This window comes from Gekko japonicus, unplaced genomic scaffold (assembly GCF_001447785.1).
Source record: "Gekko japonicus isolate JY-2015 unplaced genomic scaffold, Gekko_japonicus_V1.1 scaffold1430, whole genome shotgun sequence".
Classification (NCBI taxonomy): domain Eukaryota; kingdom Metazoa; phylum Chordata; class Lepidosauria; order Squamata; family Gekkonidae; genus Gekko; species Gekko japonicus.
The window spans coordinates 328846-452303 of NW_015176014.1; the positions used below are offsets into that span (position 1 = coordinate 328846).

Sequence of the window (123458 nt, forward strand, 5' to 3'; positions counted from 1 at the left end):
ATGCAGAAGGCAGCATCACTTGTCCCTCCCATGCCATAGGCCCATAAATAGACTTTTCGTAATGATTCGATGGGCCATTAATTAGCAACTCAAGTATCACAAACCCGTAAAAAGGCATTGGACGTTTTCATACACAAGGTTTACATCAGCTTTTGCTGTAATCAGTCTATAATGTGATTGCCAAATCTACCATGACTACAACATATGCTGAATCTTTCTGCTGTTTTCTAGTCCCTATGAATAACGTATGTACCAACCAATGTAAGCCACCCTGAGCCTGCTCGCAGGGAGGGCAGGGTACAGATTAAATAAATAATAAAACATATACGAAGGAATGACAATGCTCTCAGGCTGGCCTTACTGGAAGTGAATGCAGACCTCAGGATTATGCTGTAGTCCAAATGGAGCCATGCCATCACTGCACAAAAAGCATGCCATATAAACCTCAACCCATTTGGGACTAACAGTCACTAGTGTATATAAGAATCACCACCAGTCACTCTCTCTAGGTTGCTTGGATAAGCAAGACTGTATTCATAGAAATAGTGGATTGTCAAGGAGACGACTGACACTGCAATCCTATGCAGAGTTACTCCCGTCTGAACACATTGATTTCAATGGGCTTAGACTGGAGAAATTTTGCACAGATTGCACCCTTTCAAAGCTGCAGGAGACGTTCTCACTCCTTTCCCCCTTCTCATCTCCTTTCCTGCATTGCTGCTTAAAATTGAAGCTTTTATACAGGTAGCTGTTAAAAAAGAAAACACCAACCACAAAATCAAGGGGAATGGGGAAAAGGTGCCCCCCTCGGACCCTGGCATGTTCATATCTCAAGTATTTGGGAGGTTCTTACTGAAAGATCCAAAGTGGTCTTTTCCTGACCCCTCTCCATTACCCTAGGCAGCAGCGGGGTGCCGTGCAGCCACTGTTTTCATGCAATATGGAATTGTGGCCAACTACTGCTGGCTGCTGGTGGAGGGGATCTACCTACATAACTTGCTGGTGCTGGCTGTCTTCTCTGAACGGAGCTACTTTACTCTCTACCTCTGCATTGGCTGGGGTGAGTATATGAATGTCCAGGCACTTAACAGAACATGGGGTGAATGGTGCAACCCTTTCACCAGAGCAAAAGCTGGGAGAGGGCTCATCCAGAATGGCACAAACTGCATTACATACTGAAGCACAGGGAGCAACAAAAGACTGGGCACTGGGGTGCCAGAGGACAGGGTTCACCGTCCATTGTGGGGACAGAGCCTGTGAATCCAACACTGAACTTTGACAGTATGCACTGATGGAGAGGGTGTGACATATAGGGGGATAAGAATGAAACCTTCATTATCTGGTACCTTCCTGAGTTAGTTTGGTCTGTGGTTTATTCCTTTCCTATCAAATTAAACCTCTGCAGGAAACAGCTTGGATTGCCGGGAATTCCCTGCTTTTTATGAGGTCACAGCCCATGACTGTCCCCACCCCCCGCCAGCCCGTGCATTTATTTTCTCTAGAAAGAGAGATCCCAGAAATGCTCTTTGCTTGAATATCAAATTTGATCCCATATTTGTGAATACCAACCACCTGCTAGAGAGGCAAGGGCCTAGCCGTACATTATGAAGGGCACATGGCTGCTGCAAAGAACAGCGAACCCAAATCTCTGTCTCTCTCCAGTACCATTTAGTAAAAGAAATCACATGCCATGCCATGATGCCAGTTGAAACGCAATCCAACGAAGATGGAGGTCCTGTACCTGAGTCGGGGGGGGGGGAGTTGGGATGGGGATCAGGCTGCCCAACCTGGATGGTGTGCCACTTGCGCCAGCCCAGGAGGTGAGGAACCTGGGGGTGATCCTGGACGTCTCACTTTCTAGGGAGGCCCAGGTCACCACAATTGCCAGGTCTGCCTTTTTCTGTCTCCGGCAGATCAGGCAATTGACCCCCTACCTCTCCCCCCAGGACTTGGCTACAGTGACCTGTGCAATGGTCACTTCCAGGCTTGATTACTGTAACTTGCTTTATGCGGGCTTGCCCCTGTGACTGATCCGGAAACTCCAAGTAGCCCAAAATGTAGCCTCATGCCTGCTGACAGCATCGCCTGTGCGGGCATGCATTCAGCCGGTACTGTGCTGCTTGTACTAGCTACCAACTGAGTACCGTATCTGTTTCAAGGTGTTGGTACTAACCTTCAAAGCCTTACGCAGCCTGGAACTGATGTATCTGAAGGACTGCCTCTTCCCATATGTGCCCCAAGGAGCCTTGTGCCCAAAGGACATCCACAGCCTCGGCCAGGGCCAGGGCCAGGGCTTTTTCTGCCCTGGCTCTGGCCTGGTGGAATCAGCTCCCACTGGAGATCAGGGCCCTGCAGGACCTTCTACCGTTCCACAGGGCCTGCAAAACGGAGCTCTTTCACCAGGCCTTTGGGTAAGGCAGCAGGCATCCACTTTAGTTGGCCTCCCTGCTCTAGTTCCCAAACCACTGGAAGGGCCCATTGATTCCATCTTGTAGCCCCAACAGATTTATATTGTTGCTACCAATTTTATTATTTATTGTTTTAATGATTTTAACGTGATTATTGTAATGAGTCTTTGACACAATTTGTTGTGATCCGCCCTGACCCCCCTTTGGGGAGGACGGAATAAAAATCCCTAAATAAATACATAAATCATTATCCTCAGAGTTTGCAACCCCCTCTCTACTTAATTGCCCACTAATTTGGGGGGGGGGGGTTGAGGTGGAAGAGTCCAGGTGCAGTGACATCCTGGCTTGCATCTTCTGTTACTAGATGTTACTAGGAAGTACTGAGGAAACACAAGAAAGAGACCCACATCCCTTGTAATGTCTACTTTGACCCTAAGGACTAGGATCTCCACAAGGACCTGTGCATTGCATCGCAATTAAAGCTGTGTACAGAACATAGTTTTTCAAGGAGTCAGTAGTGGTTTGACAGAACTGTCTTCACCTGCTGTACAGATACTGACTTCTTTTGAGCTCTCGAGTCATACAGGTTTTTGAAGTGCTATAAACATTTGTTTGTTCAAAGGCAACAGTGGGACAGAGAAAATTTATGTCCAGACTGTGTGTGGCCTATGGAGGTTCTGTCAAAGTGCCTTCTTGTCTCTGGAAACCTCCTGTCTGCACCCAGAATTATGATGCCTTCTTCACACAGAATATCCCAGAGACCCCCAACTTTTAAAAAATAATATATTTATTGATTTTCAAGTAAACAGACAGACAAACAAACATAACCATAAATAAATAAATCATACACAACATTCACGTTCACTATGTAGCAACACAACCTAGTTCTGTGTGATAAAGATAGAACAATTTACAATTTATATATTAATCTGTGTTGTATAGAAAATAAGCGTGGTATAAGATATGGACATGTGGGAAAATGTGCTGTGGATCTTGTCTAAGTGTACAATAAGGGCCTAATAGGTGCAGGGATGTATGTTGGTTGTTGTTCTATGTGTGTGTTGCTTAATGTATAAAAACCTAATAAAAATATTTTTTTAAAAAGAACAATTTACAACTAAACACACACTCCCACAATAAGCTATCCTCCAAGAATTAATTACGCACTTTGTTCACGCTAATTCTTAACAATATAATTGAAACTGTTCTTATTTATGCATGTATTTCTATATCAGCCATCTATTAGTATTTAACTGCATAATATATTCAAATTTATTTTAAATAATTTTTAACATTTCATGATGGACATTAATCTCTCTAGGAAAGGTTTTCTCACACAACTATACAACTTCACAAGCATTGACTAACCAGATTTCATCATCTTTTCGCTTTTTCCATTATAATCAAAATTCTCTCAGCCTTCAAAACCGTAATACTCTTAAAAAAAATTCTTTGCTTCTACTCTACTTTGAGCAGTACTTAACCCTAGTTACCCTTATTTCCTTACTATATATTTAAGCTATTTATCTCTATATTTTCTATTTAAATCCAAATGTTGCTTTTTAATTATTTATACATCTAGGAGGTTTCCTTTTCCTATCTGATTTACCTCATGCAATATTTAACCCCACTTATTCCTTTTCCATTACTATTTATTTAAACTACGTATCTCTCTATTATCCACTTTTACTGCATCTAAGTAGTAACTTATAACCCCATAGTGATTAATTAATCAATTAAGCTCAACATAAATAATAAAAAATAAATAAATAAGAAAAATTACATCCAACCATATCACATTATAACAAGAGCCATAAATCCATTTTTCTAGTAAACAATTTTTTTATAGTAAGCAATCACCAGTGTCACATTAACACTCAAATCATGAAGTCATTTTTCCAGTTAAACAACAATCAGCAAATGAACCGTCTCATCCTTTATATAACTTAATTTTCTTCCTATGAATCTGTAACTTGTCTCTTTGTATCAGTGTGTCCACATGCTTTTTCTCCTTGTATGTGCAGAGATTTCCTTCTACACTCTCCATTTTATGTTTCAATCTCTCTGTATTCCCTAGCATATTTTCAGTCTTAAACTTCCACGCACGTCGTTTGGGTCTCTTCCCCCCCCCCCCGTTTTATTCCATCTCCAGTAGAAATTCTTTGCACTATCTTATTTTTTTGGTCCTGTCTCTACGCAAATTGCTTTTATTGTTTCCTTTTCCACTTCTATAATTGGTGCTGGTTGGATATCAGATCTCCAGAGACCCCCAACTTTTTGAGCTTGTGGGCACCTTTGGGATTCTGAGAGGGGATGGTTAGTGCCACCCAAAATGGCTGCCACAGGAAGTGGGGTCAGAGCCCAACTGGCTGATGCAGGAGACAGAGCCAAACATGACACTTCCCTCCTCCTCACTTTGCAAATGAATTAAAGAGAATAAAATGAAAGGAAAATCCAGGCGATAAGGGAGAAAAAGAATAAAAAGAACTAAAGCTTGAAGGAAGAATGACTAAGGAAAATCCAGATGCTTACCCATCCTCCTGATCCTCCAGTGGCTGTGAGAAACCCTGTCCATTGAGGGAGGACAGCCAGTAACAAGCCCTGTCTTACAATGGCCCCAACCACTTTTTGAAAGGCTTGGCAGGTACCAGGTGAAGTGCTGCTGGGCATCATGGGACCTGTGGGCCATGGGGAACCCTAGCATATCCAATCTAGTTTAGAATAGTCAGTCGGCCCCTGCCACACGGCAGGGGGAAAAGCGGCAAAAAGCGTGGCTTTTAAAAGCCGCGCCAAAGTTGAAATGGCGCGGCGGGATCCCACGGATCCCCTGGCCGCGCCGCCTTTTCTCCCGGCACGATCAGACGCCGGGGAGAAAACACAGATCGGACACCGAGCCAGCCGAACTGCGCATGTCCGATCAGACTCCCGGTTTGCGGCGCAGCAGGGAGATGAACCACCTCCGTAGGTGGTTCCTACTTGCTCCGGATCATCGAGTGGATGGGCCAGTTCGGGGACGGAAGCACCACGCTTCCCAGATGTTGTGGTGTGATCGCGGCCATTTGCTCCGCCCCCGAACCGCCCCGCTACTGGCCCAAATCCCCTCGTGTGAACGAGACCGTAGATATGCTTTCCAGTTTTATTTTCAGTATGTGTGTATATGACTCCACCTCACTGTTTCCTAAAAAATACTTATGCACCCAGTCACCCAGGTCTTGCCTGAAAATTCACAGCTTTGGATGTGCCCTAGACTGCTTTTGCTGTTTGGCCACACCAATTGTGAGGAGCAGAGCAGAGGAAGGTAAAAGATCTTATTAGTGATGGAGTTAGTGAGACATGCTTGGCAGTTTGGAGTTTAGGCTAGCCTTTGTACCTAGAGGTCGTGTAGCCCAAAGCAAGCCGGTTACAAAGATACCTCAGGGGCTGAGGACATTGCAACTGCATCTCCCTGTTGCATGTTGTGAGTTGCAGGCAGATCTATCTTGAACAGAAATACCTCCCCTCTGTTCTTATGTCCTCCTGTCTCCTCTCTTCCTAGGCGCCCCAATTCTCTTCATTGTGCCATGGATGGTGGTGAAATTTCTTTATGAAAATATTCAGTAAGTTCTTACAAGCAGCATTCCAGGTCAATGTATGTGACCACTATACAAATTGATGGTAAACCTATCTGGAATCCTTTGTTAATATGAGTGGTCTGAAGGGGACACTGTTGTACACACAAGGGTAAGGGAGGGCTTGGCGAGACTGATCTTACACACTCCTTTGTTTCTTCCTTCCTTTAACTTAGGTGCTGGAGCACCAACTACAATATGGGTTTCTGGTGGATCTTGCGTTTCCCTGTGTTCCTTGCCATCCTGGTGAGTCCTTTCTAGTCCTTGTTTTGCCTCTACCCTGGCTCCCACACATGTCTGTTGCAATGCTGAAAATTGCTGCTGTGTTTGGAACTCCCCCATCTCCAGAGCCAACCTTTACCCCAAAGGTCATGACTGCAGTGTCTTCAGCCAACAGATTCCAGAGGAGGCACCTTTTTCTTGCTTCCAGTCTCCCTTGCTGTTGCTCATTAAAAATAAATAACACAAGAAAGAATTACTGTACAAGTTCATACTATTAAAGGCACATTAATGAGTCATGCTGATTTCTACTTGATTTTAATAGGTGAACTTCATCCGAAGACAGAAGCCCAATCACGATGCCAAGGATGTTAAAGATAGAACGTTTCGACTGAACAATACAACATTGTATTCGGATAGCAAATCTTCAATGTTGTAAATTTGTGAGAGCTGCTCTCAGCCAGTATAGAAAACTTGTACCTCTCATGGAAACATGAAGTAAAGAATAGTACTACAAACTGATGGTTGAAAAAGACGTTCAGTCGAAACGTTCTATCTTTAACATCCTTGGCATCGTGATTGGGCTTCTGTCTTCGGATGAAGTTCACCTATTAAAATCAAGTAGAAATCAGCATGACTCATTAATGTGCCTTTAATAGTATGAACTTGTACAGTAATTCTTTCTTGTGTTATTGACTTTACAATTACTGGGTCCATTTGTGTTATTTTGTTAGCTCATTAAAAATAACCATGAGAATGTCTAAGTCTATTGCTATCCACTCACCTTATCTCTCAGGTAGTACTAAGAACAATGACATAGGGTTGGGTTTGGTGAAATTTTCCACTGATGGAAGAGATTTCAGTCAGCAGAGTATGATTTCTGCATCTCCATCCTTCCACTGCAACCCAAAGTACCCCCCCCCCCCAATAGTGTTCCTGGAATATCACGAGAGGGGTGTCAGAGGTCTGCAGTGGGGGGGGGGGTGAAAATCACCCCTCCTTCTGTCAGCTGAAATTTTCCTCTGTATCCAACCCCATAGTATATAGATTACATTTTTCAAATGTCTTTACATACATTATTTACGTGCATACATGCCAGTGGTGCAATAAATGCTCTGAGAGTACCTAATCCTATAACACAGGTAAAGCTAAGCGCATGTGGGTGTGATCAGTGCTCTGATGAGAGATTAAGCAGAGCCCCCAGTTAACCACTGTGAGTTTAAGAAGAGTGGATAATAATAATGTTGAGAAGAATGATAAATACAGGCTAGCTAGACCTTAACATGCACAATGCTCTGCTCGCCTCCTGCACTGCTGCCTTTTCTAGTACTCATCTGCAATGTTTACCTTTCAGATCAATTTCTTCATTTTCATCCGAATCATTCAGATCTTGGTCTCAAAGCTCCGTGCTCACCAGATGCGCTACACAGACTACAAATTCCGGTACTGAGCATGTGACACTACCAGTGATGGCTCCAGGTTTTTTCGCCCACTAGGCGAGGATACATTCTGCCCCTCCCCACCGTGTGAGGCGGGGCAGGCGCTGGAGCCACAATGGGCAGGCCGAGGGGGCAAGCTGCAAATGCATGTGGGGGGGTGGGATCGCTCAAGGGGGAGGCTGTGCCAGGCTGCAAAAGGCGCTCCAAAAAGACTGCGGGGGTGGCAGAGGGCGAGCGGCACTTTCCCGTCATCCCGGGCTATTCCCCCGTGCCTGTCCCCCCCCCCCCCCCCCCCCTCACTCTCTCAAGAGGGTCCCGTCTCTTGCCGGGGACAGAGCAAGAAGCTGGCAAGGGAGGCTTCCTGTGCGGGGCGAGGAGGGGACAAAGCCAGCCAGAATGGTGCCCTCATTGAGCTGTCACCATAGGTGACAGTCTAAAATTTAACAATAACGGGCCGGCCCTGGGCACTGCAATCCCATGTAGCTGAGAACATTCAAGTCTACCTTGTATACCACTACTGGCCGTCTCTGAATTGGCCATCAAGGGGTGGTGGTGGCAACTAGGGTGTCCCATAGATTCGTTTCCCTCCTTCCCATACGCCCATCTGTATATCAGGCAGGGAACCCAGAATTGACTCTGATTGTCTGCTGGATGATGGTGTCTTTTCATTGTGATGTGATCTAATTAGCGGATGCCTCATTTAGGCTGGCCAAGTCAACACTGACACTTATCCCATTGCTGGGTATCCACGAGGTGGTGTTTGCCTTTGTAACCGATGAACACGCCCAGGGCACACTGCGCTACGTCAAGCTCTTCTTTGACCTCTTCCTCAGCTCCTTCCAGGTAAGACACACACACAAAAAAACCCCATGTGATTATTTTTAGTGATTTTGTATTCCCCCCCCCCCAAAAAAGCAAATGCTAAGGCTGCTGGGTTTTTGAAGGGGAAGGGGGGGGCTCTTTAACCTTCCCCTGCCATTTTTTCCACTTAAAAAAAGCTGCCAGTGACCAGTTTTTACATGCACTATGGTAAAATTATGAATATTTGTTCCTCAAAGGGGATAACTTTTTAAAGTGGAAAAAAAATGGAGGAAAGGGCCCTTGGCTATTCTCCTCCTCCTCACAAAAAGGGAAATTGAGTGGGGAGTTGTTTTTTAAATGATCGTGGAAGAAAATGTAACTTGCAGTTTGGGCATCAGGTTCTTCCAGACTCCAAAAGGACAGAAGAGGAGGAGGAGGAGGAGGGTGTTACAAATATAACCAGCTGGTTCTGATGAACTCTTTTCTCTCCCTAGGGAATGCTGGTGGCCATTCTCTACTGCTTTGTGAACAAAGAGGTGAGTCCAGTGTGTATGAAGCAGGGGCAAAAGAGACATAGGGCACTAGCTGCCAAGGAAGTGGCTCACTTGTGGGGCAAGGTAGTCCACCTTTATACATTTGATAGGCACTGCAGGCATAGCTGGAACTGAACACACAACACACACAGTTGGCTGGATCCAGTGCAGGGACCATGCAAGATCCACAGAAGAATCCCCAGTATTCCTGGCTTTCCCAAAGCAGCTGAGAAAGTTTATTCCCAGAGTTGTGGGACCCATGTGTAGCAGTAGTCAGGAAAGCTAGAAGGCTTCAGTGGGAGAGGAGGGAAGAAGGGGGGAAATGGTACCTGTTGGCCTGTTTCATAAGTGGCTCCCCACAAATACGAGAGGCAGGAAGGACCTGTCTTCCCCTCCCCATTGCAGCTTCCTGACCCACGTGCCTATTACTTGGTGCGGGTCCTGCAACCCTGGGAATAAACTTTCATGGGGTCAGAAATGGCTGCTGCTGGGGGGAGGAGAAAGCCAAGAAGAAGAAGAAGAGATTGGATTTATACCCCGCCCTTCACTTGGAGTCTCAGAGCGGCTTACAAACTCCTTTCCCTTCCCCTCCCCACAACAGACACCCTGTGAGGTGGGTGGGGCTGGGAGAGCTCTTGACAGAAACTGCTCTTTTTCAAGGACACCTGTGCCAGAGCTTGTGGCTGACCCAAGGTCACATCAGCAGGTGCAAGTGGAGGAGTGGGGAATCAAACCGGGTTCTCCCAGATTAGAGTCCGCACACTTAACCACTACACCAAACTGGCTCTCAGAGAAGACAGACTGCAGACTGCAACCCAGTTCTTTGCAAACACTGACAGAACTAAATGGCACAGCTTACTTCATTTAGTAAGGAGCTGTTTAATTATGGATATAGCTAAAGCTATAGGATGATAGCTATTGCCCATATAACCAGAACTGGTAGAACGGAAGTTGCTTTTTACAAACATTGCCAGAGTCATTAGCAATGAACACATTCATTCTTTAAACTATTTACAGCCGAACTACACGTGTGAAAGCTGCTTCTTCTACTGAAAAGCAACTGGGAGGTTGTGTGTGTGTGTCAGCCAGCCATGAAGCAAGGGAGAGACGCTTAATCTTTTCTCTGCATTTCTCTCTGCAGCTCCTCTCTTCTGCTGCATTTCTTTCTACGGGGTTCCAGTTAGTTCTGGTCCCATGATCTCGTGGATGAAAATGTGTCTCGTAGGGGGAGTTGCAGAAAAAAGTGGAAGGTGTAGGAAAGGTTAAGTGTCCCCCTAACCTCTGCTACATCTCCACTGAAAGTCACCCTCTCAAAGCTGCTCTTTACTTCAAGAAGCAGCCCCTTGGATCCAACGTGGCATTTCTGCAGACCCAGCACTTTCCATCCACAAAAGACAACTGTCTTGCCTCTCTCCCCCGCCTCCCAGTTGCAGCTCAAAATGACCTCTGAAATGAGGAATTCCACAAGCACACAATTTCAGGGAGCACTTTGGGCTGCAGTCTGGGGGGAGGCGGGGAAGTTGTGCTCCGTAGATGGAAATGGTTCTATTCACAGAAACACGACATTGGATCCAAGACAGGGATTGTTTATTTATTTAAACTAGATTTGCTAGGCCACCCTTCCCTACAGGAAGGGCTCAGGGCAGCTTACAACAAAACAGTATACAAAATCAGCGTGTAATAGGCAGTTTGGCCCTCAGGAGCGTCAGGGCTGGAAGGCTTCGTACGTGTGGGGTTGTTGCAGCTGAACTATGAGTTAAATGCCCCCCATCTTTGCTTCCCTCTTTGTGTGCCCTTTCTGTAGGTACAGTCAGAGCTCATGAAGAAATGGACCCGCTGGAAGCTTGGCCGGGACATAGAAGAGGAGTACAAGCACACGTACAGCCACACACCCAATGCTCGCAACGGAGGTGGCAGCACCTGTGAGAAGCACAAGCTGGTGGGCAGCTACCTCAATGGGCTAGGCCGCAGTAAAGGAACCGTGAACACCAGCACCCAGTACCTCGAGAGGACAGGATGCAGTGCCAGTGAGAACCTGGCTGCAGGTGAGCAGCCCCATTGCTACGAGTTCCCCAACACAGCTGAGAGCAACTTCTAAAGCAGCTTAGCTCTGGACATAGGGGACCTGCCCCACTCCTTGCCCTGGAGGCAAACATACTGTGGAGAAGAGAGGGCAGCTGACAGCCCAGGACATGGACTTGGATACACTCAGTGGGGCATGTGATTGGACACTGTGCCCTCTGCCAAGCTGCCTGGAGCTGGCAGGACTCTGCAAGTTCTTTCCCATCAGCAAGACCCCGTGTGAGACTTTCTGCCCAGTCTGTCTGCATGCAGTCCTCCATGGGTGTGAGCCTCAGTGTATGTGAGCAGAATGGGTCACATGGGTGCCTTGTGCCAGCCTGCGTGTGAGAGTGCCAATCAAGGTCTGTACAGGAAGGAATTCTGTACCATCTCTTAAGTGCTCTGAAAGTCTTCATTAGCTACTGTGCCATGATCAGCACTGATCAGCCTCCTGAAAATCTCAGATCTCATTTTTCAAAAGGAAATTTTCTATCCCTCAAAAAGGCTGAGAATGCGCTGACAGTTCTTACTCAATTGTTAGAGGGTCTGTGCAATTTCCCCCCTATTGGTTGTGAGGTATGACACGTTCAGAGCTATCAGCCATTCCCGTTTCTCTCCTCCAGATCCTAACTGCATCTGAACACCAAATTTTGCAAAGCAAGCTTCCAAACAAATGTTGTTGTAAAACGTGCACATTTATACACATTTGTCCAACATGGCTAAGTATCCCAACTGCATGCAGGAACAGGATCTCTTTAACCCTTTTGTCCTGTGCAGCTTTCCTCCTGAAAATCACTATCCCCCAACTGTTGTTACACCTGTAAGCTTACACCTGCCACAAAAGCAGTATCCCAACTGCATGCAGGGAAAGGATCTCTTTAACCCTTTTGCCCTGTGCAGCTTTCCTCCTGAAAATCACTATCCCCCAACTGTTGTTACACCTGTAAGCTTACATCTGCCACAAAAGCAGTATCCCAACTGCATGCAGGGAAAGGATCTCTTTAACCCATTTGCCCTGTGCAGCTTTCCTCCTGAAAATCACTATCCCCCAACTGTTGTTATACCTGTAAGCTTACACCTGCCACAAAAGCAGTATCCCAACTGCATGCAGGGAAAGGATCTCTTTAACCCTTTTGCCCTGTGCAGCTTTCCTCCTGAAAATCACTATCCCCCAACTGTTGTTACACCTGTAAGCTTACACCTGCCACAAAAGCAGCTTGAGGAAGATGATTTTCAATAGGGACCATGAGGATTAAAAATACCTGCTGCAGCATCCCCCACCCCATTCTGTTCTCCCCCTTTAAAATGCAGTTTTACTGGTTGCATTGTTTAAATTTTAAAAATGTGGGGGGAAAGTAATCGAATGTGGATCGTGCCTCCTTGGGTGCAAGCCTTCCAGATGCCCTTTGTCACGTATGGAAGCATCACCTCTTGGCGAAAGGCTTCTTTGCCTGCTGGGCACATGGAGTGGTGGGTGGTCCCATACCTCTTGAAGGGGTCCTTGATCAGTAGCTAGCCCACTGGTCTTAGGGGAGGGGTGTATTGGAAATGTTGCTAGGAACACTGGGAGTGAAAAATGCTGGTGGACTATGTATATGCAGAAGCAACAATGCTCATTCAAAAGAGAATCAACCATCATGTGTGGCTGTACTATTGTGCCTGCATTGTGGATACGCTTGCTCCTTTTGCTCCGGAGTAACCTCTGTCTTGGGTGACTTTGTAAATCTGTATGTGTGGGCAATGCAAGCCCCAAGGGCTGCCTCTCACCTCTGCATCTGTATATGTCTGTCATCACCAGTGTCTGGGGACTGAAGACCCCAATAAACTTTGCTATGTGTCATCCTGGCAAATGGATCTCAGTACCTTCTGATGCAACAAGAGGCCTGTCCTAGCAAGGGACCAGTCTGCACTTTGTCTAGCAACATGGAGAGAAACAGGTGTCCCAAACCCACCCTTGTCCTCCAAAAGTATTAATTTTCCCCAGGAGGTTATGCAGCAGCTTTAATTTAGAACCAAGTTGCAACAACAGATAATATCCTTTATAGATGACCCCTCCAACACCTCACCTCAAAAATAGTTCCTTTGCTCCACTGGCACTTTGAAGGGCATCTGCAAGCACTGCTAGTTTCTCTTTAAGAAGGAAGATGGAATTTTTAAACAAGATTTTCAGCACATATACAGAACATGTGACTTCTGAACATGGTCAGCTGCAGGATAAGTTCATACATGCACATCTTGTTAAGTTTTACACTAGATGGGCTTTCCATTAAACAAATAGGTTATGATGTGCATGAACAGGGCACCTACGGGGCACCTACAGAGGAACTAGACAGCATGGAGGAGGCCTTCATTGCATGTGCAATTACAGTAGCCTCAGCAGTACAGAAGACAGCAGCCTTCATGTCAGACAACCCACTCACCCACATGCAGACCTCCACGAACTGGATATACAATATGTACAGCCAGCCTAGCAGTGTCCTCTGCCACTGGTGGGGAGCAAGGTCACCTTCCACTGTGGCAGGTAATAAAGAATTAGATCTACAGCCTGACTGTGGGAGGTGAAAGCCGCTTACAACCTCTGGCAGCACGCCAGAATGGAAATCATCCTCCATATTCCTTCAAAGAGGGTGGTAGCTTTTTATACTTGATTGGAGATAAGAACATCTCTTTTTGGCATGACCGTCAAACACCCCTTCCCCTGGTCTTTTCATCCCTAACCCCCATTTTATCTCTATTCCTGACCCTATTCTCCCCAGCTTTCCACTATTTCTTATGCGCGTCCTTTCTACAATCTCCATCCTCTACCCACTACACATTGCAATGTGGACCTCCCCTGCGTGTGCACAGAATGCTTCCTTCCCATGGACAAAGCACTTTCTTTGAGCCTCACTTCCTCATCTATAAATGGAGATCTACTATAAGCCAAGGACTTGTCAAGTTTGTGAATGATTTCCTGACAGAGGCATAGCCTGGCCTTGAGCAAGTCACTTCTAGTTTCAGTTCACCCAATAATACATAGAACTTATGCCACAACCTTCATTACAGGGACGTTTTGTGAGAGACATGAGGGGGCAACATTTTCGATTTTAATTTCTTGCTTGTGAACGCACAATTATCTTTTAGTTATGCAGGTTAGAGAGAAGAAAGGGTTGGGGGCGGGATCTGGGGAGGGGAAGGACTTCAGTGGGGTGTAATGCCAGAGAGTCCTCTCTCCAAAACGGACATTTTCTCCAGGGGAACTGATCTGTGCAGCCTGGAGATGAGTTGTGACTCCAGCAGGGCTCCAGGCCCTACCTTGAGGCTGGCAACTATAGATGAAAAAGCAGGGAAAAATTATTGTGATCCTGTGCAGTCAAGGAGGTCCAAGTTCCTGCCCTGGTTTTCCCATGTGGTATTGGGAGTCATTTTCTTTCTTCCTAAGATGCCTATGGGTATAATGGTAGAGATAATTGCTTGGATCCTATAGTTTGCTTCAGTGGAAGGTACCTAGTACCAGATGAATGTCCTTTGATGTGGAAGTCCAGTATGGTGCAAGTCATTGTAGTAAAGATTGGAGGGGCAAGTACATGTTGGTCAAGCCACAATAAAGTTCAGGAAATAAAAGAAGGTAACCAGTTGATTTTAGTGGGATCTTTGAGCTGACAAGATGTATTGTTCAGACTTTCTGCCCAGTAGTAAGAGCAAAGCTCTGACTGAAGCTTTACATCTGGGAACCGGTAAGGTTACTCCTTTCTGTGGAGTCACAGCGAAATACTTCCTTTGGGTGCGCAAAAATGTGCATATAAAAGACAAGCTTAAAACTTGTGTGTGAGAGAGTGTACTGTTATCAGTGGATCAAATACTGATCTATTACATACACACTTTCTCATTGCTGGTCACTCCATTACCATTCCCTCCTCTGCTTCCCATTTGGGAAGGGGGGTGCCCCACACCATTTGCCTGAAAAGAGAAACCATCAGGAAAATCACAGAATCAAACAGTTGGAAGGGGGTTACAGGATCCAGTGTAACCCCATCCTACACCATGCAGGATGACCTAAAGCATCCAATCTCTGCTTAAACACCTTCCCAGGAGGGGGAAACCACAACATCCCTGGGCAACCTACTCCACCACTGAACTGCCCTTATTGTTAAAAAGTTTTTCTTAATATCCCACCGATATCTCCCCACTCATAATTTAAACCCATTATTACAAACTAGAAATAAGGCCCGTTGTGGAAATAAATAAAACGGGATCTAGAAAGAGGCTCTGGGAGAGTGCTCTGGCTTTGGGCAAACAGTGTCATTCTGCTTTTAAAACATGAACCTGGGACCTGCACACCACCAGAATACAGCAGGTTCCATATGTAACTGACATTCCAACTGCCTTGCGGGGGGGGGGGAGTTTGAGGTGTGGAATGGAGTGAAGTCCAATCAGCTTCCATATACAAAAGACCAGTTTGTCGCAGCAGTTGTGGTGTGGGCGGGACCCGGGCTTTGCCTTCTGATTGGTGGCTATATATGCTGAGGAGCAGTGCCATCAGTGGCTATATATGCTGAGGAGCAGTGCCATTTTAGAATTAGAACTTTGGCACCCACTATTCAATTATATATAATAAGGAGAGATTCTATCCTCCCCTACTGGCTGAAATAGCACCCTACCCTCCTCAACATGACAACCCAAGGGTGCTATTTTAGCTGGGAGGGAAAGATAGGACTCTTAATAATGAGTTTAAAGGAAGGAAGAGATAAGAAAACACCCTGCAGGGAAAGCCGGTGGAGAATGCTGTCCTTCCCTGCTTGCTCACTTGATCTCTCCTTAGAAGGAAAGCCTGGTGCTGCAGCAACCCCTTCCCACTGCAGGCAGAGGACAGGAGGAGATGCCAAAGATCGACTGGCATGGCTAAAACCCACCAGCATTCCATCTTGGGTCGTCACAAGTGCTGTGAGCCTCCCCCCCCCCCTTGATTACCAGTCTATGCTTACCAACATTTCTGGGGACAGTTTAAACACTTACACAGCAATAAACGGAGAAGCTTCTTAAACTTATACTTTTTTTAAAAAGCAAAGTGTTCTTAAGTGTAAAACAGCAGAGAAGACAAGGAGATCAGAGGAAAGTGTACTGTGTTCCTATTTCCCACTGTAGCATGAGAGAGATGTGATGAAATAGGCAGGATGGAGAGCATACTACCTCAGCACCCCCCCACCCACACAAACACCCGTGGCCAGAACCAGGTCCTTGAAAATGCCTGGTCACAGGTACATTTAGGGCTCATCTATTCCTGTCAGAACTTGATTACACTTGAGGAGGCTCAAAATGCCTTTCTTAACTCGGAGAGACCCATTGTGACAAATTCTGTGCCCACTGGCCTTAGAAACCGGCTGGGTGAGCTGTAAAAAATCACAGAAAAGCTTCACACACAGTGGCAGAGCATCTTAAGTGGATACATAAAGGAGCAAGCAGAGAACAAGTGGATGCAATACTCCCACTCGTGCATGTCACCCAGTAGTCCATGTTCCCTTATGTGGACACAGCGTGACGTGCACAAGCAGGAGTACAGGTATCTCTCTCACACACTAATTGTCCTCCAGCTCCTATGCACACCCACCTAAGACACTTCGGCAGTATGTGGCTTCTAAGCCCCCATGAGCCAGTTTTAGGAGCAGGACAATCCCCTTGTTTGTGGAATTAGTCCCCCCATTTCTCCCACAGTGTACCACCCTAAGGGCCGCTCCCCCCCTCCCCACTACAGGGGAGCAGCAGCCAAATTCATGCTTAGCACAGTCCTGTGGATGGGCACCTCCCTCAGATTGAAAATGTGGAATGGGTGTGCAGCCACAGTCATTCGCCTCCTGTTAATTAACTCCAGTGCCTCCAGATTGCTCCTTCCCCGTGTTGTCTCCCCCGGCTTAATTCAAAACAGCAGCTAGACCCCAGGCCATGAGGTCTAGACTTAAGAGGAAACATACCACAGTGACCTCTACAACCCTGGCCACAGACTGCAGTTGCACCTGGGGCCTGACTGGCTTAACATCAAAGGGATGGTAAACACAACACCGTGTGCGCACACACGCAATCTGTTTTGGGCCCAGTGGGCTGAAACAGACCTTGGCAGCCATTTAATCCAAACCCTCACTCAGCATTACATGCAACAGGGGAAAGATTAAAACCGCGATCAAGAGAAAATGGCTTTTCTGCTCCCAATTATACCAATTGCTGCTGTTTCCCATACTCTTCCCCCCCCCCCCAAGTGTCTCTTCAGATGCGTCAAGAAACAAGCAGGAGGTGTGTGAAAAAGTAACTTGTGCGCAAGGTTGCAGGAGCCACTTTGCCAAGTCATTCTAGGCAAAACCCCAGATGCTGGTGGATGAATGCGCAGCTGAGGAATTCAGCAGAGCTATAATGCCAACCAATTAGCCAACCCCACCCTCATTTGCTTTGCCCTCTCACCTGCATATTCCTTTGGCACTCCAGCTTTCCAAAATGAAGAAAGCAAGCGGGGCATTACCCCAGCACAGGATGCCTTCCATGACATTGGGGAAAGAGAAAAAAGGGTTTGGACCTTTCTTCCTAAACTAGCTTAGAGAAGCTCAGCTACGGCACAGAGAAGTCAGTTTCATCATCCCGTTTTGTCTCCTAGATTCAACACAATCATTGCATTGGGTTAATAGACAAAATCCCCCATGGGCAGATTTCTTTTAATATTTATTAGGGACATTTTTATCCTGCCCTTCCTCCAAACAGCTCAAGGCAGCGTGCAATTTTCTCCCCTCCTCCATTTTAATCCTTTCAACTATCCTCTGAGGGAGATTAGGCACATGGAGAGTGAGTGGACCAAGGTCACCCAGCAAGCATCATGGCAGAATGAAGATTCGAATCTGAGTCTCCCAGATCTTCGTCTGACATGTTAATACAACATGCTTTCTAATAGATGTACAGTGTTCACTTTCCAGCTGTATCTACTGAGATACTAACACAACCAGTCAGGGGCGGGGAATTAGGCAATCAACATGTGGACAACCCTAAACTCCACAAACCAGCATGAAACACAGCAATCACAAAAGGTTTGTCCATGGAGTGGTTTGCATATCCTCCTCTAGGGATACTACTTTAACAGTACCATGTCGTGTCATTTTGGCACTTGAACCTAAGGAAACTGACACAGCAAATATTCTGATTTTGCAGAGGGCACAGAGTCACATGTACACAGCGGCCTCAGAACCCAAAAGTTGCATCCCGCCCTCTCCTTTGATATTGCAGAAGATGCTGGGATGCAATGTAGCGGCAGAAACAGTGGAAGCAGTACTCAGGCTCCAAACTAGCAGGCCTTGCACCAAGCCAGGACTGCTTTTGCAGGTGGGAGTTCTGAAACCAAGGCCGTTTGCCTCCAATCTCTTTCTCATACTTGTGTATCAACTTCTCTGAAAATATTTTTTATGCCCCCTGGAGGAGATTTTTTTATTGCATTTTCTAAAAACTACAAACTACAACGAAAAAAAGGGAAAGGGTCGTCTACATCTAGGGAGAAAGGAAAGAAAATCACTAATAACTAAAACCCCAAGAATAGGAGATCATTACAACAGCTTATATAAGTGTTAATCTAAAATGCTAGCATTACATTGAACATAGTCGATTAAGCTAAATTATTTATCTTTTTAACCATTCTTTTTAACTGTTTAAAGACAACCCCAAGAGCATCATTTACAACAAATGCTTTAAGGCACCATTCAGAGTTCTTCAGCCTTCACTTTGCTTTATCTTTTCTAATCCTCAATTGGTATTCTCATTTAGGGGCAGCTGCCCCCTTTTCTGAAGCAGAGTCCTCGTCGGGAGACACAGAGTCCATTTCGTCACTACGTTTGCTGTCATCTTCTTCTTTGGCATCCTCCTCTGGCTCACCCAGTTGCAGTCTCATAAACTCACACGCTTTGGAAACAGAGTCAATTTTTTCTTTTTTGTCCTGTAATTTGAAAATGACGCATTCAGGGGTCAGCCATCTGTATGAAATGCTGTTTGCTTGTAGAAAGAGGATTAAGTCTTTGTACTTCTTACTCTTCTTACTTATTTCAAATGGAATATCTTTTAAAATTCTAATAGTATTGCCTCCCATTTTCAGGGGTGTTCCTGTAGTCGCTTTCAGGATTAAATCCCTCATGTGTCTCTTTGAGAATCTCACCACTATCTCTCCAGGCAGATTACTTTTTTATATATAAACGGAGTAGGCCCTATAGACCACGTCCATTTTGCTTATAAGGTATTCCGCTTTTAAATCTGTAACTGGAGCTAATGCATCACTCAAAAGTTGTTTTAGATTCTCATCTTGGGATTCAGGGACCCCTTGGAACCGGAGGACCAGGTTAGCTTTTTCTTAATTTTATTAGAGTTGGCATCCATTTCCTTTACTTTCTCAGCTGTTTGCTCCGTCTTTTTTGTAGTTTCAATTCCCCAGCAACATACTGGTGAAGAGGCCACCCTTCAAAAACCCCATGGCTAGGAGCCTTTCGCAAAGGCTCCAGGGTGGTGGTGAACAATTGCCCCCCCCAACCGCTAGCACGCAGATGGCACCCCCGGGAGGTCCGGGAGGTGCGTCCACCAGTGTGCAGCCATAAACAGGAAGTTCAACTTCTCTGAAAATATTGACACACACAGACCCCAGCTCATTTTGTGTCAGAGGCAATCATTCTGAATTCAAAATTTGTTCTTGATAAGGGGCTATTGCTGGTATTCTTCAAGTCATAATTAGTGCATTTATAGAAACAGGGACTTTGCCTTACACAGAGTCTTATTGGAACCATGTAGAACTAGGCTAAAAAATAAGAACATAAGAGAAGCCAATGTTGGATCAGGCCAATGGCCCGTCTAGTCCAACACTCTGTCACATAGTGGCCAAAAATACCAGGTGCCATCAGGAGGTCCAGCAGTGGGGCCAGGACACTAGAAGCCCTCCCGCTGTTGCCCCCCCAAGTACCAAGAATATAGTGCATCACCTGCCCCAGCCTGTGAGTTCCTATCTATACCTTGTGGCTAATAGCCACTGATAAACCTCTGCTCCATATGTTTATCCAGTTCCCTCTTGAAGCTGTCCATGCTTGTAGCCGCCACCTCCTGTGGCAGTGAATTCCATGTGTTAATCACTCTTTGGGTGAAGAAGTACTTCCTTTTATCTGTTCTAACCCAACCGCTCAGCAATTTCATAGAGTGCCCACAAGTTCTTGTATTGTGAGAAAACGAGAAAAGTACTTCTTTCTCAACCTGCTCTATCCCATGCATAATCTTATAAACCTTGATCATGTCACCCCTCAGCCATCATTTCTCCAAGCTAAAGAGCCCCAAGCGCTTTAACCTTTCTTCATAGGGAAAGTGTTCCAACCCTTTTATCTTTCTAGTTGCCCTTTTCTGCACTTTTCCCAATGCTATAATATCCTTTTTGAGGTGTGGTGAGCAGAACTGTACACAGTACTCCAAATGAGGACATACTATTGATTTATACAGGGGCATTACTGGCTGATTTGTTTTCAATTCCCTTCCTAATTATCCTCAGCATAGTGATGACCTTTTTTATTGCAGTCACACACTGTCTTTTTTCATCATAAACTTTTTAAATTAATATTTTTGGTAACATGTTACAACAACAAAATAACATTAACTTCCATAATTTTTAAAGAACTTTAAATACAGAGCATTAAAACTTTAATATCGTCTCATAGAGAATTAACTTGAGGAGTATTTTCTAGAGGAAAAAAATTGTTTTAGCATTATGCGCTTTTATAAACATATTGGTAAACATAGTGATAAACAACCAGTGATATGAATATTTGGTAATTTTAGGATTATAATTAGATGTATAGTAATTTGAGATATATTTGTTTGTGTGGTTGGATGTCTTGTTCTGTTATCATTTCAAAGAATGGGAGCCATTTTGAAGAGAAAGAGGTTTTTTGAGGAAAGTGTTCAATGCTTCTGACATGGTCTGTAATTTTCTCAAGAATATAGAGGTCCCAGACTTTCGTGTACCACTGCTCAGTTGTAGGGAGAAGATGAGATTTCCATCTAGCAGCTATACAAGAGCGAGCTGCGACTATTAAGCTGAATATGAGATCTTTACTGATTGATGGAATTTGGGAATCTTTCCAGATGTTAAGGAAGAGAATCTCTGGCTTCAGGGGTACTTCATAGCCTGTGATGATTTTAATCTGATTAAGGACTTCTTGCCAAAAAGAATTTATATTTGGGCACTCCCACCAACAGTGGGCGTAAGAACCAATGTTTCCACATTTTCTCCAACACATAGGTGATGAGCTTGGCGAGGAGAACGCGAGTTTGCGAGGATTACACACTGTCTTGACATTTTCATTGAGTTATCTACTACGACTCCAAGATCTCTCTCTTGGTCAGTCTCTGCCAGTTCGGACCCCATCAACGTGTATTTATAGTTAGGATTTTTTGCTCCAATGTGCATCACTTTGAACCCCATTTGCCACATTGACGCCCACTCGCCCATCTTCGACAGATCCCTTTGGAGTGCCTCACAATCCTCCCTGGTTGTCACCACCCTGAACAACTTCGTGTCATCCGCAAATTTAGCCACTTCACTGCTTACTCCCAACTCCAAATCATTAATAAACAAGTTAAAAAGCATTGGACCGAGTACTGATCCCTGTGGTACCCCACTGCTTACCACCCTCCACTGAGAAAATTGCCCATTTATACTCTCTCTTTTTCCTATTAATCAGCCAGTTTTTGATCCACAAAAGGACTTGTCCTCTTATCCCATGACTACTGAGCTTACTTAGGAGCCTTTGATGAAGAACTTTATCAAAAGCTTTCTGGAACTCAAGGTAAACAACATCTGTTGGGTCCCCCTTGTCCACATGTTTGTTCACTCCCTCAAAGAACACTAACAGGTTAGTGAGAAAAGATCTTCCCTTACAGAACCCATGCTGAGTCTGCCTCAATAGTTTTTGTTCATCAAGGTGCCTATTAATTCTTTCCTTAATAATAGTTTCCACCAACTTACCCGGTATCAAAGTCAGACTGACTGGCCTGTAATTTCCCGGATCTCCTCTGGAACCCTTTTTAAAGATGGGAGTGACATGAGCTACCTTCCGGTCCTCAGGAATGGAGGCAGATTTTAATGAAAGATTACATATTTTTGTCAGGAGATCCACAAAGAACTCAGTTCACATCTGAGTTCTTTCAGAACTCTCGGATGTATGCCATCCGGGCCTGGTGATTTATCAGTTTTTAAGTTGTCTATCAGTTGTAGGACCTCTTCTCTTGTCTTCTCAATCTGACTCATGTCTGTCAACACCACTCCCAAAATCAGTGGTTCTGGAGTGGGCAAGCACTTCTAATTTTCCACAGTGAAGACAGAGGCAAAAAATGCATTTAGCTTCTCAGCCATTTCCCTATCATCCTTCAGTACTCCTTTTACCCCTTGGTCATCCAAGGGCCCCACTGCCTCCCTGGCTGGTTTCCTGCTTCTAATGTATTTGAAGAAAGATTTATTGTTGGTCTTTATGTTTTTTGCTATATGCTCCTCATATTCCCTTTTTGCCTGCCTGACCACAGACTTGCATTTTATTTGCCATAGCCTGTGTTCATATGCTCCTCATATCCTTTTTTTGCCTGCCTGATCACAGACTTGCATTTTATTTGCCACAGCCTGTGTTCCCTTTTATCAACCTCACTGAGACTAGCTTTCCACCACTTAAAGGAATCCTTCTTACCTTTTACAGCTTCCATTACTTTGTTTGTTAACCATGCAGGCTTTTTCCTATACCTATTTGTGCCTTTCCTAACCTGCGGTATATATTTTTTCTGAGCGTCTAGGATTGTAGTTTTAAATAGTCTCCAAGCTTCCCCAATGGTTTTGACCCTTTCTACTCTTCCTTTCAGTTTCTTCCTCACATGTTCCCTCATATCAGAGAAGTTACTCCTTTTAAAGTTAAAAGTGGTTGTGTTGGTCTTTTTGGGCAACTCCCTATTTATACAAATGTTAAACTCAATAACATTATGGCCACTGCTCCCAAGTGGTGCAATCGCCTTTACATCTCTCACCAGGTCTTGGGTGTTACTTAGGACCAAATCCAGGATTGCCTCTCCCCTGGTAGGTTCCATGACCATCTGCTTCATAGCACAGTCATTAAGAGTGTCTAGAAACTCTATCTCTTTTTCCCGACTAGAACACATATTGATCCAATCAGTGTGTGGGTAGTTAAAATCACCTATTATGACACAGTTTGTTTGTCTAGCGTCTATCTTTCATTCATTCATCATTTTATAATCCTCCTCTATCTTTTGATCTGGTGGGCGATAACAAACTCCCAGTGTTAAGCTTCCTTTTGGGCCCACTGTTTCAACCCATAGCATTTCCAGAAGCAAATCCAATTTACTTTCCCTCTCAATCTTACTGGACTGTATACTCTCTCTGACATACAGAGCCACTCCACCTCCAACCCTTTCCCCCCTATCCTTCCAATATAATATATAACCGGGAAACACCGCATCGCACTGATTTTCCTCATCCCACCAAGTTTCTGAAATACCCACAATGTCTATTCCCCCCCCCAACACCAAGCACTCCAACTCCCCGATTTAACCTCGGACACTTCTAGCATTTGTATAGAAACACCTATAATTTCCCATACATGTTAAGCCTGCCACCTTCCTCTTGCTCTCTCAAGACCTTGTCAGGCAGTCCATATCACTAGCCATAGTCTCAATGGACAATTACAATCCACCTCTCTGTAGAAAAGCAACAGCTACCGCCTCATCTCTTTGAGATAAGCCATCCTGAACCAGAGACTTTTCATCTCCTGTCGGCTTTCCCCCAATATTTTTGATGTGAACGACACTCACTAAGAGAGGCAGAACAAGGTGCACGTGCTCACGTGGCAGGGGCAGTGTCTCCCACTCAGTTCTTTCTTGATCACTGTCTGCAGCAGACACTTCTTGAGGAGCTTTCTCTCTGGAGGATCGTCAGCTAGGTTCTCCTAATCATTAGGATTCTTCTGCTTTTCATTTGGAATATGGCTGTTTCTTACATCACAGTCTTCCGCATGCCTGTAGCACAGTGGATAACTGAAACTGAAAGTGTTCATCCTGTCAACGCTACTATCCACAGAGTACAGCTGGCATCTATCAGGAGGATGTTCTAGGATGATTTGAGGTAGTTCACAAGCTCCTCAGAGAGGTTCTTCAAGTTTTTAATTCCCCTGAGGTACGAAGTGGTACAAGCCAGCTTTTCCACCTGGTCTTGCAACCACCCACTTCACACTGTTGCATGTGCAGACCAGCTCAAGCCCTGATTTTAAAATAATGCAAGTTAGGCAAAAGAACTTACCTGTGCAGCTTTGCAAAGGTTCAGCAATGTCATTTCAACTGGGCTGCTACATGTACAAAGCAGTTCCACCTGTCTCTGAATTAACAGTCATGCTAGCTACGCATGCATAGCTGCTTTGCACAGGCAGCAGCCACTTTAAACAAACTGATGTCTCATGAGTAGGTTCCTCTTGCCTTGCCAGCATCACAATTAGATCAGGCCTAGCTTCTGCAAAGCAGCTTTTCCTGCTTCCACTATGCCAGGCTGAGACTGTGAAAAAAGAGAAAGCCAACAGATAACTTGACAGATTATGTGATCAAGAGGGGGGGGAACACAATAGCAATACATGTCTGGCTCACTGTTTTCCTGCCCCTTGCCTCCTCCAAGCCCAAGGGCAGTTGAGGACAGACACAAGGGCCCGTGCAGCCATCTGTTCATGGCCTTGATGAGCCAGGGGCACAGACAGAGCCGCTGTCTCCCACCCACCCCTGTGGAGCTGTTACCATCACCAGGCACCGCTTGTGGAGATAATGAATCTAATTGAAGCAAATTGCTGGAGCCCAGAGGTACTTTATGAGAAGGTAAATACAGCTGGTAGATCAGGCGCAAAGTATGGGTGGCTCACTCACTCAGGTGTCATAGTGTAATTCCCAGCAATGACACCCCAAAAAGATGCATTGATACCTACCCTATGAAACACAGACTGCTCTACCTGCCACCCTCAAGTTATACGATCTCCCACCCTCAAAACACCACATTGTCATGACAACCAAGTATCCCTTCATTTCATACTTTCATTGTCAGTTTTGTTCACTTTTGGATTGCCTCTCATTTTGAATGTTACTGACCTTCAGGAACACAGCAGTGGTCAGCATCTCGAGAACATCCACCAAGCCTTCTGCCCCCATGCCAGGCTGCCAGGAGCCAAGGAACTAAGTTTGAGACAAGTGGAACCTTTGAGACCAACAAAGTTTTATTCAGAGTGTGAGCTTTCGTGTACAAAACACACCTCTTCAGACAAAACTGGAATAGCCAAGGAAGTGAGAAGCTCTCTATTCACAAGGCTGTCCCCATGTTTGTCACCTCCTAGGAGCTTGAGGGAGCCCCACATTAGAGCTAGGGAGGGAAACATATACCTATAGTTCTGTGGTCATGAAGATAAAAGTGAGCAAGGAAGGAACTGTTCTTTGCATTACCTGGCTGGCTGCTTGTGATGGAATTACCAGTCTATATAGAATAAAACTAAGTCCATGGGTACTATACCAGAACGGCAGGTAGGACATTAGCACTGTAGATAACCAAGGATCAATAAATACACAGGAAGACAAACTTTTCGCTTTAGCTGCTGTGAACCCCTACAATGCCACCTAGGGCTGCCTACTGACCATATATTTATTTAGAATATTTCTGTGTCACCTCTTCAGAGTCCTGCTTGAGGCAGCTTACAATATTAAAAACAAGCCATTGGACATAAACAGCATAAAAACAATCCATAAAACAGAAACGGAGCATTAAATAGCTGTTAAGATAAAACCCCTAAAAAGCCCGTGTAAAAAGATATACTTTGGCCTGGTGCCTACAAGAAAGTAAAGCAAGCACCAGATGACCCTCAAGGCGAGGTGGTACCACAGAAAATGCCTTGTTTCCTGTCACCACCCAACTCACTTCTGAAGGCAGGGGCACAGAGAGCGGGGCTTGAGAGGAAGATCCTAACTGGCGGGCTGGATAGCATGGGAGGAGATGGGCCTTCAGGTACTGTCATCCCAAGGACTGCCTCCTCCACTCAATCTCAGTCTCCAAGTGAAGACAGAACCTTACATAATAACCCATCTGGTGGATTTCTCAGTCCAGGCATATAGGTGAGTATTACACTCCTAGCAGTAATAAGGCACAGCTGGCACATATTGCCCCATCTCCCACTATAGCTGCTAACAGCCTGAAGAAAAAATGCCAAATCCTTTTAATAGAGGTTAATGGGATGTTATTTACCTGGTAACATTATCAACCTCTGTGCCCTGAAAAGCTTCAGCTGCCCATCTCCACGCATTAAGCCTCTTTCAAAGGGACATTTTCCACCCAGCCAGTTGGTAACCCTGTTCCCCAGCCACCCTATGTAATTGTGCCCAATGAAGGGAGCCACATCTCAGTTGGCACACTGAGTGGAGCTGGCACGATATGTTACAGCCCAGAGAGCATAGCAACCCCTAGGCAGTCTTGCCTGTCATGTGAATGACAGTGTGCCTTATGCAGCCACTTCGTGACAGTCTCTGAGTACAGACAGAACATTACGTAACAACCCCTCCAGTGGAGATTTCTCAGCCCAGATCCTGGAGAATAGGCACAGACTCCAAACACAGGACACGAGGGTCCTGGCAGGCAGTCCTTCCCATCAATGAATGGGATGCTCTGACCTTTTTTAGACAATTGTCCATTACGTAGCTCAGGCCTCTGCAATTATGACATACCCCCCCCATTCCCTTTTCAAAAAGCACGGAAGCAGTTGTGCCCCCCCCCCGCAGCTCCTTTCATGTAGGAATACATGCACTATTTTCATGCCCCTTCAGTCATGTAATGTATTGAAACGATTACATGAATCACCTCATAGGACTCCTATGTTAAGCTTCGAGCCAGACCAGGCTCCTCTGAGCGAACTTCCTATTGGTCGCTTCGTAACAGCGACCAATCAGAACTGTGCCTTTTCCCTGCGAGGGAAAGACTTTCATTGGTCCTTAACTAAGCAATCTCATTGGTTGTTATTTGTAAATAGGCGTGGCTACATTAGCCCGGTTATGTTTAAAAGGAGCATAAGCTCCCACTGTTTTCTGTTCTGGTTTCTTACGGAGTTGAGTGCTTGTTCGTTACTTCCAATAAAGCTGAATCACTTGCTGAATCACTCTAAGAGTCCTTTGTTAGTGCGATCTAACAATTGGCGATGAAGGTGGGATGTTAGAGCAGGTAGGCAGCCCTGCGGACATCCACACTTCGGACTCGGAAGAAAGCGAGCAGAGCACAGCAGCCGATCCGGCGGAGGCGCCACCAGCTCCGGTGCCCAAGTCTCCCACGATGGCTGGAAGCCAGAAGTTCGAGTGCTTCGAACCTTCCTCAGAAGACTGGGACTCCTACCTATCCAGGTTCGAGTTCCATCTGGAGACACACGACATTACAGACGAGGCCAAGAAACGGGCGTGCCTCCTGAGTTCCTGCGGGAAGGGGACCTTCGACATAGCCAGGTCGTTGGTGGCCCCAACTGATATAAAGACTGTCACCTACGCTGACATCACTGAGAAGCTTAAGGCTCACTATTCTCCACAGCCGTCGGAGATCGCCTGCCGGCACGCGTTTTACAAGCGGAGCCAGGCCGGAGGCGAGACCATCGCGGATTTCGTGGCGGCCCTTCGCAAAGCCGCACGGCCGTGCAACTTCCATGACGTGGAAGAAGCCCTCCGAGACCGTCTTGTGTGCGGCCTCAGAGACGAGAAGCTACAACAAAGGCTGTTCGCCCGTACCACTCTGACCTGGGCAGTGGCCTACGAAGAGGCCTTGGCCGCAGAAGCAGCGGATAGGTCCACGAAGGAGGTCCGCCAGCGGATGGCAGAGCACAGCGTCCACTCGCAGCGGGACAGCGAGAGCGAGGAAGCAGACGATGACGTCAACGCGGTTCGAGGCAAGCGGACCCCAGCGAAGCCTACCATCGTCAAGCCTTGCTCCGGTTGTGGCGGGAAACACCAGCGCGACTCCTGTTGGGCCCGGGATGTCGACTGCAGAGCCTGTGGACGGCGTGGTCATCTGGCCAGAGTCTGCAGATCGGCACGGAAGGATCCCTCACCTACCAGCAGGTCGGCACAAAGGAATACCCCCGCAAATTCCCGAAGCAGCAAGCAGCGTTTCCCGGCATCGGAAGCAAGCTGCCAGACTACAACGACCCGGACAAGCGCATCGGCTGTAAACCGCACCAGTTGCCAAGGGAAGATCACCGTGACCCCACTCCTCGACGGCAGACCATGCACTATGGAGGTGGACTCCGGCTCTTCTGTAACGGTGATTTCTGCAGCATCCTGGCAACAGCTGTTTCCGACCAGAAGCAGACGGCGGCTCCAGCCTGCGGAGACCAGAGTGTCCGACTTCCAGGGCAACCGGATTCCCCTGGCCGGAAGAGACACTGTACATGTTGAGTATAAGGGGAAATGTGTTAAACTGTCATGTCTTATTGCTGAGGGAGACCGGGTCAACCTGCTGGGGTTGGACTGGTTTGAGCCATTGGGCATTGGTATTTCAGGGATTAACAAATTGCTTGAGAATAAATGGGATATGATGTATGACCTGTTCCCTGATGTGTTTGCAGAGGGTCTGGGGCGGTACAAAGGGCCCCCGGTTGCTTTTGAACTTGACCCATCTGTAAAGCCGATCAGACTGAAATATCGGAAGGTTCCAATTCCCCTCAGGCCTAAAGTAGAGAGGGAAATTGATAAACTCGTGGAACAAGGAATTTTGGAACCTGTTCCTCACAGCAAGTGGGAGACGCCTATAGTAACACCAGTTAAGCCTGATGGGTCCATACGCTTATGCGCAGACTATAAATGCACCCTTAACAAGGCGTTACAACAACACTCCTATCCCGTCCCGGTTATTAGCCACATCCTGGCTTCATTGGGGGGCGGAAAGATCTTTGCCAAATTAGACTTGGCACAGGCATACCAGCAGTTGCCTGTCACTCCTGAGGCTGCAGAGGCTCAGACTATTGTTACCCATAGGGGGGCTTTTAAGGTGAATCGCCTACAGTTCGGGGTAAATGTGGCGCCCGGCATCTTTCAGGGCCTGATGGAGCAACTCTTGAGGGGGGTACCAGGGACGGTGCCCTACTTCGACGACGTGTTAATTGCGGGGAGGTCTGAAAATGAGTTGATGGACCGGGTGAAGGAGGTCTTGAAGCGTTTCCAAAACGCTGGGCTCAGAGTAAAACGTTCAAAATGTACACTGGGAGTTAGCAGTGTAGAGTTCTTGGGGTTCAGGATTGATGCAGACGGGGTGCACCCCACTACTGACAAGGTGACTGCAATCCGAGACGCCCCCAGGCCGGTGAGTAAGAAGGAGCTCCAATCATTTTTAGGACTCCTCAATTTTTATCATGCGTTTTTACCGCATAAGGCATCAGTGGCGGCCCCTTTGCACGCACTTTTGCATAAGGAGGCGAAATGGAAGTGGGGACAGGCCGAAGAAAGGGCTTTCGTGGGGGTTAAGGAGCTGTTGGTGTCTAATGACGTGCTGACGCATTATGATGACCAGAAGCTCCTGGTGTTAGCTGCGGACGCTTCACCGTTTGGAATTGGCGCGGTTTTGAGCCACCTGATGCCTGATGGGAGCGAGGCGCCAATCGCTTTTTACTCAAGATCTCTTTCTGAGGCAGAAAGGAACTATGCCCAGATTGACAAGGAGGGTCTGGCTTTAGTAGCGGCTGTCAAAAAGTTCCATGACTTTATTTTTGGCAGGCGATTTTTGCTGGTCACTGACCAAAAGCCGCTACTGGGGATTTTTGCACCCGATAAGCAACTGCCGAATATCATGTCCCCGCGCATGCTTAGATGGGCGCTCTTTTTGCAGGCGTACGATTATGACCTTGAACACCGGCCTGGGAAGGCAATCGGACATGCGGACGCCCTCAGCCGCTGCCCATTGCCCTGTGCGGGACCCGACCCTGCTCCTGCTTGTGAGGTCTTGGCACTGGACGAACTCCCTCAGGCTCCTGTATCGTCCAGGGACATTGCTGCACACACGGCTAAAGATAGCGTGCTGTCCCGTGTTTTAAACTGGGTTTGGAGGGGGTGGCCAGTTGGGAGTGTTGAACCTGAATTTGGACCCTACAAATGCCGCCAAAGTGAACTGTCCATTTCTAAGGGCTGTGTTTTATGGGGCAACAGGGTGGTGGTCCCTGACAAGCTCAGGAACAGAGTTCTAGAATCTCTGCACGAGGGGCACCCTGGAATGGTGCACACCAAAGCGTTGGCCAGGGGGTATGTCTGGTGGCCTGGGCTGGATAAAGAGATTGAGGATTGGGTTCGCGTGTGTTCCCAGTGTCAGCAAGTCAGGCCGGAACCCCCACAAGCTCCGCCTCAGAGGTGGGAGTCTTCAGGGAAACCCTGGGCCAGATTGCATCTGGATTTCGCTGGCCCGTTCCAGGGGAACATGTTTCTCATAGTAGTGGATGCAATGTCTAAATGGTTAGAGGTTGTGCGCATGAAAACAACCACTTCACTAGCCGTGATCCATGCGCTCCGCCATCTTTTCGCCACGCACGGGTTGCCTGACGTCCTCGTCAGTGACAACGGGCCTCAATTTGTCTCTGAGGAGTTTAAGCAGTTCCTCACGAGTAATGGCATCCGCCAAATGACTTCGGCCCCCTTCCATCCGGCATCTAATGGCCAGGCCGAACGGATGGTAAGGACGGCAAAAGAGGCCCTAGGGAAAATGAACGAAGGTGACTGGAGCCAAAGGCTGGGTGCTTTCCTCTTGCGGCAGCATACCACCCCTTGCAGTTCTACAGGCCGTAGTCCGGCCGAATTGTTAATGGGACGCAGACTCACAACCTGCTTAAACAGGTTACATCCGGATCTAACTGACGATCACTCCGAGCGTACAGAACCGCAACCGAAGGTGCGCATGTTTGAAAAAGGAGACAAGGTTTTCGCCCGAAATTATGCTAATGGTCACTTATGGCTTCCTGGGGTAATATCCGACTCTGTGGGTACTCGCATGTATGTGGTACAGTTGGCTGACGGTCGAGTATGGCGGCGCCACATAGATCAGCTAAGGAGACGTTGGGCTAAGGACAGCGCTGACTCTCCGACGGCTGAATTCCCCAATGTTGAGTGGAGACCCCCAGAGCAGGCGGTGAGTACCGAAGGGCCCGGTACTGTCCCCGAGTCAGGGCAGACCCCTGTGTGCGGGGCTGAAACCCCAGTAGAGTTTGTGCCTGAACCAGGCTGTAGTGAACCCCACAGTGACTCACAACCTTGTGTGCCCATAGAGCCTGCACCGCTTCGCAGGTCTCAGCGTACGCGGCAGATGCCGACTTATCTAAAAGACTATGATTGTAATAAAGTATTTTGGAACAGTCGATGTACAACAGCATGACTTGAATGTTTGTAAATAATAAAACAAATGGATGATGACTTAACTTAGGGGGGAGGAATTGTAATGTATTGAAACGATTACATGAATCACCTCATAGGACTCCTATGTTAAGCTTCGAGCCAGACCAGGCTCCTCTGAGCGAACTTCCTATTGGTCGCTTCGTAACAGCGACCAATCAGAACTGTGCCTTTTCCCTGCGAGGGAAAGACTTTCATTGGTCCTTAACTAAGCAATCTCATTGGTTGTTATTTGTAAATAGGCGTGGCTACATTAGCCCGGTTATGTTTAAAAGGAGCATAAGCTCCCACTGTTTTCTGTTCTGGTTTCTTACTGAGTTGAGTGCTTGTTCGTTACTTCCAATAAAGCTGAATCACTTGCTGAATCACTCTAAGAGTCCTTTGTTAGTGCGATCTAACAAGTCATGCTTGGAAAGGCCAGCCTTAAGTACCCCACCATTAATGTCTCTTCATTACTCCTTGCATTTCCCACCAAGGTGAGACCTATTCATGGGAATTCATTTTTATCTGCTCCTTGCCAAAGCCCACAGGACAAAGAACAGTGGGAAGCAGTTTTCCAGGTCCTGCTGTACCACCTCCTCCCATAGCATTCCTGGACCCCATACACCGCAACACAGAGCAGAAGATCAAATGCATCGACATTTTGTTGTGTTAATAAAGAGTGGTGCACTTGTCATGCGTGATGGATGGGCTTCCATGGCAACAGGGTTTATAATACAGATATTACTAGTCAGATAGTGGTTTGGACTCCCCAGGAATGGTTTACCTGCCGGTGGCCATAAACATTACTATAAGAACATAAGAACATAAGAGACGCCAATGTTGGATCAGGCCAAAGGCCCATCTAGTCCAACACTCTTGTCACACGGTGGCCAAAATTACCAGGTGCTGAGGGAGGTCCACCAGTGGGGCCAGGACCTGAGGTATCCTGAGGTACAGGGTGGAACTCACAACATTCCATTTACCTTCAATGAGATCTACATGAGCACAGCTAAGTAGACTGTTCTCCAGTAGGGAACACTACTCAGCCAGGGCCTCAGGAATTCATACACATCCTCAGCACACTAAAACAATGGATGCCAGAACTAGTGGAGAGCATGGAGCACCCTGTGGGGGAGATGGGTGTATAACATTAGCAGTCAAGCTGCAAAGATGACAAAGCTGGCAGCACGATCATTTGTTTTGCCTAGGATGCCGTTGTTGAAGAGCCAGAGGACAATAGCTCTAGCCCTAATCCTGATTAAATTTCCCCACCAATTCAGTTCCAGAGGACTGAGTTGTATGTGCAATTTGGTCAGTTTCATCATATGACACAGCAATCATGTCTCTTGCAGACTAGCCAATATTTCTGATTAATTTCAGGAGGATGTGTTGGTTGTGGGCCTTGTTAACATGTATGAACTGCATGTGCTGACTTAAAAACATTTTAGATTACTTATACTGAACTGAATTTATGGAATGTTTTATAAGAATGGAACAGAAAAAAAGAAGCCACAATAGTTCCACTCACGCTCTGATGTCAAAATAGCCATTTGAAGCCCTTCTCAAACCATTTAATTTATATGACCAGCCAGGCCAGTGAGTTAAAAGGAGCTGTTAGCAAGAACAGACACTCTCAGGATTACTTTTTTTAACATGCACGATTTAAGGCCTGTAGTTTAAAAGGTATGTAAATGTCATTTCAAGAGTTTTATGTGTGTCCTTTTAAAAAAGCTATGAAGACATGCCTTCAGCAAAATTCCCAAAGTCAGTGAGTCTCATGTATATCTTTGCACTACAGAATTTGAGTCCAGTAGCACATTAAAAGGTAAAGGTTCCCTTGCTCGAAAGCCAGTCGAATCCGACTCTAGGGTTGCGGTGCTCATCTGTTTCAAAGCTGAAGAGCCAGCGCTGTCCGAAGACGTTTCCGTGGTCATGTGGCCGGCATGACTAAACACCAAGGAGCACAGAACGCTGTTACCTTCCCACCGAAGTGGTACCTATTTATCTACTTGCAATTTCTTGCTTTCGAACTGCTAGGTTGTAGGGTTGCCAAGTGGCACCTACCTTGCCGGTGGGGGACTCCCGTCTGGATCCTGGCACGTGCGCACACGCGCAAGGTGCGCGCGCACCGCATGCACGTCACAGGGAAGTGACGTCATGACGCCGGGCACGCTTGGGGCGGGGCCACGAGCATACAAGGGAAAACCATAGAGTTTTCCCTTGTATAGCCGTGGCCCCGCCCCAAGTGTGCCCGGCGTCATGACGTCACTTCCCTGTGACGTGCATGCGGCGCTGGGGTGTGGTTCCCCCCGGGGCCCGATTCCCCAGCGTCGGGAAACGGGCCTCTGGGGTGGGGGGGTTTCCGCCCCCCGGGGGGACTTGGCAGCCCTACTAGGTTGACAGGAGCTGGAACTAGAGACGGGAGCTCACTCCGTCATGCGGCACCTGGGTCTCGAACTGCTAAACTACCGACCTTCCATCCACAGCCTGCAGTTCAGCGTCTTAACCACTTGAGCCACCGCTGCTCCATAGCACATTAGAGACCAACAAAATTATCCAGGGTGCAAGTTTTCTTGAATCAAAGCTAATAAAATCCAGAATGTGCGTTTATACATTGAATGTACACTCTGCCAAGATATAGTTAACATATGGAGTGATTTATTCTTAATAAATCAATACTAAATTGCTTTGTATTGAAAACGATGAAGAATTCAATCGCTTGCTGCTTCATACAGAAGTTCGTTGGCTATCAAAAGGTTCCTGTTTGGATCGGTTTTATAAACTTTGACTCAGTGCCAGAATTCCTAGAAAACAAAGATGATGCTTTATGAGCCAACTTGATTGATTCCAAAAAAGACATAGCTTATTTGACAGACTTGTTTAATCAATTTAATGAAAAGAAATCTACAGCTTCAAGGCGATGAACTGAATTTAATCAGAACAAAAACTGTCATTTCTGCGTTTGTAGCAAAACTACTTCTGTACAAATGAAATTTAGGATGAGGGGAATTCAGCCAGTTTCCAAATTTACCAACAGTAGAAAAACATGATAAAGACTTGCTTACCTATTGTCAGCACTTGGGGGCTATCTTGGAGGCTATCTATTCTGACTTTAATCAACGATTTGAAGATATTCTTAAAATGAACATACCTGACTGGGATTTGGACCCTTTTTCGAGTACAGACACAGAAGAATCTCCAGAATTACAAGAAGAACTTATAGAAGTAACAACAAATGAGGAATTGAAATTTAAATTCAAAAATGGCTACCAACAGTTCTGGGTGCAAAAGCAGACTACACTTTATCCTGGATTATGGGCTATAGTACAAAAGTTTCTAATTGCATTTCCTTCAACATATTTAGTGGAACATGGGTTCAGTGCGGTCACAAATCTGTTAACTAAAAAAAGAAACCGACTGCAAATAGCTAATCGCAGTGATTTAAGATTGCTGCTGACAAAAATAGAGCCAGACATTATTAAATTGATAGCAGTGCACCAGGCTCATCCTTCTCGTTAGGATTATTTTTAATGTCATTTGTGATTTTTATTTTAATATTATCCTTTGTTATCTTAATTTTCTGTGTGTATGCAAATGTTACTATGGTTGATTTTATAAAATACTTTTATGATTTCAAGCTTCAAAGTGTCTTATTTACAACAACATCTTTCTTTACTATGTGCAAATTTGTCACTGCATCTTTTTGTCCACTTCTTGAAGGTAGATTTCCAGGGGGGCGCTGAGTAATTTTTTTTCTGAAAAGAGGAGGAGGAGGAGGAGGAGAGGAGGAGATTGGATTTATACCCTGCCCTTCACTACCCAAAGGTGTCTCAGAGCAGTTTACAAACTCCTTTCCCTTCCCCTCCCCACAACAGACACCCTGTGAGGTAGGTGGGGCTGAGAGAACTCTTGACAGAAACTGCTCTTTTTCGAGAACAGCTGTGCCAGAGTTATGGCTTGCCCAAGGTCATCCAGCCAGGTGCAAGTGGAGGAGTGGGGAATCAAACCCGGTTCTCCCAGATTAGAGTCCACGCACTTAACCACTACACCAAACTGGGGCGGTAGGCCAAATAAGTTTGGGAACCACTGCCATAAGATATTATTTACCTTCCTGCCATTAAAAGCTGCAGCTGCCTATTTCAACATATTAAGCATCTGTTAAAGGAACAGGACATTTCCTCTAGGCCTGTTGGCAACCCTACGTACCATCTAGGCCTTCAGGCAGTCACTGACTTTCAGCTTAACCTACTAGAGTGGCTGTAAGGATTGGGGGGGGGAGGTCCTCCATGGCCACTGGCTGGGCGGGGATGGGGGGCGAGTAGGGGTTGCCAGTTCCAGGTTGGGGAAACTCCTGGAGTTTTGGGGGTGGAGCCTGGGTAGGACAGGGACCTCAGTGGGTTACAATGCCATAGAGTCCACCCTCCAAAGCCTCCATTTTTTCCAGGGGAACTGAGCTCTGTTTTCTGAAGGTGAGCTGTAATTCCAAGGTCTCCCCAGGTCCCATATGGCATCCCTAGGGGAAGGAAGTCTGCTGTCCTAAACTCCTTAGGGGAAGGATGGAATTTTTTAAAAGTTTAAAAATCATAAGCAGCACGAAGTTTGGGAATCTGCCATGCTAATATACTGAGCTCTGTTACTCTCTAGGGTTTTCTGTCTTACCAATAATATCATATCTATTACCACGTAGCATTGAGAAGGTGGTACTAGTGTCTCATTCTGTCCTCTATGGTATGAATTGTGGGCCAGTAGAATGAAATTCAGCCAGTTTGTTAAAATTCTGGTATCTTAACTTTCTTCTTTTTAAAAAGCAAAACCAGGATTGTAGTCTTCATGGCTGTGGAGAAAATAAAAAATAAAAACATACCAGTTGCACAGGAGCTGTTTGGAATAAAGCTATTTCATCCACTTGCCAACCCAGAAACAGTGCCCAAATTTTCTTGAAGGGGGGATGGTTAAAATATTCATAAGATTCCTCCTCCCTGCAAAAAGCCCCAAGAGAGCCATACACACTCCAACCCTCTTGACTTAAATATATTTCAAAGAGCACATGTTGGCCTCTCTCCTAATTATAAAAAAGTGCCTAATCCTTTTTTAAAACAATAAAATACCAGAGAGTTTCTGGATTCTGAAAGGCATTGGTTTCTGCAGTCTAGGGGCAAATTCACACATTTGAAAGTCCATGTCTGCCCCACTTGGACTTTTGACAGATGTGTTCTGGGAGTCCCCTGCCAGGAGCTTAATTCCTAGGTGTGCATGAAACTGAATCATATTGGGACCATGATACACGTGGAGAAGAGACTTCAGCCTTCCCCCCATTCAATTTTCTCAGCCTGAAACAATGAAGCTTATTTTTTCCACTTCCCAGCCGGTGAGTGTTGCCAAGGCTTCCGCTAAAGTGCCTCGGAGATCTTCTTTTTCCTGTTCTTTTATGCCCTGAAATCGGAGAATCAAATTTGATTTTTCCATTTGAAGCAACAATAACTTTTTATCTTGCATCTCTTGGTGTTTTTCTATTTTATCAACCTTCTTCTTGACCTTTTTAGTATCTTCTGTTGAGACCAAGCACTTTTGCGCGATTTCCTCCATTTTCTTAGCTGTATCGTTTAACTGAGTCTGCTGAGTATTGAGAACACCTTCCATGCTTGTCAATGTTTGGCTGATCTTTTGCATTTGATCCAACAGAGGGCGCAGAAGATCGCTCTCTTGTTGATTGACAGCTGGCTCCAAGAGGCGGGAGCTGGCACCGGAAGTTCCTCCCGTCTTCTTTGCCCCGTCTTCTTTGCCGGCTTGTCCTGAAACTTTTTCTGGCTCGACATCTTGGTTTTTTTGTTTACTTTTTAAAAGTTCGTGCCGCGCGGCTACAAAATGAGATTTCCTGTGTATCTTCTAACAATTCGCCAAGAGGTAACACTCCTCCTTTCAATTTTCACTCCCCCCCCCTCTCTTCCTTTTAAATCAGTCTTTGTTACACAGGGTGGGGGGGGGATTCACCTCCCTCCTCCCTTGCGATTTTTCGAAAAGGGGGGAACGCGCTCGTTTCTTTTTCTCCCGTTCTGACTGGCAACTCACAGTTTTAGCCGAAAATCTTCTTTTAAACGCTCATCCGCTTAATCACCCAGTGACGACCGGCAGCTCTGCTAGTCCCCGTACGGGGCACTGCCGCGGCTAGGGCCATTGGGGCATGGGGCGAGCCTCAATTTCCGACCATTCGGCCGGGAAAGAGGCACATCCCCTGTGCGCCCCGGATTGGAGCCCCTACCTGGGTCTCCTTAGGGTCTCCGCTTGAGCGGATCCCCCCCCCTTGGCCGCGCGTGGGCGAAACGACTTCGGGAGCGTCCCGAAGGTGCGTCCGCCATTCACAAAGTCCAAACCGGAAGCCCGGTCTATCAAGGTCAGTATTGTCCAGTCAGACGGGCAGCGGCTCCCCGGGGTCTCAGGCAGAGGTCTTCCACATCACCATTTTTCTGATTCTTTTAACTGGAGATGCCGGGGATTGGACCTGGGGCCTTCTGCATGCAAAGCGGATGCTCTACCACTGAACTACAGCCCCTCCAGCAGCTGCATTTTTGCACCCATTAAAGTTTCTGACTTGTCTTCAAGAGCAGCCTGTGGCTAAGAAAGAATTGGGGAAAATCCTACTAGCTAGCTGTCCAGCAGCAGCTGAATAATATCTGGCTGAGTTTGTTCTCCTCTTTGTTCACAAGTGCTAAGGCCTGACTATGCCCAAGGCTCAAGCCAAAGAGCTCTTGTCCTTCTGCTCTTAGCCTGAAGGTCATAGCCTGGAGCTTGGCAGAAGAGAGGTGAGACCTGCATGGCACTCAAAAGACTTCCCCTTCCTTTCCTGTTTACTTCTGCTGCTTGTGTGTGTTTGTTCTTTTTAATTGTTAGCCACTTTTCAGGGAGGTAAGTGGGATAAAAAGAAACAAATGAATAAAATGTAGAATATGTGACAGAAGTCCATTTTATAAGCTAGGTTGAGACTACACATTAACAGCCCTCAGGTTGTAGCAAGGTCTGCCATGAGAACTTTCAGTCCTGTTGGGAAAACCTACATGTGCCTGTTGTCAGTACAGGTGGAGAGCCAACAGGGCAAACAGTGCCTCCCGGGACCATTTCCACTCGGAAAAAGAGCACAGGCGTGAATCTTAAGCACCCTTTCCCTGTGCCCACAGTCCTGATCCAAATCTGACCCCTGCAGATCTAAAAACTGAGTTCCTAAAGGGGAACTTGCAGCACACGTCCAATGGAAAATTCTTGTGGTAGATCTAGACCCAACCTGAGAACTGTGTAACCTGTACTTCGGCACAACTTAGTACAAAAAAAGATGATAAATAAATGAGCAAAGTGGAGTTGAGATACACCATATGGAGTATCAGGCGACAGCCACTGCTCACTTCATTGGCCATCCCCATAGGTTGCTGCACTCACAATATTATTTTATAGCGACTCTGCTCCTGCACACTCTGCAGGCTAACCCAGAAAATGGTGTTTGGCCATACTTCCTTCTATACTGATAAGTATTTTCAATACATTTTGTTTGACAACAGCTAACTATTCTGTAAAAGAAATCAAGTAGAACACCAGAAATTAAACAGTTGCCTTATTTTCCATCTGTGTAGTTGTGGCAGAGGCTTCACTTCAGCTTGCAGGAAGACTTTGATCTCAACAGAAATCTCTAAAAACAGATGCCTCATAGACTTTCAATGGTTGCCAGTACAACCACTGATTAAGGAAGTACAGTCACAGCAAAAGAAGTGGTTTACAATGACAGCTCAGAGAAGTGTTAAAAGCCCCTGGTTTTGTAAAGGAGAGGATATTCCCCACCATCCCTGTCTGTGCTACCTCCACCTTCCTGGCTTCTAGCAAGTAAACCATTGCTTATATTGCAAATAGCACGGGGAAGTTCTGGCAACAGTCTGGGCCAAGATGCTCTGATTCTCTTCATTTTGGGCATTATAACTCCCATGATCACCCTAGCAGCCAATTTTTAAATTTCTACCTTTATTATGAATTATGATTGCCACAGGCAAGCATGTTATTTTATTATTATGGATAAAAGGTACTATAGCAAGCCTAAAGCAAGCACTAATTTCATAAAATGTCTCATAAGACACAGCACAGGAAGGTGGCAAATAACATTCAAGGTTGAGAAGTGCAAATCTTAAGTTCCAAAATGCTGAGGAACCATCATGCAGAAAAGACATCTGAGAATCATCATCATAGATAAGTTAGCTCACTGGAATTATCAACTCGATGTACTGTACAGTCATCAAAAAGGCAAGCAATGTCAGGAACTGTTAGAAGGATATAACATAAAACAGAATATATCACAATGTCATGTAACAAATGTAGGGCGTCATCCTAAGGAATAATGTGTCTGTCCCAGCTTAAGAGGTCAAGCCATTACTTAAGACTTAAAGAAAGTGTGGGAAAGAGCTACAAAATTGAGAAGATGTACAGCCTGATCCTACGCATATTTACTCAGAAGTAAATCCTATTGAGCTCAATGGAATTTATACTCGCATATAAGCATGTAGGATTGTATTCTAAAATAGTCTTCCTATCCTAAAAGCCTTATAATAGATTTTCGTGGAACTATCCCAAGTAAATTACAGTGCATCATAAACAGAATTACACCTTTCTAATGGACTTAGAAGGGTATAACTCTGTTTAGGATTGTACTGTTAGTCCTAAATTTTACTTATTAAAATATTTCTATCCCATTATTCCCAGTGCATCCAAAGGGTTCACGCAACCATTGAAAAATAAAGCAATGAACAAACTGCAAGATACAGAAAACTAATTATGTTTGCAGAAGAATACACCAAACAAATTACACAATAACAGAAGAAACTAACACAAAAGTTTAAACTCAGAGGATAAAAATCAGAGGAACCCATTCTGAGAATGGACAGTATGCCTACAGTTTCCAGCCTATGCCAGTTCCTTCAGAGGAAAGCCTGCACACAAATTGTGTTAAAACTATTTCACCTCCACACAGACGGTGTTACAACAATTGGGTTTTTGAAGCATTTGATTTATGAGGATTGTTTTGAATCACCGGCTATCAGCTGAAAGTGTCATAAGAACTGACACACTGAGTCAGACCATTGGGTTTATCCCTGAAAACAACCACTTCCAGATGCTGCAGAGGAAGTAATTACCAGCGCAGCGTGTTAATGGAATACAACCCCTGTTGATCAATCTCAATTTCTGGTAGTATCATATTTCCAAAGAGCACCGATCTTCTGAGCAAACAGACACAGATATTTCTATTACTTTTGTAAACCCATTCACACACTTAGCCAGCTCTCATCACTACATCCCTTCATGGCTCAGGACATCAATCAACAATTGTAAATTGCCCAGAGCCCTCTGTACTCAGGGATGGGGCGATACAGACATTTTAATAATAAAGATGATGACGATGATGGTGGTGATGTGCATTATTCACAGTGCCGACCTCACAAACAGCTGCCGGGCTACAGATTTTGGATGGGTCAGGCTTGCCTAATCTCATCAGGTCTCAGCAGCTAAACAGGTTACTGTTTACTACAGGTTACTATTTCTATGGGAGACCACCAAGGAAGTCTAGGGTTGCTCCACAGAAACCCACAATGGCAAACAACCTCTGTTAGTCTCTTGCCTTGAAAACCCCCACGGGATCACCTGACAGGGATGCCAGCCTCCAGGTGGGACCTGGGGATCCCCCGGAATTACAGCTCATGTCCAGAATACAGAGATCAGTTTCCCTCAAGAAAGTGGGTGCTTTAGAGGGTGGACTCTACAGCACTGTACCCCATTGAAGTCTCTGTCCCCTCCCTAGGCTCCATACCCAAATCTACAGGAGTTTCCCACCTGATCTGGCAGCTCTACCCCACATCCCCTGCTGGTGGTCCGGGAGGATTTGCTATATGCATTTAACAATGGGAATTCATATAACAACAACAACAACACTAGAGAATCTCAGATAGATTGGAATCAGAGCCTAGTACATAATTAACAGGCAAGTATTTACAAAAACAGGTAAGTATTTACAAGAAGCATGCCAGTTCTAACGCAGAGTTTAACCCGGCCGGTTGGACCGTGGCTAACTTGAAAATCCACTGTCATTGATATACATCAATTATTGTTACAAAGGGAGGCAGTCTGGATTTTCAAGTTAGCCACGGTCCAACCGGCCGGGTTAAACTCTGCGTTAGAACTGGCATGCTTCTTGTAAATACTTACCTGTTAATTATGTATAGGCTCTGATCCCAATCTATCTGAGATTCTCTAGTGGTGTTGTTGTTGGTGGTCCGGGAGGACCTGGCAACCCTACATGTTGTGACTTGACAGCACTTTCCACCACCAGAGATTTCGGGTAGGGAAGACTTAAGATCAAAAGCTTACTCAGCCATGAAGCTTATATGGCAACCTTGGGCAAGTCACGACCTCAGTGGATAAAGCAAAGGAAAGCAAAACCAAAACAGAGCAAAAAATCCTCTGTCCACCATGATGAGTGGTTCTCTATATATTCATTTTTCAGTTCTTAATGAAGGAGTATAAGATAGAGATCAAAAACAGCATCTGCTATCCTGTTCAAAGAATTGTTACAAATCCACACACAATCCTTTTGTAAGCAAGCTCCATTGTAAAATACTGGGACAACCACCTCTTGGCAATGCATACCAGCTGAAGAGTATAAAATTACAGGTTGTAAATGGACTTTTTGGCCATCAACTCACAGCTGACTTACAGCAACCCTATGGGGTTTTCAAGGCGAGAGACATTCAGAGGTGGTTTGCCCACCTCTGCGTTGCAAACCCGGACTTTCTATATGGTCTCCTATCCAAACACTAACCAGGGCTGACCCTGCTTAGCTTCTGAGATCTGATGAGACTGGACTAGCCTGGGCTATACAAGTCATGGAAATGAATATGCAATTGCAATTTCTTTTAAAATGCCCTGTCTTCTTGTGTATAGTGGACTCAATCATTGCCAAAAAGTTTATGTTGGACATTATGAAAGCATTAAAAGTAAGCCTCATAAAGCACTGGAAAAGGATCCTTAGGAGCAGTGTTCCCTCTAAGCTGAGTTAGTGTGAGCTAGCTCACAGTTTTTTAGCCTCCAGCTCACACATTTTTTTGTCCTAGCTCAGGAAGGGAAGACTCCAGAGCAAACTAATTTCTGCAGTAGCCAAATCACTCGCTCACAACTTTAATGCCAGTAGCTCACAAAGTAGAATTTTTGCTCACTCGACTCCCCAGCTTAGAGGGAGCATTGCTTAGGAGTACAGTAGAAGCTTTGTCACGGAAAGTCATTAAGGCCCTGTTCATCTCTGTCTCTGTAGGCTAAGTTTCCTGTTTTCCCCTGACCAGGATCTCATATTGCGGAAGCAACATCTGAAATCAAAGCCCATGTTGATCAGTCATACCAGTTATTCCCCAGGCCAACACCAATATGTGTCCCATTTCATTACTTTCAATAGAACTTGGCTGAGAGAGAGAGTATCTTTCTGGACTGTGCCCATTGCCTCAAACCACCTCACATTATGTCCTCTCTGGCACCTGCAACATAACCTTCATAACAGTCACTCTTTCCTTACTATAAATCAGTGATATTCAGTGGTTCAGGGGGCAGCTGTGGCTTTTCTGAGCACTATTGCCCAATGTGGCATCTGCCACGTTTCAGGAAATGAACACAGCCCCTGCCCAGAGGGGCTTATAGTTGGCAAGTGGTTCTCACCTCAAAACTGCTACTGCCAGATAAATGGGTAAGCTGTGAGCCTCTTTGAGGTAGGGGCCTCATGCCAGGGATGAGGGTAAGTGTGGCTCTTATGGTTGATGGCAACTGTAAATGCGGCTGCCTGTGAGCCATGGAGTGCCACTGCTATAAACCGTTCACTCTGTCACTGGACAAAATTAATCTCTGGTATCTCAGCAACTTTTACTAGATGTTGGGAGCATATTGCAAGGTACAGAATGGTGTCTCTTGCTTTGGCTCATTTTTTCCTGTAATGCATCTAGGGCAGAATGTACCTGAAGACAGGCTAGACAGATGCCAGCACAACCTCCTCCAGCATGTTTTAACTTTCACACACTTTCAGCCCGCAACTACCCTTAATGTTTAACTTGCATCAATATTGCCATCTTCAGGCCAGAACCACAAACATTCCACACATTTCCCCAGTGCTACGTAGAATAGGTAGTACTGTCTGTCACACCTTGGCTCTTTTCACAGAGCATTAGGGACTAGTTCAGTAAAATGAGAAAGTAGATCCCTTTTTGGAACTAAAATAACCACCTGATGAAGTCAAGAAACAGATTAACAAAACCAGAATGGTACCCAGAGAAAACCTGTTGTAACTGTAACACTATGGAGCAGCAGCATAGCTGTACCAAACAAATAAACAAGGAACAGATGCTCAGAGTTTCTCTAATCTTCAGGAAACAGAACCAAGCTACCGAAGTGAATTATCATGTAATGAGTTGGTGAATAAAGGGATAAAAACCGAGAAAAAACTACCATTTTCTTGGATAGAACAATAGTCCTTGTTTTCTGGAATCAGCAGCCATTCATATATATATATATAAGTACAGCTAACATGGAGAGTCTCTCCCACTGACTGGTTAAGATGCCATACCTTCTCCTTTACAATCAATTCCCTGTTTCCAGAAGCTGGACACCTATTTCCCCACAATTATTTGTTTCACTAAGATCCTTCCAAAGGTTCAGACAAAACTGTGGATTGAATTAACTCCTCTCCCTGCCTTTCTTTCCTTAGTCTGAAGGTTTTTTTAAATTTACAGTAATTATGCATTTGTTGTAGAGGATCCCAATGGCTCCTCCCTCACCCCAGGCGAATCAATACCAACACAACCAGGGAACCATAAATGAATGCACTGGAGGTTGCAGAAATGGCCATACTGACATCTAGAAATATATGGAGGAACTGGTATAAGGGTACTGATGATGCTATGTGAAAATGGATATTTAACGTGTTCTGGAAGTCTTATTACTGTAATATGAAACTGAAAAGACATCTTCCTTAAAAAAAAAAAAGGTTGGGCAGGGGGAGAAGCAAGAAAAATACATTTTGCCAGCACACAAACTTGTTCGGGGGGCTGGCTGGAAAACACATTTTCACCCCCACAAACAGTGTCTATGTTGAAAAATGGTTCCCAAAGCAATATCATGTCAACTGGCAATGGATCAGGAGTAGCATAGTGCTAATTTAGCACTCTAAAATCAGGGAATATATGTCAGCTGGAAATGTCACTACCGTAATTATGTCTACAGAGGCTCAGGCAGTTTTCACTTTACGTTTAAAAAGACTTGCTTCACCGAAATTTGAAGATCCCATACATTAGAAAAATCTAGGTAACAAAATGCAGGGTGGGGGAAATCTTGAACTTCAACTTTTGAAATGGGATTGCATTTCAGGAGATCCCTGATGGTCAGAGGTAACAGGGTTCAGTCTTGGAGAAACCCAACCTTCATTAAGTATACTTCAGATGGTATTAAACCCTTTGGCCCAGAGGATGAAACTAGATCTTGGATGCATTAATAGATGCGTCATAGAGATCCCAGGCCCTTCACACAGCAACAGAGGTGTTTCATGGTCCCTCAGGAAGTTCTGCAGCCACATTAATGCAGAACAAAACTCATCCCAGGTTTTCAGAGCCATTCAACTGGGCTACCCCACACTCCTGTATGTACAGTCACATAGGTACAATGTTTTTGTTCAAATGCAATTTAATATAAAAGAACCTGTTCCCAGCTCTATAACCATAACAACTTAAAACTGATTAGCATCCACACCATCTAACAGACTGGGAAAAGTGCATCACTTCACATTCCTGAGTGCTTCTGAGTATGACTTGCTCGAAAGCCAGTTGAATCCGATTCTAGGGGGTGGTGCTCATCTCCATTTCCAAGCCGAAGAGCCAGCGCTGTCCGAAGACTTCTCTGTGGTCATGTGGCTGGCGTAACTAAACACCGAGGCACACGGAACACTGTTACCTTCCCACCGAAGCTGTACCTATTTATCTACTTGCAATTTCTTGGTTTCGAACTGCTAGGTTGGCAGGAGCTGGGGCCAGAGACGGGAGCTCATTCCGTCACGCGGTGCTTGGGTCTCAAACTGCCAAGCTGCAGAGTCTTAACCTCTAAGCCACCATGGCCCCTGTGACAGACTGCTTAGGAGGTAACAAATCCATGTCAAGTGACCTTAAATATGTGCTCTCAAGTTCCATGATATGATGAATAATGAGACAATAAGGCCCAGCACAACCACATTCAAAGTCATAAACCAAACGCAGGAGCAGGAATAGGTAAATAGTGGCCAAATATGGCCTGAAAAGGCTTCCTGTGTGACCCTCTCTATACCCCTGGATTCCAAGGACATCCACAAACCTTTAATGTGTCTCAGCCCTCCCCCTCCCCAATACACTGACAAATGACACTTTAACTCCTTCTCCCTGCAGAGTAAAAAGCAAAAAAGGCTTTGACGGGCCCCCCCTTATAATGTACCATGGGATCTGATTGTTATCCTCCCCCATCCACCATGAAATTTAACTGTAAAAGGAAGGCACAAAGGTGATATGGTTATGAAACTGGGGTAAGGGGATTTATAACTCACCACCACCACTTTTCCAACTGAAAGTCTTTTCTCCACTTCCCAGTCTGCTTTAAGTCCAGCAGGGGGCAGGGGCATATTTGATCAGAGAGAGGGTACCAGAGGGAGAGGTCTTTTTTTAAAAAAACAACACTTTGCCATTGCTGTGGCCTGATCCCATCTAGCCCCATCAACTGCAGCTAAATTAAACATTGGTAATCCAGTTAGAAACCCCCTTTTCACAAGAAGTGTGGCCATCAACAGACCAATGGCAGAGAGCAGACGGAATGGCCAAAGGGAGAAAGCTGCCAAAGTCTTTGATACTATTCATATTTTGCCTATTGGCTTATGTGGGAAAGAGCCAGCTGGCAGATTCAACTCTGCTGGTTTTGCAGCTTTTGCTCACTAAAAATATTGTCAACAGTTAAAAATTAGTGCCAGCGAGGAATATGAAGCAAATTGGCTTGAAGAGTCATACAGAATCTGGTTATTTCAAGGAATTCTGAAAATCTGAGGTGTCTTGGGCTAGACTATCCATTTCCATAGGTGCCACCCTTTCTGCCCATGTATTGTGATTTTCCTGCCTCCCTCCTCCCACATCAGCCCAAAATGTCCCTGAAATCCTCTTCCTAGGGAGTAGGAACGTCTGGGAACAGAATTTCAGGGAGCATTTGGGGTTGTTGCAGGAGGAGGGAGGCAGAAAAATCACAATCCATTGGCAGAAAGCCAAATCCATTGTTTAATATGGATTCAACCTTTGGGTAGAGAATGGGAGGTTTCCAGTCCTCATTGTTCCAATGAAAAACATGTAAACATGTAGGGAGGAATCCAAGATGCTTTTTAACTAAGCATTCAAAAATTGATGGTAAAAACTCAAGCCAAACTCCGCTCCCTGGACCACTGCTTTTAAAAGACCTAAGTCTGACACTTGTGATTGACAGAGCAACACGGCCACTTCTGTGGATCAGACCCTCCTCCTCTGATTTCACATCCAACATTATATCATAAATCAGCTGTAATGCTGGATGTTTTATATAATAAAGCACTCCCAATTACAACTCTCTCTCTTGGCCATGCCAAAAAATAGTGGAACTGAAAAATTCTAGGCAGTAAAAAGAAAGTGTGAACTGTTGTACAACCAAAATAAAGCAAAATCGAGACAGAGTTGTCTAATTTTTTTCCTACAGTATTAGTTTTGGATTTGTTTTAAGCATAGAATTATAGAGCTTCATATATACTGCCATCCAAATGAGTGGCTGCAAATATACATCAGGCTGCAAAGTCAATATGGAGCATTCACTGGTTTGGCTCAACGTTTCAAAATGTGACAGGAAAGGATTCACACAGATATTATTTTAAACAAATAGTGATACCAGGCAGCTCTATAGCACACCCCTTTCTGCAGCCTTCTTTACTCAAGGAGTGATGTGGCAAGTTATGATGTTTTATTCCCTTGGGTAGTGAGCCAGTGGACTGCAGGTGGCTCTGCTGCCCAGTTTGGCCTCAAAAATGCAGATAGCACACTGCTCATCAGAAAGCTACAAGGAAGGGGGGGGGGGTTTGTTTCTGAGGCCATTCTGTCAATTCCACAGAAAGTCAACATATTTTAAGAAATCCACATAGATTAGCTACATATACAAACACCAAAGTAAAAGGTTAAAAACAGGATGGGCAGAAAGCATTTAGTTCCTTTAACAAAAATGTAGTTGCCGCCTAAAACAGCTGCACAGTATCTAGCTGCTCCTCATCACTCTCTGTAACAGGTAGGAGTTAAAACTGACATGAGATTATCACACTGCTGTGTTTTCCTGTCCTGCATCACAAACTACCACAGCACATGGGGGGGGGGGGAGAGAAATGCACATTATGCTGTATCACTCGTTTCATTACTACATATCACAGGGGAGAGGAGGGGGCACAAGGCTGCTGTTCACAGCTCCAGCTCTGTGTTTCTCTAAAAACCACAGCTGCACTCTGAATGGCCTAATGTTGAATGCTTCCCTATCCTAATGAGAGTTCCCACACCTTTACTGATCCTTGAAGACTATTATTTTTGTTTAGCTTAGGCCAACAAATAAGATCTCATTTACTAAATTAACTGCTTCCCATTTTCATATTTCAGCCAGAGAAAGACCAGCACAGCACACAAAGAGAGGTGTGCATAAGGGAAAGAACTGTTGGGATCAACCTGTCCACCATTATCATACCACACACCTTTATTTGTCCATGTCCTAAATCTGGTGTTCCATGTCTACATGACAGACTACTTCTTGTTACTTCCGTATTTATGTTTGTTCTACTGTTCTCATCCATTAAGTTTTTGTCCCACCCTTCCTCCAAGGAGCCCAGTGTGCTGTGTGTGGTTCTCCCCTCCCCGTGTTATCTTCACAGCTTTCTAGTGAGGCAGGTTAGACTGAGAATGACTCGCCCAAAGTTGTTCAGTCAGTTCCACGGCAGAGTGGAGATTTCAGTCTGGGTCTCTCCTGGCCTAGTCCAACACTCTAAGCACTATTCCACGCTGGCCCTTAGCCAACACATTATGTTGCATTTCATTTGAGCAGCTGATTGGCCCAGAATGCTTGTTCTCAGTGCAGACACTGGCCCATGGGAAGCAAAGATGAAAAGGAGGCTCACAAATCACACATGACTTCAAGCTGAGTACAAGAACAGATTTGTGAAGGCAGATTACACTGAAATATTCACAGCACAGTAAATGAGCAAGGGTTCACTCCCACAGAAGCCACATTTCATTTAACTCATTCAGATTTTTATGATGGGGAAATTCTGTTAATCCCCCTGAAGATAAAAATAACATCTGCAGTGAGATCACCCCGTAAGAACAACTTCAGCTTCCTCTTCATCTTAAAGGCACCCATATCCCAAGATGACTGGATTTCAAGGAGCAGGAAAAACTTAGCAATACTTTACCCAAGATACTTCCTTTATGGCTTCTTCACCATGCTGTTCAGGCATATCTCTATGAATTCCTAGTGCTCCATGCTCCTAGGGAGGTAAGACTATCAGCGGATGCAATTGAACATGATCATATAGGAACAAGATCATATGAGAAACAGTACCTAAACGTTCCAGTAGCAGGAAATGTTAGGAGTTGCCCACTGCCAACTGCACAGAAAAGTTGGTATCAGAACACACATTCGGAGCAGAAACCTCAAGGAAACACCAAACTGTCTGAAAGGTCTATCGACTATCTTGTCATGCATATTTTCTCACACCAGGATGTAAACAGGTCTACGGTCTACAGAGCAATGTGTACTGAAGCAGAGTGATATCAAACTGTACCTGTGAAGGAACCAGTGCAAAATCTTTGGGGAGGCAGATGTCTAAAACACAGCACTCCTCAGGTGCAACTGGATGCTTTATAACTTCCTTTGGCTGTGATCCCATGGGATTACAGAAGAGATCTTAATCCACTTCCAGAGACATGGCACAATCAAAACTAGAGCAGGTCAGGTAGCACTGTAGACTAGGCCAGACAGAGCTAATTGCCTGAGGGAAAATTAATAAAGCTTAATTAAAGCTGGAACCAGCCCAGCAACAATGAAGAATAAGTGTCATGCAGGAAACACAGGGATCTTCAGACCACTGTCATTAGGGCAATGAGTGGAACAAAGAAATCACCTTCCATCCCCTTCCTTTGAAGAACGTTCACTCAAGGGCTAGGTGAAGTGGGCTGGGACAGAGGGTACAACACGGAGCCCAGGGATATTGGTAACTAAGCCCCATTCATAGGAATGCAAGACAGATTCTCAGAAAGGAATATCAAAATGACTAACCAGCTTTTATTTACAACACTCCTTAACAACAGACACAGACCAAGAGAGGACATAACAAAGGGAAAGGAACAGCCACCATGCCCCTCGCCTACCCACTCTGGGCAGGGTCCCCAACATCAGTGTCTGGGCTGGACACAAGCACAGGCGGTTCTGTCACCTGCAAGTGCCCAGCACACACTAAGGCTATTCCCCAGCACTGCTGGGGCACAGGGCTGGGCTCTGGGGCTAGCTCAGAAATACTGCCTGCCCCCTGGCTGGGGCTGCAAGTCAGCAGGGCATAGAGACAGCACTACATGAAATATCTCCTCAGCACAGGGTGCCATTTTATCCCATACTGAAGTAACCTTAAAAGAGTTTGCCCTCTGGGGAACATGGTACCTGGGTCTCTCAGCTTCTGTTTTCTGTTCTCCCCCACCGTTGCCCCAAGGAGCTGAACACATGCATAAAGAGGCTGCAGCACAACACCTTTTCATTCACCTGAGAAAAGTTCAGGTATTTGTGTTGCGTTACCATTTTAAATTCCCACACTGAAAATGGCAGGATGGAACACAGAAACCCTTACTGCTTCTATCCCATTGTCTTCCCTTGGCCGCTTCCTAAGAAAGGCTGGACCTTGAGAGGAGTTCAGGGAGAAAATAGGTCAGGTTGCTCCTGATTCCATTCTGCCTTATTCCACACTCTTAAAATAACAGAGTACACACCAGTCTCTTGGCCACCATCAGAGCAAAATGTCATTTACTAGGGAAAAAGGAGAATTCCTGGGGCCAATTGCAGAATGAAGGCAGGCAGCCCAGGCCAGGGGATGCTGTGAAGGAAAGGCACAAAGCCTATCTTTCCTAGAGAGTTCAGAGCCAGCCCCAGACACAATCCAGACCAAAGGAGGAAACCAACACAAAGTCATCAAATTCATGTATCAGTGGCCACGTGCCAGAACTTGGGGCTGGGCCATGCCAGGCCACCTTAGGATTTCTTAGCATCCTGTGTATTCCGCCGCTTTAGGTCACTCAAATCAACAGGTTTGAATGCTGTCAAAAAAGAAGAAAGGAGAGACAGTTTAGAGTAAGACTCTTTACCATCCACATTCGTTTCTATCAATTTGTTCACTAGCCATCCAGAGGAACTGACTAGCCACTGTGTGAGACAGGATGCTGGACTAGATGGTCTGATCCAGCAGAGCTTTTCTTATGTTATTCATCAGAACAAGAATATTTGACTCCCCCAACACAACTTGACCACTACTACTCTAAATTCTCACTCCAGCCACAGGAAAACAGAAACATGTGATTAACTGGAGTGAACTGGCTCCTCTACCCAGCCCTGTTGAATTCAACAGGCTGTGATCCATCTTCACAGTGAATCTCACAACCTACATTCAGGTGATGTTACATTCAATATAGGATTGTAATATATATTCTGCAGCCAGAAATTTCCTAATACATTAACTGAAATAGAACAGGACTATCAACAGCTATTTGCCATGTTAATTAAATATGCACCATGGTCAGAGACAGCATACCTCTGAGCAACAGATGCTCGGGAAAACCTTCATGACCTGCTTTCTGGAGGTATCTATTGGGCCACTGTAAGAAACAGAATGCTGGAGTACATTAAAGTTTGGTCCAATCAAAAAGCACTCTGCTCACACTCTTATGGCATGAATCTAAGCCTTTTTTTTTTTTTTGCAAAGGTTGAAGGCCATATGGAGAATGAAGACAATGGATGGGAAGACACAGGGAGAAAAAAATTGGGATCTTGGGGAGGGGTCCCATGTTCCAAACACCTCCTAGAGAACCCCCCATTCACTTTGATTTCTGAGCCTTCAGTAGAAGAATTCCATTTGTGCCTGGAATCATATAATTAAAAGCTTATATTCATTCGTTCGTTCTTTAAAAAGCAAACCAAAAATTTTAAGATGTTAACAAAGCCTCCAAATTTGGCACTGCATAGCACAAACATGTCTGTGGCAAAAGAGAACTTACCCTTCAGACTGGGGTTTGGTATCTTTTCCACATACTCCTCCACAAGTCCCCGTTCACCACCTGCCATCTGGCTGCGGAGATCCCGCTCCACACATTGCCATGCTGTAGAAAAGGAAAACAGATCAGACAACCTCCATACAGAGACTAAGTAAAACACTCTCTCGACCCAGACAGACTTTGGCACCCTGGACATTAAGTGCACCTTTACTACTGTGAACATCCTTAAGATGAGAGTAAGACAGAAGGGAGGCAATGACCTTTGCATGATTGGATATGAAATCAGAAGCTCAACCATATAGAACTAGCAACAATGACCCGTCAGTCCCAAGCGTAAGACCCATTTTCAAATGTTCTGATATTATAAAAACTCAGTTTCAGCCATTTTTCATATGCCAACACATTGTAAAGATACGAACAGGAAAAAAATACTGAAGCTGAAGAAAGGCAAGACACAGAGTAGGAGGTGGGGTGGGGTGCCACGGGAGTCCAAGAAGGTGCAGCAACTGTTGGGTCAGCCTTCTCAGGCATAACTGACCTTCATAAATGAAGCGCACATTCTCCTCATGTGCAGGAGTGAAGATCTCACTGCTGTTGCTTGGGGAGCGAGGGCTGCTATTTCTCTTGCCATTGTAAACAACTCTGGAAACAGGGGAGCTAGAAGCAAAGAGAGAAACTTCGCTGAAAGATGAGACAAGATACTGATCCTCGCCACAATGAAGCAAAAGAGGAACTCTTATAATAAGGTCCTGGCAAAGGGATCAATAATCCTCTAGCTCTGTTATTTAAACTTTAAATAAAGTACGACTCACTCAGACTGGGATTATTCTCTGTTTAATTCTCATTGATGTGATACCTTGTCATATGCAAGAGGCTTTAAAGTTCTTGTGTTTTTCATTTTTTTTGCAACTCTGCAAGGTGGATTACTGTGTAGATAAAGAGCAGAAACCTGAAGGAAGTGAAAAGCTACTATGCAAGTCCATGCATAAATTGGAATAAGACTCCAAGTCCAGTACATTAGCCATTCAACTAGTTACTGACTAGAGGTTACTTTCCTAGTGTCTTATTACTTTTACTGTCCATACCCAAGGACAGTGAGTAGACAGCAAAACAGGACACTTCTAGCCACACAACTAGTCTTACGATCCCATCAGGAAAAATCAAATCAAATCTAGAGTCAGAGTCCAGGTTAAAATCTACAAAGACATATGAAGCCAGATATTCCGCCAGTTTACTTGACACAGAAATTCAATCCTAATAACCCCATCATCTTTCTCACCTTGTCATGGCTGCCTCTTGCCCAGCCCTGGCCCAAACACTGAATGTGTGGGTTGGCGTTGCTGGAACAAAGACAGACTCTCATTAAGTCCAGAAGTAAAGGGAAACTACACCAAGAGTTTAAGCGGTGATACCAGCACCTAAGAAACGTTGCCGTTTATAGACAGTGGTATATAAACTGGTACTGGGATTGCAGGCATTTCCTCACACCTTCCCCACACTTCCCCAGCCTACCATTAGGTCAAGAGTCCTAAAGGCTACCAGCTATTTCAGAACCCCACAGCCGCTCCCGCCTGTTCATAGGGCCCCAGTCCCAGAGGCATCTGTGAATCTGAGCTCTCCTTCGCCTCCTGCTTCCCTCGATACCTCCCGCCATCCCATAAAGGGAAGAGCAACCTACCGTGAGGGACGAGGGGGTGGGGGAGCCAGCCAGCCACAGCTGATTGTCTCTCGCGTTCTCTCTACGAGAGAACCGACGTGGGCTTGGCAGCATACTAGGCCCATACCAAGCAGAAGAGACTCACTCTACGGGAGTAACTTAATAGCTACGGTGCCCGTTTTCGGCAGCGGGGTTTGTTATGGGCCCCACTCACCCCCCGTTTAGCCTCACCCCACCTCTCCTTACCTGGGCCCGGGGCGGTCCCCGTACCTCTAGTTGCTGCCAGGCCCGGGGCGGAAGAGAGCGCCTAGGCCGGGCTACGCATGCGCACTGCGGGTGAATGGGTCCGGACAGCCCCTGTACGGTGTACCCGAGGGAGAGGGTTTCCATGGAAATGGAACGACGGGGAGGGGGGGAAAGGGGGTATCCATGGAAACCGGCGTGGGGGCAAGCTCCGGCAGAGGGGGGTTTCCGAGAAATGGGATGATGGGGCAGCTGTCAGAACGCGAGGAAGGCTCCCTTAGAGAGGAAGGGTTCCTTTTCTGCATGAGTTTTGGCAGTCAGCATCATCAGTGCCTAGAGCCGGACGGACGTTCTACACATTATGAGTGGGGGTAGGGTAATCATAGGGCAGAGTGCCCTAAAATAATAGTTTCCAAAGCTTAGAATAGGTTTGCAGTAACATTTTTGGATCCCATTTCGGTGTGTTGGGCGGCTCTGATGCATAATTAGACATACTATTCTCACAACAAACCTCCCGCCCCTCCATGCTAATTTACCAAGCTTGTAATACTGAATTTAAGACATGTTCGCTGGGGCCTTCAAAAACATTTCCCGTGGTTAGAATGCACATTCAATCAGAAAACAGCTTGCTTCTGCTTTTTGTGTTATAGTTGTCTGGGTTGGCCTGTGGTGTTTAGGGTTAAGTCAGAAAGGGTAACAAAACTATGATTGATTTTATTTGTCCATTTTCCCTACCCCATGCACACATGCATACAGAATGGCCTGTGAAAATGAATTTAAAACTGAAACTTGAAGGCATGAACCTTATTGACTACCCATTCATAAACCAGCAGCAGCAGCATTTAAGTGCCCTTGAACTATTCTTGGGAGAGAGGGGAAACTATGGGGGGACCTTGCCAGTTCACCATAACTCCAGCTGTAGCCTTTCTGCTAGGGTTACAAGAATTTCCTGGAAAAGTTATTTAAATTTAACAAATGCTTACCCAATCTGAAGAGAGCCTGAACAACCATCCTATCAGTAGGTCACCAACTACCTGGTGAAAAACTGTCTTGTCCCTTTAATAGAGACTCAATGGGATGTTATTTACCAGATGATAATATTTATTTATTTTATTTATACCCTGCCCTACTATCCCACTAGGTTTACCTCCATACTATTTACGTCCATGCCTTGAAAAGTGTCAAGTGCCGATTGCTACACATTAAGCCTCTATTAAAGAGGCAGGACATTTTTCTCCAGGTCTGTTAGCAACCATTCCTATGACATATCAGATTGCAGTTGGTATTTATCTTCAATCCTAGTAGTTTTACATTTAAAAAGTTAAAACTTTATGACAGTGATGCAAATTTATATTTGCTTATTTTGCATAGTTTCTTCTGCTTTTGTGATACATGATGGGGCAACTGGAGAGCACCCACCTATCCGATTAAGAAAATGCAGTTCATAGCTCTTAAAAGCCATCTTTGTGTATGGACCAACCAACAACATTTGACCTGTCACAAAGAAATACCATTTCTATTCTCTCTGACCCTAGTACCTTAGTTCAATTCAATTCAAATACCTTTTATTGGCATACAGTATTAGAAGCATTTACCAATAATACAATCCAAAAGAAATTATAAAATAGATAGTTGTGGCTATGTCAGGCCTAACTCAAGTTGTCACAAGCTAGATTTGACCATACAAAAGATGCCTGAATCATAAAATAAATTGGCATTCTAAACTTTTAAACTTAAGTTTTTAGACTTATAAATTAAGAATCATTAATATGATCAGGGTCACTCTTCCGTTTTATAAAACCATGGAGAAACTTAGCGGTCAGTTCAATGATCTCTGGATCTTGTGAAGCAAGGAGAAATTGTACCTTGATTCTATCCGATTGGCCTGCTACCAACCTAAGGGGGGCTTCTATAAATTCCACTCGAATGTCATTTAACAATTTACAGTGTAAGAGTACGTGCTCAACAGTTTCTATTTCTCTTCTATTACATCCACAGAACCTGACTGAATAAGGAATTTGCTTATATCTCCCCTCAAGAATAGCAGAGGGGAGAGCATTAAGACGGGCCACCAGATAAGCTCTACACATTTGCGGTGTTGTTTGTCAAGTTGTTTGCCAAGTCATTACTAAATAATACAAAAACTGAGGGTCACAGTGTTAGGAAGATATGGAAAAGTATATGACACTGTGTATAATAGATGTATGCTTAAGGTAGATCTATTTTGTGCTTTTTATTTTTATTTTCTTAAAAAAAACATTTATACTGTTATATAAGTATTGGTGTCAGGTATTACAAAGCATAGGTTTCACCCAAACAATACGTCAAAGTACAGGTTTACACTATGTTCAAACATTTTTTTGTTTTGCCTAGGTGGGGAGGGCGGGGAATAAATAAATAAATACATTTTAAACAGCACCTTGTCAGTTTCACAATCCCAATGAACATAGTGTAAACCTGCACTTTGATGTATTGTCTGGGTGAAACCTATGTTTGGTAATACGTAACACCAATATTTATATAACAGTATAGAAATTTTTTAAAAAATAAAAAGCACAAAATATCTACCTTAAGTCATTACTATAGCCAGCTCATGTCATTTTGAAGGAGGAAGACCTTCTGTAATAGGGCTTTAACGATGCAGTCCTAAGCATAGGGTTACACCTTCTAAGCACAATTATTTCAATGAACTTAGAAGGGTCTCACTCTGTTTGGAATTTGACCAGTAGGATAACATGGAGGTCGTATGGGGAAGAAAGACACAGAAAGTCCCACACATGAGTATCCTAGTTAATTCTTCTTTTTACTGACTGTACTCTGTCCTCTGCCAAGAAAAGTTTTCACTTAGCACTTTGCATATGGTAGTTCCTACAAAAACATTAAAGTGGCAACCTTTTACAGGAAATAAGGGAGGGCCCAACTGGATCTGTGTCCAGTAAGAGCACTGTGGGTAAGGTGGTCCATACATTCCATCCTATAGCATTAGGCAGCCAGAATTTTATGAATGAGAACTCGGGTGGAGAATGGTTCCTAATTTCCATTTGCTTCTATTTTTCTCTTGTCTTTTGGTACTGATAAAGGATTGCCTCCCTATATGGATATTGGTACTGCTAAGGAAGAGACCAAGGGCTCCCATACACAACTCAAGTAATTCAGGGGAAGCAGCTGGACAAGAAGAACAGCTATCCCCCTTTAGGCAAACAGAAGGAAGAAAAAGAATACAAGAGTTTAGGAATTACTTTATTGTAAAAATAAAAGACTGTTTCATAATCACATAAAAATACAGTAGAAAAGCAAGTCTAGGGTGCACAAACATGGAAAATAAGACTTTATACACAACAGTGCTTGGATTGTCCATATTTACAACAATGAAATACCAGCTTGAAGTTGGGTCTGTTTTCTTGGCAGGATATTGCATTCTTCTTGGATATTGTATTCTTCTTGGAGTGGCTGTATCTCTCAAGAAAACTGCTTCAATGTGGGCAGAGATTCAACATCAGAGTAATTGCAAACGAGTATCGCAAAATATATGCTTGTACAAATTGGTACCCAGTCTGGTTCAACACATAACCAATGCTGTAAACCTCTCACACAACAGTGACGCCAGGACTTGTATGTCCTCTTCATTATAACCATCTTAGTCAAAGCCTGACCCCATCAGGTACCAAGAAGTGGGCCATAATAAAAATATATTTCACTCTGAATGGGATTTCCCAAGCATAGCTCTGAGAAACCTTTAAGTAGCCAGTCTTTTACACACATATCACAACCAAACTGTGGCCTCTTTTAGAGGCCATAGTTTCCCTAGCCAGCCTAGCAGGGGCTAATGTCAGCTTTACCAGCCTCCTTCAGGCACTCAGCAGATCTTCCTGCCGAGCACAGAGACTGGATTCCATGTAGTAAAGAACTGAAGGTACAAGTTCAGTCCATCCGAGTTGCTTTGAAAAGCTCCACAAGGTCCTTGTATTCAGGGTCAATAAGGTCAGATGGCTTCTCCCCTTCATCATTGGTGACATCTAGTTGGGCTCCAAGAGAGATGAGGTATCTGTGGGTATCAAAGAAAAATGAGATGAGGAGAGGCAATGGTGACAGAAGATGCAGCAGAGGAGTGTGACCTGGCCTTTTCCAATTAAATAAAGCAGCACTGCCACTGCGATCGTCTTATTTTGCAGGAACCCGGGGGAGGCCCTGGTGATTCAATACTAATGGCATTGCAACAAGAAATTATTACATTCATATCAGAGCCCTAGTTACAGCTGCCAAATCCCTCCTTACAATCACATCAACAGATAATATAGGTATGAGTGTGCTCTAGGCTGCACGCACAAACAGGATCTATTTTTGGCAATTCCAACTGGCAGAAAAAGTGCAGCCAGAATCATGAAAATGACTAAATAGGAAGGTTCACACTAACTTTGCCCTTTGCATTAGTTTGCAAAATTGTATGGAGAAACCGAAGAGGTTGTGAAGTGGCACAGCCTCCATGGTTGCTAACCTCCAGGTAGGGCCTGGAGACCTCCCAGAATTACACTTCATCTCCAGGATGACAGAGATCAGTTCCCTGGAAATAAATGGCTTTTTGGAGAATGGACACCATAGCATTATATCCCACTGAGGTCCCTTCCCCTCCCCAAACACTACCTTCCCCAGTCTCCACCCCCAAATCTCCAGGAATTTCCCAACCTAGAAATAGTAACCCTAGGACAGAGTCATCACCAGCCAGGGCTGGCCCAGTTCCAGGTTGGGAGGGCAGGGAAAGGGTTCCTGTGGCCCCCTCCTTCTTATGCTCACAACTGGGCCACACTTGCACCTCTTTTCCCCTATCTGTTGGAAAGCCCTCCAACTACTCTTTCTTGATGATGTTGGGTGGTGCATGTGTCTGGGGGTTTCTCAGCAGTGAACTTCACCAGAAGCCTTGGCAGCTTCCCCTCCTCAAGGTATGCTGACTCTGGCCCTGTCATCACACGCAAACACGCACACACACATATCATGTTCTGATCCAGCAGGCACTGTTTTTCAGCATCTCAAGCCTCAGCCAGGCAAAATAACTTCCCTCCCCAGTTCTTCTTGACCATGAGACCAACAGACTGGCAGCCAGGAGATGGCACAATGGAGTGAGGAGCTCTAATTTAGAAAAGAGGTTTAACAAACTGGCAGCTCTGACCTTGCAATGTCAGCATGGCCGTCACTGCAGGCCATGTGCAGCGGTGTCCAGCCGTCCTCATCTTTCTGATGGATGTCAGCACCATATTTCACTAAGAGCTTAACACAATCAAGATTCCCAGAAAGTACAGCTTCATGGAGGGCAGCCATACCTAACAGGAAAGGGGAATAGATCAGCCAAACTCATGGAACCTAGCTGTGAGGACTTTTCTCAGCAGGCATTTGCAGTGTTAAAATGGTGGCAAGGTAGTCCAAGGGACAGTAAATCCACAGAGGAAGGGAGAAGAGGTCTGGGAATCAAGGAAAGAAACATCCCTACTAGCTACACAGGAATATTTCCCCCACAAAACAGGGCTGGGACATTGAACGTATCTGAAAAACAAATGTGGCTCCTGTTATTCAATAAGTCCGGTGGGGTAAAATAGACCTGGCCAGGGAGGAAGGGTTGGAGTAAGGTCCTCCGCATGGACATACGAAAGTCAGGATTCCTTGAATTAGGGCTGAATCTGGGAGCCTTTTGGGGAATTAAATTGTTAAACCATTAATTGAGGGCAGCACCCAGCACTAGGACACACTGCACCACGTTTCTATGGTCTTTTATAAGGGAGAGTGATAAACAGCACCAGTACATAAGCACAACATTCCTACTGCCTATATACTTGGATACAACAGCTGTAACTTGTATGGTTACAAAACGAAATTTCACACTTCAGCTTTTCAGATGCAGTTTTCCACAGACACAGAGTGGCAAGAGGAAAGGGCTGCTGGGGACAACAATCCAGTCTTTGAGCCAGTTCTGACCCCTCCCCGGAGTATTTTGTCTGGCAAGTAATTTTATTTGCTTGCTCATCCTGTCATTTGGGGGATGTTCCCCAAACTTTCCCAGCTCAGGTAGTCCTGATTATATACTTAAGTTTACCTGCGCAAAAACAGGATTCTTTACAAACTAAGGGCTTAAATTCCCTCAACCAGAAAGATATCTGCATGTCTATATCATACTCTTAAGTAGTTCCCAATTCCAAGGGGATAACTAAGGTGATTCCTCTAAGGGAACCCAGGTTGTACACTTGCCTATATTAGTGCTTATTGAGTGAGGGAGAGAAAAATTAGACACCTCCCTTCCTCTCACACACACAAAAAAGCCGTGATCTAGTTTGTGACCCACAGCCTGCCCCTGGGATGAGGGAGCTACCAATACTTCATTATTTTCAACCACCACCTACTTACCAGAGGGGTAGATAGTGTCCAAGGTGACTTTCCTGGCACGGATGAAACGCCCCACCTGCTCCAGGTCACCTTGCCGGATATTGTCCTGGAAGACAACATCATTGGAGAAACGCACAGTCTTCAGGCCTCTTGTGTACCTCCTGTACCTGGGGGGTGCAGCTGGATAGTAATACTTCATGGTGGCAGAGTGCTATGGAACCAAGAGGGAGAACAAAGGATCTGTAGGGCAAGAAGTATCCAGGAACAAAAGGAGGCACAGCACCCCACAGATATAAGCTCCTTTGAGGTGTCAAAATACAACAAACCCTCGGGTCTGAAATGGTCCTCTCCACCCTAAGAAACTGAGGGGGATGATTGCTATGGTGTTCCGTCCTTCTCAGAACTTCCCTTGAACAAGACTACACAGATGTGATGATCGCCTGTTGAGGACTGACAGTTCCCAGTGGTGTCTCCTGTTATATAGTTTCCCTCCAGCTATTTTGAGGATGCTCAGCTCATGCTATTTGCCATGAGATTTTGTAATTGAGCCACCCTGCCCTCCAGCCTCCCCCTTTCGGGCACAAGTCAGAGTCTCAGCTTACACCCCACCTGTTGATGTGCAATAGCCAATGGGTCAAGTCTGTTCCGCAGTCTGCATGTGCACATTACAGCACACAGCAGCCTTGGATTTTGCACAACAGTATTTGCAAAACCCACTGTTTTCACTGATTTCAGGAATTTACCGGCAACCATTTAAAGGTCTTCCAGACCTTGACGTACACAGTAACTTACAAGGCGAGAGGAACACACAGGAATCAACCATGTTTAGGAGCTAGAAAGTTGCAGTGAAGCAAGGTGTGATCTTGTGAGCTGCACAGCTTTACCATCTATATAAATTCTCTTAACATGCATAATCGACTTGTGCATTTAATTATAGCAAGGAACCTAGAGGCAAGCAACATGATGAAAACATCAGGCCACTGACCACAAATGAAGAGCCTGATGTTCTATAGCTGTTGACAAATCCTACAGAAGCTTAAAGGCATCATAAGAACTGTCTTTGTACCAGTCAAAGAGAATGTCATCTACCTTCCCAATTCTTCTTTTGTGTAGTAGGGCAGCAGCAGCACTGGTCATTGGCTATAGCCTTAAGGCTGCACTTCTTACCCTTTAAATCTTCAGGATCACAAGTCTGTCGAAGGAAGGGGACATGAACCCAGAGAGCCATCAACATCACTGTTGTCATGTTAGGTCTCCAGTCCTTGCACAAACACACACACAAAAAACCTCTGCTGCTCTGGGAAATGGAGTTCTACTTAAGCTCTAGGTCAGTGGTTCTTCACCTTTAATCCATTTCCCCCCAAGTACACAACAACATAATCACTGAATGCCCCTCACATCACAAGTCCCATCTTTTGTCTTATCTTGACAATAAGGCACATCTAGCTGCTCTCTGTACTGATGCAAAGGGCCCAAAGTAGCCACTGAGAACCATCTACTTCTAGATGGTGCTTTGTTGTTCAGTCGCACAGTCGAGTCCGACTCTTCGCGACCCCATGGGCCAGCTCCCGCCAGGCCCTCCTGTCTTCCGCTGTCCTCTGAAGTTGGCTCAATTTCATGTTCGTTGTGTCGATGACACTGTCCAACCATCTCATCCTTTGCCGTCCCCGTCTTCTTTGACCTTCAATCTTTTGCAGAGGTTTAAAACAAAGCAACACATTCCAGCTGCTGTATGTATATACAACGGCTGAAAGGAATAAATAGTTTGGAAAATTCACTTTCATACAAATCTACCCCACCCCCCACCCCAGATTCTAGTAAATCAGGGACTGGAGCTGGCAAGTTTTTCTTATGACTATGCTCCCTCTCCATTAACACTCATCTGCTTTCAGTATTCCAATGATTCATAGGAACATGCTTTGTCTTTAGGCATTATTGTATCTCCCTTGGCTACTTTACAATTACATGCATTGCATATTTAGTGAGTCTCTTGTGTAGAAAACTATCTTGTCTGTGGGTGACACATTTTGGGTACTTATTTATTTATTTATTCCACTTTTACCCCACCCTCCCCGCAAGCGGGCTCAGGGCGGCTTCCAAAACTGACAAGCAGTATTCATACACAATAAAACATAAATACAAAGCATCAGTTAAAACACAAACAATCTATATAAAACATTCATTAGATGGCGATAAAACTAAAGTGCAGTTTAAAGACACATTCAACGGTGCCCCCACATTAGATCGTATTGGATCGAAGTTCACACAGGGCGCTGCTGGTACGCCATCTCTCCTATCGGAACGCCTGCCTAAAAATGTTCTGTTTTCACGGCCCTGCGGAACTGTGACAAGTCCCGCAGGGCTCTAATCTCGGCAGGAAGTTCATTCCAGTAGGACGGAGCTGCAAATGAAAAAGCCCTCGTCCTGGTTACCATCAACCTGACTTTCTTTGGGCCAGGGAGGTCCAGGCGGTTTTGGGATCCTGATTGCAGTGCTCTTCGGGGAACATACGGGGAAAGGCGGTCCCTCAGGTAGGCCGGTCCCTGACTATAAAGGGCTTTAAAGGTCAAAACCAGCACCTTGAAGCGAATCCGGAATGCTATTGGCAGCCAGTGCAGAGTCTTAAGCACAGGCTGGATATGCTCCTATCTGGGGAGACCCATCAGCAGCCTGGCCACCGCATTCTGCACCAGCTGCAGCTTCCGGAGTTGCCCCAAAGGCAGCCCCATGTAGAGAGCATTGCAGTAGTCCAACCTCGAGGTGACCATAGCATGGATCACTGCAGCCAGATCCTTGCGTTCGAGGAAGGGAACCAACTGCCTAATCAGCCGAAGATGGTAAAAGGCTGCCTTGGCAGCGGCTGCTACCTGGGCCTCCATTGTTAAGGAGGCATACAGGAGCACTCCCAAGCTCCTGACCCTCGGAGCTGGCACCAATGGCGCCCCACCGAAGGCTGGGAGTGGGATCCCTACCCCCGTACCGCTCCGATTCAGGCACAGGACCTCCGTCTTTGTTGGATTCAATTTCAGTCGACTCAGTCTAAGCTATCCAGCCACGTCCTTTAACGCCTGGTCCAGATCTTCCAGGGTAGAGTCAGACTGACCGCCCAACATCAGATAGAGCTGGGTGTCATCCGCATATTGGTGACAAGCCAGCCCATGCCTCCGGGCAATCTGGGCAAGGGGGCGCATATAGATGTTAAATAACATCGGGGAGAGCACAGCCCCTTGGGGCACACCACATACTAGTGGGCGCCTTCGGGACTGCTGCTCCCCAATGGCCACCCTTTGTCCCCGACCTTGAAGAAAGGAGACAAGCCATTGTAAGGCGAGCCCCTGGATCCCCATGTCAGTGAGGTGGTGGGCAAGCAGCTGATGGTCGACCATGTCGAACGCTGCCGACAGGTCTAGCAGCAGCAGCAGCACTGCCGTCCCGCCCTGATCCAGATGTCTCCGGAGGTCGTCCGTAAGAGCGACCAGTGCTGTCTCTGTCCCATTTTGTGATTATAACTGTCTCCGTCCCATTTTGTGATTATAACTAGCTACTCACTTCATTATTAGATGCAGTAGAAAAGTGGTGTTTTCTAAAAAAAAAAAGTTTGATTTGGATAGTTTATTCTTTGCCAGTTAGCCATAGGAAAGGAGAAAGCTGTTGAGAACAGGCCCCAACACTTGATTTTCCATTTTTACACACAGATATTTGCACACCCTGCCTTTAAGAGCTAGAATACTGCTCTATCAGAAAAAAATGTTGAAAGTATAGGATGTTGACGTTTGCAGTCAATGCCAGTTCACCAGTTTCTGCACTTTCCGCAAATATTGAATGCACACCAACTCTGAGTAAAATCCTCTTCTCTACCCTTGGAATATTTAATGAAAATAATACATGATTTCTTGATGCATATATTTTCTGTCAAATTTCCTTTTTTATAAGAGTTTCTTTCACTACTGGGATGGTCTGGATGGTGTAACGGGGATATAAGAGTACTCAATTCATAGCTCCAAGCTACGCCAAGCAAAATTCTCCTCTTTGAGAACTGAAAGGTGAGGGCTTTTAGCCACTCATTTTTCAAACACAGAGGAATCATATATATATTAGTCTCATGACAAAGGAGTATAAAGTTATAATTCTTAGATTGCTGTAGCAATTTAGTTAGCTCAAAGTAAAATATATCATAAAACAGCAGAGGAGAAGAGAACATGTATTAAAACAGACCAGCCACTTTGGCCTCGTCATCATCTTTTCTGGAACAAGGCTCATCCCCAAGCCCCGGCAGAAGGATATTATCCAGCAAAAGGAAGAATATTTTCAGGAGAAAACTGAAACTCTTTAGTTGTTAATCCCTCATACAGGATTTTATCAGAATATGAACAGCATTCTAAATAAAGGCTTGTCTTTTGTACCTACTCCTAGATATGACCCTGTGGACATGTGCTTAGATATTTTAGGTTCATTGGAATTCTGAGGCTGAAGGCATTTTTAAAAGACAGCCAAGTCTTGCCCTATTTTCTCCCTTTTCTGTGACATCTAATTTTATGCCACAAGATCCAGTGCCAATTACTATCAAAGTTTTTGAAAATAAAATAGTCCAAGACCTTGAACAATCTGAGAAGCATAACAAACCTGCTTCGTTCAGTTTAAATGAACATGTTAAGTACATTGGCACAGGACCAGACCATCATAAACAAGGAAGCTATAGTCATACAAAATAAGGAGGAATATGAAGCAAAGACGTTTAGACAACTGAATGATCAGATTAGAACCTTGCTGGAAGAGGGTGTGAATATGGGGTATATTTCAACATGGGAAAGTGGTTTTTTTAGATAAAGAACATCCTAAAACACTTGTGTTTTATACTCTGCCAAAAAAATCCATAAAAATAAAACTCCCCCTACAGGAAGACCTATAGTCTCAAGTTATGATTCAGTCCTTGAACCAATCTCCAAATATGTAGGATATTTCCTTAGACCCTTTGTACCAATGTTACCATCGTATATTAAGGACACCAACAATTTTATTAATAAATTATTGGGCTATTTGAAATATGTTGATGCCAATGTTCTTCTAGTAACTTTAGATGTGGTCTCCTTATATATAAATATTCCACAACAAGAAGCACTGTCAGTTATAGAAAATACATTGATGTAGAGACAAAATCACCATCCACCTACATTCTTTCTTGTGGCACTGGCCAAACTAATATTAACCAAGAATTATGTTTCATTCAATGAAAACAATCTTTTGGCAGATTTAACATATTGCCATGGGGTCCTCTATGGCTCCGGATATGGCTAACTTATATATGGGTCAATTTGAGGAGAAATTTATATATTCAGAGAGGAATACTACAAATCTAAATAAATAAATCTATATGGTGGAAATATATTGATGATAATATTGTCCTAATATGGAAAGGCAGTTGTACTCTGTTGCAAGAATTTCATAGATGGCTTGACATTCAGGATATTCACATCACATTTGAAATAAATTTCAGTGACAATCTTAATTTTCTGGATGTCATGATCAATAAAAATGGCAATAGGATATGGACAAATATATACCAAAAACCTACAGATAGAGTTTCCTTTTTAAGGTTGGATAGCTTTCAATCAACTCACATTAAAAAAAAACAACAATTTACCATATAGCCAATTCTTGGGAGTTAGAAAAAACTGTACTAATACTGAAGATTATAAAAGGGACACAAGAACCTTAGAACAAAATCTTGCCACCAGGGGTTATCCAGATCATATCTTAAAAACAGCATTTGATAAGGCCACAGTTGAAAGACTTTAAGATCTTAACGAGGTGGTATTTGACCCCCCAACGTTTATCCCACATTCACCCAACAATTTCTCCAAAATGCTGGAAACAGTGTGATGGATTAGGCACATTTGCCCACTCCTGGTGGGAATGTGAGAAGATAGCGAAATTTTGGGAGGAAATAAAACTAATGGTTCACAAAGTTACAGGGTTAGTAATCTCAATAAAACCTGAAAGTCTTTTCCTAAAACATTGGCCACTTCACATTGAAACACATCATTACAAACAAACCTTGGATGTTATGATTTATGCAGCCCGTACAGCGATTGCTACATGTTGGAAAGATCCGAAACCTCCAACTCTGACATTGTGGTACCAAAAACTATGGGATCAATTCCTCATGGATTCTGTCACCAGAAAAGTAAATAGATCGGCTTTGAAACCTGTGGTTAAACCCATAATGGAAAAATGGAACCCTATTTTAGAATTCCTAGCATCAGAAGATATTCTGCCTTCTTCCTGGCAACAAATGCAGAGATGGGTGTAATTGTTCTTGCGATATGATAAACAATATTGGATTGCTTTATTAACTGTTTCCTCGTTTATGCTTCTTTCATGCATGGTTAGTATTTATACTTAGGTTCATAAATCTCTGTAATCAGTGGACTTTCTGATACCTTGAAAAGTTTCATGTTAATTTGATTCTGTTAATCTGTTTCAAAAGTTGGTATGAACTGTTCGGACTCTCGATGATACTTCAATGTGTAAAGGATCAGTTATTTTTTTTAACATATTGGATTTACATTATATTTGTTATATGACAAAATACATAAAATTTAAAAAAAAAACACCAGCATTTGATAAGGCCACAGCTTGCAGAAGGGAAGATCTATTGCATAGCAAAAGCAAGTCACAGAACGAGAGAACAGTTTGACTTATAACCACATCAGCACACTATTTGTGATAAAAAACCAAATGTCTCTTTTAAAAGAACATCCAATTTAAAAGACAAATCCGTTCACAGCAACACCTTTTGTTCCCATGAATCTACATTTTAGATGTGGACAATATATGAAAAGTTTTATCACTTAATATATTGTATATTTTCATCGTCTTGCTTCATGTTTAATGTATAGATTACTTATCTTACATTGTATATTGACCAATATGTATCTATTTTTGAAATTCTGATCCTGTCTTTTTAAGAGTATTTTTCATAACTTTGGAATAACTTTTATTAAGGGGCCCTTCTACTACCTGTATTAAAAATAAATTTGTTTTTATAGATTCCCCCTGATGAAGCCTGCACAGTGAAATGCGTAGGGACTTTGTATAATCAGTCATTTATCGCCTGGTGTTTTGTTTTGTTTTGTTTTTTTTGTTCTGACAAAATAAAGTATACCATGGACCAGAGGGCAGAAGATGGTACGGGGATGTAAGTAATTTGAGACATTACTCTGAAAAATAAATCCAAGCATTCACTCTCTTCCCACTTTTGTATCACCAGTCAGCTAGTCCTGCCTTATTTGTGCCTATTCATGATTCCATTCCCTCTCCCATACTCAAAAAGGTAGAACCCCCAACCCCACTTCAACTTTGCATTCTTTGTTGATTCCAGGGGAAAGAGGACAGCTCAGGACATTATTGCCAGTGCCACACACACCTTTCCCAAAGATGGGCACCATCCAAAAAACATCCCCAGCAGAGTGACTGGATGAAGAATGTTTTGGTCTCTCCCTCCTCCTGAAACATGTAAAGCAGCTGTTTCTGTAAAAGGAGATTCAGTCATCTGCTTCACTTGCGCACCTCAGCAGCCTCTAGACAGTAAACAGGGCAGCACAGAATGGGAACAAGACCCACTACTTGTTTTTGCATTATTTTGGATTTGACAAGACAAAGGTACCCTCTGCTTCTGTGCTCTGCATTAGGGAATAAGAGTGTCCTTTCAGACTCTGACGCCACCAAGTGCACTCATACTACAAATTTTACATCAGAAGGAGCACATTACAAGGCCACAGCCTGGCATTCAGTCTCAGCATGGGTAAGACAGCTGCTGTCATCACTGCACACCAACTGTCTGCTTGTGGGCCTCATTTCACAACCAAAGTAATTGGGGGGGGGGTCCAACTCTGGGGAACTGAGAGAGGGTTTCTGTTCATAGATCAAGAGGAGATAAGAAGAGCCTCAAGCCAGAGAGGAGGGAAAGTATACTGCTGCCACCAGCTGAGACGTTGCTTTTAATCTATCCAGATGGTCTCAGCAGCACCCGTTTACTTTGTCAGGAGCATGGAAGTACAAAGTGAGCCTCTAATTCAGAGAAAGGGCAGCAAACTAACTACCCTAGGATGGAAGGATAACTCCTTATTTTCTGTAGTAGCTGGGTTGAGAGGCTGGGTTGTTGTTGTTTTTGCTGAGCTTGGGGAAAAGTAAAATTTATTTCAAGTAAAAGCAAAGAAATTAACTTGGGTGCAAAACCCAAGGATAAAAGGAAAGAGGGCTGTTGAAATAAATCTGGCTTTAATGAGCCAACAGGGACCCAAGCAGAAACCCACAAAGGAGAAAGGAGAAAGCAAAATGAAAACAGGGGTTTGGATCCTGCTGAATGTTTCCACTAAGAGAAGGACTCTTACCTCCCCCACCTCCTCCAGCACAAAATGTTGCTCCTGGAGGATAGGGGACATCCAGGAAAAGCATGAGGAAGTTGGAGGTCTGCCATACAAGGGAGTATCTGCAAAAACCACACCATGATCCTTCCATCAGCAGAAATCCTATGTAGAATCCAACCTTTTAAATGTATCACAGATAAATACACTCCCTAGACCAGGGGTGTCGAACTCATTTGTTATGAGGGCCGGATCTGACATAAATGAGACCTTGTTGGGCCGGGCCATGTGTGTCATAAAATGTAATGCCAGGTAGCGGAGATATCAACTTTATAAAAAACACAAACAAAAAGTTTGTTTAACTTAAAATAAAAACATGCTTAAAACATTAGCACTCTTGCAATATTTTGTTTATTTAACAGTCTGTGATAACTGACACCTCTTGCTCCGAATTACTACATCAAAATGTCTGTGCTGTTGTAATCTTGAGTATGCTGTTCAGGTGTGTATCTGTAAGCTGCAAACCTACAATGACGCAGTAGGAGCAGAACTGGAAGAAGCAGAAGACAGCCACTGTGGGCCTGATAGAAGTCTTCCGGGGGCCTGATCTGGCCCCCGGGTCACATGTTTGACACCCTTGCTCTAGACATTCTAAGGTAAGGTATTTGAGGCAGCTGGTCCTAGGTCCAGTCCTCCATGCTCTGCCAGTGATTGTCAGGAACAGAATACAGGGCATCTGTTACAGGGGAGAGATCTCCATTTATAGATCTCAACTTTAGCATTCAGTAATGCCATGGGCTGAATTCCAGCAAGAAAACTGGGGCCTCATCCACTCACCTAGGTCAGCTGGTCCAATCTGGAAGGGGGTAATCCAAAGATCATTTTGCTAAATGGATGGGTTTTTGTGTATCATATTGTCAGAATTTGGGGAAAGCATGACTGCAGAGGATGAACCATATGGTCAGCGTTCAGAAATGAAATCTTCACCCTCTGCCAGCTCCGCTACCTCTGCACAGTCCCCCTAAGACTTTTTTGCAGAAAGCCAAGTCTTCTGAATACTACCATTAAGTCAGTTGGCACAGTTTCAGTAGCAGAAAGGTATTGGCTATAGTCCATTTGTTAAGTTCTGTCAAGAGAGAATTTTTCTTAGACATGAAACTGCATGCAGACTTCAAGCTAAGTCTCAACCTGCTTAACCCCTAATTAAGCAGAGCAAGATAAGCCTTCTATGAGTTCCCCCCCACCAACAGTTTACATGTAACAGCTTGTTTTCCTTTGCTACTAGTGCTGCCACTCAGTCGGGGAAAAGAGGTAGCACTGTTCACTCCCATCATGTGACACTGAATAGCAGAATTGTTTACAAAAATATTTTTCAGCTTGAATGGTCAAGCTTGACATTTGGCAGATCACATGGAAATGACAGGTAATAGCAGTTCAGTGCATATCCCTCTGATTACCATTTCTTTGAATTAGGAGATATTTAAAGCTTCGTTGACCTTTAGGGTCTGCTTGCTTTTGATTGTCCCAAATCTACCTAGTGGCTCTGTTCCTCTGCCAGTACCAGTTATTACCACACAAAAATGGAAATACAGCAAATACAGTTGTGCAAACAACCAGAACACCCGGTCATGCTGTACAAACCACACTTGAGACTACTGTCTTCTTATACAGTTCTGCTTACAAACATAAATGATACACAGACTGTATTCCTAGCTATTTTGAACATACTTGTAGACTTCATGCCATTTTGAATCTTGCCAGAGCTGGGTTGAACTCCATCACTAAGAGAAGCTGGCTGATGAAGCCCTAAGAAATGGCGCAGCAGCCTAGGCGTGCTGTTGCCGCTCCTTTGGTTTGCGCTACAGCTAGTTTTGAGCTCATTCCAGCTACTGCGTGTTTCTTTTGGAAACTCTTCTCTGCACCATGAGCCGGTGACCACATCATTCGGAAGAGAACATTGTAGTTTCTAGGAAAAAGAGACTTGTACTTTCAAGGACTATTAGACCACTATTCAACTGGTGAAGATGTCATTTATGTATGGTGGCAAAACCATTTGTTATGTATACCATTAATGGTAGTAAGTAGAACTATATAAGAAGACAGTCTCAAGTGTGATTTGTACAGCGTAACGAGAGTACCAGTTATTACAGCTAACAGACACAAAGCAACAAACTCTTAAAACATGCACCACCTGGCAATTTTACTTATGTTTTGATTTAGTCACTCTAACCCATGTAGCTTACTGAGTTCTTCACCCTACGCAGTGAAGGAAATCAACTCTATTTTTTATTTAGATAGTAGAAGTTTCAGTCCAGAGAGGGGCAAAGAAGATTAAAGAAGAAAGTGCCAAAGCAGGATTACATCAAGAAGGCAAAAGTAATGACTACTGGGGTACTACAGAACTGTAAGGCTGATGAAGAAATTGAAATTGTTCAAGATTTTTTGTACCTTCGCTCAATCATCAACCAAAAGGGTGACTGCAACCAAGAAATCAGAGGGAGACTGAAACTGGGAAGGACAGCCATGGAAGGAGCTAGAAAAACAATTGTTAAGTGTAAGGTCATGTTGTTGGCAATCAAGATTAAATAATTCATACTACAGTATTCTCCATTAATATGTACGGTAGTGAAAGCTGGACAATGAAGAAAGCTGACAAAAAGAAAGCTGATTTATTTGAAATGTGGTGTTGGAGGAGTGTTACTAGTACCATGGACAGCCAAAAAGACAAATAAGTGGGTTCTATATCAAATCATTTTCGAACCTAGCAGTTCGAAAGCAAGAAATTGCAAGTAGATAAATAGGTACCGCTTCGGTGGGAAGGTAACAGCGTTCTGTGCGCCTTGGTGTTTAGTCATGCCGGCCACATGACCACAGAAACGTCTTCGGACAACGCTTGTTCTTCGGCTTTGAAACTGGCTTTCGAGCAAGGGAACCTTTACCTTTTTATATCAAATCAAGCCTGAACTCTCCCTAGAAGCTAAAATAACCAAACTGAAGCTATTGTACTTTGGTCACATTGGAGAAGACAAGAATCACTGGAAAAGACAATGCTGGGAAAAATTGATGGCAGCAGGAACAGAGAAGGCCCAACATGAGACGGATTGACTCAGTAAAGGACACCACAGCCCTTCGTTTGCAAGACCTGAGCAAGGCTGTTAACGATAGGATGTTTCAGAAGTCCTTAATTCATGGGATCACCATAAGAAACCAATGTTCATAATTGTCACAGGAAGCCAATAAAAAGAAGCCAAAAATCCTATCCAGATATCAAACATGCACATTTGTAAAGGTCTCTATGCCAAGAGTTTAATGTCTACTGAATACCATAAAGTAACAATTTCTTCGACAACATATTCAACCATTTCTACATAAAACTATAATCACTCCCCAAGAGGCCAATTTAGGTGGACAAACAATTCAAGTCCCTTCCAATCAGTGTTCCCTTTAAGCTGAGTTAGTGTGAGCTAGCTCACAGTTTTTTAGCCTCCAGCTCACACATTGTTTTCTTAGCTCAGGAAGGATGGCTCCAGAGCAAACTAATTTATGCAGCAGCCAAATTGCTCGCTCACAACTTTAATGCTGGTAGCTCACAAAGTAGAATTTCTGCTCACAAGACTCTACAACTTAGAGGGAACACTGCTTCCAATGTACTTATTAGTGTAAACCAGGGAACCTTGTTTGGGCCAGTAACTAGAACTGTACCTAAACCAGTCCCAATTCTCCCATGACTTGTCAGACTTTAGCTACTCGTGTGCAAAATGGGAGTGATAGTGCTATAGCTCCCAGGGTAGTATGAGTAAAGGAATTGTGCCGGCACTTAACAGTTATTCAACTAATAAGAGTTGATGAACCCGACAAAGACTGCAAGGGCACCTGTCAAGGACAGGGCTATGAAATCTACTGCTGCTCTAGAACCATCAGGCTGCAGGAGTTAACTAAAGGCTCTTTTCAACACAGCCCATCTTTCCTGCTGCTGAACTGCAATTACATTCAAATCTGACAGTTTTGCAATTGTAGGGGTGTGCCTTCAGACTGGGCTGAAGGCATGCTACGATTCCACTTGAGCTGTTCTCTGGCATAGATTCCAGCTTCCTGAGAAGTTTAGCTAATTGATTTTAAAGTGCAAGTTCCTAGTGTGTATGCTAGTAAGGATATATTTGAAGGTGCTTAGGGAATGCCTGGTGAAACCTCAGAAGCCAGAGGGATTGCTGAGTAAGATCTCAAGTAGACAGGGGCAGGGATCAGTGGCTCCCTGTGCCTCCTTGCCCCTCCCCATAAATGACTAGAAGCAGAACCAAGCAAACTAAATCATGCAAGTTTATTTAACTCACGTGATTTTAAAAGGTTGCAGAGTTTAGCTGACGCAAAATGCAGCTCAGCTTACAAGGAGAGAGTGGCCATCAGGAGAGGCATATTACAGCGGTGCTCTAGAGCCACCCTACCCCAACCAAGCACAACTCAAAGCACTGGCCGTGACCTATAAAGCCCTAAATAGCTTAGGCTTTACATATCTTACAGATCATCTTCTCCCTTAAAAAATAAATCAGGTACTTCCTTTTATGCCACCCCATCAGCTACAGAAAACAGCTCTTGGCAGCTTACCCACCATTTATGCGACCCCTTATTCCTGAAGTGTTGCCCAAGGACAATTCAGAAATTACTTGAAAGCTCAGTTTGGATAAAACTTTTGGCAGGGGATGGGCATACACTTAATTAAAGGTAAAGGTAAAGGTCCCCTTGCTCGAAAGCCAGTCAAATCCGACTCTAGGGTTGCGGTGCTCATCTCCGTTTCAAAGCCGAAGAGCCAGCGCTGTCCAAAAGACGTTTCCGTGATCATGGGGCCGGCGTGACTAAACACCAAGGCTCACGGAACCCTGTTACCTTCCCACCGAAGTGGTACCTATTTATCTACTTGCAATTTCTTGCTTTCGAACGGCTAGGTTGGCAGGAGCTGGAACTAGAGACGGGAGCTCACTCCGTCATGCGGCAACTCAGGTCTCGAACTACTGAACTACCGACCTTCCACAGCCTGCAGTTCAGCGTCTTAACCACTTGAGCCACCGCAGCTCCTTACACACTTAATTACATGTGCTAAAACTCTAAGGTAAGACAGACATTGTTCAAATATAAATGCAGACCTGTAATCCTACTTGATTTGCTGTTTTGGGAAATTGTGGGAATCTCAGTAACATGTACTTACAAAGCAAAGGGTAAGCTAAACCAATACCTATCTACACATGTAGGTGAATGATATGGAAATGAGGTAGTATAGTGCCATATGCAGAGTCTTCAAACTGCAGGCCCAAACAGCACAGAAAGAGGCCTGCATAGGATCCATCACATCCTAAAGTTTAGATCACATCCTAAAGTGCTAGAACAGGTGTATGTTGAAATTTCTCTGCTGAACATCAAGCCTGCAAATGCTTATGGTCTGGAAGGAGAGCCTTCAGCATCCCATTGTTGTAGCCCCTAGCCCTATCCTTTATACATACTATTTTTAGTACCATATATGCCCAAATACTGGGCCTACATTAAAACAGCTTTTTGCAAAACTGTTCTGTGCTATTTCATTCAAGCATGCATATTTACACAAACTAAGGTTCAGTCTGTATTCACAGCATATAAAACCTGATAGTATTTTTTTTTTTGGGGGGGGGGGGGAGAACCACAGTTAAGGGTAAACTTAAATTCCAAACAGAAGAAAATCCTCACGTGTGTGTTGCAGTTTTTCAGCATTCCATGTCTGGCCCTGGAAGTCATCCCTAAACCAATCAAGACTCAAATAAATACAAGCAGATACAGAACTAGTATTAAAATCAAATTTATTTGGCCAATGAGTTCCATTCATTTTAGCATCATAGACGCTCAACTAAATTCCAATTCTGCCAGCACACATCCCTCATCCCTCACCTTGTAGCATTCCTTGGTTCTGAAGACCCCTTCCCAAAACCCCAGTAACTGAGTGTCCTTTTTGTTGCATTCTGGCAGGTTCCTTTCCAAGTAAACACTTGGGAAACCCATTCACAAAGCAATCCTTAAGAAAGCAAGTCTTGCATGTTGTTCAGGGGCAATGAGTTAGATTTTGCTTCAGGACAGTGAACAGCTAGGTCCTCTTTCCTCAGTTGTTAGTCTCCTGATCTTTGGAAGAGAAATACATCTTATTCAGCATAAAGGGGAAGAGAGACCATACAGTGAGTTAAGAGGACCACATGCCCTGCTTACTTCACCTTCCACTGGCCTGAGTATTGGTCAGCCTAGTGGTTTCCTCTGAACCGAGACAGCCCAAATAATAAGGACAACTGAAACCACAACCAAGATCCTGCTGGGCAGGCAGCAGCTTATGACATTTGGACAAAGTGTGACTAAGCTTTACGGAGGCATTACTGGTGAGGCTCCAAAATGAGTTAGGCAATGGGACATTTCAATCTGCTTCTACCCAGATCATAGAACACTTTTGGAGAAAGAAAATGTACATCACAGTGTGTGTGTTTAAAAAAATAACAGATCCAGCAGGGCTGGCTGTCAAGTCAGATCCCTCTTCAAAAGCAAAAAGTAAACTAGAAGATCAGTTGACAGGTTAGGATGAAGGGTTACTTTAGACCATTTCCTGAATTCTCCAGCCAGTATTTGCTTTCTGGTTCGAGTTGGTTTCTGTACTTGCTTGACTGCATAAGAAAGCAGGCACAGTGCAGTGTCTGGGAATATGCAGACCGGATTCCTTCTTACAGTTCATCTCTTTGAGCTGTAGCATCTTCTTCCTCCCCTTCCACCTCTGGCTCTTCAATATCTTCTAGATCTTCCAGATCCTGAAGAATGAAAAGCGAAATGGTTGTCACCAGCGGCTTCTGCCATCTCACTGCTATAGAGCAAAGAAGGCTGTTTCCTTCCATTTAGACCTATGATCCTGCCAGAGCAGCAACTGTTACTACTGTGCTTTATCAGTAGACTAAACCACGCACCTGCCACTTGGAATTGTTAGTCTGTCACACTGACCCCCTCCCCACACACACACACACTCACAGGCCAGAAAAAGATTCCCATGCTTTCCCAGAAGCCACTCAAAACAAAGAAGAATGGAAACCAAAATCACACAGCACACCAGCATTTCCACATAACAGAAGATCTTAAGGCAAAGGGAGTACCTATTAGGCCAGCCAGCTTTCTATTTATCCTTCAGAACTCCAAGCATGTGAAATGAGATGGCAGATGCAATTCTAGTAGATCTGCATAAATGTACACAGCTCACACTCCAGGTGTGTTTACAATGTGTTATATGCATTTTAGTGAAACTTCAGGTTGTTTTCGTAAACAAGTGGGCTCATGAGCCATCTCAGGAGGTGTAACACTCCCTAGACATTAACACAATCAGGCGTGGCAACCTTAAATCAGGTATCAAGATGGGGAACTTCATCCATCAATTACACAAGGCAGAAAGAAAGACCTCTAGTTCTTGTGTCTGGGTCCCATATCCCTCACAGTTCCATGTATTTTTACATCCTTGACACCTTTAACAGATTAATAGAGTAGCTCCTAGTGAACAGCATGGGCATAGTATGTTCATGGGACAGGCTGCCCTACTTGATTCTGCAGCAGCCACACTTGTCTTAATTCCAAGTGAAACCCTGCCTATCAAGAACTGCATTAATCCAGCCATGAGGTGATAAATGCAAGCAGAAGTGGGTGGAGATTCTTAGTGTCATCTGAGACTAAAGGCTGCCTTTTATACTGCAGATCTAACTGGCTGTTCCACAGCAAATTTGTACTCAAATACTAGCCAAGCTCTATCTTCTTCTGTCTTCTTCAGTAGTGTTAATATTTAAGCAAGGCAGCCTAAGCAACCAGCAAGACTTACAGCACTAACCAGCATGGCCTCAGCTAATGACCTCCTTCCCATTGTTCAAGCCTTCTCAATTAGCTCTGAAAGTACCAAACGAATTACCTAACTACCCACATATTAAGAGAAACACACATCCTCACATTGATTTCAACAACTGCTTATTTAGAAGCAATCACAAAACAGACCTTGAGCTTACAGAACAATGTTATCTCATTCTCAGCACTAACAGATTTTGATACACAAGCACAATCATTTCAAACTAGAGACACTGTAAACAGGCTAGCACATCCCTATTTAATAACTTCTCACAAGAGGGCATATAGCCATTCGCAAGAAACCCAGGACACTTTCATCAGTTTAGCAGGCAATGATGCTAAGCGAGTGCTCATTGTCTCCCAAACTGACAGCAGGAACTGGGGACATGGGTCGCACTAGCAAAAAGCAAGGCATAGCCCCATTACCTCCTCCTTTTGTTAGTTCAAGTCACCTCTCCTTTATGCTGTATCTGCTTCCATGAAACACTGAGCCAACAGTTTCCAAGGTATTGTCACTATGTGACTTCAATTCCCATATTTCCCTCAGATATACTACTGAGTGTTCTAGACAGAGGTTATGCCTTTTATCAAGATTTTAAAAAGCATAGGTTCACCTAGCTCAATACTGCCATTTCTACCTAGCACCAACTGCACAGTTTCAGACTGAAACTGACCTTTCCTAGCACCAGTTATCCAAGATCCTTTAACTGGAGATGTCAGGAACTAAACCCAGGACACTCTGTAAGCAAATCAGGTGCTCCATCACTTAATTGTAGATGCTCCTAAAAGACTGTCATGAGCAAGAACAGTACACAACTGGCTACCAACAGAGCCCAGGACTTCCAAAACAGTTCATGTTTAACTACAAGGACTGATCAGACTAAAAATATAGGTGAAGAAATCAGATGGTTGTTGGAAGGTACCTCCAGGGTCATCTAGTCCAACCTGAGTTTCTATATATCCAGACAGACTATATCAGATCGCTTGGGACAGGGGATCACAGTATCAACCAGCTGGCAGCAACTGTAACTGCTAGGTGAGCAATCTACATATCTCCCAACTCCAGTGAGATACATTATCTAGCAGCTTCAAGTTGCTATATACAACCCAGCATCAGCACTACAAGAAAATGCAAAAGTGCAAAAGGGATCGGTCAACAGCTACCAGTGGAGCCCATCATCAATGGGAATTCACAGCCCTAACCATTCCATGTTCGGCTGTCACTCCCCTATCAGAGAATAACCTCAAGCACAAGCTGAAAGTAACTGGAGGGACTAGCAGCAGAACAAGTCTACTAGGAACTGACGCTAATAGCAACAAAACAGTGCTATCATTACACAGGCCAGAAGCAGCAGCCGCTACTTGAGTCAGGAAAAAGGACATGCGCACCTGGTGATGGGCCCAAAGGGTGAGCCAGCCCCGTGAAGGATCCCTCGAGAACTACAGATAGCTGGTCAAGGCTGAGGGGAATGCAAACAATCATGTTTCTGGAGTGTTGGTCAATATCTGAGGATGGTGGCGCTCTGTAGTCCATTCAGTAAGCCTGGTTAGTCCACATGGAATTGCAGGCATTCAGGAATACCCCACCATCACCACCCTCTGGATGCTATCAGCGGTGGTTTATTTACAAGTTGCTATGTAACCAGAACCACACAACATTCTCTGCTGTCACATAAGTAGCTCTGCAGGATTGAATTCTCCCTTCCTCACATCTGAACACTGCCCCAGAACCCATGTACGTGCTTGAGTCCCAAACAGTCATAGCTCAGTCTTGGATACTCACCTCTTCATCTACACCACCATCCTTTCCACCGCTTTCCAGGAATTTCTTGAAACCTTCCAGAGTCCTCTCACCATTGTAATCTATGACCTATAAAAATGCAAAGGAGGAGACATTTACTACTCAAAGGGAAAGCTGGGGGCTGAAGAATTCATTTTCTGAACAGCCAAGCAAAAGGGACTGGAAAATTCACCTTCACCCACAGGAGCCGAAGAAGAGTAGCCAGCCACTAGACTCCTGTGATCGCTGTGAGGAGAGAATAGCCTGCACATCAGCGCTGTCCTCTCCCGAGCAATCTTCCCTATATCAGCTGCACTGGCAAAATACCTAAAGCCTCCCTGCTGCAACTCAGCCCAACTCACACCCCTGAAAAATCCCTTTGGAGTCAGTACTCAGTTTCGTCTCTTCCCTTCCAACACAGCAGCATAAGGTCAGTGTCAAGACTACAGCCTGCTTACCGTTCTTTCAGGACTCGCAGGGAAAAACTTAAGGGTTGGGAAGCTGTGGACCTTGACTGTCTCAACTTCATTTGCTGTAGAGTCCATCTTGGCTATGACAATATTCTCACGGTCCTTGTATGTCTCTCCCAGTTTATCCCATATGGGAGCCAACTGCTTGCAGTGGCCACACCAAGGAGCATCTGCAAAATAGTTTAAAAACCCAGGTTAATGTGAATTTGGCCGAAGGAGCCTAAGCCCAAGTTCCATTTGCTGTCAAAATGAAAAGCATATGAGACAAGATGTGCTCTCTGGACAACCAGCTAGCACATATGTAAGTATGTATTAGGGAATAAGTACCTGGGAAATAAAAACCCAATATTTTTTGATTCAGAGTTTGAGAAAGGAATATTGGTATTCAGTTGCATTAAGGTCCCTCAATACCACTTGGAAAATCTTCTGGAGGGCAGGGGCACTGTGTTTTTAGAGCCTAGAATAGCTGTTTTTCAACCAAATGACACCAAAACTGCAAGGGACCTAGTACTGCCTGTCCACACTAATTTTCAAGTCAATTGGACCAAAGAGTCCAATATTTTGGGCCCCTAAACACGGTGCCCCCAGCCATCCTACTTACAGCAGTGTGGACTGGGAGGAAAAGCAGCCCTGGAAAAAGACCCTGTCCCCACAAAGGAAAAAGGGAGCAGGAGCCATCTTCCAGAGGCCAGGCAAGGGGCTCCTTCCCCCCTCCATCCCATTGTCCTGGAAACCTGTCAGAGTGGAAAAACAAGCCTGAGATTTTAAAGCTTTTTCTTATCTACTGTGGTTGTGAACTTTGTTATATGACTTGTGCTAGTCAATGACCATTTTAATAAAGAACTTGAACGTGGCCTGGGATCCTAATTACCTGCAGAAATATACAGGAATCAGATACTGGTGTTCTGATCCAGATACCCAGTATTCCTGAAAAATAGCAATAAGGTATTTTTCTGGTATATATTTAGACAGAGTATACCAAAATGCACACTCCTATGTATTACGTATACACATGTTCACCAATCCCTTGTCTATCACCAAGTACTTACAGAATTCAACAAAGACATCCTTGGTCTCATCAAAAGCCACTTCCTCAAAATTCTTTCCAACCAGAACTTTGACAGGTTGTTTGTCCCAGTCCTCAGAAATCTCTTGGCTCATCAGGTGGGGCTGAAAACACACAACCATGAGGACCACATGAAAGCAACAGCATGGAATGTGCCAACAGAAAATCCCCCTCTACCACTGTCCCAAGACAGCCCAGAGCAACTGACAAGCCACAGACTATAAAAAGGGAGACCAATATAGATTTCCTCCTTCAAGGTCAACCTCCACCCCACCCAGTAACTTGAACGTGTCTGAGCTGCTGTACAAAGGATGTCAGTTTGATATCTGTAAAGCTGCCCTGGCTCAGCTTAACACTGTTAAGTGAAGAAATGCATAAGGTGTACAGGGAGACAAGGAGATGACTGCAAGTGCAGTTTTTTATTTTAATTGCGAGGGTGAGAAAAGCTTTCAAGCTTTTAAATTTTATGTCATCATCAGAATGGTGCTCCAAGGAACAAGCATTTATTTATTTATTCCGTTTGTATCCCGCCCTCCCCGCAAACAGGCTCAGGGCGGCTTACATTAGTCGGTACAGAGTACCATAAAATCCACATAAAACATTTAAGACATTATAAAACAAAGAATCATAAAGTGCTAGTAATAGTAATCATCCCATCATTGAGATGGTGTGCTATATGATGTAACAGCAGGCCAATTTCCGACTCCGTGTCCTTCTGGTGTCACACGATGATATGGCTCAATCTCAGGGTTGGGGCCAGCCAATACCACAGAGGTTGGTGGCAATGGTGAGGGCAGCTCTTAGTTGAAAGCCTGGTGGAAGAGCTCCGTCTTGCAGGCCCTGCAGAACTGTAAAAGATCCCACAGGGCCCTGATCTCTTCCAGGAGTTCATTCTACCAGTATGGAGCTGCCACTGAAAAGGCCCTGGTAACAGCAAGCCTGGCATCCTTAGGGCCTGGGATGGTCAATCGGTGTTGTGACCCTGACTGTAGAGCTCTCTGGGGTATATATGGAGAAAGGCGGTCCCTCAGGTATGTCGGACGCTGGCCATATAGGGCTTTAAAGGTGAGTATCAGCACCTTGAAGTGAATTTGGTATGCTGTTGGCAGTCAGTGCAGTGCCTTCAGCACAGGCCAGATGTGCTCCCATCTAGGAAGGCCCATCAAAAGCTTGGCTGCGGCATTCTGCACTAGCTGCAGCTTCTGGATTTGTGACAAGGACAGCCCCATGTAGAGAGCGTTACAGTAGCCTAACCTTGAGGTGACCATCGCGTGGATCACTGTAGCCAGGTCATCGCAGTCGAGGAAGGAAACTGCTGGATCAGCCGAAGATGGTAAAAGGCTTAACAGTGGCTGCTACCTGGGCCTCCATTGTTAAGAAGGTATCCAGGAACACTCCCAAACTCCTAACCTCCGGCGCTGGCACTAATGGTGCCCCACCATAGGTCGGGAGTGGGATCCCTACCCCCAAACCGCCCCAACTCAGGCACAGGACCTCCGTCTTCACCGGATTCAGCTGGCTCAGTCTAATCCAACCAGCCACGGCTTTCAGTGCCCGGTCCAGATCTTCCGGTCTGGAGTCCGACTGGCCGCCCAACATCAGATAGAGCTGGGTGTCATCAGGTGATGACACAACAGCCCATGCCTCTGGGCAATCTGGGAAAGGGGGCTCATGTAGATGTTGAATAACATCAGGGAAAGCATTGCCCCTTGAGACACTCTGCACTCAAGCGGGTGTCTCCTGGACTGCTGTTCCCCTAGCGCCACGGTTTGTCCCCGACCCTGGAGAAAGGAAGCAAACCATTGCAAGGCAAGCCCCTGAATCCCCATGTCAGCGAGGCGGTGGGTCAGCAACTGATGGTCAACCATGTAGAACATGGCCGACAGGTCGAACAGCAACAGTACCGCCGAACCGCCCCAATCCAGATGCCTCCAGACGTCATCAGTAAGAGTGACCAACGCCGTCTCCATCCTGTGTCCTGGGCGGAAGCCAGACCGGAAGGGATCTAATAAGGAAGTGTCATCCATAAAGCCCTGCAACTGTATCACCACTACCTTCTCAACTAATTTGCCCAAATAGGGCAAATTGGAAACCGGCCAATAGTTAGCTAATTCGTCCGGATCCAGAGATGGTTTTTTTCAGGAGAGGGCGGACCATCGCTTCCTTGAGTGCCCCCGGGAACAGCCCCCTCAGAGAGGGACTTGTTGATAATTTCCCTTAGGGGACCTCGGAACCCTTCATGGCCAGCTTTAATAAGCCAGGAAGGGTAAGGATCAAGGCTGCACGGGGATGGGCGTAGAGCTGCGAGCAATCTGTCAACTTCCTCCAGGCTGAGTGGGCTGAAATGATCCCAAACCGAAATCGAAGACGTGCAAGGGGCCTCGAGTTCGCTCAGTGTTTCAACTGTGGCAGGGAGGTCGCAGTGGAGCGCCAAGACTATCCACGAAATAGTTCAGAAAAAAAATTCAGGAATGCCTCACAGCCAATGTCCAATTCCCTAGCGTTTGGTCTGCCCTGTGGTAGAGCTGCTGTAGACCAAATCGTTCTAAACAATTGGGCTTGGCGTGAGCTCGCGGACGCAATCATAGCCGCACAGAACTCCCTCTTCGCGGCTTTGACTGCCATCTCATAGGATCTCACAAACGTCTTATAAGATGCTCTTGTAGCTTTGTCTCGAGCACGACACCACCATCTCTCTAGCTTTCTCAGCTCTTGCTTCATAAACCGCAACTCCTGGGTAAACCAGGGAGCAAGCCTAGAGCGAGAGCGCAGAGGGCGCGGGGGAGCGATCTCGTCGATGGCTGTGGAGAGCCGACTAGGCCAGTCCTCCACAAGCTCATCCAATGAGCCGCCAGGAGGCATGGGATCCTGCAGAGCCATCCAGAGCCGCATAGGGTCCATCTGGCTCCATGGGCAAGCAACAGGTCCTCAGGGCATGGTGGTCCAACCACGAGACTGCCAAAGCAGTAACCCAGTCCACTGTTACCCCCGCTGCGAAGATCAAATCGAGCGTGTGCCCAGCTCGGTGAGTGGGGGTCATTACATATTGGGAGAGTTCTAGTGCCGCCATGGATGACACTAGGTCCGCCGCCTGAATGGAAGCCGTGTCATCGGTATGAACGTTGAAATCACCCAAGACTATTAGCCTAGGGCAGTAATGGCGAACCTTTTAGAGACCGAGTACCAAACTGCGACCCAAAACCCACATATCTATTGCAACGTGCCAACACGGCAATTTAACCTGAATACTGAGGTTTTACTTTAGAAAAAACAACCCATACATTAAGTTAAGATGATCCAAACAAAATAAGTAAAGCAATCCTAAATGCTTTCATTTACTTAAAATTACTTGGCAGAGAACTTTTATGATGGTCTGGGCCTGGCTGGGGCGATGGCACATGTGCCCACAGAGAGGGCTCTGAGTGTCACCTCTGGCACCCGTGCCATAGGTTCGCCACCACTGGCCTAGGGTGTTCCAACGCCCAGTCTGATACGGCCTCCATCAGGGATGACGGGCTATTGGCCGGTGCGTTAGGCGGTCGGTACACCAGCTAAATCGCCACTCTCTCCTCAGCCTCCCACACCAGGCTGACACACTTGATGCCCATGATCTCCAACGACGGGAGCACCCTGAAGGAGTAAGCCTCCCGAATGAAAATAGCCACCACCCCTTAGTCTACGATTGGTGTAGGACCGAGAACCCAAGAGGGGCAAGCTGAGAGAGAGCTACAGTCTCCCCCTCCCGCAACCAGGTCTCGGTCAGGCATGCCAGGTCTACTTTCTGCTCCAGCAGAATGTCCCGAAGGACTGTGGTCTTATTATTTATAGACCTGGTGTTGCACAGGACCAATGTCGGAGGAGGGGTTATCCATCCTAGCCCCACTGCCAACAACCTTCGGGATGGATCGCAGGCTGGAAGGGCGCTGAGCTGTTCTGTTTCTCCGCTCCCTTCCCATAGCTCTTGATCCACCGCTATACTTTCACCTTCTCAGGAGCACCGGAATCCTTGTCCAAGCATCGCCACGCCTAACAGTCTTCGCATTAGTCTCAGGCCACTAGCAAGGCTGATGAAATGCTCCCCCTATATACTCGTTGGTAGCAAGCAGCTGCTTCTGGTGCTGTTAAATCCTACAATTGTCCCACCCGTCCCACTATATAATGCACTGTCCTATAAAGGTTGCTACTAATTTCAAATCACCCAGCCAGTAATTAAGTAAAGGCCGGTGATAAACCTATCCTACCAACTAATGCCATACATTAATTCATTAATTAGTTAACAATTGATCAATGCTAGCAACCAAAAATTCCATCAGTTACACAATAATTATAATCATTTTAGCAGGGCGGTTCTATAGCTGAAGATCAACAATCCCTTTAATTACAAGCTAATTACCTCCATATTCAGTTGTTTTAAAGCTTACTAGGAAAGCATCGTTCCAGATAACAGCATTCCAACAAGCCAGTCATACTTAGGTATTCCCTAGCTATATCTTTTTAACCGTACTTCAACAGAAAACCAAGAATCCTACTTCTAATGGACACGAGAAAGTTTTTAAAGTGCCTTCAAATGTACCTTGTTTATCCACAAGGAAGACCTGCTTTTTCCACATGGGCCATCAATAAAAAGGGGGGACCATTTAAAGTTCATGTGCAAGTTAAACCTGTTCTCAAATATATCAGAGAGTTGTGACTTTTTGTACCAGCAAGGGCAACCTGTACATTACTTGCACACATATAGTGTTGTCTGAAATTGCCTTGCTTGGGTGGAGACTGAACTGCAAATCCCCACTTCCCCAAACCAATGAAGAACGAGCATATCAGAAAAGTTCTTTCTGATATGTACCCGTCTCCTGATGTCCTAATTTTTTGCATGCAGGGAGTCTAAACATTCCCCATGTAAAACGACTCCCATAAAGGTGGTTGGGCTGCACAAGGTCTACAGGGAATATGTGACTTCTAATGTCTAGACCAAGTCTAGAGTGATGCTGTGTCTACAAAGGGAGACAGGAATGACAGAACAGTTAAGGCAGAGCTCAGAAACATCCCATTAAGAGTTGGGAGCAGGGCCGAAGAGACAAAGAAGCTGGCTCGGCACAGCAGCTTTCATTGCCCATGCACTTGTGCAAGGAGGGGGTCCTCCAGTAAGACAAAAGTAGTTCTTCGGTGTGCACTGACACCTCTGTAAGCAGCTTCCAGATTTACTGAGCTTACTTTATCAGCATTTTAGGGCTATTTACATACTGGCTTTGTGCCCCACCAGCTTTGCCCTTCGGGTTTCTCAGCATGAAGCTCTAAACGCTTTGCTTTAGGATGTGCTACAAAGCCAACTTGAAAGGCCCCAATGCCATGTGACAGCTCTCAAGTTCCATGCCAGACTTGCTGCTGGGATCACTTTGCACGGGTGCCAGCCCAAAAGCCACATTCAACACCATTACCTTCACTTTGCCCTCCAGGAACTTGTTGCAGAAGTCCCTGATATTCTCTGGCGTCAGCTCATCGGATTCTGGCTTGTACTTGGTCATTTCTTCCTCCAGGGTAATGAGCCGTATGGCAGGGCATTCTTCCTTCTTGAGGCCAAAAAACTCCAGGATCCTCTGGTTGTCACTGTGGTCACTGTCTATGAAGATGAACAGGATCTTTGGAGAGGAGAGTCAAAGCAGGCAATTAAACCAATGCACATTGGACAGCAGAATCTGATGAATCGCCCTCACAAATTTTACCTTCTCCCTTCGCTTTCCTTGGGTTTCACACTGGTCAGCCAGTTCACTGTTTCAGGTTTGTTAACTACATAACTTATAGCACTTCATGTGTGTGTGCGTGTGTGTGCGTGTTAAGTGTCATCAAGTTGCTTTCAACTTACAGCAACTCTATGAATTAATGACCTCTAAAAGGTCCTATTGTTAAAAGGCTTGCTCAGGTCTTGCAAACTGAGGGCCCTCATGGCATCCTTTATTGAGTCAATCCACCTCTTGTTGGGTCTTCCTCTTTTCCTGCTGCCTTCTGCTTTCCCTGGCATTATTGTCTTTTCCATTGACTATTGTCTTCTCATAATGTGACCAAAGTACAATAGCCTCGGTTTAGTCATTTTAGCTTCTAGGGAGAGTTTAGGCTTGATTTGATCTAGAATCCACTTGTTTGTCTTTTTGGTCATCCACAGTATCCATAGAACTCTCCAACACCACATTTCAAATGAATCGACTTTCTTCCTGTCAGCTTTCTTCATTGCCCAACCTTTACACTTAATGTACCTCATGTTTAAGATGGTGGACTCAACTAATAATGTTATGTGCTCACTAAAGTAGCCTGTGCTATTTGAAAGACATCTAATTTTTTGCTAAAATAGAAACTATCGTCATAGGATTCCAACCCATGCTGTCCCTGACAATGTGCAAAACAGATGAAATGACATGATTTCATAACACCATTTAGAAGCAAGGAAGAATTTAATGGTCGCTTCTTACCTTCCCCTTGAAACTTTCAGCTGCTGCCTTGAAGTTGTCCAGTTTCCCCTGGTAGCCTGTAACACTCTTGGGCAGGAACAAAAGGATGTGGGTCTTGATCTCTCCTCCAAAAATTTTTGGTGCAGTCTGGAAGAAATTCATAACTGCTAGTTACGAGGGCATTAAAAAGGAAGCCAAAGCTCTACTTTTCTGCACAACCCTTCCCCATTGTAATCTCACTATATACACTGCAAGTTGACTCCTAGTGTTCTCAATTCCCAGGAGATTCCCAGCAAACCCCAATACTGCATCACCAACCCAATTCATGGTCTGCCTGTGGAGCTAACTTCCATACCTGCTCAGTGAATTCAATAACCAAAGGCAGCTGGTTTGATTTGATGAAGGTCAGCAGGTTCTCTTTTGTTATCTCTCCATCGAAGTTGTTACGGCCTTCATCAAACTGCATGGGAGGAAGACACAAAAAGGCCATTTAAAGTGGGATAAAGTTAAGTTCCATAGATGTACAGTTCAATCTCTGCCTATTTAATAATGGTTACTCCTAAGAAACAGTTTGGCACATGCTACAATCCTGCAGCACTTGGCACAGGCTTTAGCCTGCCAAAGAGATGAATTTATTTAGTTTTACAGCCTGTATAGCCAGAAAGAGGCAAGTATATGAGCAACATCTGCTAAAGCCTCAAAGGTTTAGCAGTCTGCATAGTTCTTTGCTGTGTCCCACAATTTCATAAAAAGACACAAAGAGGGAATTAAATAAAGTGGCCCAATTTGATTAAGCTATACAAAATTTATTTATTCTTGATGTAGAATTTTAAGAGGTTTATAGGACAAAATATACAGGATTACAGAGATCCCAGCCATTATATACACACTAAAGGTGCCCATTTCAAGTTCACATTGCAGACAAGGCTCAGAATTCTAAAGTTAAAATCCAGGGCAAATTCTAGACCCAAGCTCTCATCTTACAAGCAAGTGAGATCCAAGGTTCCATAGGAGTAAACAGCAGCAACTAGAAGGCAGCTTGGCACGAACTCCTAAGGCTACACACACTGTCTCTCCCACTACATTCCGGAATAGCCTTTAGCAAACTAATAGGAAGCTGCTGCAAGTCTGAGACTCATACCTAAAGGGTAATTAGTTACACAAGTCGTGCTGGAAACATACATTTATCTGATCAACAAAGCCATTAAAAAGGAGGTTCTGTCCAAGGCACCAATACACACGACGAAACCAATAAATAGCAGTTTACTCAGAGGGCAACACATCCCTGCAGGGCTATTGTTAGTGACACAAGAACAGATGCTCGAGGGCACGTTGTAACACCAATGCCAGGAATAAGTTTCTGGAACAGCAACAGTATTTCTGCCTGGGCTTTTAAAGCCTTTCCTGGCACCCAGCATTGGGGGGGGGGGGGGAAACAGGGGCATCAAGGTTAACCGCCATGAGACACAAGGAAGTGACCCCTCTGATCCTGCTCCCTAGCAACACGCTGTACAGATGGCAACTTCCCAGTCAAGTCAAATGCTGACCTACCTCTAGACAATCTGAAACTATTTATACAGTGAACCAGGACACAAGTATGCTATCCTGTCTTATGCAATGTTAGCTCAAAGTCCCTGGTTCAGATCTCTTGCTTGAACTCAACAGGTGGTCTTCTGCAACCCACAGCTTTTAGAGGCCATCCCTTATCTGCAATACAATCTATGGGACTACCAAGAATACTGTATACAGAACTATGAACAATTGGGCTGTATCACATATTATACGTTTAGCCGCCTTTTTGAGGTATTATTTACTAGAATGCTTAAGACTGTAACATGAAGACAACTCAAAACAGTACAAGCTTCCAAGAAATTTCTCTAGGTCTTGTGTAACCTTATCAAGGACAGAATGCTTTCAACTCGGATGTTCAAAGATTCTGCCTTTCTTTACAATGTATCACTGATTTACACACATTTTCTAGGTGTTCCAAGATATACATTAGGTTGGCCTGCAAAACATATTTAAGTTGGTCCTACCCACTCTGCCTGTAGCCTGGCTTTGAGAGGTAACAGACACTTGCATATTGGTGTCATAGTCATGCACATTTTTAGTCCCACTATCACCTAGCCAGAACCCCTCTACAACAATCAGGGACTCAGTAAAGTCCTCCTACTTAAATACCCGTATATTAGCAATTTTTATCACCACTAAATTATATGCCAACATGTCCTACTTGGGTGGAGGTAGAAAGCACACGTAGCACTTATTGAATCCTTAATATTTTGCTCCCAACTAGAACAAAAGCAAAGTGGCAGTATCCAGAACAGAGTGCATCAAGGATACAGAAAACAAACCTTAAAAATCCCATATATGGTTTTGCAGCAGGATTCCTGCTTCTCAGGAAAATTAGCTAAGAGGGATATGTTAGTCTTTACTCTGCCTGGCCCCCCGTTAACAATTCAAGGACTCCAACGAGCCGGAACAGAAGATTATAAAATTATTGATGAGACTTTTTCTCAGCCATCGAAGAAAGCTGAATTGCTTTATACACCCAACATAAGGACTGCCCTGAGCACAATTATGGAAAGTGTACATGCTGGACTTTTAAAAGAGCAGTATTTTAATTATCATACTTTATTTGTTGACTTTGAGACAGGTCAAGTGATATTTGTAGGACTATTGTGCACTGATATGGAATTTAAAGCAACAGAATGTAAGGCAGGTGAAGGACATCCAACAAGCTTCTTTATGACAAGACTTCAGTCTATTCTGGAGGCCCTTTGTAATAGCCCAAGTATGTCAAAACCTCATGGACCAGAAAGCTTTGCAGCTCTGCCACACAGAAGCAGACAAAAAAATCCAGGGAAAATGCAAGCACCTCAAACAGACGTTGACTTGCTTCTTTCTGAGTCCAGCTATCTGTTAACTCAGCCAAACTCGATCTCTAAGATAAGACTACAACTGTTGAGAGAAGATGATAATCTTTTTAAGAAATGATAACCAGACTGAAAATAGATACTTTCCAGGTTACCTGTAGGAGTCTGCAACTCCCTGAAGAAAAGTCCTCACAAGAATAGTTAGCTGGAGAAGTTTTTCCTCAGGCTTTTAGCATACAAATGATAAATTGAAGTTTACAACAGCAGGAGACTAGCAACAATTAAGATTAATACTGAATAAAAGATCTTTCCAAGCCCCGTTCACTGTACCCTTAATCTGGAGAGGTGAGGTAAGTGACAAGCAGCAGAGCTTTTTCACTAATGGTACTTCAAACTTTGAAATACCATCTCCTTTCTTGCTCATCTGGTGCCAACTTTGCTTTCCTTCAGAGGCCAGACCAAAACATTTTTAACCCAGGAATTTAGCTATTCCATCTTTTAAAGCTCTTTTGATGATGTACTTTTAGTCCAAGGTTTAGTTTATGCATTGTATTAATTTTATTTGGTTAACTTCCCTGAGCAGGTCTCTGGCAGAGGTGGCAAACGCATTTTCTCAACAGTTTACTGAGCCAACAACCGGATCCACCTTGTTTAAGACAAATCCACGAACTTCACAATAAGTATTGCCTCAAAGTATTTCTGCTCCAACCACAGACCAAGCAGTCCTCTACTCTTCTAGGACAAAGACTTCCAAGTATCTCCAACCACTTTAACAACACCCTTTCCAAAAACCAGTGCCCACACTTGTACCTTCAAACCAGAATGGTATAGTAGAAGTAGTGAGAAACCAAACTGAGGCTTTTTCCAAGTCCAATTCTGTAGCATTTTAGACAATCGCAAGAGAAATCTTTTGTTTCAGTAGTTATCCTTTAAGACAACCCTACGATTTGGCTCTTCAATAATATAAACATCAAACATGGGCCAAATTCTTGAGCCTGACTTTGTCTACTTCACAAGAAGTCACTGACATTCTTCAGACCTCAAAAGATTTTTTTACCTTATTTAGTATGCCTTGCTGGCATAAAAGGCTAATCTATACCACTTCCTCCATTCTGGTTCTGCCTCTTGAACAGGCCAGTCAACTATAACAACTTGCTGACTAGGTTACCAGGCAGCTTCTTCCAGTTCTGCTTTCACAAGCCCTCTAGTACTTTGGTTTTCTCCACTAAGCTTGGAAAGGTGGAAAGGGGAAACCTTATTAAATGGTCATAACTCCAAAGAACAGCAGAATGGCAAAGGCAGCCCAACAAGAGAACACAAAGATTCTTTGTCACCTAATCACCATTGCTGTCAATCTGGTACAGGAAGTAAAGCAGATGGTCCTCTCTAACTGGCTCAGTAACCATATGGAAAGCACTACTTTACCAGGAAGGCTTACTGGAAACAGCAAGTAAGGTGACTACAGGCTGAAATCTGTATGTTCATAGAACATAGGAAAGAAACTTCCACAAGATCAACTGGTGTCCAGACAATTCATCTTGGTGTCTACTGAGCATAGAACTAGTCCGAACATCTTAAGTTCTATTTCTATCCAACAATATCGTGCTCTTTTTATAGAAATACTAATGTGTAAAGCTTTGACACAAAGCCTGAAAAAAGTAGGGACAAAAACATAGTGTTAGTTTTTACAGACTGCTGCCAAAGATGTAAGATGCAGTGTGAATTTTTCAGCCACTCACCTTCTTAAAAAGGGCAACTCCATCTTTGCTGAACTGGTATTTGACAAAGACCTCACTGCTGGAAGAGATCCCAAAAGGAATGTCATCAATGGACTCGGCTGCCAACAAGAACTGTTTGGCAGCATCAGACTCTGCATCCTAATGAATAAAAGGAGTTTTTCAATGCCACATAATACACTGTGCCTTGATGTGATGCATCTTCTGAACCCAAAGGTCAGAAAACAAAAGGCCAAGACAGAATAAGGAGAAGTATAGCAGATTCTAGCTGGAGCAAGTAGTGACCAACAAGACAGGCCAGCTCAAGCTCCCCAAAAATAAACAAGGCCTAAAGTGAAACAAACCTTGAAGAATCCAATCACAGCAACTTCACTGCCATCCACAAGCCCCTCGACAGCAGCTACATCAGTCAGGGTGGTGGCAGCAGGACCCGTGCGTTTCTTCAACCAGTTCACAATGTCATCTGCTTCCCTGCCAGCTACACAGGAGGAAAGGAAAAAGATGACATTATGGCCTCTCCCCATTTTTATGAAATGTTTGAGCACGTGAGCTGTCACCACTGACAAGGGAAGAAGAATGCTGCTCACATTTTATTACTAACAAGATGCTTAGCAACCACCAGACAACACTGTTAAGTACAAAGGTGTCCTAAACCCATCCCTTCATGACAATGGAGTCTGTCAGACTGAAATATGTTTAGACTTTGGTTATGTTATTAGCAATGCAGCACTTCTACCAGACAGAGGTATTCTGACACCCACTGCCTGGGTGAAGGAAAAAGGAAGGAAGGTTTTTACTCAGACTCTTACCCAAGCACTTGGATTTAAAAACAATGAAAGCACGTTAACATTATGCCTGTTTTTAATTCACTCAAGGTTCTCCTCTCTTATCCAGTAGCTCTGGAGAAACACCGATGTCCTCAAAACCCATTTATTCTGTATAATCAGTACCAGAAATACTTAATCAGTAACGAGGCTGATGCCTGTTAACAAGGACCCAAACTGTATGTTCCACCAAGCACAGAAGGGACACAATCATTCAACATGCACAAATAGTATCTCTGCCTGTAGAGTAATCCTCACATACACAAGAGCACAATTTTCTTCCTTGCTGCATGTCACACAAGTACAGGGAATGGAGGATAAACAAGTCCGCCATATACACATCTTAGCCTTCCCTCTCTGCTCAGTTAAGGTAACTTGATCTCCAAAGCTGAGATAGATCATGGCCGAAAGAGACAAGTTACAACTAGGGACAGCCTTAACCATTAGCACTTATCACATCAACGGGCAAAGGGTTCATTGCACAAACAAATATCCACCTACATGTAACAAGGCACTCATGATCCTGTATTATCAGTTCTTTACAGTTTAAGAGCTCTTTGGCATCATCCATAATTTACTGGGTATGTTTGTGTCAGCAACCTGGTACCTTTTCAGCAGCAAGACACTGCGCTTCCCCCTCCAAAATTAGGGGTTTTCTGACGGTCTCTATATAAAGGTCATTATGTCAAGTTTCAGCAACTGAACACAGCACCACTCACATTTTTCACATGAACAAAATTAGCACCCTTTCAAATTCCCCAAGGTACTTAAGTGCACCTTGTACAGGTATTTGCCCACCCAGGCCAGTCCAGGAATGGGAGGGAATCCTGTACTTTTCAGTACATTAAACAAACCACGAGATGGTCTATTCCCTCTCTGGTTTCCAGAACAATTTGCCACCAGAACCTCTTTTCACTAGTCCCTGCTCTTCCTAAGGGAGAGATTAAGCCCTTAGTTGGCATCTGGAACAGAACACATTAGCAACTCATTCCAGAGATGCACACTTTTTACCAAGGTAGTGTATGGGGTGAGCGTTTAGGCCACAGGATTTAGCCTTGGAATTCAGGTACAACATCGAAGACGATTTTAACAATCAGAGGAATCTTTATTTAGTACAGAACTTAGCATAGACTACCAGAGGTTACATAACATAACAAAGGCTAGGGCTGTTTGCCTTAACTAAACATTAATGATTCATAGTTGCCAAATCAGAACATCCACAGTCCCGGATAGTCCAAGTACCAAGGGATTTTGAGTAGAAATCCCATCCTTGCACCCATGTGCTCCAGTTCACAAAGCAACTCTTTGTCTTCCAAGAGACAACATTTTCAGGTGTCATAAAACAAACTGACAGAGAAGGAAGGGAGAGCTAAGCAAGTGCTCAATTCCCATAGGGATCAGAACGGATCAGAACAATTATACTCCAATTCCAGTCACAAATTAGATGTGGTCATCAGCCAATTGCGAGTGGGCATGGGTGTGCCCAATTGTTGGTTGTCATAGCTGCAACACAGGAATGGCTAGAAGTTTGGAACCCCGCCTGCAGTCAGGTGACCCAGCTTCTCCATAGTGTATATGACATGCTCCATGAGCACCAGAGCCAGGAGCCATCAGGTCTGGCTCTTCCACTTAGAGGTGTTAAAGAATATGTGGTTATATGGCATGGCTATTTAGGTAGTTCAGGCCATTTGGTCTGCCCTGGACCATTTGGCCTGCAACAGGAAACAAGACACAGCATGTTATCAAAAGACATCACTGGAGAAGGCATGTGGATATAGAAAGCAGAAAGCAATTTTTCTATATACACCTTAACTTGAAGATAGCTTCCAGCATAAGCACACAGCTGCTTCAAACAGCAGACTGGAAGAAGAGAGACAATGTTCCCTACATCTGACCTCTAAGCAGCTAAAAATCAGCTTCACTTAAGAGAAATGGTGGTGGTGATTTGGTCTTTCACTTCAAGTACCAAAGCTTAAGGACAGCAGTGAAGCACTCTGCCTGCTGAAAGTAGCAGAATTTATTTTCAAGACCACACTGGATTTGTAGCAATGTGATTATAAGTAGTGTTACACCCTTTTAAACACGCTGAAGTAAGTGAACTCAGAAGGGTGTAACTATTTAAGATTGCAGTGTACACCATCAGCCAAGGTAAAATTTATGAATATGTAAACTTAGAAGCCTATCCTTGACTCTAAGATCTCTTCATTTAGCTCCACCACTAATAAGGTCTTACAACATATTTGCTCATACAAAGCTGTTACAGCTTTCATACTACTAAAAGCTTCTCACAACTTCAACATTATCCAAGTCATCCACTGAATGCCATCATTACGAGTAAGCTTTATGGAGCTGCTGTTCTCTACTTGCAAGAGAAAGCATGCTTAATGTACATGCAGTTCCTGCAGTTCTAGTTGGATTCTGAAGACTGCACATTACAGATGCAAAAATACACATTGCGAACTCATTATCCAACCTTTTTTCCAGTGATGCATGGCTTTAGGGTTTTTTTAATGCATCAGCACATAAATGTACATGTTTATATGTCACAAGCCTTCTCATTTAGTCTTTAAATGAGATATTTGTGTGGTGGTCTTATCTTTATACCACCGCACAAGATTAGACATTCCCATGACATGGACACACAGATATATTAAAAGCTAAGTTTAATGCCATAAAGATCTAACTGATCACTATTCCAGTTTTAGAAACCAGAAATTCAATTCACTGTTCAACAGCACCACAGTCTAAGGCTGCAAACCTTGTGCAAATTTACTTGGGAGCAAGCCCCAGTAGCCAGGCAGACCAGAACTGATACAGAAGCTCAGGCTACAATACAGTATAATAGTGATATGGTAACTGAGGAGGAGGAAGGAGCTTTAGGTATAAACCACACCAAATATATGGTATAGGTTTTTCAAGAACCCCAAGACAAAAGACAGATTGCCCAGCAGCTTATGGGGAAGCAGCTGAAAAAACAAAAATTCCTTTTGTCATGTTCCTACTTCCTACTCCAAAGGTTTTTCTTTGCCTTTTCAGTGGGGCAATGTCTACCTTTCCAAGCACATGCTACATACATAGATATTACATATATGTATACATACATGTATCAAGGGATGCACATCGATTAAGGTCAGGAACTTTTCCCAGTTACTTTGTCATTTTATACATTGTACTTTGCAGGCAAGGAGATAAACTTCCAATCTCAAACAGTGTCACCTCCATAAGTTTGCTGAAGCTGTTAGAGCGCTACAACTCCACACAAACAGCAGACCAGTACAATCAGCAAGCCAACCTGCGTAGCTCAAGGAAGCAGCTGCAATATGCAGACCAATGTTGGTGATCAGTATTCTCTGCACCACAGGAGACCCTGAGGTGGACTTCTTAATTCACCACGTGTAGATGCGGTCATTTCCCTCATCTTCCAGAGGAAGATGGCAGACTGCTTTCTATGCCACATTACAATTTGCATTGTGAGAAGAGTGATAATTTCAAGCAAATGTGACCATATTTTGCCTAAAGGCTGTAGATACTCAGGCCTATGCTCTGGGGAGGAAAGAAACAATGACAATGTAGACTGAGAACTACAAAAGAGCAGTCCATTGGCTTGATAGCCAGAGGTACACAACCTATACTAAGAACAGGCTCAATGATGGAGAAACACCTGGAAAAGAGCAGAGAAGCACTGAGAAAGGGCAACTAGAAGAGATCAGGGTCTAAGTATTGGAAGACCTTATAGGCAAGAAACCTGAAGTTCACCATGGAAAAAAATGACCCTCCCAGACTTGAAAGGGGCCACGTTTGAGGCTTTCTGAACAAGAATGCCAAGAATAGGATTAAGGAGCTAAAATAAAAGTTACAAAGGATTTGAACACTCAAGACAAATACAGATCAATATTTTTGTCGTTTCAAATTCAAGGAATATCATTTTGTATCTGAAGATACAAAATACAATAATCCATTGCATGGGATTGACAGCATATCTTTGACTTTCACATCTGTTCACAGGCTTCAGTTCTCCATTATCACTGCTCTTCCTCTAGCTATTAACTCACCTGTGTACTCTTTGGGGGAAGATTTATCTCCATTCTTGAAAAACTTGATTGTAGGGTAGCCTCGAACCCCAAATTGCTGGGCAAGTTCTGACTCTTCTGTAGCATCCACCTTGGCCAGTCTGATTTCAGAGCCCTCAGATTTTAGCTTTGTTGCTGCCTTCACATACTCTGGTGCCAGAGCTTTACAATGACCACACCAGGGTGCATCTGAAAAACAAGAGTATCCAAACAGTCACTGTACGGTCTTCCACATTTTCAAACCACAGAAATGCAGCAACAAGTTGAAATACCCCAATGTAGAATGTTAAAGCAGAATGAAAGCTTAGTGTTTTACAGCCAAGAAAGCACCATCTTCCACCACACTGTAGTACAACACCAAAGCACATACACATCACTAAGCATTAACTCAGCCCTTCAGTAGCACTCTAAGGAAGATGCACACCTGTACAGTAAAGAGCAAATATGGCCAGTTGTGCCAGAAACTGGATATTCTAGAAGACCTAAGAAAACATGGTGACTTGACCAAATATGTGTCCTTTTAACATCAGAGAAGCATGATAAGAGTTTAGTACACATGACCTATGGGAGAACTGAGAACACTGAGACAATATGTTCTACAGCCGAAGGAATATCAAAATTAAAAACAGATTATTCACTCCACTTCACCACATAGAACAAAGTATAGAACTTCACAACAGCTTTTTGTTTTTCTTAAACTAACAAGGCACACTTCCCTAGCCATTAAAAGTCAACTTCACTCTGAATACATCCTGAAATGTATAAGACCATTCTGATTTAATAAACTGACATTTTACCTTTCTTTCACCATAGAACTCAAGGTGGTTTCTATATGGCCTCAAGAAGATTTTCTGTCCAGACCAGATCCATATTTACTTCACTTCTGCACAGTTGCTACTTCATGTGCCCTCTAACCATACCAAGCACTGAACATACTCCCTGAACTGCAATACCCCAACAGTGGAGTGGATAAAATCTTTCATCCACTACTTCTCCCACAACTCGCTTGGCATCTAATATTGGTTCATGCAGATCTGTATCAAGGAAGGCTATACAGCTGCTCCCACATATCAGTGGCACACCCTTCTCAGTAATAGGGCCTGCATTTTTACAGCACAAGCTGTACAGTATGTTACACCTGAAATGCTTTCCTACGCCTTACAAAAACTAGTGTACCTGACTCATACCTTCAGCAGGCTGCTATGTCTGCTTATACCCAACCTACTGTTCACGCACACCTATCAGCAGAAATAAAATGGTACGATATGATACTAAATGCTTTGAACGCACAAAAGTAGCTCCTAGACTAATTATTGCAGAGCCATTACATATATTTCATATTTCACCAAGTGCAAAAAAACTGTGCAGGCCCTATTCTGAGAAAATGCAACCGCTAATGATCCCTATAAACAATGGCTAACACGACTGGCCCACTCACGTGAACAATAGAACTTCTGAAACGGCTCCTTAAGGTAAGGAAAAACCTCCAGAACTTGGAAAGGAGAAGAAATTCCCCAGCCCCGCGGCCTCCCTCCTGCACTGAAGCATTTTTCCGGGTCTCCCTCCTCACCAACTGACTTCGAGTGTGTCCCCCCCCCCCTCACCGCCCTGCGGTGCACCCACTCACAGAACTCCACCAGAAGATGTGGGAACTGCTCCAGCGCCCGGTCGAAGTTGGCCTTCTTCAGCACCAGCACACCCTCCTCGTCCTCAATCTCCTCGTCGGCGGAGACTCGACCCAGCAGCAGCAAACAGAACAGCGGACACCAGAGTAGAGCGGTCTTCATGGCGGCACAAAGAACGACGGCGGGATCGCAGGCAAAGGGACCGGACGACGAAAACGCACAGCAAAAGAGAGCCCTGCACGCCCGCCCCCGGTTTATAAACCCGCCCTCTCCCACGCCAACTTCCGCTTATTGGTTACGCCCGGCCACCTTGTCCTTCTGTTCTTACTGATCTGGCGCGGAGCCTTAAAGCCGCCCTAAAGCTTTGATTGGTCAACCGAAAGGTCACGTCATCTTTCCTGCCGTTTCCGAACAGGCCTGCGGAATCTCTCATGTTCCGCCGTCTTCGATTTGCTAATCTAATCGCATTACCGTCTCTGATTGGTTAACATCTCCATTCTCAGGCCTCTGCACAAGTGTTTCTGATTGGTAAAGCTTCCACGAAAGCCCATCCTCCCCTCCCTCCGTCGTTTCACCTCTCTCCTTTGGAACGTGGCATTTGTGAGACACGCCCGTCCTAGAGTGGCTGCTACGCATGCGTGTTTGAATGCTACTGTGAAACCTTGTTCGTGTTTGATTCTGAGTGGGCAGCCGTTATTGAATGACCCGGAAAAGCAAAGGGGTAAATTAGCAAGCACTTCCGAAGTTGTGGGAAAAGAAAAAACGGTTTTTGCATGGGGGATTCTTGGGAAACAGTATGTGGAAGGATACGCGCAAGTCATGGGTGGTGGTGGGGAATAAACGCTCCTTAGATGTGTACGTTTAAGCAAAGGACTGTGGGTTTTTTTTACTGTGTTGCAAATTGCAATGATTGCAACCTCTTTATGATACAGGTACGCTACATGGGTCCCCCACATACTGCTGTGAAAAAAAGACACGGTTAGCTTGCTACTTAGCCCATCTAAATCTCTGGTTTAGGATTCTAATATGGTACGTTTTGTTGTACAGAAAGATCTCTGTTTTAAGGAAGAATAAAAGAGTGTTATTATGGCACCTTGATAACTAAAAAGTTTACACTGCCATCCTGATTTCAGTTGACTAAGACTGGAGTAACGGCATAGGGATGTATTGGTAGTTTAGCAAAAGAGGACAAAATACCCCTTTAGCAGTGCAATTGTAAGCAGGGGGACTGAAAGTACTCAGAGAAACAACTGACCTTATGTCAGCGTATGTCTAAGATATGCCAGTGTAAGGGCCAGTTATGACAACGCAGACCCCAGCGCCACTGTTGGCTCAATGGAGGTGTAGGCCCCTGTACCAGTGTGGTTTTGGGGGTAGGGCCAGAGTTAGTTGGCGACACACTCTTGGAAGGCTTATATAGAAACAACAAAAACAACAGTTCTCCGCTCATTAGGGGCAATTTTAAAATTTTACCGTACAAAAGGGGGCTTTCTGATAGACCCAGCCCTGAAGCTTTTCCAGAGCAAGACAATCGCCCAACTTCTTTATGAGGTCAAAATATGGAGCCAGCCTGGTGAGAATCCAAAACCTTTTTATGAAAAGGCTGCTAACAGTACCAACAAACACCCCAGCAACATTGTTAAGAGCAGAATTGGGCCTTCCCTTTCTACGGACGCGTGCTCATTAAGCTTTTTATAACTATTGGCACAAATTGAAGAGAGCACCTACAGATCATCTTTCAAGCAGCTGCTTCCTAGCTTGCCTAAAAGACCCTAAATGGGTATCCAAATACAATAGTATATTGCAAATATATAACCTTCCGGATGTAATCCATGGGCCACTTCAGACCGACTTTAACGGAAGGTAGCAAATATACATCCAGGACGCTGCCCAAGATAGGAGAATCATCCAAGAAAATAAATCCTCTTTGTGGTACAAATTGAGCAAATCAGATCATCAAAGGGCCCAATACTTAACAAAGATCTCATTCAGCAAACTACGTTCTGCACTAACTTCAATCCACTTCCAATCAATGCAATCAGCAGTACTTGAAGGCTGTTACACCAATATGCCTGTTGCCCAGAGTCTCTCTCGTGTGGAGATCCAGTGCCAGAAGATCTGTGCCATTACCTGTTAATTCTGTCCACTCTACCAATCCCCTAGGAAGAAATTTCTAGACTCAATCTTGACCTCCTTAGATACTAGAACAGAAACTGAAAAAATTCTAGGTCTACTAGCAGATGTAGAGGCCGAGATTTCGTATAAGGTAGCCCTCTTTGCCCTCGCTGCAGAGAAAATTCGGAAGAAAATAGTAGCAGTACCATAGATTGATTACCAACGGAAGCCTGGATGGGAGAGAGAGAGAATTATTATAATGTTTTATTGTGCCCTAACTTAGTTTTTAATTCTTCTCGTTTTAGAAGTTCATATAGATGTTATTGTTATATTGTTCTGTCATTGTAATGGCCTATGGCTAAAGGCAATAAACTGAAACCTGAACCTGAGTTAGTTGGTGCTCTCAGTCCTTTTGGCCTGGGAACGCCCCCTGCTAGAGGTGGAAAGTTGCACCAACAGAACATGGTGTGGCCTATAGGCACCAATTGAACTGAAAACAAGTCATTCCCCTGCTGCTGCAGCCTCGCCAATTAGACTTGGAGGAGCTCAGGATGCCGACTACAAGCTCAACCAATCTCCTCCCTCCCAGCGGTGACAAAAACACCTCCCCAGAACCCAGTTGACCCCACCACACACAAAAACGTCAGCCAGGACATCTTACAACTCAGTACATAGGGCACGTGACAGGGGGCTCCGTCTCAGAGCTCCCTGTCATGCGGACTTAGAGCCCTAACAGGTACCCCATCTTTGGAGACTCAACCCAAAGGGGCAACCATGCACTAAAAGGTAACCAGGGGCAAAGATCCTAAACCTGCTCCCTGTCTCCCCTCGCTTGAGGCTGGGTGCCATGACAGCACCTCCTGCACTCAAGCCCAGCAATGAGTTTGTGCACAGGCAGCACAAACCATGGCTGTGCAGCACCATGGCCCCTGACATGTGATGGGAAAAGATCCCAGGGAAATTTCCTGGGACATCTTGGTGGGGGAGAATGCTTTGCCATTTGCCTGGTTCCTACCCTTGGCAGAACACAGGGTGTATCTGTGGTTTTTGGGGGGAGGTCACCCTACATGGTGAACCAGCTTGCCATGCAACCCTTTAACTCATTTCCTTGCAGAATCAAAGCCTTGAGCAGCAACTGCAGGTGCTGCGATGAATGGATTGCCAGCAATCCCTGAGCACTTCAACACAGAACAGGTGAGTGTGATTTGGATGGTACCATTATATGCCTGTGGGGGGGTTCATGACAAGCTCCCACCCCCCAGTCTGCATTTGCAGACCCTATCAGGACAATACATCCATGACTGAGCTCGTCATGGCACTCGTGGCTGGTTGCCATGGCTGGACGTATCTCTGTTTTACTTGCACGTCGAGATTCAGCAGAGAGTCTTGAGGGTGTGGCAAGTCCTGCCTCCCCCCCCCCCACACACTCTGCTTAGTCCACTGTTCCTTTTTTTTTTTTTTTAAATATATTTTTATTGGGTTTTTAAAACATGTACATACCCACCACCTATACACCACAAATACATCATAAATGCATACTCCAAGCAGTAACATAGCTAATTTCTCTCCAATACAATTTTGGTACTACATATAAATTCATTTTTTCCATTAATCCATATATCTTAATAATAATTCATAAGTCAACAATAGTATCTAGTTTCTCTAGTTAGGCAAGTCTTTACGTCTACCTCTTCCCATTTAAACCAAAATATTGGTCTACTCTACCAAATACATCTGTTGCTTTTTTCTTTTCTTTTTTAAGTACACCTTCAGATTTCCTTCCAGCCCTTCCAAGTTCCACCTGTAATGTCATTCCACAGACACATGCCATGCTGGGAATCCTCAGTCCTCTTCCTCATGGTCCCAGGGAGGAAGCAAACAGTCTTCACACCTCACCATTTTTTGCAGTGCAATAAAGTCTGTGTTGTGCTACAACTGTGTCTCTGCTGTTTGGTTTTGACTACGTGACAGGAGCTCCACACCTCTCCCTGCCCCACTTCCTCCCCAGCCCATCTGTGATTCCCCCGATGGCTTCCCAAGGACATGTCTAAGGGGGCGGGCTCTTGGGTCACTGTGGATGGTTGTGCAGTTCCCACACCGGTCATAGTCATCTGCCAAACATAGCAGGGGCCCAATGGCACCTCCAAAGTTGACTTAATGACAGGTTCCCTCCCACACCTTGCAGGCTTCTGTGTGAAGGCGGGATGGGCCAGGGGGTGGTCTGGGTGGGCCATCTTGGTATGTTGGTTAGAGTATGAGACTAGATCTGGGAGAACCAGATTCCATTCCCCACTTGTATCATGGGTGGGTGGCCTTGGGCCAGAAGCACACCCTCAACCTAACCAACCTCATGGGGGTTGTTGTGAGCTTGAAACGAAGGAGAGGGGAATAATGTAAGCCACTTGGGGGGAAAAGGTTGGAAATGAATTGAGTGAATTAACAAAGTTCATAACCGGGGGGGGGGGGTCAGAAATGAATTGAGTGAATGAACAAAGTTCATAATGGTGTGTCTGCTCCAGGAACGGGAGCCTCTGCCACCCAGGGGGAAGACATATGTGAAGATAACACTGAGGGGGCAGGGGATCACGGGGGTCCAGAGTCAATGGCTGGGGACAGCCAATGCAACCGACAGACTTGATGTTCTTGGAGGGGGTTGGGGTTTAAGGGGAATATGCCCATTGGAAATACTGGCATGCAGGAATGACAAATGACTTGCATGGTTTCATCATCATCGCTTTATTACAGTTTGTAACCAGCACAAAACAGTCCAGATATATAAAAAACTGGATATCAAAATATAACTATAATAATATGAAATTTAGATATTAATGTAAAGACAGAAGAAAACTGAAACATTTACAAATAATTAGAATGAAACATCATATAATCTATATCAGACCTTTACATACTGTCTATGAATTCTGTAAGCTGCTGCTAAAAATTTTGCACACGCCAACGTGATCTCTGGGTTAGAATCTGATAGAAGCATATTGGTTTCCATTGTAATATGTCACAACCAATGTTCCCTCTAAGCTCCACAGTGTTGTGACCAAAAGTTCTACCGCATGAGTGAAAAAAGCTAGTAGCATAAGTGAGCGAGTCTATATGACTATTGCATAAATTAGTTTTTTAGACGATTATTTTCATAAACTTGTAAAAATCTCAGAATGAATTCTTTTAAGCTATATTTAAACTATATTTAAAAAATTAATTTAAACATTATAAGAGAAAACAATCAACTTGAATTTCATAATAAAAATGTCTTCTATTGGGGTAGACCAGGCCTCCAGAGAACAGATTCACCTGCCCTTTTCCACTATCTTGATAGACCTGGCTTCCAGAGAACAGGTCTACCCTCCCCTTTCCACTATCTTGGTAGACCTGGCCTCCAGAAAACAGGTTACCCACTCCTTTCCGGTATATTGGTAGACCTGGCCTCTGAAGAACAGGTCTACCCACTCCAGTCTACTATATTGGTAGACCTGGCCTGGGACCGTCACCATGCATTGAGCCTTAGAAAACATACTAGCACTGGGGGTGGGGTGGGGACTCTTTCAGTCCAATTTGGGGTTTTTTTAGTGAAATATGAGAAATTACAGGTCAAATATAAGAGAGGTGGAACAATCACCATGAGAACCCTACCTAACCTAACAAACAGGGAGCTGCGTAAATGTTATCAACCTGCCCAAACGACTTATTTATTCATATATTTATATCCCACTTTCCCCTTTGACTCAAGGCAGCTTACAAATCATACTGACAAGCATAACAGGGATGTGCAAAAATAAATAAATATTTTTTCCCAGCTCCATTATAGCCTATGGGGATCATTATAATCAATGGGCCCCATAGGCTATAACAGAGAATCTATCCAGGAGGCTCGGGGGGGGGGGCTGTTTTTTTAGGTAGATTTTATGGCCAAGTCTTAATGAGCGACACACCTAGGCAGTTCCTTGGCAGTCATCCTGAAATTACTCATCCGTCAGTTGACAGCTGACGGCGGGCCATGAGTCTCACACTCATCCTCCTTTCCTGCAACTCTGTGTACCTCTGACAGCATCAGCGCTGCAGGGGTGTGCATGAGCTAGGTGGGCTGGGAGTGGCTTCTGAAGACTTGTTTACTGCTTCAGAGCGACAAGGTGATGGCTCGGTTTCAGCTGTAGGCTGTGACTTCTGATCAGCTGGTAACCTGACCTCTTTTTGGTCTCCTTCTGGCTCAGAGCCAGCTACAGCCAGTTGTTCAATTACTGGCTGAGGGCAGGCAGCTCTTTGTCAGAGGAATCCATGCCATTGCTGAGCACAGACTGACGACAGTAAAGCTCAAATGTATATAAGAAGCACCCTTAATTACCATAGTAATTGATTTTACAACAGTGTTTTCTTAGCTGTTTTGGCTGGGTGCTCCATGCATCCAATGGAGTAAGATTTGACTCACAATAGTTTATGCAGAATACATTTTGTTCATTTTTAAGGTTCTGTTTGACACCTGATTAATTTTACCGTCTTTCTAGCTTTGTAATGCAAATTTAAAATATACTGGGAGAGAAAACTTTGGTCACAGATGAGATCTAAATGAATCAAACTTTCAGGTAGTCTTATATCAGAGTCTTAATTTTTTAAAATAAATAACAGTAACTTTTCAGATCAGCATTTCTGATCAACTCCTTCTGAGTAGACCTGCTTAGGATTGCTCCTAGAGTGTCTTGGGAGTCTAAGATGTCCTCGAACTGGTTACTCTCAGAAATCAACAATCATTGTACCTGTCAGTTGGTGCACCAACCAACATTGGTGAAAGGAGGTACATGCCACAGAGGGGACCTGTTCTTCCAAATGTAGGCACATATCTAATAGCACCCCAGCTGTGAACTAGCTCCTTCAGAGGCAGTGCAACACCATCCACAACAGGTTGACTGGCTGTATAATTAAACATAAGTTTATTGACCTTTACACAGCCTATTGTTGCCTTTCAATCCTTTTTAGACGAGCCATTGTTTCACCTTAGTCTGTTGACAAGAAGTAGATTTGAGTGTTGTCATACCTCCTGCCAAACAATATAAAAATTTGTAGGACGTCAATGAAATTTAGCATCTTTTTGTTGAAACAAGCTTCTTATGATGTTATACCTTTCCACTGTACAAGTCTTTTAAAGCTGCTGGTGCACACAATACAAAGATTATTTTGCTAGCCCAATAATTTGAAGCAATGGGATTGATTAATCTTCCACATTTGTTTTCAAATAGCTTCTTTTCCAGTTAAGCTGGTTGTTGGTAGGTTATGCAATGCTATTTTTGTATCTATGTGTTCTGTAGGATTGCAGCCTTAAAGAGGTTACTTGAAAGAACTGGGTGGACCTGGTTTAACAATCTGTGTCCTTCACTAATATAACATTTTTAATATGGAGGCAATTCAAACAGTAACAGGAGAGAAAAACTATTTTGTATTTCATTTGGGACATATTCATCTTTCCTGGATGCAACCACTGAGATTCAAAAGGGGCTAGCTGCTGAAGCTGCTCACACTTCACTCATTTTCCAGACTTAATATAATTTTAATTTATTGAATTGCAGATGAAGAAAGAAATTAACACCTTTACAGAAAACATACCTGTTACCTGAACTTGAATCATGGCTACAAAGCCCAGAATATCCCAACTGTGGAGAGGACGCCCTGGCCATTTTATTCAGAGTTGGGGAGCACAACTATCACAATTTTTGTAGAATGTAAAGCTCTGTTGGGAGATCCATGATAATTCCAGAGGGGTAGCTGTGTTAGTCTATTGTAGCAAAATAAAACAGAAGTCCAGTGGCACCTTAAAGAACAACAACATTTATTCCATTATGAGCTTTTGTGAGTCAGAGCTCACATCCTCAGATTCAGTAAGAGAAAATCACTTTCCATGCCTAAAGAACTATGGCTAAGCTGAGAATGTAATTCCTCTCATTATGCTACAGGAATCATAAGAAGGAAGAAAATAAATACTATACTCCATGATGGGACATCATGTGACATTCAGAGGAGGCTGGGGAAGGGAGGCTCAGATCTCTTTGGGACGTTTAGATGTTATTTAAACTGCTATAATAAAAGTTCAGATGGAGTGTACCACAATTAGAAAAAGTACAAACAAATCCAGGAGGAAACCTCATATGGTTAATGGGCAGAGTAAAGGAAACTAAAATGCAAAAAGACTTCCTTTAAACTGTGGGAGTCTTGCCTAAATGATCATGAATGCTTGCAAAGTAAACAGATTCAGGTGGGTAGCTGTGTTGGTCTTAAGCAATAGAACAAAGTTTGAGTCCAGTGGCACCTTTAAGACCAACAAAGTTTAATTCTGGGTATAAGCTTTCGTGTGCATGCATGCTTTGTCAGATACATTGAAACAGACTTCCTCAAACCTTACGTATAGGTAGAGAGAGGATGGGGGAGGTAAGTTGCCACCAGGAATGGTTAGTCAAGATGCAGAAGTATGTAAGTATAGCTAAGATTGGATTAAAGCAGCTGGTAAGATCTGTGAATTCTAGCAAATTAGCATACAAATTAAAGAGTTAACACAGATATAAGAACTAAGTTTGAGTCCAGTGGCAACCTTTAAGACCATCAAATTTTAAAATGTTAGTTATTGGTACAATATGGTACACATATGGTACACATGACTTAGCATGTGTACATGCACAATTCTTCAGATACATTAAAATAGACTTCCTCGAGCATTACCTATAGGTGGGGGGGTTAGTTGCCAGGAAGGGCTAATTAGAGTCAAGACTCATAAGTAACTGAGCAATAAGTACAGCTAAGGTTGAGTTAACCCATTTGGTAAGACCTGGGGATAGAAGCGACTTAGCATACAGATAATAAGAGAGTTAACAACAGATATGAGAACTAAGTTTGAGTCCAGTGGCATCTATAAGACCAACAAAGTTTAATTCTGGGTAAAAGCAAGAACTGAATGACTTAGCGTGTGTAGGGAGATAACAACCCAATATCTCTGTTTAACCCTGGGGGTTCCATTGTCCTGAGTGTTGTAATAACTTGTAATTCAGCAATCTCCTGTTCCAGTCTATTTCTGAAATCCCTTTGCAATAAAACAGCACTTTGAAGTTCCCCATTGAGTGCCCTGGGAATTTGAAATGTTCTCCTATAGGTTTCTCAGTTTTGTGATTCTTGGTGTCAGATTTGTGTCCATGTATCCTTTGGTGTAGGGTTTGACCTGTTTGCCCTGTGTAGAGAACTGAAGGGCATTGTTGGCATTTAATGGCATATACAATGTTAGAAGATGAGCAAGTGAATGAGCCTGAGATGGTGTAGTTGGAAGTAAATGTAATTGTTAATAAGGCAAGTGGAAAAATAATTTGAGTGTACTGCTGCAAACCTTAAAACAATGTACATTTATTTAAATGCATCAGGAACAGGAAGCTAGCAAGGGAGTTACATGGACTGTTCAGTGTAATAGAATCACTAAACATTAGGAAGAACTTCCTGACAGAGCGATTTCTCAGTGGAACAGGCTTCTTCGGTAGGTGGTGGACTCTCCTTCTTTGGAGATTTTCAGAGGCTAGATGGCCATCTGACAGCAATGCTGATTCTGTGAACTTAGGCAGATCATGAGAGGGAGGGCAGGAAAGGTTGCCTCAGTGCTTAGTTCTTGTGGCCCTTTCTTACACGCCCAGGGAAATGCTGATTGTTCACTTTGGGGTCAGGAAGCAATTTTTCTCCAGGCTGGTTTGGCCAGGGATCCTGGAGGTTTTTTGTCATCTTCTGGGCATGGAATAGTGGGTGAGGTTTGGGGAGGGAAGTAACCTCAGCAGGGTACAATGCCATAGAACCCACCCTCCAAAGCAGTCATTTTCTCCAGGGGAACTGATTTCTGTCATCTTGAGATCAGTTGTCATTCTGGAAGTGGCTGAACACACCTGCTCTGGCCTACAGGCCCCATTTCCGCCCTGCCCTCCTAGGGGTTTCCAACTCCCTGGAGGGGCTCTTCTTTATCTCTAGGGTAACTCGCTGCCACCACTTGCACTTTTGTCAGGAATTGCCCGCTGGGAGGGACAGAACTCCTAGCTTCCTTTCCCAGTTCTGAGGCCTTGCCTCTGAGTCTCCCGCTACCCAGTGCCTGGTTACCACAGGGACAATTTACTGCCTTGGGCACCCTTGGAGGAATAGCTGCTTGCCAACACCCTGGGAAGAAAGTGGGGGAAGAGGGTGGCGGGGCAGCATCGCTGCAGTGCCCCTGGCCGATGCCCCCGAATCCTTGTGGGGCTTTGGAATGCTGCAGCAAGGCAATCTTTCAGGTGAAGCTGTCAGGATAGAGAAGCATCACACTGGGTAGGGCAGACCTGCTTGGTGTGCTAAGAAAAAGGTTCCCCAAAGCCGGCCCTGAAGTGTGACTGACAGACATGTGTCCCTAAACATCTGTTCACAGGTATGCATCAATAAGCTAGGCAGGACAAGAAGAGGACACTGACCTCTCTCATTCATACATGACACTGCTGCTATTGTAAACTCTCAGGATGCACCCACAGTCTGTGTGGAGCTGTTCTATGTGTCCTTAAGACTGTGAAAAGGGGCTGTGCTAGTAATTCCTGCGTTCTGTAATGGAGAGGTGAGGGGGCTTCATTCCTGTGTGGTCTTTTGTAAAAAACCTAGAACCTCCAGACTCCACAAATGTGTGCTAACTTTGCAAAGCCAGATTGTGTAGAATCACTTAACAATTGATGCATAACTGCTCTGTGTTAAATGATCCTGAGAATGCACTTGCTGGATCTGCCTAGTCTGATTTTTATAGTCCCGGAGGGAAAGTGATTTTAAAAAACCTTATCTGTTCCATTGTAAGACTCTACAAACTGCAGATCAGAGACTCCGCCTTCATGCAGGGAAATATCTTGTTCTCCCCCAACGGGCACACACATTTCTTTTTGTACTGAACATCCAGCCTGACAAAGTTCTGGGGAAACTGGAACAATGGACCCCTCCCTCCCTATCTCTTTGCCCTCTTTCTTTCCCTCCTTCTTTATTCAGGTACAAGCTCTCTCTGTGAGGACAGATCTGTGCGTCGTCCCCCCCATAGCTAGCAATCCAAAAAAGTCCAGTGGAGCCTGAGCGGTGGGTGTTGCCTTCTGACACACTTCCGATGATGTCAGGGTGTATGGCATATGCAACTAAGTTATGCCAATGAGTTATGCTAATAAGCTCCTGCACCTCTTTTTCTACTAAATGACTCCTGCTTGTCTGGATGCTACGTTGTGTGGTCCCGATGTAAACCTGTCCACAACTGCAGGGTATGTGGTATACTCCTGCAGAAGTGAGGGGGTCTCTTCTGTCCTTTGCCGATCATAGCATCTGTTGTATTTTTCTGGTGGGTCTGAATACTGTTTGTAGGTTGTGTTTTTTCATAAGTTTTCCCATCTGATCACTGATTTCTTTGATATATGGCAAAAACACTTTTCCTGTGGGAGACTGTTTTTTCTCGTTTGTTTTACCTTTGGTTTAATCACTCTTCTGATTTCATTCTTGGAGTAGCCATTTGCTTGAAGTACGTGGTCTAGATGATTTAGTTCATCATTGAGAAAGTGCAGTTCACATATCCGTCTTGCACAGTCTACTAATGTTTTGATTATGCCTCTTTTTTGCTGAGGGTGGTAACTGGAGTTTTTGTGTATTATTATACAAATAATATTTAGCCATAGATTATTTAAATTAGTCAACCAACCTCATAACAAATATCCAGTGTATCTGGATGTGTGTCTCTTCCATCAAATGTAGTAATCAAGTTCCATATGGCTAACATTACATCAATATATAGTAGGACCCAGGGATGATGCAATCACCAACATGCATTGCATAATACTGTTGCCAGGGGAAGGATTTTTTTTATTTTCATAGTGGGAGGGAATGAGGAGGAGAGAAAGAGAGCAAAAGAAATGGGGGGGGGGGAATCACAAGGTCAGCACTACCAAACACAGAATGACAGGTACACATTTTCTCAAAAACAGCAGGTCTAGTCCCTTAATGTCTGCAGATGATGTATCCAAAATATCTCTCCTTTTTTAAAGAAGTTTGAGCATGTTTGAAGTTGTAGTTTGAATTGTTTCTATAATCCAGAATTTCAGCTGTTTTTCAGTATGTCCAAAGTCAAGATAGTGATTGACAAGTGAAACATTCCTTTTCTTTAATCTAATGCAACTCTTATGTTCACCAGTTCTTACTTTAACTGGTCTAGAAGTCATTCCCACATACATTTTGTCGCAAGGACATATGATACAATAAATCACTACTCTGTAGTTACAGGTACAGAAAGAATTTACAAAGAAAGTTCTAGTCTTGGAAGAATTTTGAAAGGATTTTTTAGTCTCAGCGCAATCACATACATAACATCTGCCACATGGAAAAAAAACCCTTTAGGTGAATTTTGAAAGGATATTTTAGTCTCAGCACAAGCACGTACAGAACAACTACCACATGATCTCTGGTTTCAGCAACATGCAGTTAGGTGCAGGTTCTCCACCCCTGGATGTGGGGTGTCCTTTACACTCAGTAGATCTGGTACCCGAGGGAGGTGGATAAACCTGCCTTTTGACCTCTGCAGGAGGACCTGGAACCAAATCTGCCCTAGCCAGAACGGAGTGACCAATATGCCATGGGAGTCATCTCTGGCCAATTTGGTAACAACCCTCCCTATTAGGAACAAGGGAGGGGAGGCATAGAATAGAGCCTGATTCCTGATTAACTGGAAGGCACCCCCCAGAGAGTGTGGCTAGATATCTACCCCATGGTGCACAGATGGGGTAGATATAATCATGATGAATGGACCACTCATGTGTGGGTTCTCCTAATCTGCTGAGCACACCTGAAGTGATGATTTCCAACCAGCAATATGGATGACCTGGAGGGACATGTGGTTTTCCATTGCCCAGTCCCAAATGGCAGTGGCTTCCTGACACAAAGGAAGGGAGGCAGTACCTCCTTGTTTGTTGATGTAAAACATTGCTGTGGTGTTGTCGGTCTGCACTTGGCCCACCTTACTGTGTAGCAGAGCTGAAAAAGAGTTAAGGGCATAGCAAATTGCTCTCAGTTCCAACAGGGTAATATGTAGGCCCCCATTCAGTTCTGGATCATGTGTCCCTGACACATCTATCCCCACAGTGGGCACCCCAACCTGAAAGGGAAATATCTGTAGTAACTGTAATTTGAGGAGACTAGGAACCAAAGGGAACTCCTGTCAGTAGGTTAGTGTTGAAGGTCCACGATTGCAGTTCCTTCAGAAACCTGTTGGAAGTGAAGGACTGGTCACTGTCCTCTATCTCAGCCTCCACATTATGTGGCAAGAGAGTCAGATAGCTAGATAGTCAGATTAAGTTCAAGAATATAAAAACATAAGAGAACCCAATGTTGGATCAGGCCAATAACCCATCCAGTCCAACACTCTGTCACGCAGTGGCTAAAAATACCAGGTACCATCAGGGGGACAACCAGTGGGGCCAGGACACTAGAAGCCCTCCCACTGTTGCCCCCCCCCCCGCACCAAGAATACAGTGCATCACTTGCCCCAGACTGAGAGTTCCTATCTATACCTTGTGGCTAATAGCCACTGATGGACCTCTGGTCCATATGTTTATCCAATTTCCTCTTGAAGCCGTCCATGCTTGTAGATGCCACCACCTCCTGTGGCAGTGAATTCCATGTGTTAATCACTCTTTGGGTTAAGAAATACTTCCTTTTATCTGTTCTAACATGACTGCTCAGCAATTTCATTGATTTGAATTGCCCACGAGTTCTTGTATTGTGAGAAAGGGAGAAAAGTACATCTTTCTCTACCTCCGCTATCCCATGCATAATCTTGTAAACCTCGATCATGTCACCACTCAGTCGTCATTTCTCCAAGCTAAAGAGTCCCAAGCGCTTTAACCTTTCTTCATAGGGAAAGTATTCCAACCCTTTTATCATTCTAGTTGCCCTTTTCTACACTTTTTCCAATGCTATACTACCCTTTCTGAGGTGTGGTGACCAGAATTGCACACAGTATTCCAAATGAAGTTGCACCATCCATTAATATAGGGGCATTATGATACAGGCTGATTTGTTTTCATTTCCCTTCCTAATCATCCCCAGCATAGCATTGGCCTTTTTTATTGTAATCACACACTGTCTCGACATTTTCAGTGAGTTATCTACTACAAGATCTCTCTCTTGGTCAGTCTCTGCCTGTTCGGACCCCATCAACGTGTATTTATAGTTAGGATTTTTGTCCCCAATGTGCATCACTTCGCACTTGGTCACATTGAACCCCATTTGTCACATTGATGCCTACTCGTCCATCCTCGACAGATCCCTTTGGAGTGCCTCACAATCCTCCCTGGTTTTCACCACCCTGAACAATTTCATGTCATCTGCAAATGTAGCCACTCCACTGTTACTCCCAACTCCAAATCATTAATGAACATGTTAACAAGCAACGGACCCAGTACTGATCCCTGCGGTACCCCACTACTTACCAACCTCCACTGAGAAAATTGCCCATTTTAAAGATGGGGGTGACATTAGCTACCTTCCAGTCCTCAGGAATATTTTATCTGAACTTCTAGAATTGTAGTTTTAAATAGTCTCCAAGCTTCCCCAATGGTTTAGACCTTTTTACTTTTCCTTTCAGTTTCCTCTTCACGTCTTATTTCAGAGAAGTTTCCCCTTTTAAAGTTAAAAGTCGTTGTGTCAGTCTTTTGGGGCAACTCCCTATTTATACAAATGTTGAACACAATAATATTATGGTCACGGTTCCCAAGGGGTGCAATCACTTTAACATCTCTCACCAGGTCTTGGGTTTTACTTAGGACCAAATCCAGGATCGCCTCTACCCTGGTAGGTTCTGTGACTATCTGCTCCATAGCACAGTCATTGAGAGTGTCTAGAAACTCAGTCTCTTTTTCCCAACTTGAACACATATTAACCCAATCAAAGTGTAAGTAGTTAAATGACCTATTACTGCACAGTTATTTTGTCTAGCCACTATCTTTAATACATTTATCATTTTATAATCCTCCTCTATCTTTTGATCTGGTGGGCGATAACAAACCCCCAGTGTTAAGCTTCCTTTTGTGCCCACTATTTCAACCCATAGCATTTCCAGAACCAAATCCAATTCTCTTAACTTCTCAGTCTCACTAGATTGTATAGCCTCTCTGACATACAGAGCCACCCCACCTCCAACCCTTCCCCCCCCCATCCTTCCGATATAATTTATAACCAGGAATCACCATATCCCAGTGATTTTCCTCATGCTCCCTGACAGCGGCGGGGCAGCCATTTTCAGAGTGGGACCTATCTAACAAGTCCCCAAGAGACTTCTCCATGTGCCTGACTGTCTCTGCTTCTCCAGATTAGCCACCTTGGCCTCAAGGGTGCAAACTCATTCCCTGAGAACCAGGAGCTCCTTGTTTTGTTTTGTTTTTAAATGAATTTTTTAATTAAAGATAAAACTTACAATTCTTACAAACATAAATAACTTTTTTGTATGATCAACTGATACAATATCCAAAGAACTGTAGAACCAAGAATAGATAGGCTGTCAATGCATTGCACAGTCTCAAAACATAAGCCTAGAGAGAATCTGTTTATGTGTTATGTGTATTGTGTGTGTGTAATGTAGAGGTTAGCACTCATTTGAAGTCTGAACAATGATTAGAAACAATGCCATTAGATATAAGCAGGGTTAGATGGTAACAGTTTGTGTTCCGCCATGTACTGAATCGATGGAAACCAAGTTCTCACAAACTTGGAGTGTGTGTATGTGGGTCTGTGTTGTCTATCTTCGAAGGTGTTTGCAATTCTGTCCATTACATAGTGTTCCCAGCATTTCTCCCTCCACATTGTGACCAATGGTAGGTTCGGAGATGTCCACATTGCTGCCATTATCAATCTGGCTGTGGCTAGTAATGTAGAGGTAAGATTGGATATTCTAGTCTCTGGGCTGGCCTCTTTGACTGATTGTAGTAGAATTACAGCAGGATCCATTGACAATCTCTGCAATGTGATTTTGTGGATTTCCTCCACTATTTGCTCCCAAAATGATTGTATCAGGGGACAGGACCACCACTGATCTCTCCACAACCTTTCCAGCATAGTGGATTATATGTAGGGTGCATGTGGTGTAATCGTGCCGGTGAGAGGTACCACCTAGTATGCATTTTGAAGAGCTGTAGACGGATAGAGAAGATCCGGGATTTGTAGGCCTGAGAGTCCCATATATTTATCCAGAGTTGGTCAGCTGGATCTTTCTGTAGGTCTTTGTTCCATGCCTTCATGTTAGCCTTTATTTGCACTCTTCCAGCCTCCATCAGAGATTTGTAAATAGAGGATAAAAGACCCCTCTTGCGGTCAGCGAATACATAGAGAGTACGTTCAAAACGAGGTTTTGGTCTTGAGAAGGATCCTTTTTCTGTAATCCAGTCAATCATGCTCTTAAATTGGTAGTATTTTAGCCATGATAATGTGGTTTGCATCTTATTTTCAAAATGATCTTTATGGAGAAGAGTTCCTTTTGGGGCTAGATCCATCAGCCTGTGGAATCCTGCAGTGGTCCATTCCGCGTAGGCGTTAAATTCTGTCCCCGGTGGAAAGCACGACTGTTGGGTGTATGTGGACAGAGGGGAGACATCCAGGGCCAATGATTTTCTGTAACTATCCCAGGTCTTCAGGATCGCATCTAAAAAAGTGTTTTGCTTCAGGGTTTCTGGTCTGTGTTTTTTCCCCATCCATATTGTTTCTGTGAGGGAGTATGGTGAAACATAGGATTGTTCAATCTGAATCCACCCTGTAGGTCGAGCTGAGTGGAGCATTTCAGCAATATGAGAGAGAGTTGCCGCTCTGTGATAAAGTTGAAGGGACGGGATTCCAAGCCCACCCAGATATGTTGGTTTGGCTAAGTGACGATGATCAACTCGTGATTTAGTGGAATTCCAGAGAAAGTTAGTAAGTGTTCATTGCCATTTGGCCAGTGTTTTTTTCATCTATGAAGATGGGTAGCACTTGAAACAGATACAGGAAACACAGGAAGATGAAACTTTGGATTAACTCTAGTCGATCCGCTAATGTCAGCCATTGTTCATTCCACTCTGTTATTTTCTCTTGGATCTCTTTATAAAGCTTGAGGAGATTACAGTCCATAAGATTGTTTAAGTTTAGGTGTATGTGAATTCCCAGGTGTTTCCAGTCAGTTGTGATCCATCTATAGTTGTATTTGCGTTGAATTCCAACTTTTGTCGCTGTGGAAAGTTTAATGGGGTAGACCTCTGATTTACTTTCAGTCAGATGGAGACCCGAGACTTTGCCAAAGTCAGAGATGATGTTCACAATTGCTGGTAGAGAGTTTGTCGGATCTTCAGTATACAGCATCATGTCATCTACGTACATGGTGTTTGTGTTCTGTCTCTCCAATAAAAGGGCTTTTGAAGGTTTGATTTCTTCGGAAACGTTCTGCTAGAGGCTCTATGGCTAAGGCAAAGATAAGAGGTGATAACAGACAGCCTTGCCTCGTGCCCCAAGTAGGGGTGAAAAACATAGAGTTTAGTCCATTTACACGTACTCTGGATTTGGGATTTCTGTATAAAGTTTCAATTGCCTGTAGAAAGAGATCACCATAGTCCATTCGTTTTAGAAGCATCATGAGGTATTTAAGTTCTACTGAGTCAAAGGCTTTTTGAAAATCCAAGGCCAGCTCCTTGTACTGGGCACACACCCAAGACTTCTGTCCAGTGGGCTGATAGTCATACATGTGATACTCCATGCAAAACACTGGATAGCCTCTAACACCCTGCTGGCATTCTGCCTTCATAATTGCTTTTTAAAAATAATTATATATAATCCCCCTTTTAAAGCCCTTTGCATTTATGTGGCTCCCCTTGTGGAAAGTCTACTTGCCTTACTGGGAACACAAGACTAGGGCCCTGGCTTCCTGGTCCTTTCTGGGCTTCTTAAAGAGCCCCTAGGCTAAGAGCCACAGGCCAAGAGGTGCAGCCTTAAATAGAAGTCTCACGCAGCAGAGGGCAGGGCCAGCAACTATTCAAACTACACCCAGGTAATCCAATTACAGTCAAACAAATCACCTTTTCTCATGCTTTCTCAAGCAGCCAGGACTCTGCAACAACTTAAAACTCACCCACACTCTCCCAAACACTATCCTCTCACACAGTACCCTCAGCTAAATCTCCTCAGCTGAAAGCAAATTAAAAACACTCACCTCTCTAGCAGCTATGTCTCCTACTGCTTCTCAGAGCTCAGCTTCCTTCCTGGGTTTACTCTTCTGCCACTCTCCCTTTGAAGTAGACTGATAGATCTCAAGGAATTGCTTCTCCTTCCTTCCATTCATCCTCTTCCAGAACACACTTCTCCTTGCACACACCAAGAGGGAGGACATGCTGTCTCCATCTTGGCACCATGACACAGATGGCCTCTCACCATCTGTGTCCATCCTTAGTAAGTTAGACTAGAATACTATCCTATCTCTAAGCTTTCCTATCTAGAATGCAGTTCCAGAATAAATAGACTTTTATTAGTCTGAAAGGTGGCTCTGTGTAACTCTGCAACTAAGCTTGGATAACTGGTGCAAAGACGCTCCTGTGTGTGTAGCTTAACTAGCTTTGGGAACCGGACTACGTATACCAGCTATCCCAACAAAACTAAGGCTGCGGTCAGATGGTGTGCTCATCATGTTGTGGCCGTGTTTCTAATTTGATTGGGATTTTTTTGTTCCAGGATGGTTCGATCAAGCATCCTGTCTTTGCAACTGAGGGTCACCCCAGCCAGCCACACAGCCATCCTCCAGCAAAGCATTTTCATTCTCACCCAGGAAGTGGATGAGAGACACAGGGTGTTGGGGATGAAGGGGGGACTGTCTCTGCTGTCCATGCTGGATTTGCATCTAGGTGGCTATCTTGCCTGCACTTAAAGGCTTCCCCCCAGGTGATGCTTGAGCTGGATGTGGTGCTTCCCCACGTGAATTATCCTAGGTGGAAAGGGGGCTCTTCTCTGCTCTGGCAAATTGCAAAGCAAGGAGGCTTTGTCTGCCTTTCATGGCAACTTGCTCACCTCAAACACCAATAACATTTTCTTGGTTTGCTGCTGTTGCTGCTGCTCCTCTTGCAAATTCTGCACGAGCAGTAATTAACGACCCTTGAGTGAGTAACCACTTATGCACACATTGCTAACATTAAAAAAATGGTGGCAAAAACACCAGTTTGCAATTTCCCTAACAGCTTGACTGAGCAAGAGAGCGATCAGACATCTGGATGTACACAGCAAACCCGGTAGGTTCAGTAAATATCAGACTTTCTCTGATGGCGGGGAAAGTCGGGTGTGAGCATGGGGGGCTGATGACTGCAGAACAGGATACAAATGTTGCTGTCTGATCAAGCAATTTAAATCCATTGGGGAGAAGCAACGACAACAGATCAAACAGCTCGTCTGACTGCACCTCAAGGAAACCATTCTGAATTCACGTACTTTAAAGAAATTGAGACCCCCTCAGATCCAAATGGGGTATAAATCATCTTTTTTAATAACCAAGAAAAATCTGGAATAATAAACTTTGAAGCAGAGGGGCTTAAACTCTGTACTGTACCCTTTGCCAACGAAACCTTTAACTCGGTAATCAGCTCTGGTAAAACATTGTCAACTGCTTGAGCGGCTGTTATCACTGGATGTAACTGGGCGAACTCTAAGTAATAACAGAAGGATGCAGAGAAATAGAAGAGCTCGGTGTCCTTCCAGCCTATGGCCCATCCCAAGGGTGGCTGGCAGTGAGGCCAGGATTGGAAACCCCCCTCCATCATTGGTGTTGTGTAACGCCAGGTCAATTAATAACAAAGTCACAACTCTACGAAGGCATCTGGATCAAGGAGGTGTGGCAGCTTTGCTGTTGTTAGATCTGTCGGCCGCATTTGATATGATTGACCATCAGCTGCTGACCCACCGCCTCGCCGACATGGGGATTCAGGGGCTTGCCCTTCAATGGTTTGCCTCTTTCCTACAAGGTCGGGGACAAAGGGTGGCAGTTGGGGACTGGCGATCCCATAGGTATCCCCTTGACTGTGGGGTCCCTCAGGGAGCGGTGTTGTCCCCGATGCTATTTAACATCTATATGCGCCCCCTTGCCCAGATTGCCCGGAGTTATGTGCTTGGGTGCCATCAATATGCAGATGACACCCAGCTCTATCTGATGCTGGGTGGCCGGTCGGACTCGAGTCCTGATGACCTTCATCGGGCGCTAGAGGCTGTGGCTGGTTGGCTCCGGCTGAGCCGATTGAAACTAAACCCGGCGAAGACGGAGGTCCTGGGCCTGAGTCGGGCCGGTGCGGGGTTGGGGCTCCCTCTCCCGACCTTCAACGGGGCGCCTTTGGTGCCAGCGTCTAGGGTTATGAGTTTGGGGGTGCTCCTGGACTCCTGGACTCATTAACAATGGAGGCCCAGGTGGCAGCCACTGTCAAGTCAGCCTTTTACCATCTTCGGTTGGCACGGCAGTTGGTCCCTTACCTTGACCGCGATGACCTGGCCACAGTGATCCATGTTGGCTGCAACAGAGCCCGCTGTGGAGGAAGGGGGGGGAAATCACCACCTGGCCGCTGTCCAGAGTGCTGAAACCCCCAGTCTCCTTGCCCCTATTCCCATTCTGTCAGCTATCGCTGAACTGACAGGCCCTGCGGTTGACCCAGACAGTGAGACAGAGGGAAATGATTTTTTGGGAGCTGTCTCTGAGTTCCAAGGTGATGAGAAGTTTAGGGAAGCCCAACTAACTGATCCTACCCTTGAGGACTGCTGGCAAAGTGTCCATAATGACCCCAGGGCGACCGCTGATCGCAGGGTGAAGTTTATTGTTAAACAGGGCCTTTTGTATCGTCGGTGCCAAACTAAGGCACATGGGGAAATTGAGCAGCTTGTTGTCCCACAGCAATACCGAGAAATGGTGTTGAAATTGGCACACGAAAACGTGTTCGCTGGCCATTTTGGGAGGAGAAAGACCTTAGAGAAACTCTCAAGGTCCTTCTACTGGCGTGATGTGTATGATTCTGTCAAAGGGTTTGTACAATCCTGTGCGAGTTGCCAATTCGAAGGGTATGACAGAGACAACCCCAGGGCCCCTCTGCAAACCCCAGCTCTCCCTGAGGAAGTTTTTGCTAAGTGGGGGGTGGCTGTATTAGGTCCCTTACCTTACCCTGGGAAAACTGGAAAGAAATATCTGCTCACGATTATAGATCATTTGTCCCATTTTTTATCGGTCATACCCTTAACAAACATCGGGGCTAAGACTATTGCAAATGCTTTGCTGGTGCAGTCTACCCACTGGGGCCTGCCCAAGACCCTGGTTACTGATTTTGGGTCCTCTCTTGTCAGTGGTCTTATGCAGAAGGTCTGTGAGATTGCCCAGATAGACCACCAGTTGTCCATCCCATACTGTCATTGGGAAAATGGCCGGACTGAAAGGATGAACAAAACTATTGGTCAGATGCTCCGCAAGTACGCATCTGACTATCATAAAGACTGGGAGCAACATCTTTGTTACTTAGTGGCTGCCTATAATGACACATTTCAGGAGTCACTGCAATTCAGCCCAAATGAATTGGTTTTTGGCAGGACTCTGAACACCCCTCTACGTATGCTTAAACAGCAATGGGAAGGTATTTCGGATCTGCGGCCTGTCTCGGTAATGGAGTACTTCCAAAAGCTGAGAGAGTCGTTGCACGGTGTGTGGAATACAGCCAGAAAGCACCTTGTCAAGGCCCAGCAGACGCAAAAGCGATTCTATGATAGAACTGCTGTGCCCCGGGAATTTTTCCCTGGTGACCAGGTCCTGATGCTTAGACCGGTGAGGAGTCACAAGCTGGTTGCAAAATGGTTCGGTCCTGGTAAAATTGTGGAAAAACAGAGTGCTGTACACTATCTGGTAGAATGTGAAGCTGAGCATTCTCAACCTAAGCTATATCATGTAAACAGCTTGAAAAAGTTTTTTGAAAGGGCGCCTAATGTGTTGGCTTACCATCTAAAGGGTGATGTACCCGAGCAACCCTTAGATTTGCTGGAGGAATGCAAACAGGAGGGAGGCCTTGACCAAGTAGTGCTGGATCCTGCCTGTACCCCTGACCAGGCTGAGCAGTTGCATGAGGTGTTGCAGGAGTTCAAAGAGCTCTTTACCAGTGTGCCTGGCAAGACACATTTGATCACGCACTCTATCAAAACTGGGGATGTACCACCAATCAGTTCTCACCCCTACAGGGTTAGTGCAAAACATGGGCAAGAAATTGCCAAGGAGATTCAGGAAATGTTGGATCTTGGTGTTATTGTCCCTTCGAAGTCCCCTTGGGCTTCCCCTGTTGTCTTGGTACCAAAGAAGGATGGGGGAGTGAGATTTTGTGTGGATTACAGGCGTCTTAACGCAGTTTCCGTGGCAGATTCCTACCCTATGCCTCGCATAGATGATATGATTGAGAGGTTGGGCCGTGCCAAATACATAACTGTGCTGGATTTTAATAAAGGTTACTGGCAGGTTGGTCTAGATGAGGACGCCAGTGTGAAGTCTGCCTTTATTACACACCTTGGGCTGTATCAATTTGTTGCCATGCCCTTTGGGCTTCGCTCCGCCCCAGCGACCTTCACAAGACTTGTTAATATCTTGCTGTCAGGCTTGTCTGACTTTGCCATGGCCTATCTAGATGACCTGGCTATTTTTAGTGAGTCTTGGTCTGACCACATGTCCCACTTACGCCAGGTGTTGACTAGAATTAAGGATGCTGGCCTCACCATAAAGGTACAGAAGTGCCAGTTTGGCCTTGCTGAGGTTCAGTACCTAGGGCACCGAGTGGGGTGTGGGGCCATTAAGCCTCTAGAGGCTAAGGTGCAGAGCATTTTAGACTGGCCTGTACCCACAACAAAAAAGGAGGTCCAAGCCTTCCTAGGGTTGGCTGGATATTACAGACGATTTTGTGCCCATTTCAGTGCTCTCTCCAGTCCCCTAACTGACCTGTGCAAGAAAAAACAACCTGTTAAAGTGGTGTGGACTGAGGAGTGTCAAAAGTCCTTTGATGCTTTGAAACAAGGTCTAGTCAACTCTCCTGTGCTGTTAGCTCCTGACCCTGCCCAGGATTACATTGTACAGACCGATGCCTCTCAGAATGGGGTTGGCGCTGTTCTCTGTCAGAAGGGTGCTGATGGGGAGTTACACCCTGTAGTGTTCTTAAGTAAAAAGTTTGTGCCCCGGGAGAGACGCTGGTCTGTTGTTGAAAAAGAGTGTTTCGCCATTGTGTGGGCTTTGACTAAGCTCAGACCATACTTATGGGGTGTCAAGTTCCACCTGCAAACAGACCACTCTCCTCTGGTCTGGCTGGACCGTGTGAAGAACTCCAACCAGAAATTGTTGAGATGGAGTTTAGCGTTGCAGGATTATGATTTTTCTATTTCTCATATTAGGGGGTCTCAGAATATTATTGCTGATTCTTTATCTAGGATGTCCCATGACCAAGACCCCACCTTTGTTGTTGACTGACTGATCTAACCTGTTGTTCCTTTCTGTAACCTTGAAATGTGTTTAAGTTGTGCCTGGAAATGAAAACTCCATGAGTTGAATTGTGTTGTGCTGTGCTTGGTTTGTATTCATTATGTAATGCTGTATTCTGTGTCTGCTGACCTGTGTCATATTTACTGTTATCAAGTAGATGAAAATTGAGGTGTCCCCCCCCCAATGTTCATCTTAAGGGGGAGGGTGTATAGAAATATTTAGAAATATTGATTCCTATAGCTTTCATGTATCCCTTGTGTAATTCTTTTAACCTTCTGTATCTCTGTTGATGCTATAAGGTTCCATGTTTCCCCTCTTGGAATGTAATTGCCTCACCCCCTGGTGTTCTAGCTTCCTATGCCTGACCATTTGCTCAATTGCCCTGTCATATAACGACACATGTTTCACACTTCTGGCAGACCTACTGGAGCCTAGCTGCCAGGAGTCACGTACCACATGGAGGGGTGGTTAGAGGGAGTGGTTAGGGTTTGGAGTCACATTCTGCAGGTGGGGCTTCAATACTACTGACCACTCAAGACACTTGGACACTTTCAGATCTTGTTCAATTGGCTCCTGGCCCGGGGTCATTTGAATCCTGAAATTGCCCTTTATTAGTCTGAACACAAAGACACAGATTTCAGATTTTCTGCTTGCTAATCTGTTCTTGCTATCTACTGTCTGTGGACTTATTCTGACATGCTTTGTTTCTGCCATGTGGCTGGCAGACAAAGGATCCTGGGTTGCAGCTCAACACATGGCTGCATACTGGCACAAAGATGAAACTTAAGTGGACTTTGTTAAAATGGACCGCCTTGGACTATTGACCCTTCTTCTTGTTGGTAAATATACCCTATTGTATAGTTAGGCAACAAACTTGCATAGCCTTTCTTATTTTTCTAATCTCCTATGGTCTGATTACAAGTTTCTGCTAATAAACTTTATTCTGTTTTAATACTGTGTCTGATGGATGTACCTTTGACTCCAAGCCTTAAATCCTGTGCTTGAACTGCTTTGCCAACTGTTGCTACCTTGCTAAGAATATTCTTGTGATAAGTCCCAAAAGCCAGTCAAGAGTCTGAGCCTCCTCTTGGACTGGAAGGGGATCATAGTGGAAGGTTCTGGTGGCACGTGTCTGTAAATCCATAGAGAGACTACCTCTCTTGGGTTTTTGTGTAAAATACTTTGTCTCAGTCCATGATCCTTTCCTTTCACAGTCCTGGATTGGTCTGGGGGAAAGACAGGATCATGACAGGAGACAACTAGTGTAGGAGGGCATAGAGAGAGGGATCATGACAGCTCCTACTTGGTGGAACGAGCTCCCGGGGGAGATCCGGGCCCTGCGGGACCTTATGCCGTTCCACAGGGCCTGCAAGACGGAGCTCCTCCGCCAGGCCTTTGAGTAGGAGCCGCCACCCCACTATACCACCACCGTCATGGTATCTTAAGGATGCATGGACGAGGCCCTGATGAAGATTTTGGAATATGTAAAGAAGATCTGATAAGCTGTCGCCATTCATGGGAGTACCACCTGGAACTGTATTGATTCCATCTTGGATTATGATATCAGTGACTGAGCACCGTTGTTAAGTGTTAGTTGTTTTTATTATGTTTTAGATGTTTATTTATGGCACGGCTGATTACCTTGCCCTTGTGAGCCGCCCCGAGCCCATTGGGGAGGGCGGGATACGAACGTGAAAAATAAATAAATAAATATATAAGCGATAGCCATTTTCAATAATGAACAGCACCCAGGAATCAGTGGTAATGTTGTGCCACTCTGATAAGAACCTGGAAAAACTGTCCTGGAAAGAGGGGTGAGGTGGATTGTCACCCAGTATTAGTCAAAAGGAAGGCTTGCACGTGGTCCTTTGAAGTCTAGTGTTGAACAGGACCAGACTTGGACCTCAAGTTAAACCTATGCCAGTTCTGTTGGGAAGGCTGGGAGGAGGACATTTGTTGAGGATACTGGTAGGTCTGCTGATGATAAGGAAGCTCTGGTAGGACGGCTGGAACCTTGAATGATATTTAAGCCTGTATGGAGGGGCCTGGGATTGAGTTATTCCAAAAGAGCAATCCGTTCGATTTCCCTTAATTTGTTGCAGGAGCTCATCAGTCTTAGACAAGAAGAGCGAAGAGCCCTCAAAAGGTCAATCCTCCACCTGAGTGTGGATTTCAGGAGGGAGAGCTGTTGATCTTAGCCAAGCATGTCTTCTCAGAATTATAGCTGAGGCCATTGTGCGCACTGAAGCATTGGCTGCATGCTTGCCCACATTCAGCTGTTGCTTTGACAGTCTAAGCACTTCTGTGTTTGGATCACTTTGGCTAAAGACTTCTTATCATTGGGAAGCTGGTCTGAAGAAGTGATTTTCTCCCACATGAAAAATTGGTACACTTACATAATAGCTTGGTAATTAGCTATTCTAAAGTTTAACTATGATGATGCATAGTTTTTGTGACTTAAGGCATCAATTTTTCTACCCTCTTTATCAGCTGGAATCAGATGGGAGCTGACTCTCTGCTTGGCCTGCATCTGCTCTGCTATTAAAGAGGAT

At 44.6% G+C, this 123458-nt stretch overlaps 4 protein-coding genes across 10 annotated transcripts in view; 1 reads left to right on the top strand and 3 right to left on the bottom strand.

Moving 5' to 3' along the window:
* GCGR (glucagon receptor) overlaps nt 1-12909 on the top strand; it is a 52523-nt gene extending 39614 nt beyond the window's left edge. For both annotated transcript variants that reach the window (XM_015426553.1, XM_015426552.1), the window contains 7 exons: nt 901-1060; nt 5944-6004; nt 6193-6262; nt 7590-7678; nt 8379-8517; nt 8970-9011; nt 10813-12909. In XM_015426553.1, coding sequence (XP_015282039.1) covers nt 901-1060; nt 5944-6004; nt 6193-6262; nt 7590-7678; nt 8379-8517; nt 8970-9011; nt 10813-11106 — 855 coding nt within the window. In that variant the 3' untranslated portion in view covers nt 11107-12909. The remainder of the gene's footprint in view (nt 1-900; nt 1061-5943; nt 6005-6192; nt 6263-7589; nt 7679-8378; nt 8518-8969; nt 9012-10812) is intronic.
* A 36988-nt stretch (nt 12910-49897) lies between these two features.
* FAM195B (family with sequence similarity 195 member B) lies at nt 49898-53848 on the bottom strand. Of its 4 annotated transcripts, XM_015426560.1 has the most exons (6): nt 53772-53848; nt 53148-53208; nt 52725-52794; nt 52407-52525; nt 51872-51973; nt 49898-50917 (listed from the first exon to the last, which is right to left on the bottom strand). In XM_015426560.1, the coding sequence occupies exons 3-6, from the start codon at nt 52730-52732 to the stop codon at nt 50853-50855; spliced, it is 294 nt and encodes a 97-aa protein (XP_015282046.1). In that variant the 5' UTR covers nt 52733-52794; nt 53148-53208; nt 53772-53848; the 3' UTR covers nt 49898-50852. The 4 variants fall into 4 exon arrangements, with proteins under 4 accessions (XP_015282046.1, XP_015282044.1, XP_015282045.1 ...); XM_015426558.1 differs by lacking the exon at nt 52725-52794; XM_015426559.1 differs by lacking the exons at nt 52725-52794; nt 53772-53848 and adding an exon at nt 53547-53739.
* A 3350-nt stretch (nt 53849-57198) lies between these two features.
* On the bottom strand, nt 57199-60597 carry PPP1R27 (protein phosphatase 1 regulatory subunit 27). Of its 2 annotated transcripts, XM_015426557.1 has the most exons (4): nt 60464-60597; nt 60159-60348; nt 58933-59083; nt 57199-57813 (listed from the first exon to the last, which is right to left on the bottom strand). In XM_015426557.1, the coding sequence occupies exons 2-4, from the start codon at nt 60334-60336 to the stop codon at nt 57690-57692; spliced, it is 453 nt and encodes a 150-aa protein (XP_015282043.1). In that variant the 5' UTR covers nt 60337-60348; nt 60464-60597; the 3' UTR covers nt 57199-57689. The 2 variants fall into 2 exon arrangements, with proteins under 2 accessions (XP_015282043.1, XP_015282042.1); XM_015426556.1 differs by having other exon boundaries at nt 60159-60596.
* Nucleotides 60598-74308: 13711 nt separating this feature from the next.
* P4HB (prolyl 4-hydroxylase, beta polypeptide) lies at nt 74309-97528 on the bottom strand. 2 transcript variants are annotated; one of them, XR_001482946.1, is made up of 12 exons: nt 97265-97528; nt 95620-95826; nt 91088-91221; nt 90747-90884; nt 86487-86591; nt 86153-86278; nt 85127-85327; nt 79675-79795; nt 78614-78795; nt 78159-78245; nt 77765-77835; nt 75291-75309 (listed from the first exon to the last, which is right to left on the bottom strand). XR_001482946.1 is itself a non-coding variant. In XM_015426569.1 (11 exons), the coding sequence occupies exons 1-11, from the start codon at nt 97422-97424 to the stop codon at nt 75226-75228; spliced, it is 1545 nt and encodes a 514-aa protein (XP_015282055.1). In that variant the 5' UTR covers nt 97425-97528; the 3' UTR covers nt 74309-75225. The 2 variants fall into 2 exon arrangements, 1 of the variants encoding a protein (XP_015282055.1); XM_015426569.1 differs by lacking the exon at nt 77765-77835 and having other exon boundaries at nt 74309-75309.
* Nucleotides 97529-123458: the final 25930 nt, after the last annotated feature.

Excerpts from the sequence above, each read along its gene's own strand:
- FAM195B (XM_015426558.1), bottom strand. Across the intron at positions 51,974-52,406 it reads TGTGCGCTTCATTTATGAAG|CATGGCAATGTGTGGAGCGG; the intron begins GTCAGTTATGCC and ends CCTTTTCTACAG. Across the intron at positions 50,918-51,871 it reads ACCAAACCCCAGTCTGAAGG|CATTCAAACCTGTTGATTTG; the intron begins GTAAGTTCTCTT and ends CTTTTTTGACAG.
- PPP1R27 (XM_015426557.1), bottom strand. The coding sequence starts at position 60,336 with ATGAAGTATTACTATCCAGCTGCACCCCCCAGGTACAGGAGGTACACA. Across the intron at positions 59,084-60,158 it reads GGACACTATCTACCCCTCTG|GTATGGCTGCCCTCCATGAA; the intron begins GTAAGTAGGTGG and ends CTTTCCTGTTAG. Across the intron at positions 57,814-58,932 it reads GGCCATGCTGACATTGCAAG|ATACCTCATCTCTCTTGGAG; the intron begins GTCAGAGCTGCC and ends TGATACCCACAG.
- P4HB (XM_015426569.1), bottom strand. The coding sequence starts at position 97,424 with ATGAAGACCGCTCTACTCTGGTGTCCGCTGTTCTGTTTGCTGCTGCTG. Across the intron at positions 90,885-91,087 it reads CTGTGATTGGATTCTTCAAG|GATGCAGAGTCTGATGCTGC; the intron begins GTTTGTTTCACT and ends TTTATTCATTAG. Across the intron at positions 85,328-86,152 it reads CTGAAAGTTTCAAGGGGAAG|ATCCTGTTCATCTTCATAGA; the intron begins GTAAGAAGCGAC and ends TCCTCTCCAAAG.